Source organism: Apodemus sylvaticus, chromosome 15 (assembly GCF_947179515.1).
Source record: "Apodemus sylvaticus chromosome 15, mApoSyl1.1, whole genome shotgun sequence".
Lineage (NCBI taxonomy): Eukaryota > Metazoa > Chordata > Mammalia > Rodentia > Muridae > Apodemus > Apodemus sylvaticus.
The window spans coordinates 12,820,116-12,964,294 of record NC_067486.1 but is presented as its reverse complement, the minus strand read 5'-3'; the positions used below and the strand labels follow the sequence as shown (position 1 = coordinate 12,964,294).

The 144,179-nt window shown below is 39.4% G+C and overlaps 1 protein-coding gene across 1 annotated transcript; it reads right to left on the bottom strand.

Annotated features, from left to right (window-relative positions):
- Positions 1-30,942: 30,942 nt before the first annotated feature.
- Cyyr1 (cysteine and tyrosine rich 1) lies at positions 30,943-133,024 on the bottom strand. Its single transcript, XM_052158790.1, has 4 exons — positions 132,559-133,024; positions 127,528-127,630; positions 48,376-48,530; positions 30,943-35,529 (listed from the first exon to the last, which is right to left on the bottom strand). The coding sequence occupies exons 1-4, from the start codon at positions 132,629-132,631 to the stop codon at positions 35,363-35,365; spliced, it is 498 nt and encodes a 165-aa protein (XP_052014750.1). The 5' UTR covers positions 132,632-133,024; the 3' UTR covers positions 30,943-35,362.
- Positions 133,025-144,179: the final 11,155 nt, after the last annotated feature.

The window sequence follows — 144,179 nt, the reverse complement described above, 5'->3', positions numbered from 1 at the left end:
CCTGTAAGGAGAACCAAGGAAGCCTACAGCAGGTTAGCAATGTTATAGCAAAGAGGTCAGGAGGTAAGAGCAGAATTTCAGACCTAGCACAAGAATAGATTCTAGGTAGGCAATCAGCTGGTCAAGCTCCTTTGGGCTCTTTAAATGACAGGAATTTACAGTTCCTTTATGTAAGACTGATGTTGGCTGAGATTGAATTAGTAGCTGGAGGGAACAAAAATTCCCTACTGAAAGAAGCAATTGCTGTAGGAAAAGAGACACAGCAGCAAGTGGCAGCCTTCGTATGCTGATATAACAGAGTTACTAGTTGGCTGATTTTCCTGGACTTTCTGGGTGTAGGACTGGAACTATAAAACACATACAGTGCTGGGTAAAGTGTTATATGTTGGCCGGTATATAAAGATATGTCTCTTTTTATCTTAATGAAATGCTTGCTAAGTGTTACTCAAGATTAAACATGGAAAACAAAAGCACACATGCAACATATTATATGGAATTGGTAGAAATCAGAGTGACAAGTATTTGTTTACTTCTTATTTATATATGTGTGATTGTAGTTCTTAAAGCCTCTGGATCAAGAAAGATGATAGAATACCATTTTGTTTCTCGCTATGTGACTAAGAAAATTGAGTCATGGAGATAGGATTGTTCAAATTTGGGTAGGTAGTTAATGGCACAAATCTTTGGAGAGTAGATTTCCTCAGGGCCCTCATCAATTCTTTCTCTTACTCCTCTTGGCAAGGCACTTACCTTTTGGAACTGCTTACTTTTTCAGTTATCTCTCTTCAAATGGCTTTAGGGGACTCCAGCATGGCATCAGAAGAACTGTAAGTTGTAATACTTCTACAATGATTACTAATATGAATAAGAACATTCCTCTTAGACTACAGTTACTTAAAGAGACAAGAATGTCAGATCAGGCTTATAATGACCCCATTTCATGGGTGGGTTGAAATGAAGCAAGTGTGAATTCAAGGATCCCATCATCCTATCTTGACAACCTATATCTCTTCATGATGTCTACTGTAAATCTCTGCAGTGATGCCTTAACTCTAGACTCAGTCAATTTACTCTTTGAAACATGCCATTTTTCCTCCCTATCTAGACTATAAGTCAAGTTCAGGACGTATATCCCTACAGGAAGAAATGAAGTAAGATACTACACAGTGACCTGAGAACTGTTGTGAGAGCAGGCCATGCCTGGAGAGGCAGTGAGAATGACAAAAAACCCTTTAAGCTTCAAAATTTAAAGGGGCAGATCGATTTCTACTAAGGGGTCAGTTCGCCACTTTTCATTCCATGTATTGTCAGGTCTGTGATGCTGTACGTGCCCAGAGAAGGATCTCAAGGATTGTCTCCTACAGAGAGTTGCTAGGAGAAAAATGTTCTGAGTAAGTCCACAGGTAAGACGTGTTCATAGTTTTTGAAATGTTTTGAGTGAGTACTAGAGAAAAATCCCTATCTTGGATTTTCCTCTCCGAAAAATTGAGGCTAGTAGACTGTTCCTTGGTAGTTCAATTAGATCCTGGGAGGTTGGATCAAAAGTAGATAAGTAGCTGGTTAAAGGCTGCAAGAATTGTGTTTTGATACTTGAATCTATAAAATTTCTACATGACAGGATATAGATATTATTGCTATTTATCTTTTATTTTGTTTACATGATTTCACATCTTTCATTTGCTTGAACTTACTCATCTCGTTGTTCAACACAATGCTCAGATTATTTACAGAGTGAATGGTGTGTGTATGTATCATCCCAGGAAATATAGAGTTTGGGGAATGGTAAAGAAAGAAAATGATTGTAACTGAGACAAAAAAATACATATTACAGGCTAAAAAATATTTTCATACATTAGAAGCATGTCATGAATAGAGACACATTGATGTTTCAAAATTAAGTGATTTAACATCACAATTCTAAAGACTATCTTTTGCCACCATTGAGATGCTACTTCATACAACAGATCTCTAAGCATTTTCAAAATGTCTTATGATGATTAGTAAGATGAATCTCAATGGGACTTTTCTCTTTGTTAGGTAACATTACCTTTATCATGGTCATATATAAATGCCACATTCAGGAAATAACCAGAAGAGTGTTAGGCCTTTATAAATATAATGCTTATTAAATGCTAAGTAAGGACAATTCATCTCTTAATTCATGCTACTTAATAGGTGTTTGGCCTAAAATAGTCAAATTTCTTTCTCTCTTTCATTAAATCCCTGGCATGTACTTGTCAAAAGCAATTAAAAGTTAGGTTTATGAAAATTTCAAATTTAGATGGTTAAATAAATCATTTGTGGAACTAGAGGACCATTTTCTCAGACAGAGTAAGAGGTTTTCTTTATTAAAAAAATATTGTTTTTGATGAAGAATCATCCCCTAAGTGAGCAAAACAAATATTGACTGTGAAAGAAAAACTAATAAAATATTTTGTTATATTTAAAAATACTTTTATTATATTTAAAATATTTTATTGGAGAAAAAGCTGCTTAATCAATGTTCAGAAAGCAGACTGGATCTCCTGAACACACACTCCATATTAACAAAGGCAATGACAGAAGGCAATGCTATTGGTCTTTATTATAACATGAAACAGTACTACCCATGAACATTTGAGGACAAGTACTTGGAAAAATATCTGGCAGTATACTGTTTAATATAAGTGACTTTTGTGGAGGTTCTTTGCGGTGCTTGATTGGCTAGTTTTATAATTTTTCCTTAAATTGCTCCCAATCAAAGTTGATTTTGCAATCTCATTAGGAATAAACCCATATCTATGAAGTAAAACAGAACAAAAGAAGAAAACTATACCCCATGGTTGAAGCAGATGTGAAGACACAGTAAATATCTGTGGGAAAGTCCAGGTTAATACACTTTATTCTCTCATCAGGTCACAATGAGTGGAGGGCAAGCCAAAGCCACCTCCTAGTTTCAGTGTCCTTGTATTTTAAAATGAAAACGATTGTGGATGATATTGCCTTTGGAAAGATACTGCAAAATACCAAGAAAGTCCTCCAACAAAGCATCCAATATTATATCTATGTTGTGAGCCCAAAGAGATACCTTTAAGTGTTCCTTGTAAAGCTAGGTTATGTGAATAGAAAATAAAATTCACGGTGTGAACTAGCTTTTTGAGAGTGCGTTGATTAATCTTCTTACAAAATGGATTTTTTTTTTTTTAGACCTTTTGCTTAAAACCTGGGAGAAGTTTTCAATAGAATAAGCCACTGTGCTTATTATAGACTTGGAGAGGGTATGACCTTGCCACATTTTCCTTTGATTTACTCTGCCTCTTAAATGAACACAGTTCTTTAGTTAAACATGAGGCTGGAGACTGACAGAAGACTTTGCTGTTTCCTTCGCAGCAAAGATGTTCTCTGGTCCCACCCCACATCTGGATATAGCTTCAGCCACTTGGGCCCAGGAATGCTCAGGCTCAGGTGGCACACATCCCTAGGCAGCCACACTCTACCACATGTCAGATTTGTCCCTGAGGGTTGGGAACTATTGGACTCCACTTTTCTAGCTATTTCAATGAAAGCTTTGGGCTGCACACTAATCCTGTCAAGAAGAGGGCTACCCTCCACAGAAGGAAATCCTGTCATTCACTACTAGATACCTCAACCATTCTAGTAAGAACTCACCAAGATGCCTATGTTCTTGTTATATCCAGAATATCATAGCCAGTTTGTCTATAGATTTTAAGTAGATGAGCATTCTCTATCCAATTTCTTTTTTATATAAAAAATAAATATAAGGAAGAAAACGAGCCTGGTAATTGTATGTGGGTGGGAAGGAAGCAAACCCACCATGGTTTGGTCTTGACTGTTGGGTCTAAACTATGATGGAATCTTCTATACATTGACTCATAATGGAGGAATATCTCATAGAATTTACAGAGTTGATAACTTGAAACCAATGATGTACAGGATTATTGTTGTAAATTTGATTATGGAAATAAATGGGAAGGCCTAAAAATTAAGGTTAATATAATAAGTTTTGAGCTACATGTATTCATATGATGATGCAGGTCCAAAGTAGGAACATGCATACTTTCTCAGATGATGAGACCCTGTGGACTTTAGTAGTTGTGGTGAGATGAATAAATATTAACATTGTCCCCCATGATCTTTATCCCTGGAATAACCGTCATCATTAAATAGATCATCTATTCTAATTATGAACACTTGAAAAACCTTGGGCATCTTTGGTTGAGAGTAGAAGAGGATGTTAGCTGAAAGTGAGGCTGGAGAAAGATTTTTCTGTTATCTCTGTCTTTGATGATTGGGACAGAGATCCCATGATTAACAGAATCCCATGATTCATTTCCAAATCCTCGGAAGAACTGTTCAACCCAAGCAAAACTTCACTTTCAGCCTTGGGCTATTCTAAGCACAAAATCTAGTTCAGCATCCCGTGATTTACCAAATTTATATGGAGGTAAAGCTGCTAAACTTATGGTGATTAGCCATACAGCATACAGTTAGGTACAATGTGTGGACCCTATTCCTATTTGGGGCAACTTTGTATTGAACAGATCACTAAAGGGGAAGATGCTGGGAAGCCACTCTTTTCACCTTTATGTCTCCTGGGGGGTGAGAGTGGGGAATTAAAATAGCATCATCATCATTGTCATCATCATCATCATCATCATCATCATCAACAACAACAACAGCAACAACAGCTACAGCAACAGTAACAGTTCCTTGCCATTTAGTGCCTGGATGGAGTAGATAGTTCTGGAAAATAACTGACTGTCCATGTGGATGAATGAATAATTCAGGTAGTCTTGTTGATACATGTCTTCAAGCTTTTGTGCTCAGTCATCTACAGTTCTGGTAAATTTCCCATCTTCAAACTGTTGATATTCAATACAAGAAGGGGAGGAAGAGAAAGAGGAGGAGGAGGAGGGAAAAGAAAAAGAAGGTAACTCAACATAAAACATAATTCCAGGCAGTATAATTTATATCCAAGGTTGACTCAGGGTGAGTTAAAGCTAAACTTAATTCATTGTGAGTTCTATATTCATATTTTGTATGTCATTAAGATGCAAATTGGATCTTTCTCCTCCTGCCTCTGTCTCTCTCTCTTTTTTCGAGAAGTCTACCTGAATCAAAGAATTGTTCCTGTGACATGACCAGACAGATTTTTCTAGATACAACTGAATACTCTCCAGACCAAGGCTCTGTACCCAACAGAGGGAAAAAAGTAAAATACCTTTCTAAACTTAGCATTTTGATACATAGCTATTTTAGTTATTGGTTATCAGTGTGCAAATAGAAAGGGAAAAACAAGTAAAAGAAGAGGATTGCTTGTTTTGTCTCAGTTTCAGATATTTCAGTTTGTATTTGTTTGCCCCTCCTGTGCTTGGGCATATCACCATGGCAACATGGATAGGTAGTTGCAGAGATTGTTGTTGAAAACAGGAAGCAGAGAAAGCAAGGGAGCCAGCTGGAGACCTAGCCTAACAATCAAAGAAAGGCTCACCTCCTCTGACACATTTCCTCCAGGTAGGCCACACCTTATAAAGTTTCAACAACTGTCCAAAATTGCATCACTAGATATTCAAAACTCAAGGCTGCTGGAGATAATTCACATGGAAATATAACAGTGCAGGGCATCTTTCCACCATTTTTGGTGTATAATAAATGTTGAGAGTGCCAGAAACAGTACCAGGCTTCACTTTCATGGTATGACTTAGCCAAAGTGTACGCTCTAAAATGTCACAACAGTAACGTTCTACACCATGAGATCACAGGGGAAGGGCACTGTTAAGAAAGAAAGGCTGTGCGAGTTTCCACCTGCAGTGAATTACTGTGAAGTAACAGCTGCCAATAAAACATTATGTTAGGCAGGGGCTGAAGGGACGTCCATTCCATGGCACATAGGTAGGAGTAGCTGCAGTCCTCAGAGTTGGAGAGGGGACAGGAAAAGGCAGCTACTTCGATTTTGAGACACAGACAAATGTTAACGGATGCATATAATTTAGCAGAAGATATTCAGCTTAAACAGTTTTAGTCTGGGGGTTGGCATTTCCTGGCAGTTATAAATAACACAGAATTGACCGTTTTTTGTCAAATTTAAGCTCAGATGTCAGTAGCAGCAAATACATTCCTATTGTCATGCAGCCCTGTGGGCATTTGCAGTTGAAGGATATGGCAGAAGTTTTCAAAATGTTTCCAACACTGAAGCCTGCTGTTTTATGTTTTACTTTGTCACTTGCATTATTATGTAAAAGGTATAACTTTGAAGAGCTTTGTTAATTTACATTCTGCACATAGCTAGCTAATAGAGGGTATTATGTCTGTAGTACTAAATCTCCAGAGATAGCTGGAAAACTTCAGAAGCAAAATTATTGAAAAGATTCATTACAAATTGTTCCTAATATACAATGATTTGACTTAATGAGTTTCCACTTTGTAATGGTGTGAAAGGCATATCCATTAAGTAAAAAATGGTAGTTTGGGTTTTGAATTTTGATTTCCTGAAATTGTGAAAGGTAGTTACATATGTCCTTAGGATGTTGAGAAATGGCTGTCAGCCCTAACATCGACACAGGCTCCCATCTTTACAGAACCCCATCTCCACAGAACATCCATTATTCTGTGGTGTGTGGTGCAGCCTTGGGATGGTGTTTGGAATTCATGTACATTACAAACATTTCCAACTGAATGTGTTCTTTACACATTCACATACAGCCTTTCTTTCTTAATGGTGCCCTGTGATCTCATGGTGTAGAACTTGACTGTTGTGACATTTTAGAGAGTACACGTTGTCTAAGTCATACCTCGAAAGTGAAGGCTAGTACTGTTTCTGACACTCTCAACATTTATCATGTGATGCTTCTTTGGGGCACATATCTCATTATACAAAAGTCAAAGAGTGACTGTATCTTATTCCTGATATTTAGGCAGGTCCACTAACTTTTGCACCATATTGAACTATGTATAAATCATCCCAGTCCTCAGCTTTCATTCTCTCTCTTCCTTCCTTCCTTCCTTCCTTCCTTCCTTCCTTCCTTCCTTCCTTCCTTCCTTCCTTCCTTCCTTTTCTCTTTTTATCCAGGCTAGGATTATATGCCAAAGAATTATGCAATATACACTTGGGTGGGTCTTTTCACCTCACTTAACTGAATCTCGAAAACCCACTAAAGATGTGCACAGAGGCCTATCTGGTGATTCTAGAAATGGTCAACGTCATTGTTAACCTTTACATCTATGTACTCTTAAGTAAGTTTATACACCGGCTAATGCAGATACTACTTTTTTTTTCTATTAAACTTACAATTCTTGGGAGCTAGCGAGATGGTTTAGAGGTTAAGAGCACTTGTTGTTCTTCCACAGGACTTAAGTTCAACTACCAGCTCCTACATGGTAGCTCATAATCATCTGTAATGCTGATTTTAGAGGATTCAAAGCCCTCTTCTGGCCTCCACAGGCACCAGCCATGCATATGATGCACAGGTATGTATGCATGGAGACCAAACACCCATACATAAAATACAAATTTAAACATATTAATTCACAGTTCTTTAAAATATTGTTTTGCACAGATATCTGGACAGTATACAATAATCAGTCTTTTCTAAGAGCATAAGTAGTAGATTAAGAAAACGTTTATGGTAAACATAGGTGTTAGTAGCTGCCATGTTTTGTTATTTTGTATTCAAGTCTTTATTTGTCATTGATATATCAATGAATGCAGACAAGGACTATTATTAGAAGTCTTTTTTTGTCATAGATTTCCTATATAATACTGAAGGCAGTGTTTCCTAACTGGGGACTGGTGATGTCTAGAGTCAGATGACTCTGCTGGAAGCTAATAGTTCCCTCTTGAGTGTGTGCAACAATATTCTTCAGAAATCTTGTAACCTGCCCATGCTGTAATCTAGCCTGAGGAAACATACACAGGAATTAGGCCATTTCCAGAACTAACCACAACCCTAGTTACAAAACCCAAAGGTATGTAATGAGAATGATTGCCTCTCTCATTGGTAAAGCATGGATATAAATTTACCAAATTTATGTTGTTCTGAGGCTGTAAGACTTTTCTTGCACTCTCCCCTGGCTTTAGTCCAAGCTCATTTTCACCTCCCAAGTACACAGAATATTAAAAAAGAAACCCTTAAAGTCTCGATGAAGCATAGGTCCCCAGAATAAGCCTTGTCTTTTGCTAATTTTATTGACATATATTAATTGATTTTGTTCCAGCTATGGTTAATCTTGGTTGCCAAGTTCATTGGCTCTGAATGAACTAATGTCTCTGGGTGGGTCTGTGAGTTAATCCTGGAAGGATTGACAGGAGGGGGCTGGAAGATCCTTCCCCAGAGCAGGCAGCACATTCTCTGTGTGTCCCAGATACATAGATGCCTGAGAGATGAACCGTGCTGATGGCTATCGACTTCACACTTACTAAAGTATTAATCTCTTTCTTACTGCTGCTGCTACAATCCTTTGCTATCATCAGTCTTCCAACATGACCTGAAGACCAAAAGCATTCCAAGAATCTTCCAGTCCTTTAGCACCAGGTAGGGACGGCTGAAGAGTCCCCCATTCATGGACAACGCAACTACCTGGCCCTATGTACTTGTTGGACTCACAGCTCCTATTGTACAAGCCAATCTACCAAATCCCATTTGGTGATATCTGTCCTGTGATTCCAATGTACCTGTGATGGCTTGCTAGGCCCAGGGAGTGGAACTATTACAAGGTACAGCACCAGTAGAAGGTGTGGCTCTGTTTGAGTAGGTGTGGCCTTTTTGGAGTAGGTGTGGCACTGTGTGTGTGGGCTTTAAGACCATCATACTAGATACCTGGAAGCCAGTATTCTGCTAGCAGCTTTCAGATGAAGATGTAGAACTCTCATCTCCTCCTGCACCTGCCTGGATACCACATGTTCCCACCTTGATGATAAGGGACTGAACCTCTGAATCTATAAGCAAGCCCCAATTAAATGCTGCCCTTTAAGAGTTGCTTTGGTCATGGTCTCTGTTCACAGCAGTAAATCCTACAATAGAAGTTGGTACCAGTGACTGGGTTATTGCTGTGATAGACCTGGAAATGCTTTTGTTTGGAAGAAGAATGTGGATTTTGAGACTTTGGATTTGGAAATCAGTGGAATATTTTAAATGGGGCTTAATAGAATACCATAGTAGGAATATGGAAGACTTTGAAAAGCCCAGCAGAAACTTTGTTCTCTGATTAAGTCTGATGAAGAGCATTTGAACAAGTGTAGCAAGCTTAGAAAGGACAAATATAAAATATAGGGTTTGAGTTTTAAAGGGGCACTAGGAAGTGAAATGGAGTTGTATCCTGTGTTCTAGGAGATTGCAGATTAAGAAAATGGGATTTGGGTGGCAAGATCCTACCCAGCTAAATTTGGATCCAGGCATGGTGGTACACACCTTTAATTCCAGCAGATTAAACCAAACAGATCTCTTGTTCAAGGCCAGCCTGGGACAGAGCAAGTTCTAGGTGAAGCAAAGCATGATTCCAGGAATGGTGGTACATACCTTTAATCCTAGGAGACAGGCATGCAGATCTCTGAGTTCAAGGTCAATCAACAGAGCAAGACCCAGGACAGCCAAGCTTAGGCCATGAAGGAGTTGGAAAACCGAAAGCTAGTGATAATGTAATAGAACAAGGGGCCCATGTTCCAGCTTCCGCAAGAAGCAGAAATCAGCAGCTTTGGCCATGCGGCTCTGGCTTTAGAGTGAAAAATGGAAGGGACTAGTGGAACAAATGCTGGGTTAGCTGGAGATAAGAAATTAATTGTGATTAAGAAGACACCAGCATCCCTGAGGTGAAATCTGGGGAGTTTTTTTCTGAGAACACAAAAAAGCTGTGTCAGAGATAGCCAAGACTGTACCTCGTGCTGCAGCTATACTTGGTAATGTATACTAGTCACCCAGGTGGTACTTGTTTTGAAGGCATGAAGAGGATCATGAAGAGCAACTGAGGCTTGGCACTGTGAGAGGCCATGGAAGGTCATTGGTGAAGATGCAGCCTCAGTTGAAGTTGATAGCCCAGGAATGGAAGGGTCATGTAAAGGATTTGAGGCTTGGCACCATGAAGAGAGCCTATGAGAGGCTATTGGTGAAGCCTAGTTGCAGCGGAAAACACCAGTGTACTGGTGATGCTGGTACCATGGGATGATCACCAAGAACAGCAGTGGTAGTGGAATAAAAAGAGCTGAAGAACTTACACCAGCCCTTCAGAGGAGCCCAGGAGATCATATGTGGATCCTAGACATTGAAACAAGAATCTGTAACCTTGAAGTTGCCTTGGAGGCCCCAAGATGTTCAAGATGCCAGAACCCTGGGCTCTCTGCTGAGGAAAGCTGCTAACAGGAAATGGAACCAACCCAGGAAAAAGAAGTTTGCTGCAGTCAACAAAGATGAAAAAGGAATTGGAGATCTGAAGACTGCTTTGATATCAGACTCAGAGATGCAGAGTTTGGAGTTTGCCTAGCTGGTTTCCTGTCTTGTTTTGGGAATTACAGTTAAGTGATTAGACGAATCTCAGAAGAGACCTTGAACTTTGGACTTTTAACTTTGTTGAGAGGGCTATAGACTATGGGGATTTTGGAAGTTGGACTAAATGTACTTTTTAAAATTATACTGTGGCTAAGAATGGCCCCTATAGACTCATATGTTTGGACACATGAGGAGTGGAATGTGATGCTTTGTATATGCTTGGCCTAGGGAGTGGCACTATTAGAAAGTGTGGCCCTGTTCAAGTAGGTGTGGTCTTTTGGGGTAGGCATAGCACTGTGGGTATAGGCTTTAAGACCCTTCTCCTAGTTGCCTGGAAACCAGTATTTTGCTAGCAGCCTTCCAATGGAGATATAGAACTCCTAATTCCTCCTGTATCATACCTTCCTGGATGCTGCCATATTCCCACCTTGATGGTAATGGACTGAATCTTTGAACCTGTAAGCCAGCCCCAATTAATTGTTTTCTTTATAAGAGTTACCATGGTCATGGTGTCTGTTCATTGCAGTAAAATCCTAACTAAGAGAATACCCCAATGCAGTTTCTTACTTTTTTTTTTAACATCACTTCTACCTCATGCAACCCTGAAGGAACTCTACTCATTGCCCTCATCCATTCACAGCTGAGTGCTTTGAGCAGACTGCCTGCTGATGCTTAGTGTGGTTTGGCAGGTGCTTCCCTGTTCTGCAAGCCATCCCTCCTCTAAAATGACTGAGTTCTTTATCACCAAATACATGACAAAGCCTATCTGGTTAGAGGTTCATTTTTTAGAAGGCCTTGTTTTGAAAATCAATGGGAAAATATCTAGAGAGAAATCTCTACAGCAGCTAACAGTGTCAAAACAGCTCCAGCTAGGAGGACGACAAAAGCTTTGTCACAGTGGAATCCTCAGAGCAGACAGTGCCTGGAGTCAGTCCTCATGACCCCTCACTGGCTCATTGACAAACAGCTCATGCTCACCACAGATTCAGACACTGACAAACGTGCTCCCGAGCTGGGAGATGTCAGACTGTGTTCTTATTTGGAAGATTATTAAGCACTTGAATTCTCAAAATTGTTTTGTTTGAGTTGGGAAAAAATAAACCTCTACTCCTGTTTCTGATGTTTATTACACATTATTTTTCAAATATCTGAAACCCCTCCAAATAAAAATAATCATTTAAAATACGTAAAAAATTTTAAAAACATACTGGTAACAAATGTCATGATCTACTGGGGTTTTTTTTTTTTTTTTGATTATAGATGCCAATGAATGTTTTCTCTAGAATAAAAAGAAGTAATAGAGGCATTTCCTTCAATAGATATAATACATCTTTTTTGAAATGTATATTTTTCCCCATCATTTTTCTCCCTCCAACATCCTTCTAATATTCATGGCCTCTTTTTCTTCAATTACTATTGTTATATCTATAAGTATATAAATACAACACATTCAGTCTAGTTAGTGTAACGTGCATGTATATGACTTTAGAGCTGACCAATTGGTATTGGAAAACCAATTAGGAGGCTCTTCCTTGAAGAATACTATTTCTTCTGCTCCCAGCATTCCTTAGTTGCTTATGTTAGTATGGTTAGGGGTGGGGACCCTGTGATATTACCATCTTCCATGGTAGCATGGTGTTGCATTTAGTCACATCTTCTTTAGGTAGCATGTTATGGAGGTATCCTGAGTATCACTTCTCTCCTGCAGCTGAGGAACGCAATCACATTCCCTCGTCCTCTTGCCCTCACAGCCTTTCTGTCCTTTCTTCCATGATGTTCCCTGAGCTTAGGTATAGGAGTGATACCCATTGGAGCTAGACATTCTCTCACCAATTGTTTTCAGCATTTTGACCAGTTGTGGTTTTCTGTAATGTTCTTTGTGTATTGCAAACTAACATTTCTTTGGTGAGGGGTGAGAGTTTCACTTTGGGTGTAAGGAAACTATTTAAAATATGATAATGAGTTATGTTGGCTTTTTAAGGAGGTGGTAGATCCATAACTTCACTTGTTTTGCAAGGCTACGTAGGTTCCCAGAACATGATTTCCCTTTTGTTGAGTTGTGCTTAAGTCCATCTGGACAGTTGTTGGTTACTACCAAGATATAAGTGCCACTGTTACATCTCAGGGTTGCCTTATCGTTCTGGTCATTGATGTGCATCACAGACATCACAGCTAGGGCAGCCTACCTGTTACTCTCCTCCTTTGGGTGCTTATATGAAAACTGTGTATTCCTGAATTTTATGTGCGGATGATATGATTTGTGCTAAAAGCAAATCAATTCTCACTTTTTCTTTTTTGTTTTGTGCCATATGGACAGCAGGTAGTTTTACTCTAACTTAGTTGTGGCAGATGTAGACTATTTTAGAGTACAGTTTATTGTAGTCTATAACTATGCTGATTTCATATTATATTCAACATTCCAACTACAGTACTTATGAGCACCTGTCATAACTTTATCCTGTCGTTTCTTGTAGCTCATAGAACCCTAGAGATGAAGAAGCTCACTTTGCACTTCTGTGCTCTTCAGGCATAGCTGCCTTGTTGTCCTCCTAAGATATGCAGCCTGCATCTGTCTTCCACTCCTTGTCTAGACACATATTTATTGACAGGAAATTAGTTTTCTTAACATTAAGAATACTGACCAAACTGTACTCTTGAATTGATTTAGTTTGACTGCAGAGTTCTGCGATAGTGTTCCTTTAAGCAGTGATTACATCAGTGTTTTCCCAGGTGAAATTTCCTCAGTTGAACGCACAATAGGAAGTTGTCAAGTGTGGAGAGAATTAACTTCTGTTTATTGGGCAGTAGAACTGCATCCATCTATCTTATAAGACAGCTTAGAAGCTCTGTAAGGGAGCTAACTTCAGATTGAGTTTTTCCTTTGGATTTTCATGTCGAGAGGTGATGGGTTTGGGGAACTGAATTATTTTTATCACATTCACTAACAAAGAAAAACCTTTATCTCACTTTTCAGCATTCCTTCTGATAGGGTTATTTTTGAAATCCCTTTCTATATGTCTTTTTAGAAGCAAGAGCCCAAGCGAAGCACAGCTTGATCCTGAACTTGATGTGTGATGGTTTTCAGAAACTGGGCCAAGAGTTATTCCTTGAAATATGTGACTGTAGCCAGACTAAGGCCCTCTCTTATGGTAGAATAAGACCCTGCTTGGGACTGGATCTGGGTCAAATGATGGCAATGACACACTGACTTCATTATTCTACTTATTTATTTTTTTGTCATGAGCAACTCCTGTGAACATACAGTGATAAAAGCTAGAACAACGCCTGCGGTTATTTCTTCATAGGAGACCCTAGCAATGGGCTCTCCCCTTCCCACCTTTCCTTGATTCCCATATGAAGACAAAAGGTCAAAGGAGTTTTCATGTGGAGCTGGCCTCATGGGTGGGTGTCCTGTAATAATTAATAAGGAATAGTCAACAGACACACCTGGGCACTTAGATATTCTTACATTGTATGGATCCTCTCCACTGACCAAAGTAGTAAGATCAGACAGTGTACCTTATTATACAAATAATAAGATCAGACAACCTCCAGAAAAGAGAGTCTATTGTGCATGTGTATCTTCTGCACCCCACGCCCTTTTTATTTTTGGAGAACTTCATACATGGACACTCCATCCATATCACTCCTGGCCTCCAACTCTTACTGCTCCCCCCATCCTCATCTCTTCTTTAATTTTCATTGTACATATATGTGTGTATATACTATCTACTGATTTAATTTAATATTGCTCATCTGTGTATATGTCCAGGAATGACCACATATATAACCACATGTGTGATTAGACAACATATGAAGGAGCTAATCAATGGGTGAGGGGAACTGATTTTCCATCTTTCAGGAACTGTTGGCTACCTGTAACTTTCTGTCTACTGGTGGGATCATTTTAGGAAATGGATCATCTGATCATTGGGGCTGCCATGTTTAAAATGTGTCTGGAACTGCAAGAGGGTGAAAACTCAGCCAGGTTTCTATGTTGATGTCTTAGAATTCCTTCTTCCTCAGGAGTCCTTGGTGTTTGCCTCTGTGTCTTGGACTGATCAGGCAAGGCCCACCTACACAGTGATGTATGAAATGATTTACTTACATTCAACTAATTATAAATGTCCATCTTATCTACATATACTTCCAGAATAGCATAGCTCAGGTACGACAAATAGACCAACATGATAAAAAATATCAGATGGATATGGTCATCCAGGTCTATTATTCTATCCCTCCAGTTGCAGGAGAGTCTGAGAAACATAGCCAGAAAAAATAAAATCATAGATAACTGTTGGAAGTATAAGCAAAACTATAATCCATACTCTTTAGTTTATACCATATAGATAGATAAACTGAGGCTCTTGGAAATCCTATCACTTCTGGAAGGCCCTACAGCATCTCAGAGATGTAAGAGAGATTTGAATTCATCTGAAGATCACAGTGTGTTTATTCCCTCATAGTAGACTGATGCATATGTATGCAGCCACTCACTTAGCTCTTGCCTGCTTTCTATTAATTCCTCCAGAGCTCATGCCAGAGTAGAAGAAACTTGTCCCAGACAACCTTTTGTTGCTATAGGCATTTGAACGGAGAGGTTGTGCTATAGGGAGGGCATGAGCCAACTGAGTCAGAGAGCACGGTCACTATTGCAGATAACAAAATGTCCAAATCTTGTTTCTGTCTTCTGATGGTGGTTTGAATAGATTTGGCTCTAATAGATTGATGTGTTTGAATGCTTGGCCATAGGGAGTGGTGCTATTAGATGATGTGGTGTGGTCCGACTGGAAGAGGTGTGGCCTTGTTGGAGGAATTGTGTCACCCTGTAGGTAGGCATTGATGCCTCTGTATACTTAGGCTCTACCCAGTGTGGAAAGTAGTCACCTACTGGCTGCCTTTAGATCAAGAAGTAGAACACTTGGCTCTTCCAGCACTGTTTCTGCCTGAATGCTACCATGCTTTGCATCATTATGATAGTGGACTAAACCACTGAAATCATCAGCCAGCCCCTGCCCCCAGTTGATTATTTGCCTTTGTAAGATGTGTTGCCTGGGTTTAATGTCTCCTCCCAACAATGAAATGCAAACTAAGATAGGTTCTAATTTTAAAAGTCCTGTAACAAAGATGAAAACAATTCAAGGGGTAGCGGAGGTTGGGACCTATATGTGCTGAGCCTGAGAGGAAAAGTGATACCCATAACACTGTGTCACAGCAGTGCATACTGTGTATCAGGGAGGAGTGGACTAGAGCAATTGGAAGCACTTTAGGCTAGTGGGTCATATAACCCTGGTATAAAACCCAGGCTGCTTGCCCGAGTCCCTCAGCAACCATGAAAATGCACAGTTCTGACCCCATTACCCACAGCTGCTTTCTCAAGCCTTGATGAGCTCTCGGGGTATCTAAGGCATCTGCTCCCATTGCTGCTGTTGTGTAAGTTACAGACGCACTTCCGGTCACGTGTGGCTAGTGTTATGATCACTGGGTAGGGAAACAGTGCGTGGTCAACAGTACTTTCTGCTTTTGCTTTCTAAATGCTCAAGCATATACACAAAGGATACTAAATGTCTCACAAATCACTCCCTGAAATAAGGGAGCTAAAGTTATATCTTGTTTGTAAGAGGCAATTGGTGAAAAAATACCCGGCTCAGACATTCATAACAAACACAGACTTATTGGCTCTCACTTTTATCTGACATGAAAGGTATTATCGCCATCCGCCATCCACACAATGAACTAAGCCAGCTGCATGTCTCTACTTCAGAGCAAACTGACCATGATCAGTCAGAAGCAGAGGCAGAACTATAGAAAAAGGCCGGACGCCCCGAACAACAGGCTGCTGACGTTTCAGAGATTAAAACCTAATACAATTTCTCTTTCCTACTTTTTTCCCCTCCCTCTTTTCCTCCCTTCTCTTCGTGCTTCATTTCTTTCTGCCTCAGCGCATGTGGAATCCATGCCTTGGAAACACTGGACAAGGAGCTCTGGGTATCACAGAGCTACTGCCTCAGTTCCCCTTAAGCATTTTTAAAGTAGGAAAACACATAAAACATTTTTTTAAAACTAGTCTTATGTATTGGAGTTTTAATACTGGATGCACATATGTGCACTTGTGTACACACACACACACACACACACACACACAATGTAAACTCAGAAAAGATATAGTTCTTCCAGTATTCATTTAGTATTAAGGGATATTTAAGTGAAAAAAAAATCTATCCTCAGAAAACTATAACTCTTGTTGTTAAGAGCCCCTTGGTTTATTATAGAAACACCTCCCTAACTGTCACTCTCAACTACTTCCTCCAAATCTCCCTCTATCTCTAGCCTCTTCGAGGTCCTTCACACTGACCTCACATGTCTAAAATTTCCTTTTTCTGTGGCATGCAAACATGCATCTGGAATGTTGTGATAGATGGGTAGCCAGCAACTGATCAAATAATCACAGGCTTATATGCTTACATCAATTCAGCTCTGTCCTTTCTCTCCCTCCCTCTCCCTGTCCCACTCCTTCCTCCTAACCCTTTCTCCCTCCCTCCCTCCCTTCCTCCCTCCTTCTCTTCCTCCTCTTTCTCTCCTTCCTCCTTCCCCAGCATGCACTCTTCTCTTTCCATTATCAAACAACTCTGTGAGGACACTGGCAATTATAAATGGAAGTCCATTGGCATTTGCAGAACAATACACAAGTGCTAAAAAATATATTTTCCAATTTTGTCAGGTGAATTGAACACATTATTAGTAATAGATATATCTATTATCTACATATAATCTATCTATCTATCTATCTGTCTATCTATCTATCTATCTATCTATCTATCTATCTATCTATCTGTCTGTCTGTCTGTCTATCTATCATCTATCATCTATCATCTATCATCTATTTATCTACCTATCATCTATGTGGCAGTTTGAATATGTCTGGCCCATGGGGAGTGGCACTATTAGGAACTATTAGGAGGTGTGGCCTTGCTGGGGGACTTGTGTCACTGTGGGGATGAACTTTCAGGTCCGATGCTCAGGCTCTGCCCAGTGTGGAAGAGAGCCCCCTCCTGGAGTTCCGTGAAAGACAGTCCCTCTGGTTGACTTTGGATCAAGATGTATAACTCTCAGCTACTCCAGGATCATGTCTGCCTGCATGCTGCCATGCTTCATGCCATGATGATAATTAACTGAATCTCTGAAGCTGTAAGCCAGCCCCAATTAAATGGTTTTTTTATAAGAGTTGCCTTGGTTATGGTGTCTCTGTACAGCAATGGAAACCCCAAGTAAGGCAATCTGTCATCTATCTATCTATCTATCTATCTATCTATCTATCTATCTATCTATCTATCTACCTATCATCTACCTATTAGCTCTCCATTAATCTACTTATTTATCATCATCTATCTTCTACCTATCTCATTTGTTTCGATATTCTCCATTGATTTTTTTCCCATTTCACTTACAGTGAACTTTTAAGTCCTTGCCATTCTGATATTGTATTCCTCTTCATTTTGTTCCATTTATTCTTCACCAGTTTTTAAAGCTTCCTTGCTCTTCTTTAAATAAGCTCACTGTGTCCCTGCCTCGGGTCTGCGTGTGTGCTGCTCCCTCTTCCTGTGGGCTCTTGCACCCCATGCCTCCTCCTCCCCTTTAGTTCTCTGCTTAAAGCTATGGCAGTGAAAGTCTCCCCAGTTTCCTTTGAAACATAACCTGCTGTTCTTTACAACAAACCTGTTCTCTTTTCTTCATCCTTGCTTTTTGATCCTCAGAGATTTTACACAATGGATGCAATGCTTTTTATCTTTTGTCCTTCTTATTAGAGTTTTACTCTCTGAAGGGATCCACAGAGCCCAAAAGCCACAGGTGACATACACAAGATTCTCAGTCAGTACTTGTTGAATGAACCAAAGAATGTTGGTAAAGATTGGTTTACGTAGTACTCAAAGTTCTTCTTTGGTTGCTCAACTGATAGTTTAGTTCAATTTATTTATAAACTAGTGTGTATGTGTGTGTGTGTGTGTGTGTGTGTGTGTGTGTGTGTGTATGAATCATGAGTACCAATGCCTTAGTGGGCATATCAGAGTCAACTTTGAGAAGTCAGTTTTCCTCTACTACCATGTGCGATCTGGAGATTAAACTCAACTCACTAGGATCAGTGTTGACAGCAATGATTACTTACTGAGATATCTTGCTGGTCTGTTTTCAATCTATTTATAATCAGTAAATAAACAGTAAAATAGATAATCACTTGGTAAAAGTAGGCAGCCACCCACCCAAACAACCAGCAACACTCTATCGCTTTATATTCAACAGATAAAATGAACAACATGGAAAACATCATTATTCACTGATGTTAAACAATACATAGAGAAGAAATGTCAAGTTTAGAACATTGTGCTAAAGTAAATAAAACAGCATCTTGCCACTAGGGTCCTGCAAGCCTGCATATATCGATCTCTTCATCCATGATACATGTGTATTAGTACATTTTCTGATCTATAACAAAATATCTAAGGGGGGAATCAGATGTGGGAGAGCTGGAAATAGAAGACTGGAAGAGCAAATGGAAATCAGTGGGAGTGGGAATTGATTGCCTCTTTATTGAATCACAAGGTGGAAAAGAAGAGGAAGGGGAGCTAGTTTCATGCAGAGTAGTCTATGTATGGTCTATATATCACAGTAGCAACCCACTCAAAAGGTGATGCTTGCTTCTGTGAGACTAGCATTAGCGTCTTCTAAGTATAGAAGATGCTCAGAGAATATCTTCCTTTCTACTAGGTCCCAGTTCTTAGTGTGCTACTTCTTAGCATCAACTTTGCCACACTGAGAATGGATCTCCCAGGGATTGCAGCAAAACCACTAACACTTATCCAGACTCCAGTTTTTTACCACTCTTGCTTCGGAGACAATAGTTTGAAACTGCATTGTTTTATCTGTACATAGTAGCTGGCCTTCTTGTTCAGTTACATGCTGTAACACACCCTGTCTCCCGTTCATCTGTATATAATAAACAGAACTTTACAGAACTTCCTGTAACTGAACTTGAATGAACTGATTAGTGATTATTTTGTAGACTCCTTTATTTCTGTGAGTCAAGATACCATGACCAGTTTCTTTGTTGCTATAACTCTAGTCTCAAGGTCTAGTACAAAGCAGGATTAAAAATAAAATTAAAATGAAAAGACATGAACTAAGAAGAATGGCCATGATCTTGGAGAAGGTATCTGTAGATGTTCAAGGCTTACTTTTTGGAAACTTTATAGGAGGAGGCCATTATCTTATGTAGAATCCGCTAATTTTATTTTGAAATTTATTCCAAGAGATGTCATCTAACCAATTGATTTATTTTGCTAAATTTTATTTTTGTTCTTCCTAATGTAAGTAGAAATGTGGCTTTTCATATTTTAATTTTAATACTGTCTTACAGTTACAGAACTTAATTCATTTAAACCCATTCCCAAAAGCATACATCAAATCTGGTATCAGGAAACAGAGCTGGTGGGCTGGGATTTCCCATAACAAAGATCCAAAAATATCCGGTATCAGCTATGCATAATCCAGCACTTTAGTAATCCACACATTACAACTTCCTTCTCACCAACAATTAAATGTAGCTTTTCTTAGAGTAGAATGCAGGCTGCTATTAGGTTAAAAATATATCCTGGGTTGAACAATGGGTCTTTGCATATGTCCCTGGGAGGCAGTGGCATGGAGCCATGACTTGGGTAAGACATAGCTGTCATTGTGAAACTACAGCAAGAGAGGCCAATGACCACAAGAGGTGTTTTCACCATTAACCACTAATCCTTGAAGCTTGAAGAAGAGTGTGGGGCTTGGACCTTTCCTAGTACTCCTTTGCTCTCCAAATCACCCCAGCCAGAGAAGCCCATCACTGTTGATGACATCTATTATGGTTGTTACACATCGGTAACACTTGAAAGTAGTGATACCTTGGGAGTTACATGTCAGTCTTTTCGATTATCTTTCTTGTACCTTCAGAAAGCAAATCTTGGAGAAAACAACCTTTTCTTTGTGTTGGGCTGTGTTTCCTAGTGTAGTAAATATCACTAGTATTTCTCTATGTAGAGTATGTACTAAAGGTCTAACACAGAGTTCCTAATAACTGTGGTTGGTATTGATGGGTCAATCCCTCCCTGTGAGCTACACCTTACAAGCAAGGCAGCATTGAGAAGAGTAAGAAGGAGGAATGATCTGAGGTTTGTTTTTATGTTTGTATGTTTGTATGTGTTTCTGTATGAGTGTGAGCAGGCATGTGGGGATGTGCATGAAAAGATCTAAAGATAATCTCTGGTGTCAGTTCTTGCCTTTCACCTTGTGTACTGGCTGGTTTTGTGTGTCAACTTGACATAAACTGGAATTATCACACAGAAAGGAACCTCCCTTGAGGAAATGCCTCCATGAGATCCAGCTGTAAGGCATTTTCTCAGTTAGTGACCAAGGGTGGGAGAGCCTAGCCCATTGTGTGGTGCCATCCCTGGTCTGGTAGTCTAGGGTTCTATAAGAAAGCAAGCTGAGCAAGCCAGGGAGAAACAAGTCAGAAATTTACATCCCCCCGATGGCCTCTGCATCAGCTCCTGCTTCCTGACCTGCTTGTGTTCCAGTCCTGACTTCCTTTGGTAATGGACAGCAATGTGGAAGTGTAAGCAAACCCTTTCCTCCCCAACTTGCTTCTTGGCCATAATGCTTTGTGCAGGAATAGCAACCCTGACTAAGACACCTTGTTTGAAACAGGCTCTGTGGCTCATTGCTGCTCATGTCAGGCTCCCCATATCTCTGCAAAACATGGGAAACTAGAGGTGCATGCTACCATGCCTAGCTCAACCAGGGATTCAAACTCAGACCCTCACATATACACAGCACGTTTCACCTCCTGAACCATCTCTCCAGCCTGTGATGGAAACTCTTGATCGAGAAAGTTTGACCTTAACTTCAACTTTGCTTTTGTTAGAGCCTATACTGTAGTTCTATAAGAAACAGTAGAATTCAGCATGCCCTGTTTTAATTGAATACCTGTATTGGGTCCTGGGAGCTATGCATTCAGCAGACATGCCCTCACTCTCACGGAATTTAAAGTTCAATAGAGATAGAATACAGGATGAAAATAAGTAAGCAATGCATATTTAGTTCAATGTTTTCGGAAAGCATGCAGAAAGGTGCACAAATGGACTGTTGGAGACCTACTAAGATGGAATGTCAGAAAAGCCTTCCTAAGGATGAAAAAAGGTGTCAATGTCTAAACTACAGGGAGTGGAGAAAGCCCTTAGTGGTTGTGTGCTGCTGCCATGGATGTGACCATGTCAAGAATCCTAGCCTTAGACCCCTGGGAAAATGGTGAAGCCTTTTCTCCTGGGTGTGACTCAGAGGGATGGATGGCAAAGCCATCTGGTTCATGTGCACACATTGAGAGAATGTGCAAAAAATGTCAATGATAACTTTTTCCTTAGATGTCCTGAAGGCTTTTTGCCCACTATTCTGCACTGCTCCTTCTGATATTAGCTAAACCTGTCTCCTTCCACTGTCATATACCATAAACCCTGCCTCCCTGTTTATTGGTATGCAATAACTGGCTTTCTTGTTCATCCGTGTGTAATAACCCTGCCTCCTGTTCACCTCTATATAATAAATATGCTGAGTTTCTGGGAGTACTGTGTTTCTTCATCAGTCTACCCAAACCTATCCCAGGTGAGGTCAAGATTCTTACTGCTTTTAATATTCTTTCTTTGTTTAGTACATTTGGGGTTTTGATTATTATGTGATGGGATGTATTTTTGTTCTAGTCCAGTCTGTTTGGAGTTCTGTAGGCTTCTTGAATATTCATGGGCATCTCTCTCTTTAGGTTAGGGAAGTTTTCTTCCATAATTTTGTTGAAGATATTTGTTGGCCTTTTCAGTTGTAAATCTTCACTCTTATCTATACCTATAATCCTTAGGTTTGGTCTTCTCAGTGTGTCCTGGATTTCCTGGATGTTCTGGGATACAAGCTTTTTGCATTTTGCATTTTGCATTTTCTTTGACTGTTGAGTCAGTGGTTTCTATGGTATCTTCCGCATCTGAGATTCTTTCTTCTATCTCTTGTATTCTGTTGTTGATATTTGGGTCTATGACCCCTGGTTTCTTCCCAAGGTTTTCTATCTCCAAGGTTGTCTCCCCTTGTGATTTCTTAGTTGTTTCTACTTCTGTTTTTACATCCTGGATGGTTTTGCTCAGTTCCTTCACTTTTTTGTTTGTGTTTTCCTGTAATTCTTTAAGAGAGTTTTGTGTTTCCTCTTTCATGACTTCTGCCTGTTGACTCAAGTTCTCCTGCATTTCTCTAAGTGATTTTTGTGTTTCTTCTTTATTAGCTTCTATCTGTTGACCCCTAGTCTCCTGAATTTCTTTAAGTGATTTTTGTATTTCCATTGTAAGGCCTTCTAACTTATTCATGTTTCCCTGTATTTCTTTTTTTTAATATTTTTATTTTCTATATTCTTTGTTTACATTCCAAATGATTTCCCCTTTCCCAGATCCCCCCTCCCCATATGTCCCATAAACCTTCATCTCTCCACCCATTCTCCAATCACCTCCCTCCCTTTTCTCTGTCCTTATATTCCCCTACAATGCTAGATCAGTCCTTTCCAGGATCAGGACCCTCTCCATACATCTTCATGGGAGTCATTTGTTATGCGGTTTATGCCTTTGGTATTCAGAGCTTCTGGGCTAATTAATATCCACTAATCAGAGATTGCATTCCACGTGTATTCTTTTGTGATTGGGTTACCTCACTTAGGATGATATTTTCCAGATCAAACCATTATTTATGTCCTTTTTGTGTTCCTCTAACAGCATCATGACCAGTGATTTTAAATCCAAATCTTGCTTTTCTGGTGTGTTGGGGAATCCAGGACTTGCTGTTGTCGGAGACCTGGGTTCAGATGCTGCCATATTGCCTTGATTTCTGTTAGTAACATTCCTACATTTGACTTTTGCCATCTGGTTATCTCAGGTGTTAGTTGGTCCTGTTGTCACTGGCTGGTGCTTGAACTTCCTGTGAACCTGTAAGGCTATTTCTGTACCACTGGATGACTGGGTTTTCCCCTGGCACAGATTGGTGATGGGCTGCCCTACATTTGGGTGCCGTTCCCAAGCAATGTTTTACTCGGGTTGTCTCTGTGTACCTGGTGTTGACTGTCTGGTCCGCCCGGGAGTAAAGATGGAGGATGCTGCAGGGAACTCCTCCAAGTGCTGATCAGTCTGCAGGGCAAACGTCCCCTGACAGGGCTGGCACACAGATGGCCCGCAGAGCTACCCAGGCCCTGGTTACAGGCAGAAGCCTGGTGGGATGTGTCCCAAGCAATGTTAGACTTAGGATATCTCTGTGTACCTGGTGCTGCCTGCCTGTCCCATCCTTCTGGGAGCCAAGATGGCAGAGACCCCCTCCAAATGCAGATCACTCTGCAGGGCAAACATCTCCCAACATGGCTGGCACAGCCCACAGAGCTGACCAGGCCCTGGGCACAGGTAGAAGCCTGGCAAGCTGCGTCCCAAGCGATGATGTTAGACTCAGGATATCTCTGTGTACCTGGTGCTGCCCATCCGGTCTGTCCGGGAGCCAAGATGGTGGAGCCAGGTCAAGATTCAACACTAGACAGGGAACAGATGCACAGAAGTCCTTAGTTTTGAAAGAGAGTGGCAGTTACACCCAGAACCAAGAGTTATATAGAGAAGGTTACTTCATAGTGTAGTGAATAACAGAAAAGACACTTTGGTCACAGTCTCAACTTCAGCATTAGCTAAAAATAACATGGAAAATTAGCATTTTATAGTAGAAGCTGTGTGACTGACTGTCTCTGCCACAATAATTTATATGTTCATCTTCTGTTTGGAGCAGGCACTGTAAGTCAGGAGTGCAGAGGTTCCTCTTCCCAGCTGTTGTGCGACCATGAATGCTTCACACATCAGTTTTCTCATCAATGGAACACAGATTATGTTATGAACTAAATGAGATGGTATTTGTGAAAGTTTCATGTGGTTCTTGATACACACTAAATACTATGCATTTGTTCAGCACAAAGTAAATAAGAAATAGAGTAGAAAGAGGGGCCAAGTGATTCAGCTTCATGTCAGGATTTGCTCAGCCTTGGTCTTGGCTTCACTGAATGGAATGAGGTTACTGTCCCAAGAACAGGCTTGTTAGAAAAGTGGGTTGTGTCTGCTCTTGTTCCCTTGTTCTTTTGTTCTCATATTATACATTTTACCACAGATGAGCTAGGGCCTCCACCAGAACTAGGACAATGCACTTGGCATTCTCAGCCTCCACAATTGTGAATCAAATAAATTTTAGGTCATTATAAATGACCCAGTCTCAGGTATTCTGTGACAGCAGCAGAAGGCAGTCTAATATAGTTATTTTTAACCTATGCTGTTTGTTTAAAATACTGAAGTTAGCCATTACTTTCATTTTAAAGTTCTTGTCCAATTATTTGGTATATACATATCTATTTCTTTTGATATTCTACAATAAACTTGAACCTCTAAAACTGGGTAACACAATACTAACTACTAACTTCACAGGAATATTTGCATATAGTGGATCTGCCATACTGTGGATGTTTGAAAAAACAAATAACACTAAACTATGTAAACTAAGTCTCTTTTTTAAACATATAGATACATATACATACATACGTACATACATATATACACATACATGTATATATACCTATGATATGGTTTAATTTATAATATAGACACATTGACAGTTAACATCAACAATTAGAATAAGTTATTAGAATTTGAATGAGAGTCACATGAACTCAGCTGCTCAGAACATGTAACTGAACTTTTAATTTTTTTCACTTAACAGAAGCATTTTTAAGCTTGTCTTGAATGTATCTGAATTAGCAGCCACATTCCCCTTTTGTCTTGGGCCTTTATTATTTAAAATATGGGTTATTTCAAACCATCACTGATTTACTGAAGCAATCAATAATCTGATAATATTAACAGGTAGTAAATGACGAAAGGCTGGGCAGCCTGAAGGGTGGGTGGGTATGCAGGACTGAGGAAGGATGCATGGTCAGAGCAGGATGTAGCAAAACCGGTGGTGGGTTTTCATCATGCCTCTCAAAATAGTGCCCACTTACCAACTGTTTATTTCTGGAATTTTTAATTTGTTACATTTGAACCACAGTTGGTTGTAGATAACTAAAACTAGGAGAATCAGAATGAAAAATTCATTGTGGTATCTCCTATTTATGTTTCAGGACACTGGGAATGTGTGTGTGTGTGGGGGGGGGGTCTATTAATGGTAGCTGCTGAGCCCAGGTGCTGTCTCAGAGATAAGAGAGTATGGACACTTTTGTCTTGTCCATATTGTCATAAAAACTGGAACTCAGGGAAGAATTGCAACAGATGAACAAATGGAAGGGAATGAATCATTAAGACTGCTCAAACATGGGCAGGAATTCACGTGGAAGTCAGGTCTCTCCACCAGGCCCCAAACTCTGACCAGTCAGTTTCACAAGGAGCAAATGTGGATGTATTCTTTGAAGAACTCAAAGTTTATTCTAAAAGAAATAAACACCTCTTCTTTTTAAGTGTGAAGTCACATAGTACAGATTTTATTTACAAAGACCTAAGGATGTTGACAGTCCCTACCACGTAGAGTTGAGTGGGGTCAAATTTGATTGTGAGGTATGTTGAGACCCTGCTTGGCATATACACTGAGAGATATTGTCACAGCTGCTATGACAGGTGACGTGCAAGGACAATTCTATTGAGAATCATTGTACAAGGGTGTTTCTTCTCTTTACAATGTGAGTCAATACACTTGCTCTCCACAGACTCAGTAACAGCTCAAGCCTGCTTCTTACTGGTTTCCCATTTCCATTCTGTTTTAACTGTGTTTGTTTACCGAATATTCAGTTTTTCAATATACCTTGAAGACAAGAAAATGAATGAATAATGACATCTCCTTTCAGTACAATGGCTTTTGAGTGAGTTGCTTATGCACTGCATCTAAAGTTTGAGTGACATCAGAATCTATTCTATGGAAATGTGACTTATGAAGCAATTCTTTTTATGCAAAATAGGAGACGTTTGATGTCAACGAAAAGAACTAGACAAGAGATTTTGCCACGTAGTTTTATTCTTTCTAAAGTAGTCAGTCAAGATGAATACCTTCACTTACATGGACAGACATGTACATTGTATTTAACACCACAATTCACTTGTGTCTGAATAGATATGTGTTATCAGGTAAAACCACCAACTCCCCAGCTTTGGCTCATTTCTTTGATCTACATTTCATACTGTGGACACCGTGTAGAATATTAACTTGGTCTAAATCTCAATTTTGTGTGTGTGTGTGTGTGTGTGTGTGTGTGTGTGTATGCTCTTTTGTGTGAGTGCCTGAGAGTGAATAAGTTGTGAATGCTCATGAATTTACATGTACGGGAAGGCTAGAGGTCAATCTCAAATATCATTTCTCACCAACTGCCCACATTGTTTTTGGAGACAGGGTCTCTCCCTTTTATCTGGAACTCAGTTCATGCCAGCTGGCCAGTGAGCTCCAGAGATGTCCCTGCCTCTGCCAGCCAAAATTGTCATCACATGCCAGTGCCACCATTTCTAGCTTTTTTTTTTTATGTCTGTCCTGGAGGGTGAACTCAGGTCCACATGCTTGTACAGAAAGCAGTTTACTAACCAATCTGCCACCCCACCCCAATCTTAATATTTTAAAATGTCCAATGATTTTTCTGAATATTATTACCCAATTAGTTCATGATCTAAATATATCATAGCCCCAGGAGACAATGTCCAAGTACCTGCTTTCAAAGAGTTTATAGAGTGAAAAAGAGGCAGGCAGATAATCCTGTTTATGAAGAAAATAGAATGGCTACAAAGCAGAGCAGAGGAGGGACACGGTGAATTCTAACTGAGAAAACTACAATCTTCTCTTCAGAGTTTGGGTTCTCTGGTGCTGCCTGGAGAAATGAACGCATTTCCACAGAATAAGCAAGAGAAAGATCTTTCCCCAAGACCATCAGGAAAGCAAGCTAGTGTCCTGTGTTCACACCATGGTGAGGGGCTCAGAGAAGCAAGCTAGTGTCCTGTGTTCACACCATGGTGAGGGGCTCAGAGGGGGCTCTTCACAGGAGGTGAATTAGGAGCAGTTGACCCTTCTGATCCGCTTCCAAAGAGATCATGAGATAGAGTGGTTGGTGAGGAGATGCAGAAAGGGTTTATCACGTCTCATCTTGTTTCATGTCTGTGGATTTTAGTCAGAGATGATTAAAACGCCCATGTTTCAAGCCGCGGAGACAAGCCCAGATCTCTCATTTGCTTACCATAGACAGCCAAATCCATGTGAGAAAATAATGTCTGTCTACACTCAGAAGTTACTCATGATGGTTTGGAAGAGGAGAAGCCAAGCAGGAGGAAGGAGAGCTGTGAGGTACTTGATGGCTCTCCCTGTTCAGAGAAGGCTGAGATTCCAAGCACATTTGTGCAGTCTCAAGCCTTTCCTAGGACTTATTGTTTCCGTTTTATTGAAGGTATTCAGGATTAGGCTAAGGGGCAACTCAATCTATGAACATTCATTTGGAAACTTGTCTTGGGGTTGTCCTGGTGAAGATTACTTAAGCTTCTTGGAACAGACTGAAAACCAAAGGCTAGAGTTTGGGACCTTGCTGCGATTGGTCTGGAGACATCAGTGGTCTGTGGCAGACTCCCTTCTCTGCCAATCACCATGTGCAGAGCCTAGATGAGATTTTTGAGAAATACAAGCTGAGCATGTGTCTTTCAATATTGCTCAGGAATGTGGTGTTTGGCTAGCACGGCCTCTGGGTGTTGCCAGCTCCTCTCCACCACTGTCACTTCAAGAAAAGCAAGTTGATTATAGCCAGACACAGCCCTCGGATTCCTTTAGCTATTGAGTCACTATGTTCTTGTTAGAAGGAAACATTTATTTTTCTACATCTCCTAATGTCCAAATAACCATAGGAGAATGTGATGAAATACCCTGGCTGTGGCAAAGAATACCAAGATGGCCCCTGACACTCTCCACCTATTTCTTTTCTGTTTCCTTGTATGATTCCTCTTGCTTTATGTAGACTGAACCCAGTACTCTGATTCTAAGCAAGAGCTATGGTAGAAATGGTGGGCTTTCAATTAAGAGAGATGACGTTCCCAAACCCTGTGATTCCAGCGGCTGCTCTGGACTTTACTGGCCTGCTCACTGACCCCATGAATCTTCTGATTTGCTTGCTCCATGAAGAGGCCCACGTGGTAAGAAAGTGAAGGCAGCCTCTGGCCAATAGCCAATGTGCATAGGAGGTTCTTGATCCAAAGGAACTGATTTATGTCAGCAACTCTGTTTGGGAGAGAGCTTGAAGCAGGCTTCTTTATTTGTGCATTGATACAACTGCAGCTTGGGAGAGCTCCTATGCTCACTCGAAGACCTAGCTGAGCCAGACCTGGAGTCCTGATCTGATCTGTTGAAATGGGATAAGATCTTATTTCATGTCACTCAGTTCTAAGGTATTTTGTTACCCAGCCATGGTTAATTAGAACTTTTGATTATAGAAATAGCACGGCTTTGGGTAGGGCACAATATTGGTAAGTGAATCCAATACATTAAGATCTGTCTGAGTCATCAACTGGGTAAGGTCTGTGTGACAGTTGCCCTTCATGCATTGCTTGTAATAATTACAACAACCTAACACAGCTGAGATGGATCACAGTATGAAAGATGGTGGTGATCTATGTATTTTACACACACACACACACACACACACACACACACATCTTACAACATATAGTTAGAACATGGTTGAAGCTGAAACAGAAATCAAGGTGTCTTTACTCTAAAGCTGGGCTCATTTCTTAATATGAGGTTGGGGCAGAAGGGGTGGGGAGCAGGCCTGGGAAGGGTGGTAAGCAGGCTGCCTGAGGACTTTCCTTTCTCGAAGATCCTGACATGAAAGTTAACATAGTAGCACCATCATGAACACGCAGCCTTATCCTTGACAGACTGTCTATAATCAGTTAAATGTTTCATTCTTCAAGCAGGCTCTGACTGAGGATCTGGTAGGCCTTAGACACTTCTGTGATGATTAGCAGGGCACCTTGTGACATTAGAATCTGGTGTTAGGTTGTTTTCATGAAGCTAAGAAGAGAAACAACAAAATGTCATGAACAATGAACATATGCAATAACAAAATTCAAGAGAAAAAAGGAGAAATCATACCATCTCACATTCCACACTTTGATACTGATGTTGTCTCATGGATGTTAGACCTCCATCTTGTATGACTGAGATTCATCAAAATGGGCTTTGCTAGGCAAAGACAAGCTCGGAGTAGTGTAGATACACAGCAAGTGTTTCTGTTCGGTGGAGAACAGCAGAGTATAGAAAACAGAATAATGCAGTGCTGTGTTTTAAGAACTGGGGCCTGGTTCTGGATGCTCCTGTTGTGTCTAAAGCTGAGCTGGCACTTACAGAATGGATTTGATTCTGTGAAGAGACTAAGGTTGGCTGACCAACTCCAACATGAGACTATAGTCTGTCTCTGGTCATTATCTCATTAGTGTTTGCAATAGCTTTCCCATGTCCATTCTTGGAAGATGCTGAGAGGGCATCACTGCTCATGGGGTCCCTGCTCAGCACAGCCTGTTAGTATTGTAATACTTTCTTCCCACATTATTGAAGGGCATTACAATTAACTGACAGAGTTACCATCTCTCATTGGAGGTGACAGAATTCCCCCCCCCCCCCCCCCCGTTTGCTCACAGTCTTCACAGACTTTTCAAGCACACCACTCTGGAGATTGGCTGGCTCCAGCCACATCACTTGAAACGGGCTAGTGAGATGGAAGAAATTCTTTTTACTTAATTTAGTTTCAATTAATTTAACTCTAAATGCACAGGTATAGATGCTATTATTTTACTTTGTGGTTTTTGTTTTTTTTTTTAATTCGGGCTCATTTGGATAAGATAGTTTCCAAGTCTTGTGCTCCAAACTTAAACACACACACACACATCCATTCCATTTTCAGGAAACCCCAAGGCCCACCCTATCATTCACATTTCATAGGTTAGAAATTTAGCTCTCAGGGGTAAAGTATCCTTCCTCAAATCGCTTAGATGAGAGACAGGATTAAAATGTCAGTGTGGCAACAGACCTATTTCCTTATGACAAGAATATGGAAAGGCTTAATCAGGAGGAATAATAACTAGACAGTTAAAACACGGCCCTGGGTACTCTCATAGTGGGCCACACCTTCAATCACAGCACTCAGGAAGCAGAGGCAGGAGAATCTCTGTGAGTTTGAGACCAGCTTGGTCTATAAAAGGAAATTCCCAGACAGCCAAGGCTACACAGAAAAACCTTGTCTCAAAAAAAAAAAAAAGAAAGAAAGAAACAAAAACAAAACAAAAAACAAAAGCAAAAATCAAACCCCACCATTCTTGTTATAAATTCTTTCATTTTATTTCTCCTTGTAAACAAATTAGCCATAGCAAAGGTTAGTTCTTAAATAACCATAATCAAATTTTTTACATCAAATATTGTTTTCTTCTGATATACATTACTTCTGGAAATAATCAGTGAACTTTGGACATCTATGCTATATTCATTTCTGTTACTATGACACTAATAAAAACAGTAAAAATCCTTCATCTATTGTAAATATATAGGTCTGTGCTATGCTTTAGGGCGAGCTATAAACAACTCAAAAAAGAGATAGTGTGGACAGAAATGGTTTCTGTGCAGGCAATATTTATAGACTGTCAGAGGCAGGTGGTATCTGTACATTAATGTTGAGATGAGTGTTCGATTTTGGTGGACTTGCTTCTATTCTTCTTTAGAAATGGGTAGTGGATTTGCAAACAACATTCTCATATCACCGTGACTTTGGCATTGCAAACTATTGCTGTAGAATAGTGGGAAATAATCACATTTGTGGAAGAAAAATAAATCAAAGCCAATATACTGTTAATACTATGCTAATACTTCATGTCAGGCAGGAAGCCTCTTCCTAGGACAGACAGGACCCCTGAAGGCTTCACATCTTCCAAGCTAAGATTATTCTTGCCAAAGCCAAGCAAGTCACTCAAAACAAATCTAGCCTCAATACCTTCTGTAGACAGTGTTCAGTCAGACCCACACATTTCTACTATAGATACTTGATATAGTAAAAGAACTATTTATTCATATTAACTTCCTCACTACAAGCTCAGACTCCATAACTTATATTGTAAGATATTTATTTTGGTTATTTATCAAGTATCTTAATGTCATTTTGGAATGTCACTGAATTATAATCATGATCTTGGATTGAGTGTTTTAGGTTTTCTTTTAAAGTGGCATAAAGGTCTGACCATCTATCTGTTCCTAGTGTTTGGCAATCAGTTTTAAAGTACACAAAAAGACCCATGTAAAAATACTAATGTTAGGGCCACTTGGAGTAAAACATGACACATTGGAATTTTTATTGACTGCTTTTACATTTAAAGGTAAGCACTTCACAAAAACTAGTACTCAGGCAAAAGGCAACACCATGCCTTCTTGTTTTTCCCATTAATTATATAATTTTTCTAAAAGATTAGCATTTATAAAATGGGAGAAATGGATTTATGTTTGAACATTCATATCCCCCTTTAAAAAGTCTTTTGTATATGGATAAATTACACATTTTAATACTGATATAAAAACCCTGGGAATATTTGGTTTCTAACCTTTTATTCCACAGTTGGAGCAACCTTCATATACCTGTGACTAAAGCCATATGGGTTTGTAGGAGGCGTTAGTAGTGACTATGGATATCTTAGCTCCAAGAACCTGTTGTGTATCTTTGATCTTGTTTAAATAGTCAAAGTCAAAGGATAAGATTGATTTGCTGCTTTCATTGCTGCAACACAGCTGATCACACTCACCTAAACCATAAGCAGCAAGTTTGATCTGTTATCCATTTTAGACATTCTTTCTCGAATATTTCTTTACTACACTGACACATTTTGTTTGGAATCTTGATGGCAGGACTTCACAAAGCAAGCCAGTCAACATTAAAGCTACAGCTTGTTTTTGTTGTTGTTTACTTGCTTTGTTTTGTTTTACAAACATATTTTAGAGATGACATTCGTTCAATATACCCATACCAGTAACACTTTGACGTCATCTATGAAGTTGCTTGTGTTTCTTATAAAGCAAATATTGCAAGAGAATCACACGGACATGTTTTGGTTTTCCAGTGCACATTAAAGTTAAGTTTATACTGTACTATAATTTGTTAAGTGTCTTCAAAGCAATGTCTACATGCTCATTAAAATATTTCTTTGCTAAAAAATGGCCACTAACACCCAAGTTTTCATTTAGCTGGGCCAAATCTTTTTAGTGGTGGTGGTGGGGTGAAAGTTGCTGGTGATTAGGCTGATGGTTGCTCAATCTGGAAGACTGTTAATTCCTTCCAATAATGACAGTGAAGTCTGCTACATGGGTTGAGACTTCTCTTCATGAAAGGGTTCTCTGCAGCCTGTGATGCTGTTTGGCTGTTTTTGATGCTTTTGTTTTTGTTCCTTCAAAATTGTAATTTTCTCTAATACTGCTGCTAACTTAAGTCACTTATAACTACTCTAAACCCTCCACTGCCACCTCAGCTCTGCCCACAGCACCTTTCACCAGTAGCATGTTTCACCAGAAGAACCAAAACCTCTTTTCACTGCTCACCAGAAGAAGCAATTGCTCCCTTGGTAGTAATATCGTGAGACATAGTAACTGAGTTGCACCTTCAACTCCTTTGTGGGTTTACCATATCTGTAGGTACTTCCTCCTCCAATGCCTTAACAAAGGCAACATTATGTATGAGGGCCAAAATCTACTTCCTCCAAATGTGCATTAATATTGACCTCTTGACTTCTGGTGAGTCATGGATCTACAATAGTAAATTCTTTCCAGAACTTTGCCAACCCCCCAGAAGTTTCATTTCTGTGTTAGTTATGACCTTATAAAAGGCAGTTATTAAGTAATAAGGCTTAGAAGTTGCAGTTAACCACAGTCTAAGGGACAGAGTGGGACTGGAATCATTAGTCCATACGGAGACATCCTGTGCTTCGTTGTACATCTGCATCGGAGCCCTTGGATGATCAGTGCATTGTCAATGAGCAGGAAGATTTTGAAAAAAAAATTGTTTTTCCCTGAGCAGTCTCAATACTTGGTTTAAAACATTCATTAAACAACATCAAAAATAGACCTGGTTGTTCTATTTATAGACTATAGGCAGAGCAAAACTTTGCATATTCTTAAGAGGGCTAGGACTGCCGACTAGAAAATTAACATTGAACATTGGCTTCATGTGAAAGTCACCATTTGTGTTATAGACACTCACAAGAAAGCCAGGCTGCCTCTTGAGGTGTGGAGTTAGGGTGACTTGTTTTCTATGGCTGTGGAAGTTCTAGAAGGCAAGTCTTCCCACAGTAGGATCTTTCATTTACATCAGGCAGCCATACCTGAGATCTTAACTAGGTTTTTGGGAGAATATTAGCAACCTCCACTGCAGTGCCTGAGGTGTCACTTTCCCATTTGATGCTACAGGGGCAGCTCCTTTCCTTCACCTCAGACCTGATCTCTGCTCCCCTCCATCCTTCTCTTACAGCATGCAAGCTATGCTTACGTTTCTTGTTCGCTTCATCCAGGCTTTGCAGAATGAAGAGTTAGGTCCTAGCTCTGGATCAAGTGTTAGGACTTGAGGGAATGTGGTTGTTTTGATCTGCTGCACACACCACTGAAGAATTCTCCTTATAAATACTGGGGTCACTATTCTCTTTCTTTTCTATCATCTGTGTGTTTGGAGAGAGACATTTTTAGTGTCCTGGGAGAAAGTCTCATCTGTGTTTACGGATTAACTTATGAGCTGGTCTAAGAACATATTTTCGTCACCAGGATGAATCATTTTCAGCTTTGGGTTAAAGCAAGAACTATGAGTCTTTTAGCTTGAACACTTAGAAGTCATTGTGGGCTTGTAAATTGCCCTAATTTCAATGCTGTTCTCAGAATAGGGAGGGAGACAGAGGAGGGAAGGAGTGGAGCTTTTCAGTGGAGCAGATATGGCATACATAATATTTATCACTGTTCTATATGTGCAGAGTTCATGACATCCCCAAACAAAAGGCTACTATAACATCACCAACCATTACTGAACACAGATCACCATAACAGACAAAATAATAGCAATGATGAAAATGTTTGAAATATTGTTGAGAATGGCCAACATATGATAGATACAAGGATAGGAAAAGTATGCTCCTAGTGTTTGGAAAATGACACGGTTTGGTGCAAGGTTACCACAAATCTTTAGTTTATAAAAAAAAAATGCAACACCTGCAAAGTTCAAAGATGAAAGTGCAACAAGATGAGGTATGCCTGTGCCAGAAGCAAGGTTCCCTCTGGTTACTTCCATCCAGGGCCCCTAATGTTGCCAGGCACAGGGTGGGCTCTAAGGCACTTAATACATATTTGTGGATAAATGAAGTAATGATCTGTTCTAGTTCTCCTAACGCTCTATGAAATGCAGCTCTTTTCTGATGTAGATCAGACAGTCTTCTGTTCTTCTTTATTCCAGGTTCAATTCTGCTGTTGCCTTCAGCTCATCGTCCCAAAGCAGCATGATTGTCAGATGGCCTGACAAGTGCACTGCTTTCATCTGAGTGCACCTGGGTGGATCCATAGATCACTTCATCTATGACTTCAGAGAACCAAGCATAATTCTCCAAACAGCTCTGAGCATGGAAAGAGTTTGCTCTACATAGACATTGTGCCTGAGATATTATCTGACCCTAGCCAGTAGACGTACATTTTTCTTTGGCATGTTTCTAAATTGAGGCATTTTATTCTGGGTAAAATTGCTAATTGTCCCGTGTTCTGTTCTGGGAGGAGGAATATTTCCTTGCATTTCCAGGATACGGAGGGGGTGGAGAGCGCTGGGCTGAAGCTTGTGGGGCTGGAGAGTATGGTGGTGGCAGGTCTGTGCAATATTCCATCTCTTGGTCATAAGTATAGGGGGGCGGAGCCACTGCAAAAAACAAGAAATAAACCAGGCATTTAGTAAATACCTTAAGTGGCTGTGTTAAACTACTGTACTAAATAGTTTGAGGGCAGAAACACTTTCTACATGCAAAACTAGTAATATTTGTTTGGAATGTGGACAGGTATGACTGAATGGGTGAGTTCTATAGAAGGCAGTGCCCTGGGTGAGGGTATTTGGAGTTGGGGCTTGGAGAAAGTCCCTTAGAAGTATGATTCTGAAGTGACAGAGAATGAGAAATCAGAGTCTAATTCAAGTATGGCTAAAAGCACAGGAGCAGGGGTGTGTGTGGATTTCAGCAGAAAGGATGGGGAAAGGGAGAAACAGAAAAAGAGGATGAGGATCAGGGTTCCCTATCCCCATGCTGGCCTATGATGCAGCATTCTTAGACAATAAATCATTGTTATTCATTGCATATCTTCACTGAACACAATACTATTTATAAACGGGACATATTCAGACAAATACACATTGCCTCTTGTCCTTCCCATGGGGTCCACCCACCCTTTTCTCCCACCTGCCATTATTCTCCTTTGTTCTTTGCTTGATTTATACATTCATGTCACACATGATCTTAGGTATCTCTATAAAATCTAGGACTACTAATGGGAGCCATGATATCTTTCCGAGACTGGTTGGCTTCCCTAAGTACAATGTCCTTTGGTTGCCCCCATTTTCCTATAAACAAGGTGATCTCATTCTTCTTTGTAACTGAAGAAAATTCTATTGAATACGAACCACATCCTATCTACATCTCTGTTGTGGGAGATGACATGGGTCGCTAATTTAACTGTTACCTCGAACAGTGTTGTAGTAAACATCGGTGTGTAAATATCTTTGTGATATGCAGAAAAATAAGATTAGGGAATGTGATTTGGCAAACACACTCTCTCAGCTTCCAGGACAGAGGCTGCAGAAAGGAGAGGTGATTGAATTACAAGAGTAATTAGAACACACTCCTGATAACAAGGAGCAGATGTTCATAAAAGACCAAGTGGCTGAGTCTGTAGATCGCTGGAAAGTAGAAAAGGGTCAGAGGGTAAAAAAAACCTGAGCCCCCGAATGAGAGTTCTTGAACTTTCAGGATCAACAAGGCTGGGAATGGAGGTGAGGATTTTCATTTTCTAAATCTTATTTGAAAGTAAGTATTAATGTCACTTACTATGTCAGTACATTTAATAATCACATTTATTATACTTGATAGTGACTTCACCCACACACCTATTTTGTAATGATCCTAATCCTGTCTCAAGGGGAGCAGAGAAGCACGTGAGAGCTGAAATTCATCTATGTCTTCAGGATGATAAGCCAGAAATGAATTCATTCTCAGGGGATGCACCCTATTGGGAAGTGACAGGTCTTAACTGGTCACTATGAATGTAGCATATATCCCAAAACTCATGTCACAATAATGTGACTAAATCACCAAGCTTTCAGCATTGCAGTGACAGCAGGGAACAGCTAGCATTTCAGCAAACTGTTCTTCCCCCAAGGACCTACAGTGTTGTGATAAAGAGGCGCATGCACACACATTAGGCCTAGTCTATGAACACGGAAGTGATCCAATGGATCCTTCTGGTATACCTCTTATTAGCAAGCTGCTAAGGTTTGGAGTCATTTACTGACTTCACTATAGACAGAAGTGAGGAAAGGTATTAAGTAACCAGAGAAAGGAGGACTATGGATCCATCCAACTAAGTAGTATTGGTGAGAGCCCTGCTCTGTTGTAAAGACACACACTAGTGTCCTGGGGGCACAGATGTTGTTCATCAGAGAACTGGACTGCATGAAGACAGCAGCAGAGATACTCACAGCTTCTTTAACCTTCCTTCAGACCTGCCTGACTCTAAGCTCTGTCTTCTATGAGCGAACAGAGTAACACCTGCAGAGTGCATCCACCTTCTCTCTGGAATTTGTGTCCAATTCCTGGCTCCGTGAAATAGAAGAGGGCTGATACAAAGACTTGCAAAATGTTTCATGCATACCAAGAAAGGAGGCCCTACAGACTTCCCATAAGCTAGCAAGTCCCAGCAGGCTGCCCTGTCACGCAGGTTCTTGCAAAGAGGTGGGTCCATCTTGCTATTAAGCTGAAGTTTTTCTTGCCTCTTGCATGAGGAACACAGAGTAGCTTATACCACAGACCTTCCCCACTTCTTCCTGTCTTGAACCTACTGTGCGTGCGTGCGTGCGTGCGTGCGTGCGTGCGTGCGTGTGTGTGTGTGTGTGTGTGTGTGTGTGTGTGTGTGTGTGTGTGTGTGTGGTAAATTTATGCTTTTCTCTGTTGTGCTATGAACACCGCTGGAGCACAGATCAATGGGGATCTTTGTGGTTAATGTTTCTGTGTTTTGAACATCACAATCTCAGCTATGAAACAATGTTCTCTCATTCACAGATCCTTGGATGAAATGGCAGTGATGCTGGAGAGTGGTGCGTTGAGGCCTATTCGTCATGGAAGAAGAGCATCTACTGCAATACAGTCACTGGAGGTTATATCTGTAGTTGTGTTGTATAATGGACTGTGTTATCTTTCCTCATGATAATAAGGTTTCATAACAAAGTAGATATCCAAGGCATTAGTATTGGAATTTCTGATTAATCCTCATTAATTAAGGGGTTTGGTCCTTTTTAATATCATTTCTGGAAGACCCGTGGATGCCTGTATAGAGCTAGATCCTTTGAAACTCTTGCATTTCTGATATTCCAGTTTCCTGATGTAAGAAGTATAACTATGCTATTCATCTGTAATCTCAGGTACAAGTGTCTAGATTATGAAACCCTGGTGTTGGGTATGATGGCATACCATTATCTTTAATCTCACCCTTGGGAAAGCTGAGGCAGGAGGATCTCAATTTTGAAGACAGCTTGTATTTTAAACTGAGTTACAGCTAAGCCTGACATATTTAGTTAAACCATTTCTCAAAATGACTGGCCGAGTGAGTGAATAATGAATAAGCAAAATATACTGAGGGAAAATATGAAAATTAGGGAAGAAATGCAAAGTTTTCAACTCTTCCAAGCAATGTCTCAAAAGATGAGGACATTTGGATGCAGAAGAAAATCATCCAGAATTTTGTCACCTCAGTCTGAGCGGTCACACCTGTGCCTCTGGTCATATTTGCATTTATACCTTTGCAGTCACATAAAATGGCAACATCTTTGCCACTTCATATCATAGTGTTGCTTATGTTTCTGTGCATTTTCCCTGAATGTTTATTATTACTGGGTATATATTATTCCACTTTACATTTACCTACTCTGAGGCTAACATTTTTATTATTATAAACGACTGACAAACGTCTTCTCACAGGAGATTTTATTGCTCTGAATGATTTTGTTTGGAATAAAAATTCTAGAAATCTTCTGGCTTAAACAGTATTTAAGTGCCATTATGTTCTAATGCATAGAATGGTGAATCTATTGACAAAAGAATTGTAAAATCCTCTACAGACTCCAACATGGTACAGGCTGGTTGATATATTAGAAAATTCATAAGTGAGAAAATACAGCTATCCCATCCCATCATTTCTCTGATTAAAGCTGGGATTTAAAACCTCTGTATTATGTTTTGGTGCTTGAAGTTCAGACTGGGTAATTAATGTATTTATTCATATTTGTTTCAGCCCAGCAACTTATACATTGGGCTCTTAGAGTTAAGAATAATTAAAGTAACAGGACTATAAAGGACATCTTTCACTTTAGAAATATTTTGCCAACTGGACCTAGCAACACACACCTTTAAGGTCAGCACTCAGTAGCTAGAAACAGACAGATTTCTGTGAGTTTGAGGACACCCTGTTCTTCACAGGGAGTTCTGGACAATTCCAAGTTATGAAGCAAATCCCTGTCTCCAAAAATGAACAAACAAACAAAACATAATAATTTGTCAAGGTTTCTCATTTAGTACATAATTTTGGACATTCTGAAGTTTAAAAGGTGTGTTTAACAAAATGTTCTTTTTACCACTGTTACAGCTCTGATCTTTGTAAGGATTAAAATCAGTCTTACGTTCGCATATCTGATTCATAACCATTCCTAGTTTACCCTCTTTATTTTTATATAATTATTCATATTTTAGACAGCATATTCCTATGTAGTGTAGGCTGACCAAAATCTTATAGCACAGACTAGCTCTGCTACTCCTGGCTTGGTTCTCTGAATACTGGGATTACCAAGGTGTGTGCTACAGTTTTATATTTGATAGATGTAGTCAAGTTTACCTTTCTCCTAAGGTTTTAATCTTGGGTAAATCAACTATCTAAATGGGGCCTATTAAATAATCCTCACTGCTCACGTTATTACATTTCTGTTACAAAATCTACTTCCTAATCTACTTGCTTGGTTGTGGATCAGGCATGTCTGTTTATACCAGAAGTTTATCTTGATTATTATTGATTTTAAATAGATTTAGTATCTGAGGGGAGAGTCAATCACATTATGTGTGTGTGTGTGTGTGTGTATTCGTGTGTATGCACATGTGTGTCTGTATGTATTTGTGTATGTGTGTATATATGTGTGTGTGTGTTATTGTATATATGCAATTTATATACTTGTTAAAACTTCTGCTTGCACATAAATTTTAGTACTGTTGCTATAAACAAACTCTCCTCTACTTTGCCCTCTTGAGTCACACCCAGAGCAGAAAGTTTACACAAAGGCTCTGGAGTAGTTGGCAGGATTCCCTCTGCCCCACCCTCTGACACAGCACCGATTCTAGGACATATTAGAATCCTATGTTCCTCTTTCTCTCTGATAACATCAGGACAAGTCAGATCATATCCTGCATCCTTTTATTACCATGAGAAGGACAGTCTCCTAGGACATCTTTCATCTTAGACTTGCAATGCAGGAGGGCCTTGTATACCTAGTATACCTAGCATACCTAGCCCCCTGCCCCCCATCTTGCCATGTGCTTAGTTCAGTGGAAAACAAAGCCTGACTTAGAAAAGCCCTAGGTGTCTTTCTTCCATTTCTCCATCCATTCAGCTAAGGAATGGGTGCCTTCTTTTCTGTTTTGTGGTTTGAGCATGTATACACGTGTGAGTAGATCAACCAAAAGTGTCTCCTTCTCAGTCACTGAGACAGACACTATCACTAGCAGCTCACCATTGTTCGGGCTAGGGTAGCTGGCCAGCAAGTCCCAGGGAGCCTAGGATCCCAAATACATACTACCATGCCTGTTTTTTTTTTTTTTCCTGAGTGCTGGAGATCCAATTCAGGTCTTGCTTAAGCAGCAAGATCTTTATCAACTGTGGTCTCCTCCCAGCCCTGATCGTTAGTATTGCTTGCAGACCTGGGAGCCATGGGGAATGTATCTGCTGTGGGCTCAGAGGAGGTCTCGAGTTTGGGGAAGTGGCATGTAAGACTGCTATACTAGGGGATGGTCGTGGACAATAACTTCACACTTGTGTCTAATTAAAAATTTGATTTTCCGCATTGGTGAAATGGCTCAAGGAGAAAAAAATGATTGCCCCCTGAACCTGGCAATTATGTTTGCAATCCACAACCTACAAAATCTGGGAGAAGAGACTCATCTGCAAGGAGATGCTCTCTAGCCTCCACATATGCTCTGAGACACATGTACCCTCAATTATCACATCATGATGATGACGATGATAACTTAAAAAAATCTGATCCCCCTCCACCTCAAAGATGGCTTTTTCTGCCACACTATTGAACCAGAGCTAATTTTCTCCTCCATCCTACAATCGGCAGGGCCAGCATATACATATGATGTGTGATGTTAAAGCCATTCTCTATTTTCTTTTTACCACATCTTGTAGATAACTGTAACCCTTCCTGTTCCAAATATGTGCTCACTGAAGACTTTCTAGAGAGCCACAGTTATCTTTCTGCCCACACATCTGCTATCGCTTCTGGTCTACGTGAGCCTGCCTGACATCCCTGAGACATTTATGCTTTTCACTACCCTTTCTCCCTCATCATTAGCAATTATATTTTGAAATTTTTTTGTCTTTAAAATATGATTTCTGCTTTTTATTTTTCTAGATTACTTATTGCCCAAAGCTTGGTCTTTATGGTGATTATTTCCAACATATTGCATGCAAATTGAAGAGAACAATTTAAATTTATGACACCTCTCTTCTGTTTTCTTGCCCTTTGTCATCTCGGTATTTATGTACCACTTTTCAAATTACTCCTTTGCATCTGTTATCCACGCACTTACATCATTCTGTCTCTATGGTAACTATGGTGGGAGGGATGACTAAAGAGGGACACCCTGGGTCTCCTTAGGCTATCAGGTTATCAGGACATAGACTCCTAGGAATTGGAATTTCCACCAGGAATCTCTAGCTGGGAGCAGAAGGCTGAAACTTGATCTCATCCAGAAGAGGAACTTGTCTCTGAGGACTGTGGCTGACAAGTGATGTCACCTTGCAGAAGAGACATAGCAGGTCAGTGATAGGCAGGACCACACCTTGGCCAGGACTGTTAAATGATATTCTTCTTGTATTCTATTTAAATCTAAGTCTCATGTCAGATGCTTAAAGAGGGACTGGTGGGTAAGTAGAGGAGATCCTTATCTCCCTTTATTTGTTCCTTTTCCCAGTGTGGTTGTGATAAATAGACACTCTTGTTTTACTTTTCATTGTGTCGGTTTAATTGGCCCATTGAGGACTGGTGGCTGAGAGTAGTTTGCTAAGGCTGCCAGTGCACAGGCTGTGAATGTAACAACTCTAGCAGCATGACTACCCGGCAGCACCCAGGCTTTGATTTGAACTACCCTGTATCTGTACGTAGGAGCTTTATGTGGCTAGACAAGAAAGCATCCATGCACACTGATCTCCCTTTAAAGCAGAGACCTTTTCTTAGATGTGTTGGCCATTGGTGTTGCTCAGAAAGCATATATTATGTAGGCATTCCACACATCCCTCTTTCCGAGATTGCTTCCTTAACTTTCCTTCATCATAAGTATATCCGTATCCCTCTTCACTCTCAGGAGAAGACTGGGTTCTTATTTTACTGAGAAAATAGGAACAAAGAGAAGAAAAGATTTTTGAATTTGATCACCAAATCTACTGCCTCTAACAGGAAGAATGTACACCACTCTGCTTGTGTATAGGATCCAACTCTTCTTCAGACTTAGACTCTGATTTCTAAACCGCAAATACATCTGTGTACAGATGGTGGGTATTTGAGCGCATGTGCGCTACAGCACACACATGGAGGTCAGAGTGAGCTATCTTCTTCCAACTTTATGTGAGTTGAAGGGATCAAACTTAAGCTCTTTACACACTAAGCTATCTCACCAGCCAATAATCTAATATTGCTCCCTGTCCTCTTTATTTACCAGCTTCTTTTTTATTTTATCTAAATATATTTATTGCTGAAATGGAAAATATCATAAACTAAAGTTCTTTATGGGAAGAAAATCTGACTTCATCTCTATTTTCTTGATCCACCTTAAAGTAAACGTTAAGGAAAACTGTAGGTACTTCTCTACCTCATCACACATGAGGTGGTTTGAATGAGACACCCCCATATTAAACAACAACTCTGTGATACAGTTAGGTAGAAAGGTGTTGTAGATGTGAGAGAGAACAACCAGAGGCATTTGAAGAGTCTAGAGGACAGAGAGAAATAGACTGAACATGGTCAGTGGATAACATGGTCAGGGCTATCTGTGAGAGAAGAGAGAACATCAGAGGGATAGGGACTAGAAAAAAGCATAGTGAGACTAGGAGGAGCAAGGGCTAAGAGAGCAGCTGGATTAGAAGAAGGAGGAGTATCTGGGGGAGGGAGGAAAACTAATGAGATGGAGGTATTTTAGGGTGAGGAGTGAGAAGAGTTAAGATGGTAGCATGGATAAGTACCACAGAGATATGTTAATTGGGGAGCTATAGACCCTCTTTGCTGGAGGTACGGGAAATGACTCCTTTTGATAGGTGAGAACCCGACTGACAATTTTCCATGGAAATTTATCTAACTACCAGAAGTCCTTCTACAGTCCAGGTTAAGATGGGCCTAGACTCAAACTTGAACAAGTCAACGGGTCTGTCCTTTTTTGAGGGGTGCCCTTTGGAACTGATGATGTCCCATGGTATTTGATTACTTGATCTCTAGTTGGTAGCCTTGCTTGAGAGTCTCAGAAGGTATGGCCTTGCTGGAGGAAGTGCCATTGATAGAAGACTTTGAGGTTTCAAAGCCAGTGCCCTGTTCCTGCTTCATATTTGTTGCTCAAGATGTGAGTTCTCAGCTCTTCCTGCTGCCATGATTTCCTGACATAATGGACTCTTACACCTCTAGATCCATTAGTACCAAATAAACCCTTCCTTCTGTATGTGTCCTGGTCATAGTTCTTTTTTTAATCACTGAAATATAAAGAGTAACTATTACAACATCTGACACATGTTGTCTACAGCATCAATTTTTTATGTGTAATTGATATAACAAAAGAAGCTTCTCCATTTCATGTTTAGATTCTGACATAATTAAGTTGGCTTAACTTGTGCAGAAAATACATGCCTCCAACTTCAGGCATCAAACACATGCCTTTGCACTACAATGACATTTCAAATCTTTTAATTAATGCTGTTGCTGGAAAGATGTCTCAGTGCTCAAGAGTGTATACTACTCTTTCAGAGGATCTGGATTTGATTCCTAACACCATGTAAGGAAGTTTCCACACACTTGTAATTTCAGCTCCACAGGAATCCAGTGCCTCTGGCCTCTGCAGCACCTGCATTCATAGGTATTTAAGATTCCCTCCACATACATACATATCGTTAAGAATACAAATGAAAAAGTTAAAATCTCACAATAATTTTCATAGTTTCAATTTACAGAAAGATGAAATATAAAATGTTTTTTGAAATATTTTAAATGGTCGGTAGTGGTTCGAATGAGAATGCCTCCCATAGGCTCATAAATTTGAATGCTTGGTCATCAGGGAGTGGCACTATTTGAAAGAATTAGGAAGTATGGCCTTGTTGGGGTAAGTGTGGCATTGCTGGAGGAAGTGTGTCACTCAGGCTGCGTGTTAAGGCTGTAAAAGCCCAACCCACACCCAACAGGCTTACTCTTCCCGCTGCCTGTAGTTCCAGATGTACTTCATCTGCACTTCATCAGATACATCACCAGCACTGTGTCTGCCTGTGTGTTTCTATGCTCCTGCATCATGATGGTAATGAACTAAACCTTGGAAACTGTAAGCAAGCTTCAACTAAGGCTTGATGCTCCAGTGTAGGGGAATGCCAGGACAGGGAAGCAGGAGTGGGTGGGTTGGTGAGCAAGGGGAGAGGGGATGGGATAGGAGGTTTTTGCAGAGGAAACCAGGAAAAGGGATAACCTTTGAAATGTAAATAAAGAAAATATCTAATAAAAAAAAGAAAGAAAGAAAAAGTTGCCACAGTCATGGTGTGTCTTCACAGCAATAGAACAGTGATTAAGACACTATTTTAAAATTAATTTTAATTAAGCTTTGTCATCCTTTTCGAGCAGGTAAATAGGTACCTAGCATATCTATCTGCAAAATAGTTCTTGCCTTCTCTCCAGTTCCTGTATTTGCTTGGCTTTCCTTTGTTGACTTGGGTTGCACATTGGTCTGGGGAGGGAGGGGCATTAGTGGAGAGGGTAAAGAATAAAAAAGTCCATTCATCTACAGCTTTCTTAGTCTCCATACCTTTATACTGTCCACAAGAGTGGTATTAGTAAAATAGGAATATCTGAACTGGGCAGAATTTTAGGTTAGTATCCTGCATATGGACAAATGACAAAATCAGTTCTTGTGAGTTGTGTTAATTCACCAATTGTGTTTAGTGAGTCCCCATTATAGGTCCAGTCTTGATCCATGTTTAAGACAGAGATATAAAAGAAATAGATGAAGATTCCTATCTAATAGAGCTAATAATTTAGAAAGAGACTGACAGTCAACAGTAAACTACATGGGCTCTTATAAGACAAAAATTGGTAAAATGTAGAACAGAAAAAGAAAGACTCATATGCTGGGGTAAGAAGGGACAAAGTGACTTATAATCTAAGTCTAGAGGAAGTGACAAAGTCCAAATTTTAGGCAAAACCCTGAGATAAGAGCATATTCTGTTTGTTCACAGAATAGCAAAGGAACAGAGTGGTGGAGCCAGAGTGGTTGAGATAGAAGGAAAGGAAGAGAGGTGCATATGAGGGAAATGGTAATTCTCCAAGTGCTTCAGACTCTCATAATGATTAATTTGCCTTTTGCATTGGGTAAGATGACTTTGAGTCACCTTCAGTGAGGTAAATAAGGGGTCATTGGAAGGTTCTGAGTACAAAAGTATGATATAACCCAACATTTCCCTTTTAGAAAAAATATTTGTTCTTATTTTTTTTATAGACATTAGTGTTTTACCTGCATGCATGTTTATATGAGGGTGTTAGATCTGCTGGAAGAGGAGTTATAGACAGTTGTGAGCTGCCATTTGGCTACTGGGAATTGAAGTAGGGACCTCTGGAAGAACAGCCAGCATTCTTCCCTGTTGAACCATCTCTCCAGTCACTCAACTCCCATTAAAGGTTGATATGGCATCCATTTTTGAGGGTGGATACCAAGATTCTGGGGTACAAGTTAGGATACTGATGTCATAGTGGAGATAAAAGCTAGTAATGAGACCGTGTCTTATTTTATTTTCTACTGCTGTGAACAGACATCATGACCAAGTCAACTTATATAAGAAAGAATTTATTGAGGCCTGCAGTTTCTGTTGAGTTCATGACTATTGTGACTGGAGAGTTTACAACTTTATCTGCAAGTTGTAGGGAGGGAGGGAGGGAGGGAGAGAGAGAGGGGAGAGGGAGAGAGCAGGAGAGGGAGAGGGAGAGGGAGGGAGGGAGAGAGAGGGGGGAGAGAGGAGAGAGAGAGAGAGAGAGAGAGAGAGAGAGAGAGAGAGAGAGAGAGAGAGAGAGAGAGAGAGAGAGAGACTGGTAGTGAAGTGTCTGGGCTTTTGAACCTCAAAGTCATACTCAGTGATACACCTCCTCTAGCCAGGCCACATTTCCTAATCCTTTCCAAATAGTTCCACCTACTGGGGACCTAGAATTCAAGTATATGAATTAAATTCAAGTATATGTAATTAATTCAAACCATCACAGAATTACACCCAAGAAGTAACAGTGTCTATCATTATGAGAAGTAGTCAGATGAAAAATGTATTTTAAAGGTGTCACTGAGAACTTTTCTTTGTAGAAGTCATGTGGATTCTAGTACAAGAGAAGAATTAAGGGTGACTCCAGGGTGTTGGCCTGAGAGCTAGTAGACTAGAAAGGCTTCAGCCTTGGGGTGAAGAATGTGAATGCAGAGCAGAGAAAAGATGAGAATATTGGTAGTGAATGGAGAGAAAATGAGAATTGTAGTTTAAAGTGTGTTCATTTCTGCATACTGATTAGATTTTCTGGTGGGGATGCTTAATGAGTACTGAGATAAAATAAATCTTAAAATCATAAAAGCAGTTTGGGAACTGAGATATGTAACAGTATGTAATCAATTAATCTCTCTCTCTCTCTCTCTCCCCTATGGGGGGGGGGCTAAATGACACCACCTCAGAAGGGTAAATACTATGAAGAAGATACAAGAGAGAGTAGATGTGGGAGAAGAAAGAACAAATGGAGATATTATTCCTATACTCATCTGAAATGTGTTTCCTCAAGTTGGAGCAGATAAGATTCAACAAGGAAGGACTGGCAGTGGGTGTACTTAGAAGGTTCACTGTGTTGTTCTGTTTCTTATGAGACTGAGAGGATGAGTATGGGTAAAGACGTGAGCACAATAACCTACAAGTTATCCAATTTAGAAATTGCTCACCATATCTTTATTGTTGGGCACATACTTTTTGAATTTTTCATTAGTTTTGAAAATTTCATATAGGTATACAATGAAATATAATTATATCTAACTTCTTTTCTTCTAACTCCCACCACATCTTCCCAACATGTACCTTCACAATTCAATTTTTTTAAATCTTTTTTGATGGTTTACTTAACTCCTGCACGTACTACCCATATAGATATGGCTAGGGGGAAAACTGCAAGTGGCCACATCCTCAAAGAAGAATGATTCTCCTGTCTATCAAATTCCAATTGCTCCTTGGTAAGGGGAGGAGCCATGAGATAATCCAGTTCTCTATGTCACTGCCTTGATATTATACAGAGTTTGAACAAGTAATTGCAATTGGTGTGAGTTCATGAAACTGCTCACCTTTTGTATCCTGTATGGTACATATACAAAGTGATATAGAAAACACTATTGGATTCTCTAATACAAAGCAAAGGGCCTTGTTTATAGAATCTCATGCACTCAATATATTTATATGTTGAAGTTCTAGCAAATTTCCAACACGTATTTGTCAAATTATTAGTGTCACTTCTGCTTTTTGCTGAAGATTTTCATATTATGTGGGAGCTATACTTTTTGTTTAATGAGGACTCTAAGAAGTTTTTTTCTATACTTTTCCTAGAGACATACATACTTACTGCCTCAGAGGCAGGTTTATTAAGACAGATTGCACACTTTCTCCATAATTACTTGTCAGAACTCATTGGCAGGTAGACAGAATGGGTGTGAATTTTCTATTTATCTTCATTCTGGCTGACTGGCCATTGTAGCTACTAAGAGTAGCACCACATTCAAATGTAACATGAATTGTTTCTCTCTGTCTCTGTCTCTGTCTCTCACCAAGATTTCTTTTCAAAGCTACAACTCCAATCTATCATTATTTGATTATTATTTGAGAATACTCTAGAAAATTAGGGATTATTTCAACGAGAGTATTTTAATGTCTTTGAAGGACTAGAGTCTAAATACCAAACCTGTTTCTTCCTTCAGAAGGGAACCATGTCACTTACTGGGATAGGAGATGGCATTGATGTGTGCCGTTCTGATGACTCCCACACGGGTTCCCCGGTTGTTTTTCATGCACATACAGATGCATATGGCGATCCCCGCAATGACACCCATGATGAACACAATTCCAAACACGATGCCAGCAATCGCAGTGCCCCTGGGAAGGAAACAAGAGCACATCTGCCTCAAAGGTCCGAAAGGAGCCCAGTCTTGAACACTGCTCATGGCTCTAAGCCAAATGACCCTCAACAGTTTAAGGGTCTTGTTTATTTAGGGGAACCCCTGAATTAATCACGCAAATGGTCTCTTGTATTTCATTTTTTTTGTTTAATTTTTTTTATTCGATATATTCTTTATTTACATTTCAAATGATTTCCCCTTTTCTGGCTCCCCACTCCCTGAAAGTCCCATAAGCCCTCTTCCCTCCCCCTGTACCCCCCATCTACCCCTTCCCACTTCCCTGCTCTGGTATTCCTCTATACTGCTGCACTGAGTCTTTCCAGAACCAGGGGCCACTCCTCCGTTCTTCTTGGACATCATTTAATATGTGGATTATGTCTTGGGTATTCATAGTTTCTAGGCTAATATCCACTTATTGGTGAGTGCATACTATGATTGATCTTTCGAGACTGGGTTATCTCACGTAGTATGATGTTCTCCAGCTCCATCCATTTGTCTAAGAATTTCATGAATTCACTGTTTCTAGGTCTCTTGTATTTCAACAGGGAAGAAAAGTTGAAAGCCTATAGGGAACCTCTGTGTAGCACCTTTGACAATCCTTCCATTCATGTTTTTGTTTAAAATTTCTTAAATATGGAGCTGGGAAGATAGCTCAGCAGTTAAGAACGCATCATGCTCTTCGAGGGAACCTGAGTTTGGTTTGTGGCTCCCATGTAAGGTACCTCATAACAATCTGCATCTCCAGCTCTTGAGGCTCCATCACTTTTTACTGGCCTTTGCAGAGAACTGCACTCCATTCGTATTCCCTGACACAGACACGCATGTGTAAAAACACACACACACACACACACTTAAAAATATTTTAAAAACTTAAATTTAAAAATTTATAAACTCATGCTAGTATGCATCCCCAGTTATAAAACAGTAATCTAAAATCATTTTGAGGTGTACTTAAATAGCAAAAAATACATATATTGTACAAGGAGAGCATTTGTTGCATTGAAATATTTTAAAGGCAGCTTAACATTTATTCTTTATTAAAATGATGCATAGAATAAGACAAAGAAAACCAAATGCAACCCCATACACATAGAGGATAGACCAAAAAATAAATATACCCATTAAGTTCAGTAATAAGCCAGCAAAGCCTCTGTTCCCACTAGTGCTAATGGTTTTCTCCAGAAAGCTTTAGCTTATGCAACAAACTAAGTGGAAAAATTGCTGGAGGTTATTGGTATTTGTGCACAACATGATTTGTAGCATCAGTATTTGTCACTGTTGTTAGAAGTGGTTCATCTTCACCAAAATGAGGAACCTGACTGACTGAGCCATATTGCTTCTCTCAGTGCTTCCCTGGAAATACATCATAGTAGTGTACACACAAATAACACAAGAAGGATGCTCACCAAAATGACCGAGGTGCAGTGGGCATGCCACGCAACATGGCCGACTTCCTAACAGTAGAGTGAAGGAAAACAGCCACTAACAGATAATGCCGTTATTATCAGGAAAACTGCAATACCCAGGGGGAGAAACTATATTTTCATGAGCTAGCTTTTTCCAGTGCATGCGTATGTGCTATCTGGTAAACATGGAGCAACGAAGGCATTTTCCCTTTCTCTGATTCAGGTATGGCACCCATAGATACCATTTTCAACTTTCAGCTACAACGCTGATCATCACTGTAAGCTTATTTCCTAGTTATTGTTTTTAGTTAATTCTTTCAATCTTATCTATAGGTACCTTTTGCACTCATAATACTATCGGTAGTGAAAATTGTTGCAGTATTTATATTGCCATTGCACTATGCCCCATTGGGCCGGGCAGAGGACTGTGTTAAACATAGACTTCTCTCACAACCTGTTTTGAGGATGTCCCACTGGTTTCATTTCTCCGTGGACTATTGCAATTCTTTCCCCTGCCCATGGTTCCTTGAAAACTTCCCTGCAATTAGTATGAACGTTCTTTTGCAAGCACGGTTAAAATACTTATCGGTTTTGTTCCATCTCTGTGGAAATCTCTGAAACATTATCAGGCCTAACACAGGTCTTCTCAATCTAGAGCTATTTCCATTTAGACCTGGATTTCAGGTTCTCAGTCTCAGAGCTACATTCCCAAGTGGCTTTTTGTGGAGGAATTCAAAAGAAAGTGTATGGCTTTGGCTTTATTTTACACTCTCCCTGGATTCCCAGTTAGGGTATTATGCTAGGGTATCATGTTGTTCACACAGTGAACAACACAGACGATCCACAGTATAAGATAGAAAATGTTATTTTGGCTCAGGGTTTCAGGGGTCTCTGCCCATGGGCGCTTCTTCCTGTTGACTTTGAGCCTCTAGAACAGCAGTACATTGTGTGGAAGATGTTGTCCATTGGGCAAAGTGAAGAGAAAGACAGTGGGAGCCTGAGAGGCTAAGATCACCTAATCCCAGTGAGCCAGTTTCCCATGATTGTGCTCCAGTCTTTGGGTTTTTTAGACCGTTCCGGTAGCATGACCCCTAAGTACCATGCCTCTGAGAAGACAGCCTAGGAGAGACACTCAGCTACACCCTCTCAGCTGCACATGGGAAAAGCAGAAGTTTTCTTGGGGGCTTGCTCTATGTCCTCTAGAATCTGCCCCAGGAGAATAGCATACACTGATTACTTTCCTTTTTGTGATGCTTTTTTTTTGTTCTATCTTTCTAAAAATCCTTAGCATTTTCCAATGTTGCTAGACCCTCAAAGAACTGAGAGTCTCTTAGGATTCATCATTTCTAAAGACTCATTGTCTTCAGGTTTTAAAATTCTATGCTCCACTTTACAACACGGTTTTCCTTCCTGTTCTGAGATAAACTTCTGATCTTTAATTCCTTCTGTCATTTCTTCTCCCTTGCTGTATGTGTGTGTGTGTGTGTGTGTGTATGTTTAAATACTATCTATGGGAATTTCTTTTTTTTTTTTGAGTTTTTTATTGAATATATTCTTTATTTACATTTCAGATGCTATTCCCTTTTCTGGTTTCCACTCCCCTCCCAGAAAACACCTAACCCATTCTCCCTCCCCCTGCTTCTGTGAGGATGTTCCTCCACCCAACCCACACATACTTACCCTCCCTTGATTTCCCTATGCTGGGGCATCAATCCAGCCTTCATAGGACCAAGGATCTCTCCTCCCATCGATGCTTGACAAGGCATCCCTCTGCTACAAATGCAGCTGGAGCCATGTGTACCCCTTGGTTGATGGCTTAGGCCCTGGGAGCTGGGGGGGGGGGTTGGTTGATTGATATTATTGTATTTCCTATAAGATTGCAAACCCTTTCAGTTCTTTCAGTTCATTCTCTAATTCCTCCATTGGGGACCCCACACACAGCCCAATGGTTGGCTGCTAGCATCTGCCTCGGAATTTTTAAGGCTCTGGCAGGGTCTCTCAGGGGACAGCCATTTCAGGTACCTATTAGCAAGCATTTCTTGGAATCCACAATAGTGTTGGGGTTTGGTGACTGTTTATAGGATTAATTCCCAGGTGGGACAGTCTCTGGATGGCCTTTCCTTCAATCTCTGTTCTACACTTTATCTCCATAACTGCTCCGGTGTGTATTTTGTTCCCTTTCTCAGAAAAACTGAACCACCCACACTTTGGTCTTCCTTCTCCTTTAGCTTCATGTGGTCTGTGAATTGTATCTTGTTTATTCTGAGCTTTTGGGCTAATATTCATTTATATGAGTGTATATCATGTGTTCTTTTGTGATTGGGTTACCTCACTCGGGATGATATTTTCTAGTTCCATTCATTTGCCAAAGAATTTCATGAATTCATTGTTTTTAATAGCTGAGTAGTATTCCATTGTGTAAATATACCACATTTTCTGTTTCTATTCCTCCACTGAGGGACAACTGGGTTCTTTCTAGCTTCTAGCTATTATAAATAAGGCTGTTATGAACATAGTGGAGCATGTATCCTTGTTAAATGTTGGAGCATCTTCGGGGTATATGATCTTTTCCCAATCTGTTGGTTGTGGTTTTGTCCTATTGACAGTGTCCTTTACCCTACAGAAGCTTTGCATTTTAATGAGGTCCCTTTTGTTGATTCTTGATCTTAGAGCATAAGCCATTGTTTTGTTCAGGAAAATTTCCCCTGTGCCTATGTGTTCAAGGCTCTTCCCCACTTTCTCCTCTATAAGCTTCAGTGTATCTAGCTTTATGTGGCTGTCCTTGATTCACTTGGACTTGAGCTTTGTACAAGGAGATAAGAATGGGTTGATTTGAATTTTTCTGAATGCTGACCTCAAGTTGATCCAGCACCATTTGTTAAAAATGCTCTCTTTTCAGCAGGTGTTGGAGAGGGTGTGGAGAAAGAGGAACACTCCTCCACTGCTGGTGGGGTTGCAAATTGGTACAACCACTCTGGAAATCAGTCTGGTGGTTCCTCCGAAAACTGGGCACCTCACTTCCTGAAGATCCTGCTATACCACTCCTGGGCATATACCCAGAGGATTCCCCACCATGTAATAAGGATACATGCTCTACTATGTTCATAGCAGCCCTATCTATAATTGCCAGATGCTGGAAAGAACCCAGGTATCCCTCAACAGAAGAGTGGATGCAAAAAATGTGGTATATCTACACAATGGAGTACTATTCAGCCATTAGAAACAATGAATTCATGAAATTCTTAGGCAAATGGATCGAGCTAGAAAACATCATACTAAATGAGGTAACCCAGACTCAAAAGGTGAATCATGGTATGCACTCACTAATAAGTGGATATTAACCAAGAAAACTGGAATACCCAAAACATAATCCACACATCAAATGAGGTACAAGAAGAAAGCAGGAGTGGCCCCTTGTTCTGGAAAGACTCAGTGAAGCAGTATTCGGCAAAACCAGAATGGGGAAGTGGGAAGGGGTGGGTGGGAGGACAGGGGAAGAGAAAGGGGCTTATGGGACTTTCGGGGAGTGTGGGGCTAGAAAAGGGGAAATCATTTGAAATGTAAATAAAAAATTATATCGAATAAAAAATATTTCTAAAAAAATAAAGCTGTCTTTTTTCTACTGGATGTTTTTACATCTTTTATCAAAGATCAAGTGACCATAGGTGTATGGGTTCATTTCTGGGTCTTTAATTCTATTCCATTGATATTCCTGCCTGTCTCTGTACCAATTCCATACAGATTTTTTTTTTTTTAAACCACAATTGCTCTGTAGTAGAGCTTGAGGTCAGGGGTGGTGATTCCACCAGAAGTTCTTATTTCTTTTTTTTTATTTGATATATTCTTTATTTACGTTTCAAATGATTTTCCCTTTCCTGGTTCCCTGCTCCCAGAAAGTCCCATAAGCCTGCTTCTCTACCCCTGTTCCCAGATCCACCCCTTCCCACTTTCCTGTCCTGGTAATCCCCTTCACTGCTGCACTGAACCTTTCCAGAACCAGCGGCCACTCCTTCCTTCTTCTTGGACATCATTTGATATGTGGATTATGTCTTGGGTATGCCAAGTTTTTAAGCTAATATCTGCTTATCAGTGACTGCATACCATGAGTGATCTTTTGAGACTGGTTACCTCACTTTCTATGATGTTCTTCAGCTCCATCCATTTGTCTAAGAATGTCATGAATTCATTGTTTCTAGTGGCTGAATAGTACTCCATTGTGTACATATGCCACATTTTTTTGTATCCATTCCTCCGTTGAGGGACATCTGGGTTCTTTCCAGCATCTAGCTATTATAAATAGGACTGCTATGAACATAGAGGAGCACGGATCCTTATTATATGCTGGTGATTCCTCTGGGTATATGCCCAGGAGTAGTATAGCAGGGTCCTCTGGAAGTATAGTGCCCAGTTTTCTGAGGAACAGCCAGACTGATTTCCAGAGTGGTTGTACCAGCTTGCAACCCCACCAGCAGTGGAGGAGTATTCCTCTTTCTCCACATCCTCACCAACACCTGCTGTCTCCTGAGTTTTTGACCTTAACCATTCTGACTGGTATGAGGTGAAATCTCAGGGTTGTTTTGATTTGCATTTCCCTAATGACTAATGATGTTAAACATTTTTAAGGTGTTTCTCAGCCATCTGAAGTTCTTCAGGTGAAAATTCTTTGTTTAGCTCTGTACCCCATTTTTTAACAGGGTTATTTGGTTTTCCAGGGTCCAACTTCTTGAGTTCTTTGTATATATTGGATATTAGCCCTCTGTCAGATGTAGGGTTGGTGAAGATCTTTTCTCAATTTGTTGGTTGCCGGTTTGTCTTTTTGATGGTGTCCTTTGCCTTATAAAAACTTTGTAATTTTATGAGGTCCCATTTGTCAATTCTTGATCTTAGAGCATAAGCTATTGGTGTTCTGTTCAGGAACTTTTCCTCAAGGATCTTTCACAATTCTTTTCTATTAGTTTCAGTGTATTTGGCTTTATGTGAAGGTCCTTGATCCACTTGGAGTTGAGCTTAGTACAAGGAGATAAGAATGGATCAATTTGCATTCTTCTGCATGCTGACTTCCATTTGAATCAGCACCATTTGTTGAAAGGTTATTGTTTTTCCACTGGTTGTTTTCAGCTCCTTTGTAAAAAATCAAGTGGCCATAGCTGTGTGGGTTCATTTCTGGATCTTCAATCCTATTCCATTGATCTGCCTGCCTGTCACTGTACCTATATCATGCAGTTTTTAACACTATTGCTCTGTAGTACTGCTTGAGATCCGAGATACTGATTCCCTCGGAAGTTCTTTTACTGTTTTGAATAATTTTAGCTATCCTGGGTTTTTTATTATTCCAGATGAATTTGAGAATTGCACTTTCTGGCTCTATGAAGAACTGAGTTGGGATTTTGATGGGGATTGCATTGAATCTGTAGATTGCTTTTGGTAAGGTGGCCATTTTTACTATATTAATCCTGCCAATCCATGAGCATGGAAGATTTTTCCATTTTCTGAGGTCTTCTTTGATTTCCTTCTTCAGAGACCTGAAGTTCTTCTCATACAGATCTTTCACTTGTTTGTTTAGAGTCACACCAAGATATATTGTTTGTGGCTATTCTGAAGGGTGCCATTTCCCTAATTTCTTTCTCAACCTGCTTATCCTTTGCTTATAGGAAGGCTACTGATTTGCTTGAGTTGATTTTATAACCAGTCACATTGCTGAAGTTGTTTATCAGCTGTAGGAGTTCTCTAGTGGAGTTTTCTGGGTTGCTAAAATATACTACTATATCATCTGCAAATAGTGATAGTTTGACTTCTTCCTTTCCAATTTGTATCCCTTTGACCTCCTGATGTTGTCTAATTGCTCTAGATAGAACTTAAACTACTATATTAAAAAGATATGGAGAGAGGGGGCATACTTACCTAGTCCCTAATTTTAGTGCGATTGCTTCAAGTTACTCTCCATTTAGTTTGATGCTGGCTACCGGTTTGCTGTATATTGCTTTAACGATGTTTAGGTATGGACCTTGAATTCCTGTTCTTTCTAAGACTTTTAGCATGAAAGGATGCTGAAATTTGTCAAATGCCTTTTCAGCATTTAATGACAATGTGTTTTTTTTTCCTTTGAGTTTGTTTATGTAGTCGATTGCATTGATGGATTTCCGTATATTGACCCATCCCTGCATCCCTGTGATGAAGCCTACTTGATCATGGTGAATAATCGTTTTGACATGTTCTTGGATTCGATTTGCAAAAATTTTATTGAGTATTTTTGCGTTGATATTCAGAAATCATATTGGCCTGTAGTTCTTCTTCTTTGATGGATCTTTGTGTGGTTTTGGTATCAACGTAATTGTGGCTTTGTAGAACGAGTTGGGTAGTGTTCCTTCTGTTTCTATTTTGTGGAATAGTTTGAAGAGTATTGGTGTTAGGTCTTCTTTGAAGGTCTGATAGAATTCTGCTCTAAAACCATCTGGTCCTGTGCTCTTTTTGGTTGGAAGACTTTCTACGACCACTTCTATTTCTTTAGGGGTTATGGGACTCTTTCGATTATCTGTTTGGTACTGATTTAATTTTGGGATTTGGTATCTGTCTAGGAAATTGTCCATTTCCTCCAGATTTTCCAGTTGTGTTTGGTATAGGCTTTTGAGGTAGAATCTGATGATTTTTTTTGAATTTCCACAGTTTCTGTTGTTATATCCCCATTTTCATTTCTAATTTTGTTAATTTGGATACTGTCTCTGTGCCCTTTGGTTAGTCTGGCTAAGGGTTTATCTGTCTTGTTGATTTTCTCAAAGAACCAGTTCCTGGTTTTGTGATTCTTTGTGTGGTTCTCTTTGTTTCCACTTGATTGATTTTAGCTCTGAGTTTGATGATTTCCTGTCTTCTACTCCTCCTGGGTGAATTAGCTTCTTTTTGTTCCAGGGCTTTCAGGTGTTTTGCTAAGCTGCTAGTGTATGCTCTCTCCATTTTCTTTTTGGGGGCACTCAGGGCTATAAGTTTCCCTTTTAGCACTGCTTTCATTGTGTCCCATACATTTGGGTATGTTGTGCCTTCATTTTCATTAAATTCTAAAAAGTCTCTGATTTCATTCTTTATTTCTTCTTTGGCCAAGGTATCATTGAGTATAGTATTGTTCAGCCTCCATGTGTATGTGGGCTTTCTGTTGTTTTTGTTGCTATTGAAGACCACTCATACTCCATAGTGATATGATAGGAGTCATGGGATTAGTTCAATCTTCTTGTATTTGCTGAGGTTGGTCTTGTGACCAGTTATATGGTGGATTTGGAGAAGGTACTGTGAGGTGCTGAGAAAAAGGTATATTCTTTTGCTTTAGGATGAAATGCTCTCTCTATATATATCTGTTAAATCCAATTGGTCCAAATCTTCAATTAGTTTCACCATGTCCCTGTTTAGTTTCTGTTTTCCTGATCAGTGCATTGAGGATAGTGGAGTGTTGAAGTCACCCACAATTATTGTGTTAGGTGCAATGTGTGCTTTGAGCTTTAGTAAACTTTCTTTTATGAATGAGGATACCCTTGCATTTGGAGCATAGATGTTCAGAATTGAGAGTTCTTATTGGTGGGCTTTTCCTTTGACTAGCAAGAAGTGTCCTTCTGTGTCTCTTTTGTTGACTTTAGGTTGAAAGTCACTTTTATCTGATATTAGAATGGCTACTCTGGATTGTTTCCTGAGACCATTTGCTTGCAAAATTGTCTTCCAGCCTTTTACTCTAAGGTAGTTTTTGTCTTTGACACTGAGGTGTGTTTCCTGTATGCAGCAAAATCTAGGGTCCTATTTCCATATCCAGTCTGTTAGTCTATGTCTTTTTATTGGGGAATTGAGTCCATTGATGTTAAGAGATATTAAGGAATAGTGATTATTTCTTTCTGTCATTTTTGATGTTATTTTTATATTTGAGTGGTTATCTTCTTTTGGGTTTGATGAAAGAAGGTTACCATCTTGCTTTTTCCAGGATGTAGTTTCCCTCCTTGTATTGGAGTTTCCTCCTGTTATTCTTTATAGGGCTAGGTTTGTGGAAAGATATTGTATAAATTTGGTTTTGTCATGGAATATATTGGTTTCTCCATCTATGGTGATTGAGAGTTTTGCTGGGTATAGTAGTCTTGGCTTACATTTGTGTTCTCTTAGAGTCTGCATGAGATCCACCCAGGATCTTCTAGCTTTCATGGTCTCTGGTGAGAAGTCTGGTGTAATTCTGATAGGTCTTCCTTTACATGTTACTTGGCCTTTTTCTCTTACTGACTTTAATATTCTTTCTTTGTTTAGTACATTTGGGGTTTGATTATCATGTGACAGGAGGTATTTCTGTTCTGGTCCAGTCTGTTTGGAGTTCTGTAGGCTTCTTGTATATTCATGGGCATCTCTCTCTTTAGGCTAGGGAAGTTTTCTTCTTTAATTTCGTTGAAGATATTTGCTGGCTTTTTAATTGTAAATCTTAACTCTCATCTATAGCTATAATTCTTAGGTTTGGTCTTCTCATTGTGCCCTGGATTTCCTGGATTTTTTGGGTTACAAGCTTTTTGCATTTTGCACTTTCTTTGACTGTTGAGTTAATGGTTTCTATGGTATCTTCAGCATCTGAGATTCTTCTATCTCTTGTATTCTGTTGTTGATATTTGCACTCATGGCCCCTGATTTCTTCCCAAGGTTTTCTATCTCCAAAGTTATCACCCTTTGTTATTTCTTAGTTGTTTCTACTTCTGATTTTAGATCCTGGATGGTTTTGCTCAGTTCCTTCACTTTTTGTTTGTGTTTTTCTGTAATTCTTTAAGAGATTTTTGTGTTTCCTCTTTCATGACTTCTGCCTGTTGACTCAATTTCTTACACATTTCTTTAAGTGATTTTTGAGTTTCCTCTTTTTTGGCTTTTATCTGTGACCCATATTCTCCTGAATTTCTTTAAGTGATTTTTGTGTTTCCATTGTAAGTGCTTCTAACTTATTCATGTCCCCCTGTATTTCTTTAAGAGATTTATTTATGTCCTTTTTGTGTTCCTCTAGCAGCAGCATGACCAGTGATTTTAAATCCAAATCATGTTTTTCTGGTGTGTTGGGGTATTCAGGACTTGCTGTTGTTGGAGGATTGGGTTCAGATGCTGCCATATTGCCTTGATTTCTGTCAGTAATGTTCCTACATTTGCCTTTTGCCATCTGGTTATCTCTGGTGCTAGTTGGTCATGTTGTCACTGACTGGTGTTTGAACCTCATGTGAACCTGTAAGGCTATTTTCACACCTCTGGATGACAGTGTATTCCCTGGCACAGCTTGCTGATGTGCTGCCCTCCTCTTGGGTGCCTTTGGAGCCCTAGTGTGTCCTGCCCAAGTAATGCTATACTTAGGTTGTTGCTGGGAACCTGCTGCTTCCTGTCTGCTCCTTCCGGGAGCGAAGATGGCGGATGCTGTGGGGACCTTTTCCAAGTGCTGATCACTCTGCAGGGCAAATGACACCCTGATCAGGTTAGTGCACAGACAGCCCAGCGATCTGTCCAGGTCCTGAATGCAGGCAAAAGCCTGATAGGCTTAGACCCAAGAGATGTTAGCCAAGGTTTATGCCTACTTAGCTGGCTCTGTCCGTTAGATCTCTCTGGCGTCCAGTAGCCAAGATTTTGGAGAGCTCCTGCAAGTGCTGGGCAGTCTGCAGGGCAAACTACCCCCTTACTGGGTTGGCGCACATACGGCCTGGCCTGCTGAGCTGCCTAGGGCCTGAGTGCAGGCAAAAGCTTGACAGACTTAGACCCAAGCGATGTTAGCCTTAGATTATGTCTGCATACCTGATCTGTCAGATCTCTCTGGCATCCGGGAGCCAAGATCTATCTATGGCATTTCATTTACTCAATCTTCCCAATTTATATATATATTTTACTTCAAAGGTCAACTTTAGCTTGTAACTGCTCTACTGTGTAATTTACTAAGTTCCTTGATGTGTTAAAAGCAATAAAGGTGGAGCCATGCTGGTTAGACTTTTAGATTTTAAAACCATGAGATGACTCCAGAGACCCCATCTTTTGTTCTACCATGGCTGATGCCTTCAAGCTTCAAGACCATGGTTTATGACTACCTCCTAACTGCAGCTCAGGCACCTCACTTGAGTTGCAAAGGCTCCCTCTGCCTTAGCTTTGTCATTCTCGACATGACAGACAGCTTGGAGCTTATGAGCTTTTTCTGCCAGATTTCTTGTCATGAGTTTGTGCTCACCACTCATTTGCCAGATAAATAGATGTCTACTGCCAGCATGCTGTGAGCACCATTCCCATATATTCTGTGATCAGCTCATGATTTCCACCCAAAGCAGGTATCTCACAATCCAGAAAGGTTGGAATGTTGGAAGAGACAGCGTGTATTTAGCATGTTGTATGTCAGTCTCAGAGGCAGCTTTGTTGAATTCTGAGAACACTTTTGTTTCTAGACTGTAGGTAGGGATGTTAATAGGCACTTGTTACCCAGAGACCACTAAAAACCCTGGGGTCGCTTCAAGTCTATTTTTGTGCCAATCTACCCTTATCTGTGCTTCTGAAACCCTTAAATGCTCTGAAAAATGAAACTATAGACAAAGGCCCTGAACTTGTGTTGCCCAGAAAACAGTTTGTCTGTAAAACTCTTTCCCAGTTCACTTAAAAAACAGAACAGCACAAAGGAATCCAAAACACTCTTATTTCTTACAGGAATTTTTACTTTCTTCTTGGATTATGAAGGCTGGATGGGGACAACCCTGGAAGTATTCCCTATTAGCAATTAAAGGATGCCAACGTCTAGTCATTTAGCAAATACTTCTCTGCAAAGAGAGAGATTTGTCAGAGGAGGTAATTTGAAGGAAGAAAAGGAAAAGTTATCTGGAAATCTCCTTCGCACTATAATTTTCAGTTTTAAATACAATTAAACTAGAAGGTTTAATTTATGCTCCTGAAATAATCAATGGCTCAATTATTTAAACATAGAGTTTCCAAAGTCTGTATTCTGCAAGTTGTTAAGATATAAAATTGGAGCAAATTTATATTCATTAATCTTTCTTTTTAAAAGAGAAGAAGGTGGAAAATGAAGTGCATTTTGTCCCTCTGTTGACAGTTCTGGCAAAAACGCATCCTAAGGTCATGTGGGTTGTAGCAGTGTGCTAAATGAGGTTGGTGGAGTTTTCTACATTAAATTGTGATTTTGGTGTCCTTGATCCTTTGCTACCCATTAGCAATTGTAAATTAGTGCCTAAGACACATTAAGTATAAAAGTCAGAGCACCGTTCATTCAGCTATTAATTAAAAGAAAGAAGAAGCACATAGCAATTTTATGTATTCAAATAACTTGGTCAGGAAAGAGAGAAGCTGTAAGCCTGGGAAGTTTGGCATCACTGTCCCTTGAAAAAAAAATTTAGGAATTTTTTTGTTCTTGAAGGAATGTTTTGCAGGGGGCGGAGGGGAGCATATTTCTAGCTGCTTTAAATTTTTATTTGGGAACAATTATAAATTCAGGAAAAGTGTAAAACTGATGTAGTGGTCTGGTGCAACCTTCGACACTTTCTTGCAATGGTAGCCTGTTAGGTAACTGTAGAATAACAACTAAACAAGAAAACTGACATAGGGCTAAAGAATTCTTTTTTATTTTTTTAGATATATTCTTTATTTACATTTCAAATGATTTACCCTTTCCTGGTTCCCCCTTCCCCCAAAGTACCATAAGCTCTCTCCCCTCCCCCTGTCCCCCAATCAACCCCATCCTGCTTCCCTGTCCTGGTATTCCCCTACACTGCTGCACTGAGCCTTTCCAGGACCAGTGGCCTCTCCTTCCTTCTTCTTGAGCATCATTTGATATGTGAATTGTTTCTTGGGTATTCTGAGCTTCTGGACTAATATCCTCTTTTCAGTGAGTACATACCATGTGTGTTCTTTTGTGACTGGGTTACCTCATTTCAGATGATATTTTCCATTTCCACCCATTTGCCTAAGAATTTCAAGAATTCATTGTTTTTAATAGCTGAGTAGTATTCCATAGTGTAAATATACCACATTTTCTGGTATTTCTGTGTAAATACCATATTTATAATATCTTCTGGCTATTATAAATAGGGCTGGTATGAACATAGTGGAGCATGTGTCATGAATTCATTGTTTCAAATGACTGGATAGTACTCCATTGCGTACATATACCACATTTTTTGTATCCATTCCTCTGTTGAGGGACATCTGAGTTCTTTCCAGCTTCTGGCTATTATAAATAGGGCTGCTATGAACATAGTGGAACATGTATCTTTATTACATGCTGGTGATTCCTCTGGGTATATGCCCAGGAGTGGTATCTCAGGGTCCTCTGGTAGTATTATGTCCAGTTTTCGGAGGAACCACCAGACTGATTTCCAGAGTGGTTGTACCAGCTTGCAACCCCACCAGCAATGGAGGAGTGTTCCTCTTTCTCTGCATCCTCGCCAACACCTGCTGTCTCCTGAGTTTTTGACCTTAGCCATTCTGACTGGTGTGAGGTGAAATCTCAGGGTTGTTTTGATTTGCATTTCCCTGATGACTAAGGATGTTCAACATTTCTTTAGGTGCTTCTCAGCCATTCAATATTCCTCAGGTAAAAATTCTTTGTTTAACTCTGTACCCTAATTTTTAATAGAGTTATTTGTCTCTTTGGAGTGTAACTTCTTGAGTTCCTTGTATATATTGGATATTCGGGCTAAAGAAGTCAGCGTTCTATGTCAGTTTGCCATATGCACAGAGCCACATGAGTACCACAGCCCACAGCAGGCATAGCACATCCCTGCTGTGCTCATGTTCACTCTGCCTTTTCTTCTCTCCCAGTATTCCTGTACATACATGTTGCAAGATATTTCCTATCCATTCACATTGAGGCTGTGAGAGGACAGTGATTGGAGGGGAGAGAGGAGGAAGAGCTAAGAGAAGTGAGGGGGAAAGGGGGGCTCGGTGGATGACACGAGTGGAGCAGAGGAGAGGCGTGGATATCTGAATGGCTTCAGACATATTTCTGGTGTTTTAGAGAGGTTAGAAATATTGGGATAAGACTTTTTATCATTGTAAATTGGTATTATGAAATTGCAAGTTTCTTATACATAAATATATTTGGTTTATTCAAGTTTAAGAGTCATGCTTTACTGGATACTTGGAAGGAGTGGGTGCAGGGCAGAAGCGTGGGACTCCCACCGTTTACAGAGTCTATGGCAGAAAAGAAACACAGCTGGGATGCTGTGAGAGCTAGCTAGAAGAAATTGACTCAGGGGCAACAGTGAGAGCCTTCCTGAGTGAGACCCGCCAGGACTTGGTGCACAGGCCTGGTGGGGTGGTACTTTTTCTTAATTATTATCCACTACACACACACACACACACACACACTCTATATACACATATTTGATTTAAAAGTTCACAGGACAAGAAAGCAGAGGAAGAACTCTTAGGAAAGGGAAAAGGAGGCTGTGGGAATGGAGAGGAATGTAGGTGATGAGGGTGGATATGACCAAAGTACATTGATATGTGTATATGAAAACATCATAGTGAAATCCATTATTTTATATGCTAATTACATAAGTTAGGTAAAAGGATACATGTATACCTTCCTAAGCAAAAAGGTTCAGAGAGCTTCTAGGCTGGTATATATACAGTGAGGCATGGGAACAAGGGTGTGTCCAAAATAGGCATTGTTACAGGCCCCCAGACCTTAGCAAAACTGACACCAGGATAGAAACATTATACAGGCTTTGAAACTCTTTACATGACAGTAACACCTGACAAATCTACAACCAAGATCAAATCTATCAAAATTCTGTAGAAGTCCCTAAATATAGGAAGCTTGCTTTTTAGCTTCTGAAGTTCTGCTTCCTGCTAACTGTTTTCACTAACTGTGGTGTGTCAATCCAGGATGTGGACTTGGATGATTAACAGCTCACCTCAAGAAAGGCTGGGGCCTGCACCTGGGTCTTGAACACCCACTCCAGGCACTGGATGACTAATAAAGACTGGCTACTGGTTTGAACCTGCATCTGACTGGGCTTCTCTGGAGGATACTTCACAACAGGAACAAAGCCCTGAAAGGACCAGGTCTCCTCCCCAACACTTAACTTTACATTCTCCTTCTGATAATAAATAAACGAAAGAGCATTCACCAATAATGGCAAGTAAGGGTTTTCTGAGTCCTGAGAGTTGATCCTATGAATGCCCAAGCCCCATAGTGGGGGGGTAGGAACGCTCCAGCTTTGTAGCCAGGGCACAGAGCAGTGCTGGGATCCTGAGAACTGGAAATCTGCACCCGGCATCTGAGCTGAGGTAAGTCTGTGGGATGGAGTACTTCTCCTGAGGAACCTGAATGAAGCTAACTCCAATTCACGAATATTACTTAATGTCACAAAGGAATGACACTGTAGCCATCAGGGCACAGTGGGACACACCTGTCTCTGCATCTACACTAGAGACTGAGACAGAAGGATCACACTTCAAGGCCTGCCTGTGTTCCATAGAGTCAAGACAGCCTAGGTGACCTTATAACACTTGTTCTCCAAATAAAACTTAATAATAAGGCTGAGCTTAGGTAAGATAGGCAAAACAATTCCTTAGCATGTCTGAGGCCTTGAGTTCAATCCTTAGTAGCATCTGCATGTGTGTGTGTGTGTGTGTTCATATGTGTGTGCAAAAGAGGAGTAGAAACTCTTATATTTATTTTTCTGTTCTGTTAAAAAAATCAGTGCGTATTCATGTGGTTATCGAGAACCCACTCTTTATTTCTATCAGTAGATGCTGGCCATCTGCTGAATAAAATAAAAAAATAAAAAAGTCACTACCACCACCACCACCACCAAAAAACCCTGAAAACAAAATAATTGATTAAGAGTTTGTAACAAATAACATTTTATAATCAAGATTGCAAATATATTTTTGTGGCTCTAATGATAATGGGTAACTTGGTTCTAACAAGGTTTAGTGGTAATGCTTTCTACTCCCAAAATAGATTCCTCTGTGTAAAGTAGAACCTGATAATACATTGTTTTGATAATATTTATAATGTACTTTCTTTCCCAAGCACAGCTTCAGCAGGGCAATTTAGTACAGACATCTTGACACTATTTTCCTATTAAGTGATATTTATGTAAAATAGTAAATATGAAGAAATTGTGTAATAGTTCCCTTCCTCTCTGACATGACTCAATTTGCAAATACATATCATAATGCAATATTTATGATTACTCTGTGTAGTAATTTAATGCCATCGATCACTATGAGGCAGAAGAGTAAAGAGAAGCCATTAAAAAGTAAAGGCCCACAGGAAAATAGGAAGCATCAGCAGTGATATCTGTCAGGAGAAGCTTTTCACATAGAGATAAGAATTTCTAAGAACTGCATAGCTGTTGTGAGAGTCTTTAAATGTGTGTGTGTGTGTGTGTGTGTTCCTTCTTCCTAAGTCTCCATGGCAAACCATAGAACAATTCTGCCAGAGTTCACTGGAGGAACCAAATGAGCTTATGCAATTATTTATAGAGTAATCAGTGAGGGGTTATGGGAAGGAGCTTGGGAGACCACCAAGAATCCACACTGCAGGTCTGAATCCAGCATGGATGAGGAGGTAGACACAACCCTTCCCTCTTTCTTCCCAGCGTGCTCACTTGTGGCTCCTCCCAGAGACCATGAGCAATTAGGGTAGATTTCCTTCAGCTGGTTGGGCAGAGGGCCGGCCATCTATTTGGATAAGGGTTCATTAACCCTTCCACCTTTTCCTTCTATGAGGGAAAGCCAAGAGGCACTAAGCCTAGCTGTGGAGATCCTTTTGCAAGAGAACACAGCTGAAGTCATGAAGGCGACAGTATGGCTGGAGAAGAGCCCTGTGCAACAATAGTCAGAGATAAACTGTTTCAAAGAGAGTGCTTGGTGGCAGAAACAACTGAATTTTCAAAAGAATAAATTTAAAATGAGTTCATTTCCTATTATAAGGAATTACAAGTGAGTTAAATGATTCAATCTTTTCTTGGGGAAAGAAATATTAAATGGCCCAATTTATTTATGATAATCTATATATGAAATGACAGGGCAATGAAAAAAAAATCTTATTCCAACAGCAGAAGAAAGTAAGATAGAGACATAAAAGGAATGAAGTAGGACACAATTCCCCATTAGAATATTCTAATTTCCCAATAACCTTGGAGTTTTGAGCAATGTATTACAGTAATATCTTTCAAAGCCAATATTTTAGCAGAACATTTTAGTAATTTATAATAAGATAATTTAATAAAATACCAACTTACCTATCTTAAAGGGAATGAGTACATTTTTTCCTATGACGCTTTACTGAATCATCACAGTATTGTAAGATTAGGAAACAAGGCTGCAGTCAGACCTCAGCAGACGAGGACACTTACTGCTTTTGAAGAGGGCCCAGGTTCCGTTCCCAGCACCCAAAAGTGTCTGCAACTTTAACGTCAAGGATCCATAGCCCTCTCCTGGCCTCCGCAGACACCTTCATGAATGTGGCACACTTATACACATGCAAACACATACACATAGGAAAACAAGCTAGTGGAGAACAGTTTCCAGTTCTATTAGCACCAACTTGTATAATCTCCAATGATAACCATGGGGTCTCAGAACTACATTCTTACTATTTTCTCAGTGTCTAGCTATATATGTGTGAATATCATATTAAAGACTGTGATGCCAAATGGTTTAGTTATCGTTATTGTTCTGTGAATAAAATATCAGTGAAGGTTAAAAATACTAATCTGCCTGATTTCCTCAAATGTTATTATTCTGAGATTAAGAGAGAAAAGTCACTACAAATTCAGTAGGAGTGAAGTCCTAAGTGAAGTCATTAAAAGGATTTGCCAAGGAGGAGGAGGAAGAGATGGAGGAAGAAGAAGAGGAGACTCATTATTATTATTATTTTCTTGGCATATTTTTATTTCCACTGACTGCAGGGTTGAGAATTTAAAATCCACGTTCACATTCACAGTCATCGCCCTGCCAAAGCAGCAGCTGGCTTTCATTGCCTAAAGCTGAAAGGTCTAATAAGGTCCCCTAGGCTTGAGTTGATGCTGCAGGATGGAGACCTTCCTGAAAGAGCCGCAGGAGCAGGTGATGGCTCTTTACGGGATAATGAACCTGTGAGCCTCGCTCAGGATTTGCTTCTGGGGCTCTGCCAGCAGCTGGAATGACTACATACATTCAAACCCGGCCACTCTCCCAAAGAACCATGATGCTCCTTCTGGACTCTGTCTGTGCCTAGACAAACCTGTGATGGATTACTGTCTCCTGCGTACGGTATGCCAGGCTCTGATATTTATCCTCTGGGTGCCACTCTTCTGAGCTGGGGGCTGCCCAAACCTGGCAGCTGCTGCCTTGTCACACTTCTCTCCTGGCCTTGCTCACAGCCTCACCTGTGCCAGCCTGCTGTGGTGGACTGGAGCTGCTATTTTGACTTCTTCCTGTGATTTAGTACCATTCTCATTAGAGGTATTCATAAAGCCATCCACTCTCCCCAGACCACTGATTCATGTTCTCTTGGGATAGACAGGTATAAGTATATGCAAGTTGTTCCTGAGGTTATATCTTACCATTATCTACTTAAAAAAAAAAAAACAACATTTTTTTTTGTATCGTTTCTATAGGAAACAGTTCCAGAAAAGGAACGTGCTAAGCCAGCTAGGGATGGAGAACAATTTCTAGATCAATACTTTTCGCCAAGGCCAGGGTTATTCTGAGTGCCCCAGCTTGGGTTATTTACCTGTCTTCAAGCCTGCTGTTTGGAACCACAGAGTTAAAGGGGAAGTGATAGGAGAGTGCATCAGAAGCAGAAGCAAGATGGTTGCCAAGCACAGGCATTAGTTCACGCACACTGTAGATGGGTTTGGTTGCTAATACCAAAACGGTAGGCTGGAGAAGATTAGGAAAAGCTTCACTGACATCCTAGAGGATCTGACACTGGGAAGGAAGGGAAACAAGGAAAGAGCTCCAACTGTGGATCATAGTGTAGACTCGTGGTTGGTCGATTACACTCAGAACATTTAATAAAAGAATTGCCCAATGATGTTGGAAAAGAATACAGAAGGTGCAGCTTGACAATAGCACTGTGCCATAGAAGAGTTTGAGGGATGGGTGGGCTGTTCAAGAGCAGAAAATTCACCAATGGCTGTCTTTGATTTGAATCATCAAATCAAACTCCCAAAAGCCTAATGTAAACATCTGCTATCCTCAGTCAACCAAGCTTTTGAATAATCCCTGTATTTATATGTTACTAAGCTTGAAGGTAAAATGTATCTCATGGTGGAAAGTAGAATGTTAAGATGTTCCGGTGGGGTTATGAATTTTTAGGATGAATTTAGTCTATCAGATTTTTTTTTTTAATCTCTCAAAGAGAACTGCTCTGCAGAATGGGTGCTCTGATCTTTTATAGGAAAAACAAGAAGGGTTGGACCAAGGAGGTGATCACAGGGAGGCCAGGACACAAACGCATCCATTTTGCTTCTTAATAGACTGATTTTAATCAAGGGTATTTTCCAAAGGCCTTAGTGCATTTAGAAGAAGCATCTATTTTTAACTATATTCAGTAAAATTTTAAGATAACAAGCATATGCCAACAGGAACTTTGCTTTGGTCTTCCAATCTACAACCTCTTAAGTGACCCCTGAAACTGTGTGCTTACACTTATTTAAATCATAAATTAAAAATTCGACTTTGAGATATAATTAGATAACATTGTGCAGTCTGATCTTGCTACCCAGATCTTTGTTCAGTTCTAATCTAATTGACTTAGAGATGTTTGGGGTTCCTTCCACCTCCCCAGCACATGATTAATTAACAGAAATTCTACTTTAGCAATATTGTTGCTGTAGGTCAGCAAAGGAAACCAAAGTAGATGGATAAATCTTAACCTAATAAGCACTAAAAAAATAGATTGGAACAGAATTAAATTTCAGAGTTGTGATTAATTATAGAGCAATAGGAACAAAATTCAATGTACATTGACTATTTATAATTCAATCTGTACTTAATCACACAATTCTTTGGCAATATCTCCAATTCTGAGAGGGAAAAATATCTCTTTCCGATAATTTTTATCTCGTTTATTCTCAAAGTAAGAAACAATCTTGTGTATGGAGATGTGTTAGCCATACAGGAAGTAATAAATATTTCATATGAATAATTATAATTGAATCTTCAAATTATCTAGCCAATGTAGCCAATGCATTCATCTTTTATCTCTTTGTCTCCCTTCTCTGTCTCCACCTCTATCTCTGTCTTTCTGTCCATCTGTCTCTCTGTGTCTCTCATTGTCTCTCTCTCTCTCTTTCTCTCTCTCATACACACACATTATATCAATATGTAGCCCAGGCTGGCATCAAATTCAAAATCATTCTGCCTGTGTTTTCTAAATGCAGGAATTACAGGTAGGTGGTATATTACCAAGATGGCTCTTAAATTACGTTGTTTACTCTAAAAAGATATAGTTTATCTCAAAGATGTTGAAAAAAACCTCAAAGGTTATACGATTATAGCAGATATTATACATGTCTCCTTTTTTTCTCAAGAGAATTAAAGAGCCAGTATATTTAGCACTTTTTTTCTTTCTACAATGTGTGTGGGTGTATGTGTGTGTGTGTGTGTGTGTGTGTGTGTGTGCATGACTCAACACTATTTTTCTCATGTGTCAATTAAAAAAGATGGAAAGTTTTTTAAAAAAATTCTACTCTTTACTTAGCAGCAGAGTGTGTTTGTGTTCTTTGAACTTGCTGCAGAATTTGTAGAGTGGAATTTGTAAGAACATCACTTTATGATTTTGCATCTTAAATGTCAAGAAATCTTCACTCTATTCCTGAATTAAGACAGATGACAGTGAGGGGGAGTAGCTTGAGAAGTGACAGTTTCCCTTCTAGGAAAGTAGAGAATTAGTCAGTATAAGCAGTATTGACCAACCGTAATATGTAACAAAAAGAATTCATGTGGATGGACTACAGACAGAAGAACAAGGGACATAACAGTCGGATTTGCTTCTGCTGATTGGAGGTGGCTCTGGCAAAACTAATGAAGAGTAGGTGGAGAGGAGAACCCAACAAGGACAACTTCTGCAGCATGTAATAAGGAAGTGATATCTTCAACATTTACTTGAAGAGGGGGTCATGTTACTAATTATCCCCCAAAGAACATAAATGCATCACTTCCTGTCACATGCACAAGAATCAATCAACATCTCAATTACTTGTATCCCCAGCTTGGAGGAAGCGAAGGATTCTGGGATGGACAGTGACCTCTGGGGTAAAGTGAGGTTGAGTTACCTACTTGTGTCTTCAAAGAGGGAAACACACCTGAGTTGCTGTGCTGATGAGGCTACCAGTCTCACTGGCATTATAGATTTTCTGCTGCGTGAATTTCAAGATTTGGATCAAGCACATTGCATTTAACATTTAAGAATTTCCAGTTTTCTCCACTAAAAGGCTTTATGACTTGACCACTCTGACCTTCCGTTTATACCTGTACACACACACACACACACACACACACACACACACACACACACACACACCACTTATGTGGATAAAACCTGAAGTATTCTATGACCATTCTTCTTATAATCATATTTCCCTTAGTTCTCTTGTTAGCGGGCAGCAAGATGGCTCAGTGGGTAATGCGGCTTGCCACCATTGATGACATGGATTTAATCATTAGCATGTAAATGATGAAGGGGAATTCCCAGAAGTTATCTCCTGAAATCCACATGCATGTTGTTGCATGCCCCTCCTGCAAATAAACAAATAAATAAACATAATAGAAATTTTAATAGTCTTGTCTTCCATGTACAAAAAAGTTCAAGTTCTTCTTAAAGACTTCATGTTATGTGCTGTGGCTTAAATGGTACAATATTGATAAAGCAATGTTTGAAATTACGAACTGTTGAATTGACTGGCATAATCCAAAGCAGGTCATTGGCATTTTCTCTAGAATATTTTATTGCATCAATTTCCTGCAGAGAAGACTTTAGCAGAAAACGTTCCCTTTGCAAGTCAAATCTGGGTAATTGTGAGCATATTTAAATTTTTCCACAAATATCTTTCATTACCAGATAATATTTTCAAAGTTTTTATATTACTAGGACTTAGTGACCTCCCACAATGAAGATTATGAGCAACAGAATCTAGCATCTAGCATCTAACTTTCCATTAACATTCACTTGTGTTTAGTAGAAAATGACCTTTCTTGCTGATTGATAGTGACAGACTCAGAAACAAGATGGGTCTGAGTCAATCTGGTATTTTCTGATTTCATACTGCACCCTACCCCTTTTGGAAACACCAGTCTGTAGATTTTATTACTGTCACACATGCCTATCTATGAACAGAAGAGATTGTTCACTGCCTCTGCTTCTGGGACACTGTGTCACGATTAGGCTAGCTTTGTATAATTACCAGCCATACGAGTTTCCTATGTTAGGGTGGCTGGAAGTATTTGAGTGATAGAATGTGTGCCTAGCATGCATGAGCCCCTCTGTTTAGTCCTTATTAATAACCTGCTCAGAAAGCATTCTATATTAAATATTCATGGTTATGCTTGTATATTTTCATAGTCTACATATATACCATTGACTGAGAACATTGGAGAAAATAAGGATGAGTAGAAAATAATGACCATACCTACAATTGCTTTACTCCCATGTAATTTCTATTTTAAATATGTTTATCTAAGATCCTGGCTTCTTTTGTTGAGGGACCATTATAAGATTACTTCCCTTTCTACTTCTGTATATCTGAGTCCATCTGGTGCTATAGGCATCCTGAATCCCCAAAGGCATCTCTAGAAGTTTCTCTTGGTCTGGAGATGACCAAGGAAGGTCAGTAAGTCCCAGGGATCTTCTTCCTCCTTGCTGAGATTACAAGGGTGCATTACTATGCCAAAATTATTTGGATTCTGAAACTGGATGCAGGTACTCATGCTGACAAGACAAGAAATGGGTGCACAGAATCATCTCCCCAGACCCTTATCCCACGAATCCTGGCCTTTTGCTTTCTTTTGTGCTACTATCGTGTAGATGGTATCTGAAATATTCCTAAGACATGCTCCAAAATCCCATAGGGTGAGAAAAACACAGCCCGTGCTCTTGAAATATTAAATTCAAGTTAATAAGATGCTAAAAATACCAGAAATGCAACCCATGCCCTGTGACCTAACTAAGGCATGCCTTATACAGTAACACTATAGTAGCAGGGAAATCCATTATCATCCAGGCCCCTGTTATAGTATAAAAGGTATGCACATGGTGGTCTACACTGAAACATAAGCATTTCCTTTAGCAGACCCACATACCAATAGGATTTTGTGCTTTCTGTTGGAACAAACTGACTGAATGTTCTCAAACTAGGCCTACATGTTTAACTTGTCTGATATATTTTTAATTGTTTGAAATTTTAAACAGTTATATTTGATGTCATCCCTTTATAATTCCTCCTCATTCATGAGCCCTGGAAAAGTGATAGGGACCACATCTCTTCATAGAATTATTGGCTGTAAGTATTTTTCTGTAGCTAGAAGGGTGACCTAGGAGATAATCACTTTTGACCTCTCCCAGAGGAGATGGATTGTTACACAGCAGTTCTACCTGACATTTGAGATAATAATGCATTAAACATTTTAATTAAATCAGACCCTAAGGATGAGTTATTTTAGGTTAAAAAAAATTGGGGAAGTAGAAACCCATAGAAGCATGAAAGGATACAAGGCTATTTTAAAAGTACAGTGTTTAACATAGTAGATTCTCTCTGTGACTTTGACGGTAGAAAGGTAACTGCAGATGAACTCACAGAGACATCAGCACATGGTCAAGGAACTTTGACCCACAGAAAAGAGGGGTGGCAATAGAAGATGTTAGGTGCCAGGGATCAAGCTGTGTTTCCGAAGGACGCAAGCAGAAGGAAAACTAGATCATAAGGAGGTAGAATGGAGACAAGACAGCCATCTGCCAGGAGGCTGTTTTGTGACTAGAGTGAGGAAAGACACTGGTATAGTGGTTCAAGGGGAGGGGGTGGTGTCCCTACAAAAGATATGTTCAAGTCCCAATTCTCAGACCCTGTAAATGTTATAGTGTTTGGAAACAGCCTTTAGCAGATGCAGTTAGTTTAAGGATTTTGAGGCATTGTGCCCATTTTGCGCAATCTGGGTAGTCACTGAATCCTGCATCAACTCTCCTCATAGGGATACATATAAGGGGAGGGGGGTGTCACAGACATAGAAGGAGAACGTAACATGATCATGGTCAACTAAGTGTGCTATAACAACTATCACTATGGCACAAGGACTGACATTAGCCCCAGAAACTAAATGTCTAGGCTAGAGAAATGGCTGAAGGGTTTGGGGTTCTGTTTGACATCTCTTTTGATGCTTCCAGTCCCCAGAGCTTTAGAAAACACTTCTGATCCTTTAAAAAAGAAAGGCTTCGTTGTGGCAATTTATTGTGGCAGCTACATGTAGGTAGTATTACAGTAAGGCAAGGGAAATGGTGGGAGGAGGAACTGGTGCAGGTCAGTGGGGATTCTGAGCAAGCCTGTAGAGCAGGATACTATTGTGAGTAGCTGGAAAAATGTCTGAGTGGGCAGACAGGCAGCTGTGTTTATGATGAGGTTCTGGGTGTGAATCCTCTTGTCTGAAGATGAGCAAGTAGATCAGACTGGCTAGTGATGTTTTTTGAGTGGTAGAAAGCAAAATTAGAAAGGGAATAAATACATTGAGAACACAATATTTTCTTGAAAAAGTAGGAGTCCACTGCAGAGTAGTGAGAACTTCTACCAGAGAATGGGTAGAATTTACACCCTGTACAAATGGGGCAATGCCCCTGTCAGTTGAGGTACATATAGCTAAAACTGCATACAGGGTTAAACAGGAGCGGTTTATTTCTTACAGTTATGTAGGCTGGAAAATTCAGGGTTAAGACACCTGCTTGCAGATGACTGTTTTCTCTCTGTGACTTCACATGCCAGAGACAGGAGTCTCTGATATGTCTGTCTTTCCCTAAATTTTCTTATGTTGTCATGGGGTTCTACCCTTTTATTCTCATTTAAATGTGTCAAATTTAGTATCATCATAACGACACCTCACTTTGCAAGCTGCATTTCTATGGAGAGATAAGTATTCATTTTATAACGAGGAGTTTGTTGACCTGTGGATGAGGTATTGACTACACACCTCAGGTTCTGAGATAGTCACCTGAAAAGGAAAATAAGACTGCTCCCCGGGAGAGCCTGTCTATGTAGGAAGGATGGTGGCAGGATAGCAGGTGGCACAAGAAACAGGCATCATTTGTAGATGTCAGCAAGCTCGTTCATTCAGTAGAAGAGAGGCTCTGCAGCTATAAAAGGAGCAGAGAAGCCAAGGAAAGGCTTCTCTGTCAGGAGCTGAGCTGCAGCCCCGTGTGGTGGTCCTCTTCTCTTCTCTGTTCACCCTGATCCCGGCACACACAGTGTGGGTCCACAACAGTTATCTACATTTCTCTTCAAAAATGCATGTGGGACATCAACCGCTGGCATTGGGGAGAAGCTACACATGATATCTGAAATGTTTGCCAATATTGTAGATGAGATACTTAAATCCTTTTGAGTAATGGTACCTTGAGACTTATAAGACTTAAAGGTTACGTGTGAGCTAAAGACTCATACATTTGAGCCACTAGATGAGAAATGCTTCCTGCAAACAGGTTAACAGGGGTAGCAGTGGCTTGCTCGTCTCATAAGCTTCATGTTTGTTCTATGTGAATAGACCCTGAAAGCAAAGGACATTTACTGCTAATAAATGCTAGTGAGAGAAAGAAACCTTTGCTTAGGACAAAGTCAACAAGGAGGCAAATGGCTGTTTTCCCATTCCTTGCACTGCTCCAAGGATATGCAAATTACAGGGTTTGGTGCATGTGGTTCATCTCATCTCTTCTGATTGTGAGAGGATGTTTTACAGAGAACTTTGTAAAGTATCATATGCAGATTCCATTTTTATTTCCCATGTCAAAAGAGAAGTCCGCACCGGCTCCATGAAATGACCAAGTATGGGGAAAAAGGATTGAACGTCTCCTCTTCATTCACACACTCTGCTCCTCCCCTCATCTCACACTTAACCATCCCACCCTGATTTTCTTTACCTGTGTACAGTGGACACCGTGAGTCTCAATTTCCTCTTGTTATATCAATGGAAGGATCCCCACAGTTAGACTAAATAAAAATCTGACCACTTTTGCATTGTAAGAATTAATGATAGAATCATGTGCCTCTTTAAAGGAGCACATAATTAATGTAAGAATTCTAATGCTTAAGAACACAGGGTACATTCTGGAGGGTCCCCCACTCCTACTTCCCAAGGTTGTCTGTTTCCATTCTTTCGGCTGGCCCTCGGGGCTTCAGTCCTTCCCCCCCCCCCCACCCAGTATTTGATCAGGACTCAAAGGGAGAGACCTTAGATGAAGTTCCCTACAGCGGAGAGAGGGAACTTGTAGAGCCCACCTCCAGCAGAAAGACAGGGCATTGAGTGGAAGGATTGGGTTGCCATCCCACAGTCAAAAATTCTGACCCAGAATTGTTCCCATCTGAAAGAACTGCAGGGGCAAAAATGGAGAAGAGCCCGAGGAAAAGAAGGTCCAGCGACCAGGCCCAAAGTGGGATCCAGCTCAAGGGGAGGGCTCAAGGGCTGACACTATTACTAAGGCTATGGAGTGCGCATAAAAAGGGACCTAGAATGACTGCCCTCTGAAAGACCCAACAAGCAGCTGAAGAGTCGGATGCAGATATTTACACCTAACCAGTGAAGAGAAGCTGCTGACTCTTGTAGTTGAATTAGGGGAAAGCTGGAAGAAGCTGAGGAGGAGGGTAACCCTGTAGGAGGACCAGCAGTCTCAATTAACCTGGGCCCCCGAGATCTCTCAGACGCTGGACCACTAACCAGGCAGCACACACCAGTTGATATGAAACCCCCAACACATATACAGAAGAGGACTGCTGGGTCTGGGTTCAGTCAGAGAAGATGCACCTAACCCTCAAGAGACAGGAGGTCCCAGAGAGTTAGGAGGTCTGTCTGGTGGGGTGGGGTGAGGGGTGGGGACATCCTTGTGGAGACTGGAGGAGGAGTTATGGGATGTGTAACAGTCAGAGGGTAGACCAGGAGGGGAATAAAATCTGGAGTGTAAAAAAAAAAGATTAAAATAAAATTTTACAAAACAACAACATGGAGATGGGAAAGAGAGAGCAGGAGAGGAGGGGAAGGAGAGTGGAGGGAGAGGGTGGTGCATGGTATTAATGAGGGTCAAGGAATAAATATGTTTTAATGAATGTGGAAAGAAAACCACACTGCAGAGGACTCTGGCTTATCTGGCCCAATGTCTCAGTGCCTCAGGGTAGAGCAGTTTGTGTAACAATAACTAAAAAATAAAAGCAGTCACAAAGGGCAACAATCCCAGACATCAACAGTGCCTTGTTCTTTGCATACTGAACAAGTAGCGTAGGATTTTTAAACCACAGCATCATCGGTTTCTACCCCGAGACTGAAGTGAAATCAGGCAGCATGCCTGAGAAATTTAGAATTATCTGCCCAGGAAAGAAAAAGCAAAAAGCAGATATTCAGAATCAAGATAAAGATGTCACGACTCTAAGGTGGCTCTGGATCCAAACCACAGCAGAGGTAGTATTCTTTTAGAAGAATCAGTTTCTTGTATACATGCAGCAGGTCCATGCCATGCAGTTAGCCCTAAGTATGCAACAGGTGTCCATGCAATGCATTTATCCCTCAGTGTGTATTTTTACGTCATATTGTTTGTAGGCTGCAGCACACCAGTGAGCTGTAATGAGCGAGCAAGGGAAGTTCTGCGTCTCAAGTTCTTTCCTCTTTATTACCTCACAGAATGGGCGGGCACCAGCTGCCATTGGTGAATATTTTTAGGACGAGTTTTTCTTTTTATTACTGTTCACATATGATAATTAATTTTGTCAGAATATTTAGAGCATACCCTATAGATGTAGCCTGAGAATATATTTGCTGCAGTTAAAAACATCTATTTAATAATTAATTCGGAATGTTAATAAGCCTAGGAGAATTAGAGTGGACTGAACAGATAATGTTATTTTTTCCCTTGTTTTCAGAAGGCTCAGTTGTAGAGCTTCATTGGTTTCCATACTCATAAAACACCATTCACTATGACAACAGCTCTAATTTCCCTCTGGTAATTTAATACTATGAGTGCTACTTCAAGATTCTTAATATAAAAGGGCAATTTGAGGAGAATTTATTTTTGGAGAGTGTTTGGGATCTGTTCTTGAGTGTGGGACCCACTTTTAAATATTTGAGTCCTGCAGATTTTAACAACTTCTCTCAATATACAAAAGGAAATTAGTTAGTCAATGTATAATCAAAGTCAATCAATCTTCTGTTTGGAAAAAGATGTTAGATACTAGATAATTCTGATAACAGTTTAAAAACCATTAAACAAATAACTATATCTCATAATCTACCTTAAGGCACACACATGCATTTGTACACATATGTACCTACACACACATACATATACACACACACACACCTTTCTTCCTTTTCCAAATTTGCTCTCTCTCATCTTATTTCTGCTCACTTTTGTCCTCAGCATGATCTGCCTGGAAACTCTGTTGCCAGGAGACCACTGCCGAGGACCATCTAATGCTGGTTTCAACAAGGAGTGACAGAAATTCTCTGTTTGTTCCTGAGCACAAGCAGTATTTAAAAAGAAATAATAAGATATTTGCCTGGATATTAGTGATTCAGGTGATCATACATAATAACTAAAGTAGAAACTAGGGAGGAAAGAACTTTTAAAAATCTTCATTGCATCAGAGAGAGAGAGACAGAGAGACAGAGACAGAGACAGAGACAGAGAGAGACAGAGAGAGACAAAGAGACAGAGAGAGGAGAGACAGAGACAGAGAGAGAGAGAGGAGAGACAGAGAGAGAGAGAGAGAGAGAGAGAGAGAGAGAGAGAGAGAACAGGTACAAATAAAATCTCCATCCTACTTAAGGGAGAGCTATCTTGTTCCTTGCTTCTTATTTAGTTGGACTTTTCAAATGACTCTGCAGGTCTCTACTTTCTCGGGTTCTGCTCTGATGTTTGCCCGTTGTGATCCTCTTCAGCACAAAGGAATTTTAAAATAGACAATTCCACGAAATGGAACACTAAGTGCCGTGGGTGGAGAGTGGTAAAGGACACGAAACAGAATTGTAAGACTTGCATATCTACATAGCTTCCTAGAATCTTGTATTGGAGTAGATGCCAAGAATGTAGGCCACTCACATGTTGTCCAGGCAACTCAGTGTATGAGAAATTCAATGGAACCTATCCTGTAATCTAGAAACTTTATCTGAATTAAAAACACAACTAAGTAATGAAATTATAAAGAAAAGCCTCTCTTTTCTAAATGTTAATAGTTTATGTATTTAGTTAATAGTTTGCTGTATTTATTTTGATTCTATATAACTTAGACTTTCATATAGTGTTCCTGGTTGTCAAAGTACAGTGAAATATTCAAAACTAATATTTATTGAAAAAACTGTATTCCCATGTTAAAAAAATTAGTTATAACCCCATGCTGCAAATGAAGATGAGCTTCAGCATCAGACTTCAGAGATGCTGGGAAATGGTGCTTCCCAGAGAGCTAAAGATGAGGCTTTGATGACTTCAGTTCTGCACCGAGTCACAGTGCAGCCAGGAGCTGGCTGTGCACCCTCACCAACCCTCCACAGCAGTTTCTTTGTATATAAGAAAAAGGCACGGTCTTAACATTCTCACATACGAGCATATTAGGAGAATTAAATGAGGGTGTGTGTGCAAGCAGCGTGCCGGAAGCATCACAAGTGCTTGATATACATTAGCTATGATCATTAGCATTATCTTTTGGTTAATTAAGTTGCTAGGATCATGAGCTTCTGAGACAGTTTGTTCAGGCAGCCATAGGGCCCAGCTTCTCAGGAATGCCTGCTAAGAAGATGAAAGGAAGTTACTGTCTACATAACACCATCTAAGGAGGACTTTCCCTCCTGGAGAATGTAGGTTAATAAGAAAACATAAGTTGACAACAATGTTTCTAAAAGGTTTTTTTGTAGACATTGAGGAGAAACAACAGGAGACCACTTTAAGAAACTATTTACTTTTGGAGTTGGGTGAAATTAAGGTTCTTCTCCTTCTAAATTGTCCCTGTGCTCTTTATTAACACGGTCAAGCTATGATCGTCTTACAATTTTTAACATTAATTGCTGTTATTATCCTATTGCTCTTAACAGTGCTTAAATATTTAATCATGCCATTTGAAGAAGCTTATGGATTTTGGTATGTGCTATGGAACCGTTATCAGGACCCTCCCAAAGGGGTATCATTTCAGCTGATGACTCCAAGTTTACATTCTGTCCTTTATAAAAGTACATTTATGTATTTGAGTACTCTGAAGCTTCTATTTCCATCTTTGGATAACTTTTAGTACTTATCTATTAATTTTACTTTATTTATTCTGTCCCAGATCACACTGATTCTCTGTTGAAGTCATCCTTTTTCTAGTTTTCCTACATGATATTTTTTGACAAATAGGGACTTTCCCTAAACTATTAATCTCTAAGGTTTGGTGTCACCACAGTTTTTTGATTCATAAACTATGAATATTATTTTTAATCATATTATGCAGTCTAAGCCAACTTGTCCAAAGGTTTAGTAAGGATTCAGAGAAAACAGATTCTGAGAAGAGATCAATGCAAACTGTAGAGACGGCTGCATCTTCAAACTCAGCCTGCCTAATGAAGGTCTGGTTCCAGTTTGGGTGTAATCAAGCAATGTGCCTAGCATTTTGGTTAGGATGCTACAATCCCTATCAAGGCATTTGTAATCAAGCAATGTGCCTAGCATTTTGGTTAGGACGCTACAATCCCTATCAAGGCATTACCCTGGAGGTCTGACCCACATACTCATGTTGTGATTTTTTTCCATTCTGGAAGAAAAACAGCCTTAATCATAGTTTCATGGACTCCTGTTGGGTTCATATCCAATGTAAGTGGATGCCCACATGGTGAATGACCCTGGCTCCTCAATGACCATTTGTTTGGTAACTAAAGGCAGCTTTTTTTGTTAATAAAAGTAGATCAAATTTTACAGCTCATCACAGAGAAATATTCCTCATCACAGAATAATATGCCTGGAGCTTTGAATTATTTCTCTGTACTGCACTAAGGGATACAGAGTACTCTAAAATTGCAGTTTGGAAAAAGTCACAGCAGCTCTGAAAACGCTCAGCCCGCAAGGTTGCAGCAATCTCTACTTGAGTATGCTTGGGGGTTCTCTTTATCTTCATCTTTCAGATTCTCACTCAGTCTTAACATGGGAGGCATATGTCTCAATTCCTCACAGTCCCAGCTATGTGAAAACAGATGACTCTGCACCACTACAAAAGCCTGTTTCTGCAGTAGCCAAACTTATACTGACTGGAGAGAGGCTTCAAGTTGATGAGACAGAACTCAGAAATGTCCCATACCAGAACATATGTTACCCTGTAATAAGAAACACAGGACTAAATATAAATACCAAACAACTCTGCATTGCTGAAGTGAAAAATCTTTATGCCATTGCTGGATTCTTAGCAAGCTTCTGGAATAGCTCCTTTAAATGAGTCATTTCTTACACAAATTTCATAATTGAGGGGTTAATCTTTTCAAATATTTTTCTCTTTTATAGTCAAAGAATCAAACACAGAATAAAATGAGGTCAGGCATAGAGAGATCTCACGGCAAGCCAATGAGAATTTCAAAGATAAATTATGCATGGGCATGAAAATGCCAGACAAATACACAATGAAGAACATCAACACAAACCTACTTTATAAAAGACCAAGTTTGATATTAGAATTCTATACAGTTTCTAAGTTATCCAATAACCTATGGAAATAAATGCCCACATTTTTTACAGGAGCATGTAAGAACACAATACTTATCTGTCTCTTGAGCATCATTGTTTGTGTGGTGAGATGCACATATTACATTCTCTTAAAAACGTCAGTGGGGCAACACCCGTCATTGGGGCAGTAAGTAAATGTGAGCAGATGGTCACTGAGGGACCAGGGTCATTTACCAATCAGGCATCCTCTTACATTCACTATGAACCTTACATTCACTATGAACCCAATAGGAGTCCATACAACTTTTTCTGTATTTAAAGTTCAACAGTGATTGAGCACCTACAATTTGCCTTGCTTCAGTGGGTTGAGATTCAAGAGTTGTCTTGTGATCCTGATGCAGGCAAGTTCAAAGTCACCTCCAATGTGAAGCATCCTAAAGGTGAGGCCAAGGGAAACATCATGAGCCTTTGACACATACATAGAAGCTGAAAGTACCAGGACATTGTGAGCAAGACACAGTGTGGAAATCCTCCACCAGAGGGCAGGATTTCTGTAAGGTCAAAGATGTGTGAAATAGGTTATAAGACTTGGAAAATGTGTCCAAGAAGAATGGAGGAATGGCCCCTGGTTCTGGAAAGACTCAGTGCAGCAGTATAGGGGAATACCAGAACAGGGAAGTGGGAAGGAGTAGATGGGGGAACAGGGGGAGGGGAAAGGGCTTATGGGACTTTCTGGGAGTGGGGAGCCAGAAAAGGGGAAATCATTTGAAATGTAAATAAAGAATATACCGAATAAACAAACAAACAAACAAATAAATAAATAAGACTTGGGAAATGAACAGCATTATATAGCTGCAGCAGCTTGTGCAGTCTAGGGGTGGCAACAGAGGCAGATAAACCTGCATTAGGAATTTAATCAGGAGGGAATCTTTCACCCAACAAGGGGATTGCATAAGGAAGGCACAAGCCAATTCAATCTTGGCAGACGCTGTCTTCAACAGTATGCAATGAGATGAGGAAGCCAGGGAAGATCACAGGTGGTATGTCTACAATTCGCATGCCACCAAATAAGAACTAAGACTGAGGCTGCATTAGGTTGTAGGACAGGAGATTGGAGAGACATGGTGGAGAAAAGGAAAACTTTTAGTAATGTCTGAGACTCCTGGCTGGGGAAATCTAGGGAGTTTTCTGCACTGAGAGAAGCAATGCAATGGTCACAAGTTCCAGAGTCCTTAGAGCATTCCTCTAGAAATGTCACAGTGAACTGTGAGGTCAATACACCTCTGCCATGACCTGGGGCATGTTAGTGATGGCTTTGCATGCTATAAGATTCTATTTTCTGTTCTATTAGTTTCACTCTTGAGGATAAAGGCACAGGGGAAAAGTTCCTGAACAGAACAGATTTAGAGCTTACGCTCTAAAATCAAGAATCGACAAATAGAACCTCATAAAATTACAAAGTTTCTGTAAGGGAAAGTACACTGTCAAAAGGACAAAACGGCAACCAACAAATTGGGAAAGGATCTTCACCAACCCTAAATCTGACAGAGGGCTAATATCCAATATATATTTTAGACACGAGAGAACCAAATAACCCTATTAAAAATGGGGTACAGAGATTAAGAATTTTCACATTAGTCATTAGGAAAATGCAACAACCCTGAGATTTCACCTCACACCAGTCAGAATGGCTAAGATTAAAAACTCAGGAGACAGCAAGTGTTGGCGAGGATGTGGAGAAAGAGGAACACTCCTCCACTGCTGGTGGGATTGCAAGTTGGTGCAACCACTCTGGAAATCAGTCTGGCGTTTCCTCAGAAAACTGGACGTGACACTTCTGGAGGACCCTGTTATACCACTCCTGGACATAAACCCAGAGGATTCCCTGGCATGCAATAATGACACATGCTCCACTATGTTCATAGCAGACTTATTTATAATAGCCAGAAGCTGGAAAGAACCCAGATGTCCCTCAATGGAGGAATGGATACAGAAAATGTGGTATATTTACACAATGGAATACAACTCAGCAATTTGGAAGTACACAATGTTTTAGTGTCAATCATTGTTGTCCCTACTATGCTGCACAGTAATATAAGTTCCTTTCTTCCTCAGCATTGTACCCCTGAGGCAACCTCACTCTTTTTGTCTCCCTTCTCTGACACCCGTCCCTGGCCCTGATAATTATTAGCCTACTTTCCGCATCTTAGAGATGAACTTATAAGCCTCCACATGTGAGAACATGTAGCACTTGTCTGTTTTGTGCCTGATTGATTTTAGTTACCATGTCCTCTGTTTTTAACCAGGTTGCTGCAAATGACAGAAATGTATTCTTATTTCCTGGCTGAATAATATTCATGGTTGTGTATGCACCATATTTCCTTTACCCATTCTTCCATTCCTAAAAGCCTAGATTGATTGCATATGTTGTCAATTGTGAATTATACACTTAATTTCATTTGGATAGCAACTTTCTAGGACATTTCTGAATCATATCAAAATCATGGTTTTTTTTTTTCAGGCTTTGGAGGGGGCTTCTATACTGTCTTCTATAATTGCTACACTATTATATATTTTGAGCAATCCCATTTGAGAATCTCCCTTCCCCATAGTCTTACCAGCATTTGTTTCCTTTTTTGCTATGTCTTTGATAATGAGTATTTTAACATTGGATGAAACAATAACATATTAGATCCACAGTGGTCTGGTGTGTTCTTAAACTTTAGTGTGACATGATGTTAACAGCTGAAGGGGAGGATGCACCAGGGCTGGACATAAGACCTGACTAAGCCAACATTCACTCATATGGGAGAACAAACAAAGCAAAACAACAACAACAACAAAAAGAAGAGAAATGACATATGTCCCATTTGCACCATGGGCGTTACAAAGGACAAGTACTGAAGTCAAAAACAAAGGACTGGGAGGGCCTAAAGTGCTTGCTATCCAAGCACAAGGAACTGAATCATAATCACCAGAATCAATGTAAATAAAGCTGTGCATGGTAACACAAGCCTGTAAACCCAGCTGTGGGTAAAGCAGAAACGGGAGTATTCCTGAAGCTCATTGGCCATCCAGAGAAGGCCAGTGTATGAACTTCAGCTGTAAGGAAGGACTTTTCCTCGAACACTAAAGGTACAGAGTAATAGAGGAAAAACATGCATCATAGACCTTGGCCTTCCAAACACATGTATGTACATGTGGACCCTATGTGCATGCTTGTAAACAGAGTTTCCAAACGTAGGCTGGCACTCAAATGGTAGTACATGAACAATAGTGCTCAGTACACAGGAGACATCTGTTCCGATAATATAAAACAAGTGGGATTCTCATTAGGACACTAGGGAGTGTTACCATGTCCAGATCACTGACAATTCCTTCATCACTGACTTAAGTACCTGTTTATGAATTGACATTAGATTACTTTATGTTTATGGATATATTATTTATAACCATATTATATATAATATTTATATTTAATTTATATAAGAGGAAGATTAAATAATGTAAAGGCCCAAGTTTACAGACCACCAGAGGACGCATTACTTCTGATTCACAGTGCACTCAATACTGGAAATCTGTGTGGGAGCTTTGCGGTGGGGATTCGCATCCCGGACAGACTGGTACATCATAGAATCAACGGCCTCAATTCGTGTCTGTTTAGTGCAAGGTGTGATGATGACCAAATACCAGGTATCTGAGAAGTCTTACTAGGTTGTATTGAAAAAATATATTCAAATCTTTTTACTGGTGTTACTTTTTATAAATTTGGATGATTGATGATCTTGCCCAATTTCAAAGCATTGATGGATGATCTTGCCCAATTTCAAAGTAAATGAATTTAAGCCTTTTGTCAGTCTCCTCAAGGTAGCCGACGATGATAAAAGGTTAATATTAATGATAGCAGTAACAAAATCCAATCTTCTATGTTTCTATATTTGGAAAGGTATTATAAAGAGCACAAAATAAGTCTCTTGGATATATTCAATTAAAGATACAGTAATATGTATATAGATGTGATCTGTTCCAATTACTTAGAAAATGACCAAGTGGCCTCTATGAGCACTTCATCTGTTCGCTGTGGTAGGCTATCTCTTATGTAGAAGACAGTGCATTCTGTCTCTGTGCATCTGCATTCAGCAGCAAGTATTTCATATAGTGAGCCGGCAGCTTGCTCTGTGGAAACTCCCCCTGTCACTGGACTAAAAGATGTTCCTTGCTGCAAGTGGATGTATTGTATACACTAACCAGTAGGGATATCTTCAAAGTCACTCAAAGGCCACAGACAGGGAGTGTAAACTATTCAAGATCATAAAGCAGCAGGGTTGGGCTAATCAGCACACAGACTACAGATGAGGATCTTCTAACTAAATCTTATCATGAAATTTCCTATTGTCCTGTTGGTCTCTGAAGCTCAGTCGTGTTGCTCAAAGAGGATGGACTCAGCCAGGCCAGACATCAATAGACACCTTCAGCCAGGCGCTGGAAGTCAGACGGCATAAGATAAAGAGATTAGGCTTTTTACAGGTTCACTGCACCAGCACTTTAAAGCATGACAAGTACTGGCCTTTCAAGCAAAGTGACAGAGCCCAGTGCGGCATGTTTTGCAACAGTATTTAGTGCCGTGATACAATGGGTTGATTTCCAAAGTGGCTGCCTCTTTGTTTTAACTTACTGAAAGCGAAGACTACTATTTCACTCAAGGATATGAGCTACCCTCTCCATGCAAAGGATTGTTACCTTGAGAGGGGAAAAAATTGCTTTTCTTCTTTTATTCTCTTTAGAATGCTTCTATCATCTTCTACAATAAAAACACTCAGTCAGATGGTGCCAAGATGAGGGCACACTGTAAAGAGTGATTGGAAGAAAACGATTAGTCACTACTTAAAAATAGAAAGCCCAGACCTCTCCCCACTCCCAGCATACCACACCACACATCATATACACCACACACACATTATGATATATACCACACAAACTGTACATACACAGCACACATACCACATACACGCACCATCCCATACACACATGCCTCATATACATATACACTTCACACAGTCACACATCTCAAATATACACACCCTCCACACACACTGCATGCCATAAGCCCACACCTCACATACACACACACACACACACACACACACATACCGTACTACTCACACACATTCTGCTTTCTTATTTCTCACTTTTTCTGCTACTCTTCCAACTCCAGTTGTACTATTTATATCGAGCCTATATCACACATCAGCAAACTATGGCCCATGGGCCAGAATTTTTAACCAGCTGCTTGTTCTTGAATGTCTGGCTAGCCATCAAAATAATGTTTCTTCACATTATTAAGTAGTCATGGTAATTCAATTGACAATAATATTTTGTCAAATTAAATTTTAGTGTCTCTAAATAAACTTTGGTGATAAATTTTATCCCTTACTCATGCATTGATTATGACATCTTTGGAGCGAGAAGGTCAGGGCTGAATCCTTGCACCCTAGAGTACACAAACGCCACAGTTTAAATGGTCTGCTATTTGGCCACATAAAACACCGAGTTGTCGAGCTCCAGTGTGTGTAATTATCGCCCCTGAAGTGGGCAGTGTGTGGCTGTGTACTGCAGTCCTCCCATCAAACATCTGTTATTCTAAGTGATGTTTTTGCCACTCAAACATTCTTGGTTTTCCAGAATCTGGACCAGTTGAGAATCTCTTTATAAACATCTCCATTCACTACTTATTCTTCCCTAGGTACCATTTTATCATTCATGTCTATATTCATGCTACTCGGCTCTTTACCTACCGACATTTAACACTGACAATCAGGCTCAAAGAACACTTTCATTGTGCAGTTCAGAAACGTGCCGAGCTAATGCCAGTTTCTGCTTCAAGGAATTCGCATGGTACTTGCAACTTCCCTGACACCCTTTCTATATCCTACCTTGAAAGGCATTATGCATTCAACGCCTATCTACTAGTTGATCATATAATCCTTAATTTTTAAGACTGTACTTGGCCATCTTTGAGCTTTTAAGGGTGTTTCAGATGTGTGCAGTCCCAATACCATTTCCATTGGCTGTGAGTGTGTTTAGGCTTCGTGCCAACCGTTGGGGAGCTCACAATTCCACCCTTCAGTTGAAGGTTCCAAGGAATTCCAGTGTTTTTTTTTAAAGGCCCATTAGTAGTGTAACTTAAGGTGTGCTGAACAAACTGGCTGTCATAAGAAACAGATGAGTTTGGAAAGGCATAAGCTCTCTTCCATCTACAATTCTGTGGGATAAAGCAGCTCTAAGAGATGAGAGAAGCTGGCATGACTGAGTTTGTGCCTCTCCCTCCCTCTTTTCTCTTTCTTCTTTTCTGCCTTTCTTTTAAATGGTGCTGGATCTCACTGTGTGGCTTTGAAAGACCTGCTTGTTTTACCTGCCAGAGTGCAGAGGTCTTGAGAAGGTTGGAGGCCAGCAAGCACTTCTCCCTGCCAGTCCTATGTAAAGCCTCATCTGCAAGCAACCTCATTTTCAGACTTTCAACAAAACTCTACCCTGATTTGCATCCTAGGTTCATGGATGCTGCCAAGACGGTCTATTCAAATCCCCGCATAATTTCTTCTACTGCATAATTTACATTGCTGCAAACAGTCTGGGAGCTTGAAAGGCAGTCTGAACTGAAGGGCAAGTCATATTGAGGATGTTTTAAACTACATTAAAGGAGACTTTTCCTTCTCACTTGATAAATATTAATGTCTTGGTTAATAGGTGACAAATGAGTACTGGCTTATAGAAAATTGTCTTCATTTTTAGTGTCTACAGAATATTTACCACTATTGCAACATTTGATCATCCTTCTAAAAGTTACATCTTATACAACGATGACGGAGGGATATCAAACTCAAATAGTCGACCAAGTGATATGTTCTTTACTTTTGATACATTTTACAGAGATCTCCCAAAATAAAATCAATTTTTAGTTATCTGCCCAACTAGGTAATAGTATCTTTCTGTATTGTGCATGATAACGTTCAAAGTTGCTTATCTTACTCCCTAGAGTCTGTTCTACATTTGAGGCAATATTGCTTCTAAACGTTTTCTTTTCCTTAATATTAAAATTATGTACAAGCTAAAATTTAATGAAGGGTTCCTAGGAAATAATAGAAACAAGGTTTATCCAGGATTAAGAATTTACTAGGATAATCTATCCAATTATAACTTTGACCATAATCAAGCTTAAAAAAATAATGGCCCCTCAATAAAGTGAGTTACTGTGGAAGAAAAACAACCTTATGCTAGGAATGTCCAATTCTATTCCTTCAACAATCTGTTTTTCACTTTTTGTGTTATTATATACAAGCTTAATATGGTATTACTTCTAATCTTTCAAGTACCCTGTCAGATAAACTTAATTATTTTTCAGTGGTTTGCAAGTGAAAGAAAATTGCAGGAGAAAACTTGGTCATTCATCTAGATGTATTTAATTCATATAAAAATGTTATTTTGTTAAAGGAACAGAGTCATGGGAAATCAAACATGTGTTTACATGCTTTTAGAAGGGACAGGAGGGTCCTAAGGTTTGAGATAACCTAGACAGACCATTCTTTATTGAACCTGTAGGAACTCCAGCTGATTTACCCATAAGCACAGCTTGGGATTTCTTGGGAATTTCAGCATTAGCTTGTGACCTGAGGGTATGTTATTGTTGTTCTCATGGGTTAAGAGGTCTGGACTTCTCCATCAGTGGATCTCAGCTTACAGTGATGGACAAGATCTAGCCATCATAAGAAGGATTCTTTGTAAAAGAAGGATTGATTTCACAAATGGATGGGGTCACTCCTGACCCTTTGGGAAGGCAATATGCTTTTTCATAGTAAGATACACCTCGATCTATTTAGTTAATGTTCAATGAAGAGAGACCACTCTGCCTTGATGGTAGGATGATGCTACAGTGATTAAAAACAAGAACAACAAAAAGCAGGTGTAGGCATGAAAGTCATCTTCATTAGAGAAGTGTCAGGCACAGCAAATGACCATGTAGCATGAAGACTCTTCTAAGGAGAAAATATTGAGGATAGTTTGATTCTCAGTATATCCAAAGCTAACTGGAGGTTAAGCAGCACTTGAAAGGTAAAAAAGTTTTCTTTTAAACATACAATGAAATCAAAAGTGTTTTGAACACAAAGACCAAGAGATGTAGAAATAGGTAGGATGAGCTCCGCAGAACAGCTTTCCTGACCACATGGTCCTCCATCGGCCATCCAAGCACATTTTCGATGCTGTCATGCTCATTCTGTTTTCTGTTTGCAAACATTTGCATTCTCAGCATCTCTACTTGTCAATGTCACTTTTATTTCCTCAAAGAAATCCAATGAGAGCCATACCTAAGATGTGTGAATGCATGTCTCGAGCTGAACACAGAGCACTTCTTTCTCTGGTCCAACTATCCCTAGGCCTAGGCCTAGAAGCTTCTAGCCTTTGTACAACCTAATATTTGAATATGACTGATTCAGTCCAGCTTCTCTCCAATTCTGACTGAATTCCTCTACTTGGCCTCATACTAACTCTGGCAATATGTTCTAATCATCTGGCTCCACTCATTCTTCTGTCTTCACTTGTGTGTACATTATTCTTTCTACAATCTATCTCTGTAAGACTGTTTCAGTAAAACCACCATACACACAGACACTCATAGACATACACATATACACGCAGACACAGACAGACACACACACACACACACACACACCATCCCTCTCCCTCTCCTTCTCCCTCTCTACCCCCTCTGTTTTTAAATAGCCTCTCTTTCTTGTGCTATTATCATGTGAGTTGGGTATATCCTGTGTCCAAGTCATTCTGTCAAAGCTTTCTCTGTTTCATCACTTTGTCTGCCCCTCAATTAGACATCACTTGGAAACATGGCTGTTTCCTTATACAAACTAACCTTACCTTCATTGTTAGGGATTCCAAGTGTGTACCAAGGGGGTTTCTATGTTTCAGCTAGATCATACTATAATCCAGAGTGTGTCTGCATTCTGGCCGAATCATATAGACCTAGAAGGAATCAATGTGATTCCTCGCCACAGCAGCCATGTTGCTGGTTAAAATTCCTCTCGATCTACCTTTCCCCCTGTCTTCCTTTAGCTCATTTTCCTTACAGCAGGGAGAGCTGGCTGTGCCATTTGCTCTTCTTTTCCTGGTGTAGAAGAGTGTCTAACAGGGTGCTACTCAGGCAGTAGCCACTAACCATGTGTGGCTACAAAATATTTAGTGAAATCAGAAATTCATGCTCTTTGTTGAACTAGTAACATTTCCAGCTCTCAAGAGTCACATGTAGCTACCACACTGGAGCTGGCAGAAGTAGAATTTTCATCACTGTAGAGAGGCCTGGCATGTGGCAGACAACTAGCACATACGTATATGCCCCTAAAATTCACATATTGAAGCCCTAACTCTCAATGAGATGGTATTTTGAAGTGGGCCTGTGGAAAGAAACTAGAGACAGATGAAGCCATGAGACTAATGCTCAATGTATGAAATATGTGCCCTTATAAAAAGAGAAGCAAGATCAAGGTCTTTTATCTCTGCCAAGTGATGAGGCCATAATGATAAAAGATGAGTCTTTCCAAGCCAGAAATCTTGCCTTCATCATGAACTCAATAGTCAGCGCCTTAACCACAGTATACTTTTAGATCGTATACTGGCAAGAAATGCATGCTGATTGGTAACGTACTACAGTAGCCTGAGTGATGAAGACAAGACAACAAATTTCATACAATATGCATTGCTTTCTTTGTCTAGAGAGAATCACCCCTTTCTTAGCTACTCTGAGTGAGTTGACTAAGATCAAAACTTTTCCCACAGCTAGGAAGGTATGGAGAGCTCCACGGTGACCATCAGAAAGAAAGACAGGAGAAGAAGTCTGTTTAATTCCTTAATAATCAAAGCAAGCAAGTAAAAAAAGGACCACCTGGCCTCTGTCACAATGTCTCTAAGAGTAGAGATAATTAATGTCCAACTCTCTACATTGAAACTAGGATTATTCTCACATACGAAAAACAAAACAAAAGTGAATAGAGAATTTGAAACATTTAGAGTTGGATGAATAAGATTTAGTAAGATAGCTGGGCAAACTAGGATTATAGCTTAATTTATATTAAAAACATATTTTAAGGTTTAGAGTTGACATTTAAGACAAAAACATGTACCTGCTTACCCATTCCTTTTTAAGGTTACAGAATGCTTTGGTTTCTTATGCTTAAATATTTTATTCACTGAAGCATAACTACACAGTATTGACTCCCAGCTGGAATTACAAACTTGTTACTGTTTCATCAATCCCAGCAGTTCCAAACAACTCACTCTGAATGTTTGGGCCATTCCAGTCAAAGTTGATGGTGTGGAAAGGAAGAAATATGTTTGATTGTTACACTGTGAAACCCTAATCCTCTTTCCTCTGCATCAAGTTCTACTAGACAGTCTAAAATAAACTATCTTGCAGTGGAGAAATAACAGCTTAGGTGGACTTTAGCCAATTCAGTGGAGCTGTGATGCCTAGAAATTGCTGGTGCTCCACCACCACCACCACCACCATTATCATCATCTTCACTGGAAGACAGCAGTTCAACTCTCGCTCTCTCTCTCTCTCTCTCTCTCTCTCTCTCTCTCTCTCTCTCTCTCTCTGTGTGTGTGTGGTGTGTATGCTTACATGTGTGTACATGTGTGCTAAAGTGCATGTTAAGGCCAGAGTTTGTTATCAGGTAGATTCTTCAATCACTCTCTTATCTTTTTTTTTTTCTGATTTTTTTTTTAAACCAAGGCAGGATCTCTTATTGAATCCAGAACTTGCCAATTTCCTCTAGTCTACCTAGACAGCTTTCCCTGGGCAACCTGAATATTCCTCTGACTACTAGGATTCATGCTAGCTGGGAATCTGAACATATTACCCATGCTTGTGTGATAAGCACTTTATCAACAACACTATTCCTTAAACCCCCTTCTGTAACTTTTTTCTTTTGCGTCATCACACAAAGATCATTTAAAGAATTGCGTACCTACCACATGGAATGAACTGGCCTGAGGATGTCATCACTTTGCCTCAAGAATTTATTTGCTTTTTTCCTTTCTTCAATTTTCCTTTCAAGTTAAACCTTGTTATAAAGGTTTAACTGGACCACATTATTCCTCTAAAGACCCATATCCATCAGTAACAGTGTTCTCTTATCAAATTTTATCTATGAATATTTCAATGACTTAGCTAACTGTTTTTCTTCTTTAAACATATTTTCTGATAATCTACAATTTATCTGTATTTTCAAGTGAATAATCTTTTGCTAGTTTATTGAAATGTCTACCTGCCAGTGCTACAATGAATACCTTTAAACTTGACTGCATCCTGTATACAAAGTTTCTTTTCATATTTCTATTAGTAATGGCAACAAAAGCTGTTTTTCTAACGATAAGTAGTTGTATTTTAACTGCCCTGACACATTTATTATTTAATTTTACCTTGGTAGGTCTACATACTACTTTCAAACCATTATTCAAATTTCTGGGTTAAACTTTACAACTGCCCCAGCATTTTTGAGTAATCTTTTTGCTTGTACCCTATTTCTTTAAATGGTTAATATTTATCTAAGTACATATATTTTAGTGTCTGAGATATCCCCTAACATCTATCACGATCCATTGAGGAATTAGTTGTTTCTCTTTAAAATTCTGTCAACTTTTGCTTTATTTTAGACTAAGACAATGTTTCTAGTTGCATGGAGTGAGGATTGTTATCCTTTACAAGGATAACTTTACTGTTGGGTTTTAATTTTTTATCATAGTTAATAATCATATTATAAAATAGTGCCTTTGCCTTCAATTTTGCTTCATAATGGTTTTACTGTTGTTGCTTACTCTGAGATGTTTTTCCAACCTTAATTTTGATTACTATTTGCATGGTATGTCTCTTCTAACACTTTTATAGCATTTTTTTCCTTCATCATAAAAAATTCAATAGTTAAATAGAATCTATGTTAGGTGATTCTAAACTTCTAATGTGTGTTAATTGGTTTAACTGTTTAACAATTGGTTTAACAATTGGTTTGCTTTTTCTTGTAATTATGACAAAATGGTATTGTATGCATTTGTGTGTGTGTGTGTGTGTGTACAGAGATATTTGCTGTTATTGGGCAGTGCAGTTTCTTAATTAAAATGTGACTATTATTGTTTGTATATGGGCTATTTAACGAATTTACAACAGCCTATTAAGTGGAAGTTTCTCTGCTTCCTGAAAGATTCTTTTGTTAATTAAAGTGTGATTGGCTCTGTGACCTTGCTGGGCCACTATGATCAGTGCTCAGGTTTAAGTACTCACTGTGTATTTGGGTAGTCCCCCTTGATTAAAGAGTTCATTTCCCCCAATTTTCTTCTTCTTATAAACAATCCTTAGTTTACTATTACACGGTTTAAAAAAAAAAACTTGTACTTTAAATGTCTAACTTTTAAGATACAAGGTGCTTCTTCTTTAAGGTCTTAACAGCCATTTAAATTACCTAAATAAATACAATACAGCAATTATGCTTAAAGTGGAAAGAAAACTTCTTAATGCCAGCTAAAGGACTCCAAGAACACATGATTCCAACTTGGGACCTTGGTAAGGAATCCCGAAAATCCCAAGTTTCAGTCTGGAACCATTTATCCATTCAGTGTCTTTGGACACTTTCTAAGCTCTCCTTCAACCCTTTAATTCTTGATTTACATTTTTTCATCTTTAAAGTTGTAGAATAATCCCTTTCCTTGCTCCAGGGTCCTACATATCAAAGGAAATAAGGAAGCTAAAAGTATTTTAAAATTCAGGAACCCCACTCAGGACCTATCTCATGACCTACAAACACTATGACTTTGTTAATTTTATCTGCCTGAGAAAAGATACTCTTTTATTTTTTCTGCACGAGAGAAGCTGAGATTCATGTCAATCACTCAAAATAAAATTGAAAATAAAATGAGCTGACTGCGGTGTCATTTGGAAGAATACCTTACCCCCAAATATCTGCTTTAGTTCATATCTGCTCAGAAGTCAGGTAGTGGCTACCCTCCTGTAACTGTGATACTTAGGTAATCAAAATGGCAATAGAGACACAGGGAACTAGTGAAGCCAGATAAAAGACAGAAGTTCAGAAGAACTGAGAGGTCCCCTCACTTTTTTTTCCTCCACAGGCCAAAATACTATGAAAATAAAAATCTTTTCAATAAATGACAGCTTGGAATTTATAACTAGCCAGCATAACTTCTGAAGTTCTCCCGCTCCCCCTTTGGGCATGATATTGGGTACTTGATATGTTTTCATCATGTAAAGTCACCCTAGCCACATAGTCAACAGGTAAAGTCTATCACTGTAAATTTCACTCAGTCCCTGCCACATAAACATCGAAGTTCAGCAAGTTGACCAGAAGGACAAGCCTAACTGCCCTTATCATTCTTCCTGGATTTGGACATCCTGTATTAGATAGGCAATCACTAACAGTGGCCTGGGTTTACTCTCATCATCGAGGAAAGGCAGCCTGCATTGGCACAGGCAGCTTCCTCTCATTGTTACAGTTCTGCATCCGTTTGATTTTGCATGAATATGGCTAGATGACTCACACAATAAATCAGACAGCTCAGCTGCCCTGGAGCAGGCTAACTCAATAGAATCTGCAGCTAAGTTCAAGCCTGAAGCATCAGAGTCTTTTCCAGGTATCGGGGAGGACATTTTGTTCAAATGACACAATGAGCCATTGCCTCGTCCTTTTTCACTCATTAGGTCTCTAGAAAATTCCACAAAGTCAGAGATAATGAAGGTGGAGACGACGTTATTGCCTTTGTTGTTGAAAGCTTGGGCAAAGATATGAACTCTTAAAAGCAATATAGAAGCTTCAAGAAACAAATGCAAATTCTGTGACTAATGCGGTTCTGTAAAGGAAAGGATTCAGCAAAATTCCTTATGGCTGAAAAGCCCAGATACCCTCTTTGCTAAAAGGCATGACAGCTATCAGTCAATGAAAAAAGAATAGGGAGGATTACAAAAGCAAAAAAGATTTTGACAGAGTAGAAATAAATGCTTATTTTACACTGAACCACCATCATTTTATTAATCAATAACATTTTCTTTAGTCTCAAATGCTTCTTTTAGACATTTGTATTAAATAATATTCCAGAAATGTATTAATATAACATTGAAAAGGACTTAAATGGAGAAGTCAGTGCACATAAAATTTGGGATTTAGCTCAATCTTCTGGGGTGTTACTGTTTTTTAAACTCAGAGAAGGATCATTTCCAGATTAGAAATCAATGTGACTGTTACTAAGAAACTTGGCTACGGACTTGAGGTGGGAATCAGTGAAGGAAAGCCATAAGAGAAGGAGGAACATTCAAATAAATCTCTTTAAAGCCTTTTAGCAAAAGGTTTCCCAGAGTGGATGGGTAGGCTATGCCTATAAGAGCCTGTTGTTTACTGTCTATACTGCGTAAACATAGCCCATTACTGGCAGCAAACAAAGGGCCTTTGCTGTGGTGAAAATACTCAGTCCTTCTCAAGAGTTCTAAGTGCTTCTCCACAGCACTTGCATAGATCTTGTGGACATAGTACTTAAGTCTTGGAACAGTTTTGTAGGTGCAAGTTGCCATTGCTACCAAATGTATAGAGAAAGCAAGGTTCAAAGGGTTTAGTAGCCTGCCTAAGGTAACACGGTAAGTGGATAATGAAGCATTTTGATTTGTAGTATGTCTAGTCTGGGGTCTATTCTGTGTGTGTGTGTGTGTGTGTGTGTGTGTGTCACACTCACATACATATATACATACATACACATATATACATATATGCATATATGCATGTATATAACATACATGTGCATATATACATATACATATATATGCATATACATATATGCATATATACATATACACATATACATATGTATACATATATACATATATGCATATACACATATATTTTCATTTTACATACTTTAAGGAAGAGGCTCAGTATTTCAGATAATAATTGAGTTAATGGGAAACTAGATAAAGTAACTTTTTGGAATTAAGATCCTTTAGCATATACTGGAGACACTCATTAAATGCCAGACATTACATTCATAAAGTACTCACCTCTCGAAGAACAATGACTCACTCAGGGTTTTGTAGGTTTTAAGTGCTAGCGAATCTACTTGGGTTTCCCTCACATGAACTTAGTCTGGAGAAGCATAGTTTTGTAGGAGCAGCCTTTATCATGGTTTCAGGAAGATGTTCCCTGCTGTGAGGAACTGGAGGCTGGCTCAATCAGCATGGCACATCATGAAGTCATAGATGAGTGTGGTTTGTAACAGCCAAGGACAATGCCATCAATCTTAATTTCATTTAAATTAAAGTTACCAGCTGTGGGCAATGCTGCTTTTGACAAAGGTCCCCACGGTTCACTGCAACTGAGTTTTCTCTTATTAAGCACTTAGTTGTCTGCTACAATGATTAAGGGGGCGAGGGGGCATTCAGAGGTTGAGCAGGCCCTTAGATCTTATGTGGCAATTGACATCTGGTCTTCAAAGGCTCCCTTTTTGACAATTTCATTTTAATACTGTCTATCCCATCTAGTGACAATAGTGAACTGTGTCTACACTAATAAGTATCACCAGGAATACTGACATCAGAATAGAGCATTTCTTCTGGAGACTTACCATGCTCAGTGTAAGCTGTGTTGTGGTACACTATGAAGCTTAGATTTGACAAACTTTCCGCTAGTATTGTGAAAATCACTAAACTTGAGAAATGGCTTCTGGAATGCAAGCTGCTCACAATAAGTCTGAGCAACTACTTTGCCCAAAATAAAATTATCTTTTATGAGTGGGGTACTCTAGCCCACATATTCAAAAACTGTCCATATAAAAGTATTAGCGACTGTATTGGAGCTCTTTAGAGAAATAGAACCAACAGTAGGAGTGGTATATTTTAGTGAAACACTATCTAAATTATAAAAATGGACTCCTAGCCGTATGAAAGTCTAGATGCCTCACTGTCCTCCATTTGCAAGCTGGAGAAAAACAAGTCAGTGATAGATTTGACCAGTGTTAGAGAAATCCATATAGAGGAGGAGTTAGGGGGAAGATGGCTGCTGATTGGAGTAAAGTTCAGAGTTCAAAGTCCTGAGAATTGTGAGCACCAAATCCAAGGACAGAAGATCAGACCAAATCCAACAACCTTGCTCTCCCTCTGCTCTTTTGTTCTGGCTGAACCCACGATGGGTTACAAGATGGCGCCCTCCACACTTTATCTGCATTAACATTTAGATGCTAATCTCCTTCCTAAGAGTCATTACAGGACACCCCAGTGTCCCTTAAGTTGGCACAAAGTGTTGACCTTCACAATCTGCTTGCTGATATTGCCACTACTTTTGTTCCTGGTGGTGTTGTGTTGTGTTGTTGGTGGTGGTGGTTGTGTTCGTGGTGGTAGTGGTGGTGTGAATGTGTATAATAAGACTAAAGAAAACACTATTTTAAATCTCAGTAGGTCTGATGGTGCACACGTGGGACCTAGTTCCACTACAGAGAGGTGGAGGCAGGAGAATCAGGAGGATTAGCCTTAGCTACATAAGTTTAAGGCCAGCCTAGGGTACAAGGAGATACAGTCTCAAAAACAGAATGAACAATATAAACCAAGCTCAACAAGAGTAAAAAGAAACACTATTTTATATACTCACCAAAGAAGGCCACATATTATTTCGTGGTACAGATCTAGAAAGTTTTGTTTAGAATTTAGAGTTCAGATATGCATAAGGGAGATTCAAAGGTTATAAAATTCAGTTTCAAAGTCAAAGTGTACCATGGACAAAACCTTCCAAGTAATTATGACATATCACTGCCTACCATCTTTGGCCTTGTGTCAGCTTTTATTTCTAATCAATTTAAGTAATTGCTAAAAAGCAAGAACTTTCAAAATGCTTTGCGGACCATTTGCAAACATTTCTGACTTCTCTGTTACAGAAATTGGGGTTCTACTGTTTGCATTTTTCTACTTCAGTGTCCTTACCAGGCTCAAGAGCAGCAGGAGCCTGAGGCTTTCACAGGCACATATTCAGTAGATCCCTCTCCATCCAGGAGCAGCAGTTGACATATATATATATATATATGTATGTGTATGTGTATGTGTATGTGTATGTGTATGTGTATGTGTATGTGTATGTGTATGTATATGTATGTATATACACACATACATTGATGTTAAGCTGCCAAAGAAGCTTCAGAAAGAGGGTGGGCAACTCATTGTGGGAACACACCCCCAGGTACTGAGCCCTGCTTCCATAAAAGATGCCTTATTATATTTGTAACATTTGGGCATCTCACCCATATGACTGAAGACATGGTGCAGCCCAGGATCAAAGGAAGGAGATGTCAAATTATAACATTTTAAAATCAGGAACAGCAGCAACTGAAGAGTCCTTTTTTTTTTTAGAAGATGCAAGTCATGTCAGTCCACTTTGAACGCTGTTTCAAAGCTCAGAGGTTTTCCTGTTTGAAAGGCATGGTGGGAGTCGCTCTGGTGTCAATAGGAAGGGCCTGAAGCTTGCTTTTTAAAATTCAACATTCAGGTAGGAAGAAAATGGTAACTTTTTCTCTTTGATTTTTTCAATCTCTATTTTTATAACTCGAGCCACCCGAGACTCTGGAAGGAAGTGTGTCTGCTCCGTGACATTACCCAAGCATTGCTACCTGGCAGTCTTTGAGCTGCTCTCATCCGTTCCAGAATCTTTATCTCTGCATTTCCTAAGCCACATCATTTCTGTGTTGTTAAGACTGATTCTGAGCTGTCTTGACGCTCCATTTGTTTGCTCATTCAGTCATTGAGGACTTACTGTGCAGCATCCCAAGTAGTGATTTTTGAATCCCAAGTATGAACTTTGCAGCCAAGCCCAAGAGACAAGCGCATGAGTGATTAAAAACTTTGCAATGCTCAGCAGGTAAAGGCACTTGCTGTCAATCTTTGAAGACCCAAGTTCAAGTTCTGGGGTCCACATGGAAGAGAGAGGATTCCCTTTAGTGGTCCTCTGACTTCCTCATGTATTGTGGCGCATAAGTACACACATGCTTATAAATAAGTAAAGTTAAAACAATAAAAGGAATAATAATAAAGACTAGTCACATTTGTAAAGGAAAACATGGCATGGAAATATTTTGTAAATTATTTTTTAAAAAATTATGATTTTTGAGTATTTTATTTGTATGTATGTGTACCCCATGTGTGCATTGACCATGGAGGCTATGCATGTTGACTGAAGTTACAGATTGTCATGAGCCAGCATGTGGATGCTGGGAATCACATCTACATCCTCTAGAAGAACAGCCAATGCTCCTAACCACTGAGCTATCTCTCCAGCCCACATTGTAGAAAAATAAAGGAAGCTTTCTTAATGCACAGAGTTCAGAGGCATTTTACAGAAAGAAATACCCAGAAGAAAATAGTAACCAGTGAATCCAAGGTAACTAAAGAATAGAAAGGGATAGAAGAAAAATGTTCCAGACAATAGTTTATCAGAGACATAGGGTAACATTTAAAAGACTCATTTACACAGCAAATGGCCTGGTATATGCCCTGTTTGACTTAGAACTGCTGGACTCCAACTAGTAAATGTATAAGGTAAAGGCACATAGAGAAAGAGATTCTGAGTTCAGTCCCTCCTACTCTTTTGGTGAAGCAACTTCCTTTGGCTTATGTCTTGACCTATTTTCTGTTGCTATTTAAATTTATATTGAATTTATTTTGCACCGTGGTTTAGAGTCTGGGACGTCTACCCACATCTGTCCAGCATCTGCTGAGGTCTTTCTTGCTGCATCCTAACATTGCACAGGGGATCACATGACAAGACTCTGAACGTCTCTCATCCTTTCACTTTAAACTCACTAATGCCATTCACCCTCATCTCATCTCAGTGTCTCCAGGATATTAGCCTTGTATCCTACTATTTTCATATGCAATTGGGTGTTGGGTTTCTAACAGAAGAATTGAAGGGTGAGGCACATTCATAGCTCAGAACGCAAAAGAGAGCAGTGCACGGGAGTAGATGGTTGTTCTTATGTAACGCCAACAACCTTGAGCTCTCAGTGTGGGTGTAAGTGAGGCTTATCTATTCTTCAGGCTTTCTGTACAACCTAAGCTGGCAGGAAGGAGTGCTTTGTCCTACATTGGCACCCGGCAGTTCAGGCTGGAAGAGGCTCCTCCATGGTGGCAGAGAACAGGCTGTGCTAGATCAGATGTGAACCAGTCTTTCTCCAGAGCACTGTGCATTTGCTGGCTGCTGGGGTTTGAATGTGAAGTGATGCTCATAGACTTCTTTGTTCACTTGGTCCCCAGATGAGGAAGGGCCCCGAGAGGAGAAAGGCATAACCACTGGTTGCAGCCTACTGAGGATGGACCTTCAGGTTTCTTGGCCCAGACCTACTTCTAGTCCTCCCTGTGTCTCCTGTCAGTGGATGCCGTGGAACTATCCACCTCATGCCTTACACTCCTTAATGACTCATCATCCTGCATAATCTGCAAGCAAAATTAAATTCTCTCCTTTTTTGAACATTTTTCTTATTAGACTTTTGGTCACAGCAATGAAAAAAGTAAGTTATACACAGTCCAAAGGCAAACCAAGAGCAAGGCTCAAATTAGAGATGGATGGTGCAATCCCACCATAAAGCTGCTAAGTAAAACACTGGAGCCACACAGCAATAGATATAGAGCTAGTGCTTATCCAGCCTCCAGATCCAACCTGAAGCCTCACCCTTGATGGGATGCTGTTAGGAAGCAACCTGTGAGGAGGTTTGTGAAGGGTGAATGGATTTAGTGCCCCACAGGAAGCTGTGTAGTTGCTTCTATCATGTAGGCATAGTGAAAAAAGACAACATATGTGTAAAATCAGTTCCTCTTTAGACATTGTATATACCAATGCCTTGATCTTGGGTCGACCAGCTTCTAAGGCATTCTGCATCCATTTCTGTTATCTGTATGGTATCTAGTTGATGTACTTGTTATTGTAGCCTGAATGAACTGAATCAGTGAGGAGGAGTAGCAACCACCACAGAAATGAGCTTTTCCTTGGTCAGATATTGATGTTTCCATGAAGAACGAATTGCTGACACTGGTGGCCTGCCTTCATCTAAGCCATTTTGGGACCCTTCTTCTCTTCTGACCATCGGCTTATAACTATACATGGAGACAAAGGGTATTGTACAGAAGAGAGTTTGGAAGGTGTTTACTGGGGGTACATAATGTTTTACAGATGTAAAGTGAGCATAATGCATAAAATACCATTCCATTTCTTTGCTCTACTTTCTAGGTCAAGGATAATTTCTTTCCAGAAATTTGCTGAATTTTTAACTGAAGCTATCTGGTTTAATTATGAGAGCTACTTCCTGCTCTTTGTTCTTTTGTGTGTAGCATCCTGGTTTTCTTTTACGGATGCAATGTAGTTTTGTATTTCTCTTAGGACATTAATTATTGGGTTTCTGTTGGTTTACTTTTCTACCACTTTGTGTGTATTCCCTTTGTTCTTGTTTGATTCTTTATTGGTTCTGCTTCTACCTTTCATAAGCAAAGCTCTCCTCAAGCGTCTGTTCTTTCTTATATGTCAAATTACATTTTCAAATGAGCCTCAAGCGGTCTCCTTGTACATTCCTCTTATCCCAGCTACTCAGAAGGTTGAGACAGGGATTACAAGTTCAAGACACACTTGAGCAATTTTGTAAGGCTATGTCTCAATAAATAGGTGGATGAATAAACAAATAAAAGAAAAGGCAATGGTATGGCTTTATGATGGATTACTTGTCTAGAATATAAGAGGCTCAGTGTTCAGTCCTCAATATAGCGAGAGACAAAGGAAGACAGGTCATAAGAACTCTGTTCAGCAGCCTGAGTGTGGTTATCAGTTTGTCAACCTCCCTGTATGTTTACCACTGTGGGATCACTGTTTTGATGGGGGAAACTCTTATACTGTCCCTGTCTATTGTTCAACGATCCCTTGGTGCTAAGGCACTCTGGTGAAGCTCATGGACTCTGTGTCAAAGTTACATATTCAGATTGCTGTAATTTATAAATAATGGTATAATTTTGAGAAATATAAAGATGAGTCCTGCAAGGGAAAAAAAGCTGTGATTCTTATTTGTCACAGAGTCCCGAGGTGTGATGCTATTATGATGGCCTGCTGCTTACATTAGAAATGTTAGTTCTCAGAGGCTTGTGAAAGCAGGAGATGAGTTACTGTTCTCATTTAGGTTCACAGACTCACTGCTTAAAATGCATGTTTTAGGGTTTAACTTTGAGATGGATCGATTTTTTTTCTAGGACTCAGCCAACCAATGTCCAGCCTCTCTTGAACCATGCAGAGAATAAACCTCTGCTCACTGGGATGACTTTTCTAATGACCCTCACATCACAGTCCATCTCCAGTCCATTAGCTCTGTCTGAGTTCAGAGACTGATGAAACCTCTTTAAGAACAGGCTCCGGATTTCTTCCTGGTACAGCAAAGGTTTGGAGGGAACACAGGGAGTCCAATTTCTCTTTGATCTCTCAGCAACACATAGGTTTCTAGTTCCAGTTTTTGAGGGGTTTGTATACCTGCCTTCAAAGAACCAGTGGACTCTAACCTGCACAATTCTGGAGTTTTGTATGGAGATAATAAGCTTTCTAGCCCTGTGGCACACTGTTCTCAACATCTTGGTGTTCTGTGTTCTCTAGTGTGAAGCAAGGACCAGGAGTTAAGCTATTTTCCAGATTTCAAAATATTAATTTTTCTGTCTACTGTCTTCATTTTGTACTTGTGAGTTTTTTAAAAATTATTTTATCATCATAGCTTTATGAAGATTCAGGGGGAATTATAGGTAAACATTTGCATTCTGTCTGCACAAATTAACTGAAGTCTGGTGCTTTTATAAGTAGTCTTATTTTATTTAAAAAAAAAAAGGAATTTATCCTTCTTCTAAATACTTGCTTATCTCTTGCTCTGGTTTGGCAGAAATTACATGGGAAATAGGCTTGATGTATTATAAAAGAGCTATTTTGTGTCTTGGAAAACTGTTTCTTGAAAGAACTTATTAGACATATATCTTGGGTGCCTTTGTCATCTCTGTTCAGGACATTAATATGTGTTGTTCTTCAAAGGCAATGACCAAGTATGGCTAGTTCTTTTGTGAATAATAGTTATAATATCCTCCTTATGGGTAAATCCTGCCACAACTACAACTACAAACTCTTGACAAAATATGAAAGTAACTCTTAGATGTCATGTAGAAAACCAAATTCAGGTGCAGCATGGAACCAAAACATTTTCAGGAGAAAAATATTCAGAAAAATATACAAGCATTTTCTTTCCTTTTAAAACATTGCAATTTTTAAATTAATTGCTTGAGCATTTTTTCATGTGAATATAAAGCACCAACGTGCTGGGGTTTTGACTAGTTTGATCTTGTATTGGTCTTGTGCAGAGCACTGCTTGAGTTCATGAGTACATTGTCATAAATAGTTGAAACTGTTTTGTCCCAGTTTTCCCTGTCTTCTACATGCTATCAGTGTCTTCTTCCTTAATGGTCACTAAGCACTGGAGAGGGAGAATGACACAGAAACATTTCAAAGGGAAAAATAATTGGGTTATCTTGTAGACCATTCCTAAAAGAAGAGCTAATACAAGTCCTTTAAGAGAGGGGGAAACTGTACTGGATAATTCAGATTTCTTTTCTTTCATTCTTTCTTTCTTTTTCTTTTTATGCTTCTAGGACTTGAATGTTATACATGCTGAGAAAGTGCTTACCCACTGGCCTGCCTTCACAATTCATTTCTTTGAATACTTATGTCTGCTTAAATTTAAATGATAGCATGAATATCATTTTCATTATGTGAAAACCATTGTATAAATTACAGAGAGGGTGGAAAAGATTTATAAGAAAGCTGTTAGGACTTACAAGAAGTCATACAACATTAACTTTCAACATGTTGAAAAATTAATGGTACCATATTATAATCTATAGATCATTACTGAAACAATCAAGGAAAGAAACAATCTAGAAGGTCAATAGATGAAATGGAATCCCCAAAAATCAATTTCAATAATTTCAAAAGTGGTAGGAAGAAGGCAAACAGGAAACACAAAGCAAACAGAAAATACACAGTGAACCAGTAAATCGAACTATATCCATAATTACAATGATTGGAAATTATGTACTTCCATTAAAAGGTAAAGAATGCAAAAGCAACCTTGAGAAACAGAAATTATTTACTCTCTAAATGGCTGGTATTTGAATACAGACAGAGATGTACTCTGAATACAAAGACTCATTTGGAAGCTGGAAGATTACTCCCTATGACAAAAGTAGGCAAGTGGGGAAGGGGGAGAGGAAGAAGAAGGGATGGAAGAGGAGGAAGAAGAGGAAGGGGGAGGAAAAGGAACAAGGCAGGGGAGAGAGACAGAGGGGGTAGATATTTTTTGAGTAATTCAAGAGTGATGGAATTTTTTAGCATCAACCATTTAATTTAAAACACTTTTCAAGGGAAAATAAGGTGATCTTTTCAATCAATGCAAAAAGGCACTTGGTGAACTTCTCCATCTCTTACAAGAGGCCCAAGGGTTTGTGTACAGGAATTAGATGAGGAAGGTACTTCCCTTAGTCCAATAAAGATACCCAGTTAAATGGTTTAGGTCATACTTAACTGAGCCTTTGTCCCTAGGCTCTAGAACAAGACAAACTATGTTATCTAACAACTTCCATTCAACAAATTCAATATGCCTAAATAATTAAGGTAAGACAAGAAGTGAAAAGAAATACATTAGAAGTTGGAAGTAAAAATCCTGTTTTATATGATATATATACAATATACTATATATACATGCATACATATTGCATAGAGAATCTTAACGAACGTACAAAATCATTCATTAAAGTACAAAGTGAATTTAATAAGGTTGTTGGACGCACTAAAATTAAAAACCAAGCATGTCTTAGTCAGGGTTTCTATTCCTGCATAAAACATCATGACTGAGAAGCAAGTTGGGGAGGAAATGGTTATTCAGCTTACACTTCCACATTGCTATTCACCACGAAAGAAAGTCAGGACTAGAACTCAAGCATGTTAGAAAGCAGGAGCTGATGCCAAAGCCATGGGGGGATGTTTCTTACTTACTGGTTTGCTCAGCTTTCTTTCTTTCTATCTTTCTTTCTATCTTTCTTTCTTTCTTTCTTTCTTTCTTTCTTTCTTTCTTTCTTTCTTTCTTTCTTTCTTTCTTTCTTTCTTTCTTTCTTTCTTTCTTTCTTTCTTTTTTAGTATATGTGCTGCCAAAGTGAGCACGCGTGCTTTCTTATAGAACCCAAGACTACCAGCCCAGGGATGGCACCACCCACCAATGATCACTAATTGAGAAAATACCCCACAGCTGGATCTCATGGGGGCATTTCCTTAAGGGAGCCTGCTTTCTCTGTGATAACTCCATCTTGTGTGTCAACTTGACACACAAACCCAGCCAGTACAGTGTAGTTTTATAATATAGCAGCAAACAATTAGGGAGCACTGAAGACAGTATTCTGTATAAGCCCGCTAAGAAAAAAACTAACATACCGCATCTAGTAATGCATATAATGTTTATATTTTATTTTGTAGTTTAAAGTTTACATTTAAATTTTAAAATAAGAAACTTAAAAGAAAACAACTTAGCATAAAACAAAAGGGCAACGTTTGAGTTATTTACGTAATGAGTAGCAGAATAATGAACAGCATATTCAACTAATTTTAGTAAGATGTCAAAACAATGCTTCTTTGCTATGAAAGAAATTTAAAGTTTGCTTTAAAATGTAGAAGTTCTGTGGCCAAGAAAAGTTGTCAGTCAGTAGAGTGCCTGCCATGCACGGTGAGGACCTGATTTTGGTCTTCAAGATTCAAATAAAAAGGTGGGCATCATGGAATAGTCTGTAGTGCCTATGCTAAGGAGGTGGAGATAAGATCTTTGAGGAATACTAGCCAGCCAATATAGCCTAAACTGGCAAAATTCAGTTTTGAGACCCCCCATCTCAAAAAGTAAGTACCTATAGAATGATAATCAAGGGTGACTTCTGATCTCAACATATGCACACTATGCTCACAGAGACTTGTACCCAAATTTCTCTCTCTCTCTCTCTCTCTCTCTCTCTCTCTCTCTCTCTCTCTCATTTACTCATTCCAGACTTAAAAGAGTGTATCTCATCCTCTTTGTCTCCCTGGCTCTGAGCTGACTTTACACTCTAGCTGGACCAGGGATTGATCAGGGTTCACTCATCAATGACTGAGAGTTAGTCCAACAGTCACATGAACCTCAAGTTAGGAAGGTGGTGGAAGGATTGTATCTCTTGGGACATCGTGGTCTTCTATTAAACCTCAGTTTCTGTGTTCTGACCCCCAGGTGCTGACTGACTAGAAGATTCAATTAGGAAGATGTTTAAAAGCAATTTAAACTTGGAAATACTTCAACATTATCAATGGGCTTGTAGCTCATTTTCCAGACCACAGAGAAAGACCAATTCTGCTGCTTTATTTGTTGTATTGTTTTGTTTTGTCTTCTTTTGGTGAGGCAAAAATTTCACACTACAGCTAAAACTAGTCCATAAACCCTTTATATCCAGTCCAATCTGGCCTTATGAGAACCCTCCTGACTTGCCTTTTTGAGTGTGGATGACAAGCCCAAGTCACCATACCTGCGTCTATTTGGTATTTTTATTTACCATTGGGATTGCATGCAGATAATCAGTTTTCTTCACCCAACTCCTCAAATAAAAAGGTATGGGGCTCTCTGCTAAGGGTGATCAGTCAGAAAACTAAAGGCGTCCTGAGGAGGATTTATGTATTACATGTTAAAGCAGAAACTGTAGAGTAAGATTTGTGCCTGATCAAATTGTAGATTTTGGTATACTGACTCACAAATCAACCTCTGAAATCCCAAGGGTAACAGAAACATTTATAAATCCAAGTTTACGTGGGATTTACTGCCCAGGTGGCTATCAGGGGGAGGCTATGTTTATAAATCTCTTTTCAATTTACAAAGCTACATTTTTATAAACTCTTGTCACTCTTGATGAGGACACATTCCAACGCTTTCTGGTGTCACTGGGAGCACACAGACTGAAGACAGTATTAGAAGGAAAGTCATCTGCTTTAAATTATTTACTGATATATAATGTTTTTTACTGACCTATATTTTAAAAGGCAATTTCATAATAAAACATTCATGTTTGACATATATGGATTAAGATAAATGAATTGAACATAAAATGACATGTAAATATTTATATAACTTAATTATTCATATAACTAAGTGCCCAAATCATCTGAGAGCACATCCATGTTCAGAAACATGAAATGATATGCATTGACTATGTATTATGGTCCTTGTTTACATATTAATTAGGCAAACATTTTCTAACATTAAAATGATGCAATTTTTTACCAATATAAAATGCTAAAGCTGATATTGTAACCACTTTGGTAAAAAGGTATTCTTTTTTTATTAGATATATTCTTTATTTACATTTCAAATGTCCCCTTTTCTGGTTCCCCCCACCTCCACGAAAAACTCCTAACCCCTTCCCTCCCGCCCTGCTCACCAATCCACCCACTCCGGATTCCCTGTCCTGGCATTCCCCTATACTGGGGGCATCTAGCCTTCTCAGGACCAAGGGCCTCTCCTCCCTTTGATGTCCAACAAGGCTATTCTCTGCTGCATATGCATGTGGAGCCATGGGTCCCTCCATGTGTACCTTTGGTTGGCAGTTTACTCCCTGGGAGCTCTGGGAGTACTGGGTGGTTCATATTGTTCCTCCTAAGGCATCACAAACCCCTTCAGTTCCTTGGGTCCTTTCTCTAGTTCCTCCATTGGGGAACCCTATGCTCAGTTCAACAGTTGACAGATAGTGTCCCCCTCTGTATTCGTCATGTGATGGCAGAGCCTTCCTGGTGACAGCTCCTGTCAGCAAGCACTTGTTAGCATCCCCAATAGTGTCTTGGTTTAGTAAAAGTTTATAGGATGGATCACTAGGTGGGGCAGTCTCTGGATGGTCTTTCCCTCAGTCTCTGCTCCACACTTTGTCTCTGTATCTCCCTCTGTGAGTATTTTGTTCCCCTTTCTAAGAAGGACTAGAGTATCCATACTTTGTTCTTCCTTCTTCTTGAGCTTCATTTGGTCTGTGAATCATATCTTGGGTATTCCAAGCTTTTGGGGTAATATCCAATTATCAGTGAGTGCATATCATGTATGTTCTTTTGTGATTGGGTTACCTAACTCAGGATGATATTTTCTAGTTCCATCGTTTGCCTAAGAATTTCATGAATTTGTTGTTTTTAATAGCTGAGTAGTATTCCATTTGTGTAAATGTACCACATTTTCTGTATTCGTTCCTCTGTTGAGGGACATCTGGGTTCTTTTCAGCTTCTGGCTATTATAATTAAGGCTGCTATGAACATAGTGGAGCATGTGTCCTTATTACATGCTGAGAAGTGTTCAAAATCCTTAGTCATCTGGGAAATGCAAATCAAAACAACCCTGAAATTTCACCTCACACCAGACAGAATGACTGGATCAAATACTCAGGTGACAGCAGGTGCTGGTGAGGATATGGAGAAAGAGAAACACTCTTCTACTGCTGGTGGGATTGCAAGGTGGTAAAAAGGCATTCTAAGGAGACACTTGGGTCTCTCAACTGATTATCAGATTGTTGAAACAATAGACTCCAGGAAATGGAAATTTCTCCAGGAATCTCCTGCTGGGCGGAAGGCACCAGCCAGCAGGGTAACTTGTCAAGAGATTTCAAACAATTCTAAGAACTTTTTAGGCCACTACAGGATGAGACTGAAACATACAGGAGATGGGTTAGTGGCCAGTGGAACCACATGCTGACTGGTCCTGCTCAGATGCCTATCCTGGCCCTCCCTACATTTAGACTTTAATCCTACATCCCTAAACATGGACTTGAGGGTTTGCTGAATCTCTTTGTCTCTTTGTCTCTTCCCCAATATGGCCACATTGAATAAGTTTCTCTTTTACTTCTGGTTCCCACGATTAATTTACCACTCTTTATTAGCTAGTGAGGACCAGTGGCTGGAGGTGATATGTGGCATACATTTTGATCTTCTTGGATCAATACAAAACAGAGCATAATAAATTATAAAATGTATCTACCATCTATTATAGTCTGTGTTTAATTTTTAATTATGCAAATACATTTACCAATATTAAACTTCTTTGTTTTGTAGCTGTTTTGAAAAACCACCTTTTCCAGATTCAGTGCTTGCCGGTGTGATATTCCCATCCAGAATGATAGGATTTGCTTCCCACATCAGTATTCTTCAAAGCTTTCACCTAGCCCACTTCATAGTTTGATCCCATCCTCTGCTCTCAACCTTCAAAGTGGTGCCTTAAACTGGGGACTGATCATTCAAAGCATAAGCCTATGGGAGACATTTTAACTCCAACCCATAACACCCATACATGTGGCATGCCTGTAGCACATTGTGACAAAGACTACGTGGTAGTTAATCAGGTCTAAGTACCAGCTCCTATTCCTGATTTATCTAATCCGGTAGGAACCAATGGGGCAGATTCTAATGACATAACCATTTCATGAGCATCATTTTGGTAGACGCAGTGCTTTATAAATTTGGTTTTTTCAGACTTCTGAGAATTCACTGCTCTCCTTACTCTATGCACATATTTTAGCCAAACAGAAATGAACCTTTGTATTTCATTTTCAATACTTCTCAATAGAGTTGCCATAGTAATTTAAGATAATGCTTCCAGGCCAGTCTATTTAATGGTAAAGAAGTTACAGCTCATGAAACGGACTGTCTAATTATGTGTCATAATTTAATAATTAAGTAGATTAGTTATGTGTCATAATTTAATAATTAAGTAGATTAGTAGGATTCCAAAGTAAGATGATTTTTTGCTGTGGTTTATTTAGACTAGCACATTCCCAGGACCATTTGTTCTAGGAATTTCCCGTGAGGAGAGATGGTAGAAACAGATTTGCTGCATCTCCACTTCACCTACTTAATCTGAATATCCAGATTAAGTCCTGGGAAAATGTCGCTTTAGAAGTCACTCCCAAGAGAATTTCATAAATATTATTTATTGAGCATGTGTGCTGTAAGCTAACCTAAATGCTTGTAAAATCTCCAATTTAGGGTTTGTTGAATAGACACAATGAAGACTGGTGTTAATAAATGCAAAACACTTAAAAAGCTTGCATACCATTTAAGAAGTGGATGCATTTGATACATTTTTTTTCTTAAGCGTGAATACTGGTTTGAAAGTGTTATTTGTAACAAATGATGCTGTGCAGGAAAAGAAGTAACTTGCATAGGTTTCTAGGTTTTTAAATCAAACCACTGATTAATTGAGACACCTGGGAGTTGGGATGCCTAATGGCATAATCTGAAAAGCAGAAAAGATTTTACTGGCTTTGGATAAATCGTTTCAGGATAAGCTTCTTTCCCGTGAGAACTGTTTTCCCCTCCATACAGAAGTGCATAAATTTGGGGCCTCTTCAGTTCTGTGAGTGCTTTATCTTAAATATTTAGACTGCAAGAAAAAAAAAGCCAAGATTTTTTTTTTTTGATTTAATGGATTTTTAAAAATGTATGAACCTAGTTTGGAAAGCCTGCCAATGATTAGAAAGTCTTAATTTTAATATTGCTATCTTCATTCCCAAAGAGCAATGAGATATTTCACACAACTTTATTTTCTTTTAATAAACCTATTCAAGTCATTTTTACTCCTTTTCATCACGAAATTTAATTATCAACATCCTTAGTTTTCTGTTTTCCTGGTTCTGGTCTTTATTCTATCTTACCTATGGGATCTCTTTCCATTAAATGTATGAAGTCGATATTTTAACTATTGATGCAGTGGGTTTCCAGTTAACTGTGGATATATGGAGTGAACCATCTCCCCAAAGATCTCAGTTACTAACTGAGGTACTTGCTTGAATAGAACATGATAGGAAGTATTCACATTTTAAGCTGGAGTAGAATGGCAGAGATATAAGTTGTCCTAGTATTATAACTCACTGGAATAACAGTTAATTAAAATGAAAGCTGAGTTAGAGAGGGCGGGGTGTGGTAGTGCAGGCTTTTAGTCTCAGCACTGCGGAAGCAGAGGCAAGTGCATCTCTGAGTCTGGGATCAGCCCAGGTCTACCAGGAAAGTTCAAGAACAGCCAGGGCTACACAGAAAAACCCTGTCTCAAAAACCAGCAACAATAACAACACAAATGATATAGTAGAGAGACATAAATTATTACATGTAGGCCCACATGAACTTCACCATAGATAGGTCATTCTTTTTCCTCTGGAAGATGATTTTTTTTCCCCAAACGTAAGGTTTTTTCATAGCTGCTCAGAAAATCCAGCATCAAAACTGTGTGTTTCTCCTTTTGATTTGTTCTTTTACTAACAAAGGGAATCATGATTCTTTCATTAAGCATTTCTCCGCAATAGTGCACCCTGGGAGACTTAGCATCCTTGGTGGGCAGTGAGTGGCTCAGTGTTTGTTCTCTTTTGAAATTTTTAAGGTATTATGACTTGTGGGCTAACGAAATGGGTTCGTGCACTTCTTTTTATTTATCTGACAAATGTAATAGTTGAATCTGCTTGTCCCTTTATGCCAACAAAGGACAGTTTGTCAATACTTACTATGATAGCCACACATTTCAGCAACTCCCAAGAGAGTCATTTTGGTCAAATAGAAGGAACTGCTGTTAGATACTCCTTATAAGTAAATTTATACCACCATAGGGTATATGGGTCTTATCCTGTAATGAATCAATACTAATCAAGCATTTTAATACCCCATGAAAGTGATATTTTAGGCCAGTGCAAATGGTTGTTGTTAGATATTCTTTATATGGATGCCAAACTCTCTCTCTACATGAAAAGCTTAAAGGATCTTTTAAAATGCATCTATATCAGAAAGCAACTTAGAACCCTGGACATGTCCTTTTACAGGCTAGGTTTTCCCAGTCTTGCCACTATTGACATTTTAAACCAAATCATTCTTTGTTGTGAAATACTGGCCTGTGGACCAGAGGATGTTTAGCAGTATGCTTGACTTCAACACAAAGGGATTCAACCCAAAGATTTCAAAGTGGTATCAGTGACACTCCTTTTCTTAAATAATTTTAAAAGATACTGTAAAGTATCCACTGTATGGACAAAAGTCTCATAAGTTGAAAACCAGTACTGTAGATATTTCAGGAGTTTTGTCCTTCTCTATCAAGACAACCAAATCTTACTGCTATGATCCATCTTTGCATGTCTTACCCTGAGTCCATTGCTGAACCATTTTCTCCAAACTTGTATTTTCATTTGTCGTGTACAGGAAAGATTTTTATACACAACTTCAAATGTTGTACTGGCTGGTTTTGTGTGTCAACTTGATACAAGTTGGAGTTATCACAGAGAAAGGAACCTCCCTTACGGAAATGCCTCCATGAGATCCAGCTGTAAGGCCTTTCTCAGTTAGTGATCAAGGATGGAAGGGCTTAGCCCCATATGGGTGGTGCCATCCCTGGGCTGGTAGTCCTGGGTTCTTTAAGAAAGCAAGCTGAGCAAGCCAGGGGAAGCAAGTCAGTAAAGTAACATCTCTCCATGGCCTCTGCATCAGTTCCTGCTTCCTTTTTTTAAAAAATAAAACTGTTTTAATAATTATTTGGCATCATGAAAAAATACATATTTGAAATCAAAATTTTAATTATCACCAAGGAGACAGGTAATAACACACTCTACAAAGTGTATGCAGTGAAAGCCCGAGGACCTTAGTTTTATCCTCACTTTAAAATAAATGAAATTCTGCTTCCTAACTTTGAGTTCCAGTCCTGGTTTACTTTGGTGATGAACAGCAGTGTGAAAATGTAAGCTAAATAAACCTTTTCCTCCCCAACTTGCTGCTTGGTCATGATGTTTTGTGAGGGAATAGAAACCCTGACAAAGTCAGACGTGTATACGGGTAACTGATATGCTTGTATTACGGTATTCTATATGTTCATTACAACACTGAAAGAGAGACATTTTCTACTGAGAAAAATTAAAGTGGGCATAAATTCCGTGGTTTACCAGGAAGAGCTTAGTGGTTCATCTTCACAGATCTTGGTTGAACACAGTTGGGGAACCACCTTTGTTAGACACAATTCTATGATTTTTAATAAAAATATGTCATGGGTGATGGAACCCAATAAGTACACATCCACTCCATCACAGTCACAGAGTAAGGTGCTGCCATTGTTTAGACTTTACAAAAAAATTTAAGTTCATATTGTGATCTCCTCTCAAGTAAAAGGCAACTGAGAGTTAGAGAAGTGAATAGATTTGCCCATTTAACAGACACAGATCCAGGAGGGAAGTTGGCTTTGTTGGTCTGCATAGCCCTCTCTCTCTCTTTGGATCTTACAAGTGAAGATTTGTTTATTTAGTTCTGTAAATGTCCTCTAGCTGGATAGCATTTTGTCACACTCTAAATTTCCAAGGGACTGGGTGTCACACATAGTGAAAGAAAGAGATATCAAAAATGAATATAAGATGCAGTGTCCTTTTAGGAGTTTAGAATCAAGTAGAGATAGCTCAGCTGACGTGGACATACATGTGCAAATGGAAGGGAGAAGTACTTAAAGAATCAGAGAATAAATGGCTTGACAAACCCAGAGCAAGGGATCAAATGATTATTTATTGGCCGGATGGACAGAAAGTTATGAGGAATAAGAGAGAATTGATATGTGTATCTCTTAATTTAAATTCATCGGGCAGTTTGACCTTTCTCCATTTTATGGTTATTTATCAAAACAGCAGAAGTAAATTATTGTGATAGATAACTCAGATAGTTTAGTCTTTTCAAACACTGGTAATTTATGTCTCTCCCCCTTCCCCAGTGTTCCTAGAAGCTTGTCAATGCTATTGATATTTTCAGAGGATAAGCTTTTGGCTTCATTACTTCTCCTACCATTCTTTTGTCCTCCTGCTCATTGATTTTTGCTTTGAGTTTATTTTCTTTGTCTTTCCCTGGCTTCTAAAGGTGGAAGCAGATTATTGACCCAAAGAATTCTTTTCCTAATATAAGCTTTAATGCTGTGTATTACTTTTCATACACTCTAAGTACCGTTTCTTATTTCTTAATTTCAGTTTAAAGCCTCTCTATTTTATTTTTTTACAGTGGCCTTATGATTGCTTCTTGAGTCATGTGTTTCCATAAGTAGGATGATTTTCAAGTATTTCCTTCATCAAGTTTCCCCTTACCTTTCTGTTTCCTGATTTCTAGTATAATTATGTTGATGAAAGATTATGTACTTCAGTCTTTTCAATCGTAAGCTTGATTTTTGACCAAGGATGTGGTCTTTATTAACACATGTGTAACGAAAGCATTTGCAAATGATAGATCCAGGCTTCTGTCAGCTGGAGCATTCTGTGCGTTAGTTCATAATAAAGTAGGTCAAGTCTTCTACGTCTTTGCTGCTTCTCCTCTCTAGCAACTCTGGGTTCTGAGAAAAGGAGCCATACTAAGTGTGGACTTGTTTTTTCCTGCATCCCCTTTCTGCTTTTTGTTTCATGAACATTTGTTCTTTATTCCTAGCTTCACGTGCACTTAGGATGGCCATGTATTCTTGACTCATGGACCCCTGCATTATTATGTAACCTTCTACTTAATCTTTGGCAGTATCCTCTGCTCTGAACTTGTTGCTTAAGTTAATAAGCCATACCACTTTCTTTTAGTAACCAGTTCCATGGTGTATCAGTCCCAATCTTCTTAATTTTTAATTCATTTAAACCATGATACTTCTATGAGTGGCAGTTGTTGTTATAGCAATTTCCTCCAAGTTGGGACATTCTGTGATGTATGGAGTGTCTTTAAGACTCAGGACATTTTAAGATAAGGTTCCATAAAACTCAGGAAGTAAACACCTCAGAATTTTCAGTAACTTCCTGGAACTGACAAGTTTCACTAGGCTCCTTCCTTCACCCTCATGAACCACCACCCATGAAGAGAGCATAGGCTTTCTGTGACGCAGTTGTTTTGCTCCCCAAAGTAACCCCTTTCTCATGCTCGTGTAAGTAACCCTAATAAACTAATTGGTTCACCAAGTTGGTCTTAGGTGGTATCTTTATTTTGGTTTATTGCCAATTCACTATCTGGGGTGAGTAGACATTTATTCAGGAGTTCATAATTATAGGATCCTCCTCTTGAGTTTCTTCATCTTTTATCATTTCTATAGTATTTTCTACTTCTTTAAGATAACCCCTTTTGGATCTCTTGCCAAAAGATGTGCTTTATTTCCCCAACTTTTTGAACATATTCACAATGGGCTTATATATGGGAAGGGAGGAAGGAAAGAAGGGAGGGATATAGGGAGGGAGAGTGGGAGTGGGGGCATATGAATGAGAATGAGAATGGGGGAGAGAGTGAAACTTGCTCCATGAAGATTGGAGAAGCATCCTACTCTCCTAGTCCTCCACCACTGTGATTAGAAAGTCAGGTCTGCACTGCAATTGTCCTAGCTTTAGATCCTGCTGGGTCTTAATGTTGGTTGTGTCCCTTGCTGCTGCTTGTTCACTATTCAAGGGATCACCCAAGATGTTGGCTACAAAGGACTACAGAGAAGAAAAACAGCAGAGAATGCCCCCCCCCAATATCTAAGCACAAGGAGACTTTGTCCAGCCAAAGCTAGAGACTGCCTTCAGAGAACTAGAGAGTTCTTGATGGTACTGAGGTTCACCTAGTATCTGGGCTATGTTTGGTCCACTATGGATTAAATAGAGGAAGAAACCTGGCAAAGGCCTTAATTAGTTAGGCAGAACTTTGAATCTGGCTTGAATCTGCCAGGCAGCCATAGCTGGAGATAGCTGCTGTACACACCCAGTCCAGGTCTGAGAGCTGCTTTCACTGGTGGCATGGGGCAGAATGCACTTTCTCCATCTCACCCAGAATCCCAAGTCTTCCACTTAAAAAATAAGAAACAAAAACTATCATAAACATGGCACATACTTCATGCCATGTATAATAAGTTGACTATATGAAGCCAAAAAGATGAATGAAAAAAAATTGTTCTAGACATGATAGATCTCAGTCCTTGTAATAATCAGTGGCTTTGATTTGCCATACAATCTGGTTTTTGTTTGCTACTACTGGAAATGCTTTCTGTCTGGAGACTACTGTGATTGTACATTACATACAATATCCTCAAGGCAAACTGTTGTTTTTAACAGCTCTGTAAGTTTTTGTAAGCACTGACTTTTATTGAGAGAACTTCTAATTAGCATAATTTTTGAAAAGCCCAATCAGGATAATTCTAAACTGCTACATGCAAAGACACACTCATATCTATAGATCACTGTGATCCTACTGCTGAAATGCACAGCCATCAGAACAAGGCTACATACATTAATTATTCATGTGCCGGTAGAGAAGAGCCAGACATGTTCAAAATAGATGCCAGAAAGCTTGTGAATTCAATTCCGAAAAGGGAATTAGCTAGAATTTTATAATGAATCTATTTGTGAAGCAAATCATTACCTCTTGGCTTTTCCTTATTACGCGTGCTATTTCTTTTTTGTAAATAAGAGTTATCTAATCACAGTCAGACCTGTTCCTGTTTCTGAGACCCTCTTCTACCTCCATGGTCAGCCTAAGGTAACAAGGCACATGTGTAAACCTAAGGTGCATGACTTTGGAGGTTGTGGTATACTTTTTTTGGCAATCTCTGTGCAGAGGGATACAAGGATTATTGAGTTGTCTTCCAGTCAACAAACTATAATCTCATTTGATGGAGAGGGGGGACTGCTACCCTGAGGCTGGGGGTGCTCCCTGGGGCTGAGATGCTCTTGTGTCAGCAGGTGGCTGGAGCAGATGATACTCTTCTGTTGCCACTAAAGAAGGCAAGGGAAAGCCTCTCAGCAGGAGAGGCGTTGTTCATGGCCTGGAACATCCAAACTATCTTGGTGAAGACACTCTTCTCTGTATTTGTTTTCTTTACTTAGTTCAGATATTTTCCAAGTCTGATGTGTTTACTAATGACAAAAACAAATGCATAAATCTTTGCTGATTGACTCCATGTATAAAAATATTGCCCCGCCCCTTTAGGACCCAGAAGCAAATTATTTCTTTATTTCCCTTTTAGGGTCAATGAGGTTAAGAAAACTAAGAGAATTCCAAGGGCATTTTTTTCTGCATCTAAATATTCGTAATCTTTCTTCTATAACTTCTTTTTATTACAACTAATATGAAGTATAAAGAGCTCCCCCAAAAATGCCTTGTTATCTAGCAAAGGGTGGGGCCTCTCCAGTTAATGTAAGAATGAATGTTTTTTTTGATATTACAATTTTAAAGTAGAAGGTTTAGATGTAAAGGATGTGCTTAGATTAATTCTAATCATTAGGTGTAGATAAGACATGAAATCAGCCTAGGTACCCATCGACAAATAGATGGATGGATTGATGAATGAATGGGTAATGATTAAGCATCACTCACAGAACACTATTCCACTATTAAAAAAGAACAGAAAACTGTCATTTGTACAAGCATGGATAGAACTAGGAAGCATGTCTTAAGCAAAATGAACCAGAAAAAAGGCCAACATTTCTATGTAGAAGCTACAACAAGAAAATTGTCTTTTATATAAATTAACAGTTGAATAGGCTGCAAAGTAGGAGGTGGATAGGTGAGAGTAGGTTGGATTTGACTACTGCATGCCTTCTGTGTATGTCAATCACTGGACTCCATAAACTTGTGGAACTAATATAGTTTCATCTAAAATAAGTTCAGAAAAAGAAAAGTTGTGTAAACTCTGGAATTTTTCTGTGAGTAATATTGCAGAAGCTGCTTTTGCATTATTTTTGATGTCTGTGGAAGAAGAATGCTTCTTTTTTTTTTTTAAACATTTTAGAGTTGGCTTTCTGTAACCCCAGGTAGTTACTGCTTTTGCAAACTGTACCACAGAGAGATACTGACCGGCTGACCCCTGGCCAGTGTGAATGTGTACAGAAACACAGCAGAGGGAATTTGTGATGTTTTCTGTATTTTTGTGTGATGTGCGCAATGGTGTGCGGCTACAGGTAAGGTCTCCTTCCTTCTGCCCCTTTCCATTACAATGATACAGAAAGCACAAATCCTGTTTGTCTTGAATCACAAAGATTCTGTGAGTTAAATAGCCCAGACGTTCACCCGTGGCACTTCAGAAGGAATCCTATTAGACTTTCTGAGGTTATCCCCGCCTGCAGAAATTCATTAGTTATGAAGTGCATTCTTCCTAACATTCTGCCATTGGGAGACAGCTGTTCTAGGCTACAGCTGTCAACCAGAATTCTTCAGACACAACGGAGTAAAGAAAGAAAATCACTCAGTGTATGGAATTTTCCCCTCCTCAATAAAACATTTTATCTCCTCAAGTTATGGAAGTGAATAACGAGGTGGCGGAGCCCGTTGCCATAACGCTCCGCGGATGCTGGGTCACATTGCTTCATTGACAGAGCACACTCACCAGGCAACACAGAAGTGAATCATCTTAATCAAATCAGCATTTCAGCTCTCGTCCCCCTCATCCAATTCTAATTTATCATAAACAGTGTGATCAGGAAGTGATGAGAGACTCTCATACCCTTTACTGGGATGACACCTAATTTGTATTCCATGGAAAGATAGTCTCGGAAGCCAATAACCTATTCAAATTGTGATTTGAGTTTTCTAAATAAATATTTATCCAGATGATGCATATTAATAATTTAGCACCCAGAAACTCTCAAGGTGTTCGAGTTTCGGTGGCAGATTGACTCGCATTAAAATGGTATATTATTGATCCTATAGAACCAAGAGCTTTGATGATAGGTTGGAAGACTGGCATCTTACCCTTGCAAGCCTGGAGTATAGAAAGGCAAACAGAGACCTTAGAAACTGATGAATACTAATAGGATAGAAAAGGAGCAGTGCACTATTAGCAGAGAGGAAAGCTTTTAGTATAGACATTGGGGATAAGAAAGGGGAGCGGGGAACACCCCAAGGAGAGTGTTAAGGTCCTCCTTATTTCAATGAATGCCAGGGATCCTTTTCATTTACCCCATCTTGAGATCATCCAGGGAAGCTGAATACCTGTTCAAGAATGTTACAGTTCAACTGAGCTGACCTTAAGTGACACCTGTATACTACTTACATTAATCTAGAGTTAGCTAAAATTATCTTAGACAAGCACCCTCTTAAAAAAAGCAAGGGCGGACTACCTCACACATAAGGAGATGGGCATTTTGAGCATGTAGCAGGAGAATGTGAAAACACAATTGCATGTGGAATAGCCCCAAAGCCCATGTGCTAAACACTTGTTCGATGCTCTTGGATATGTGAGTTTTCAGAGCTAGGACTCAACAGAAGGAAGTTGTAGATGTGCTCTTGAGGTCCTAAGCCTCTCCTGTCTCCCTCCTTTGTTTCTAGGTACCATGAAGTAACAGGCGTTCTTATCTACACACCCCATTAATGACATATTGTGCCGCCTCATGCTCAAAGCAACATTGTGATGGGAAACCTCTTAAATTACAGATTACAATAAACCTTTTCTTTTACTAAATTGGATGCATCCAGGTTTTTGCTACAGTAATGAACATGACTAACACATAAGACCTAAGGAGAGCTGTGGTACAGTACCTTGTACAGCATCGGATGCTTCTGCTGTGATACTGGCCTGACTAGGAGTTGTGATCACTAGAAAATTTCGAAGCCCTATAGTCTTTTGTTTTATCCATAACACATAAGTTACTTTCTAATAAGTATATTTTATTTTTAAATTTATTATTATTAATTATTGGTGATGGTAATGGTACATGTGTGACTGGGTGTGATGTGTGTCATGTGTGATGTTTATGTGTGTGTGTGTGTGTGTGTATACACAGCCATGTGTGTGTCACGTAGCAGGACCTGTGTAGATCAAAGGACAATTCAAAGGCAGTAGTTCTGTCTTTCCACTGTGGGTTATTGGATGAAACTCAGGTTTTCAGCTTTGCTCAGCCATCACATTTACCCACTGAGACATCTCACAGGTAGTATTTTTCCTTCAGAGACAAGATCTCACTCTTTCCCTGGCTAGCCTTGAACTCACACTCACTCAGCCTCAAGCCGCTGAGTAACTGGGATAATACCCAAGACATAATCCACAAATTAAATGATGTTCAAAAAGAATGGAGGAGTGGGCCCTGGTTCTGGAAAGACTCAGTGCGCGAGTATAGGGGAATTCCAGAACAGGGAAGTGGGAAGGGGTAGATGGAGGAACAGGGAGAAGGAAGAGGGCTTATGGGACTTGTGGGGAGTGGGGACCCAGAAAAGGGGAAATCATTTGAAATGTAAATAAAAAATATATCAATAAAAAAGAAGTATGGTAAATGTTCATATCTATCATGTCTATAGGAAATGCCTGTTCTCCTTGCTTTTATTGCAGCCATTTTCAGTTTTCTAAGATCTTTATCACACAAAAACCTTGGGTACAGTCTTCCAAATTCAATAGAAAGTAACTCTAAGGATTTTGAATGAAATGGTATGGAACTGACAGTTCTGGGAAAAAAAATGACATTATTACAATATCCCATCTAGAGAGATGATGCTGACCTCTCTTTCCCCCTCATTATGATGTGGTCTGAATATGACATGTCTTCATAGGCACATGTGGCAGGCACACTAGGTACCCAGTGTGTGGTGCTCTTTTGGTTAGCTCTGAAAAGGTAAGGAAATGGGGATGGACAGGAGGAAGGTGGCCACTGAAATCAGGTCCCTAGGGTTATATTATCCTTGCCTACTTCCTGTCTCCTCTCTGCTTCCTTGCAGCAAGCAATGAAGAAGGTTCTTTGCCACACACTACATACCTTGTGCTTGTGAGAATTTGTCCTAGCATAGAGGGTCACACAATCAGGTGTTTTTGTCATGGTGACACTTAAAAGTAAATAATACTATTGAAGTTTTATGTGTTTCTGTTGCTCTGTAAATGTCAAGTATATGTGTCTTGAGTCTTTTGTTGGGGATGGAAGGAAAGATGGGGATGGAAGCCAGGAATTTCTGCATACAATGCAAGTTGAGTCATAACTCATCTATCTTATGGCCCTTAGGTGGCTTGGGTGTTTATTCGCATGCATATTAGGATTCCTAATATGTGTTGCTGGCATTTAACAGTCCACTAATTTTGTTACACAAATTGTATACACTGCCTACTTGGTGACACTTTGTTACTTTAAAAACTTCGTATTAATGATGAAAATATTTATAAAGGACAATCAATATTTTAGTTTCCACCTTTCCAATTATTTTATCTTCTTTGTACAGCCTTAAAGGACATGATGGTTGAGATTTTAAATACAATACTGAGTAGCTACAGACACGCTTTTCTACCACTGGCTTTAAAGGAAGGTGTCTACATACCACTAAGTATGGGAATCAAGGCAAAATGATTTGACTTTATGAAGATAATCTAGTATCCTAAAATTTTCCGTCTATCCATAATTTTTTAAATGTGGATAAGCAGTGTGGAATACATTTTATCAGTTCCTTTTACTTTTGAGATTTATTTATTTATAGCAGGGTCTCCTGTAGCTAGCTAGGGCTGTTCTGAACTCTTCATAGTTAAAGATGACTTTGAACTCCTGATCCCTCTGCCTCTACCTCCCAAAAAGCTGGCATTACAGGTGTGTGCTACCACACTTGGTTTAGGCACTCTGGAGATCCAAGCTAGCACCTTGTGGATGGTTAGGCAAGTTCTCCAGCAACTGTACATCACGCCCAGCTCTTGAGTTAGATTTTAGAATAATTCCTCTTCAAGAAGCCTTCGGGGCATGCTCAGGGTAGAGTGAAGTCTGGTCTTGGTTCTGCCAGGTTTTCATCTCTACCAACCATAGTGGGCTTAGCAATCTGATTAGAGCGCTCTGTTACCCACTAGCTCCTAAGAAACATACAGGCAGGACTATGCTTTATTTATAGCTTCATCCTGTGGCCATTGGTATAAAGCACAAAATAGCTGGAGTGCATTTCTACAAATAATTGGTTGATCCTATGTCCTATAAACTCACCTATTTCTTCCTCAAAACAAATATTTATATTAAGTACACTTCACTTATAAAGGCAATTAGAGTGGATAATATATTTGCCTGAAAAGTTCTATTTATCAACACACGTATTTGCTGTTAATAAAATAAACCCTCATATATAATTACACCCTTTGAGAGAGATACCTTCTTTCTACCTAGATAAAACAGAAATTATATTGTTATATTTTATTTGACAATGAATTATTAAAAGACAATGTTATATTTTCAATCGAATTCATCTTTATCCAAACCTTGTCTTTTCTGGTTGCTATTCAACCTGGCACTATTAATAAAACACAGGTGAGACATTCATGATCTTTGTGAGTATTTTCTTTCTTATCAGCTCAACAAAAACTAGAGTCACCTAGAAAATGCAGGTTTAACAGAGACATTGCCTCCAATAGACTGACCAATGTTTTGTAGATTAATGGCTGACAGGGAAAAGCCAAGTCCACAGGAAATGGTCCCAGTTCTAGACTGCTGTTCCTGGGTTGTATATGAAAGCAGGCCAAGCAAGCCTTGGGAAGCAAAGCTATTCTTTTATGGTCTCTATTTCAGCATCTGGCTCCAGGTCCTGGTCTTTGCTTCCCTCTATGGTGGCCTGTGTAAGCCAATCAATTTCTTCCTCCCAGAAGGTACTTCTGGTTGTGCAGTTTATCACAGTAACAGAGAGACAACTAGAATATTCACAAACTTGGATTTGCCTAGCGCTTACTTTTTCAGATTTTTTTTTACTTCTGAAACTAAAATAATTTTATTTTCATTTAAATGCTATTCTTAACTGGTGCAAAAGTCTCCTGAGTTTAATTAACATCCTCTGCTACTTAATTACCACAGGACCACAAATGCCATTTCAAAATGGAAAACTTTGATTCTTTAACTTCCTTGTGCCTTCATGCACAGCAGTAGTGATATCACAGTAGTGATATTTATTAGCTGTCTTTGCAAAACTGTGGGTAATACATCTTTCATGTTTTATTGAAAAGAAAAGAAACCAAATTCCACCAGGATCTGCATTGTTAGTTCTTCCTCTTGACTGCTTCCTATGAGCATGTTTTTCTGCTATTAGATGTGCTTGGATTAATTTTCATTTTAAAATGGCAGACTGAAAAAGCAAAATCATATATATATATATGAGTTAGACAATTAAGTCCTACATCTGATGGTCTGGGTCACAAATAAGATTGTGCAGTAATTTCTGCTGTGGCAGAGTGTCTTTATTTTCAGTAAGGTTTTTATTTTAGTTCGCTCCAGTGGATAACAATAAATAGCGACTCTGTAACATCCTGTATTCCTTCAGATTCTACCAACTCAGAATAGTATTTTGCAAACCACAGTTTTTTTTTGCTGGATTCACTTCTAGGGAATGTTAGTCAGGCTCTATCCACAACACAGATGCAAGAATCTCTTTACATATCCACCAGGGAGTCCCATCTTTTTAGTGGAAGAGTTGTTGATCAATGCATGTGACTCAATCTGGTGGGAAATTCCTTATTTCTCAAGTTAACTCAAAATCTCACTTTTTAAAAGCATATAGGCTTCTGAACTTCAAGTGTTTGCTCATATTATAAAAAGAAAAACAATCTCTTAAATATAGAATCACTATCATGTCCAGTAGTCTATCCAAAGTGTTCTGCACATTTTGCTAATCTTTTATCTACGGAATACTTGAAATCTCTATTAAGGGCATCTCCCTCTCTGTGTTCTTAGTGGTATCTAAGGTTGTATCTAGACTACATAAAGTCTACTTTTCCCATGGAAAATGTAATTGTTTCATTTTAATTCGGGGAGGCAGGGCCAGTAAGCATCTATTAATAACAATTCACCTTTTATCTGACACCCTGTGTTTGTATCTCCAAATCCAAGTTTAATTTCCCTTCCGGCTACTTTGAACAAGATGATTTTTGCCAAAAGATCATTTCCTCGCTTCTATCTTTGGCTGTGTGTCCAGGAGTCTCTCTGTCTCGATGGAATTTCCTTTCCTTCACTGTTCATTTGTGTAAACATGTACCCTTTCTTCAAAACTCTTATCTAATGCCACTTACAAAGCCTTCTTTAAACATCTCATTGTAAACATACATTCGCTCTCTCTCTCTCTCTCTCTCTCTCTCTCTCTCTCACACACACACACACACACACACACACACACACGTGTTAAGTTTTAAAAAGAGCAACACATCCCTCCTCAGCTATAATTGCTGTAGTGTCAGAGAGAGGCCTCAGACTCTTCACTTAACCAATTTATAGACATTACAGAATGGCCCAATTATTTTCTGAGCTCTCCCTCAGTTTTTTTTTTAACTAAATGTTGCCATTTTTATTTTTGAAAAAAAAAATTTAAAATTACTCAAGACTAAATTTTATTATTCCATTGCTTCTCTCTCTCTCTCTCTCTCTCTCTCTCTCTCTCTCTCTCTTTCTCCTTTTTTTTACTACTTTCCTTATAACATGAAACAGTTTAAGATGATTCAAATTATTTAACCGAATGTCTCCAGGGGCTTGAGAAAGAAAGTATAGATTTTGAATTCCAAACTGGCAATATTGGGAAACATGTGCATAAAAGAACTCATGTGACTTCTCCTAGAACTGATTCTGTCCCCCTTCCCCTCCTGTCCCACCCCCTCCCTTCACATACTACAAAATAATAGAAAAGAAGGCTTGGGTGGAGTTGAAAACTCCTTTCAAATGTTAAACAATCACTGGAAATCCTGAAAATGTATCCTCCTCCATCCAGTGGGAAAAACACTTTAAAGGATTTTCCCCCCTAAGTATTGTTCAGCAAGAGCTTTACTGAGAAGTTTCTATTTTTGACAGAAAGTTCAGTTTTAACTGCCTGAAAAATAATGCCATCTGTGTTTACTTTTCCCTTGCAAAACACAATTCCTTTTTTTTTTCCGTTTATGCATAACAAGTACATGGTTCTAGAAACCCCGAATAATGCGTTGATCGGAAAGGTGTATTTCTTTTTTAAATCCAAGCAACAGAAAGCAAATTTGCAAATTAAAAAATTTAAGATATTTTGGTTAATAATTGTGGCCACAATATTTATTTCCTACTGAGACGGGGTGGGAAGTTAATAAACTGGACGCAAACTGAAATTTAGTGAGTGTCACTAAATTTAGTGACACTGGAAGGCACAGGAGCAAAGAATCCCATGCTTGCGCAGTCTCACCCATGACTGGTTCAATTCACACTTATACTGGAGCGGTAGCACAAGACATTCAGAAATCATTACAAATAAGTTTATTAATCAGAAGCTTTTAATTACTTTATATTCTGTGTAGCTATCTACAGTCCTAAAAGTCATTTTAGATATTTGAGTTATCCCATCCCTGTAAAAAAAAAAAAAAAAAAAAAAAGTGCTGATTGGCAATAAATTGCTTTGTCACTGAATCCTCTACAAGGGAAAAAAAAATCAGAAATTTTACTTGGTTTATATTTCATTGAATATTTAATCTCCACTTAAAATCAATGAATTTTTTATTTTTAAAATTATAGTAGGAACAACAGTATGAACCGAACCATACCCCGAGAGCTCCCAGGGACTAAACCACCAACCAAAGAGTATACATGGAGGAACCCATGGCTCCAGCTGCTTTTGTAGCAGATAGTTTTGTGGGACATTAAAGGGAGGAGGGAGGCACTTGGTCTGAAGAAGACTTGATGCCCCAGTATACAGGAATACCAGGACAGTGGGAGTGGGTGAATTGGTAGGCAGGGGGAGAGGGGATGGGATAGAGGGTTTTTGGAGGGGAAACGAGGAAAGGGATAGTACTTGAAATATAAATAAAGAAAATATCTAATAAAAAATAAAAATAAAAAAAAAATCATCCTGGCATTTCTTTCATAGCTAGTAGTCTTTAAGAGTATCCCAAACCAGACTTTGGGAGAATGATGTATAGTCAAACAGAACTGTATTATCAGGTCTAGCGTGGATTCTCGAAAGTTTTTTGTTGTGATAGATTTCCCTTTTAGATTTCCCTTGGGAGAAACAGATGATTTTGTTGCCAGGTTTCTCAATGAACATGTTTCTGGAGCAGCAATGCCAGAACAAGCCTTACACTTCCTGTTTCCTCCTGAGCCTTCAGGAGGCAGAAGTTGATCTGAGCTACCTGGGACTGGAAGACTTTCCGCTCGTCCATAGGCCTATGGAGAAGGGAAGCTGAGGGGAACCTAGGCTGACCGCTTCTCATAGCTGAGCCACCGGGGACTCGGACTGCAGCTTGTGCTACCTGCTCTTGCTTCTCATTTCTCAACTCTGTGAACCGAGGAGCCGCAAGCCCACGCTTAGCATGGATTTAGCAGAACTACAAAAATAATTTTCGAGGCTTTCAACTGAAAGGCAGGCATCACTGTCCTTTGGTCAGTAGCAGAAATAAAGTACATTCTTAATCCAATACTGGGGATGTACTTAACACAGTCTGCATTTCTTGGTGTGGGATGTGATTATATATGACTCATGTCTACCGTTACTTAAGTTCTAAATTTATTTCTGAGTGGTCATATATGCATTATATAAACAGCTGAGATTTCATATTATAATTGTTTTCTTTATTTATAACCTCTTATTTTCTTTAGCTGGTAATGTATTAGACAATATAGGGCGTGGTTGACAAATAAGCTGACCATAATTTAACAACAAATGTCAGTTTAGACATCCTTCAATACAGGAGATAAAAGGATATCAGGAAAGAGTTTATCAATAACAAGACTACTTATCACAATACTAAAATACATATAAGAAACAGTGACAACATCCTTTTAAAACTCCCTTCTCATAAAGGCAATTTTTATTAATTTACACATCTATCAAGTAATAGTATATCTATTGTATTGATGAGTGCTTAAGTCTCGAGTAAAAATTTTAACTCAATAACCAATCTTTTGATTTGTGTGTGTGCATGTCCATTTGCATGTGCATGTGTGTGTATGCATACATAGATATGTGACAAAATTTCATGCAGTATTCCAGACTGAACTGGAAATAATTATGTTATTCAGGCTGCCTTTGTACTCCTGGCAATCCCTCTGCCTCAGTAGCCCAGTGCTGGAATTGCATTATAAGCATGAGCATCAAACTTCACTTTCTTGTCTGCATTCATAACTTATTGCTCTTGTAAGAGTGACCAGAAGCTGGAAAGAACCCAGGTATCCCTCGACAGAGGAATGGATACAAAAAACTGTGATATATATACACAATGGAGTACTATTCAGCCATTAGAAACAATGAATTCATGAAATTCTTAGACAAATGGATGGAGCTGGAGAACATCATACTAAGTGAGGTAACCCAGTCTCAAAAGATCAATCACGGTATGCACTCATTGATAAGTGGATATTAGCCTAGAAAACTGGAATACCCAAAACATAATCCACACATCAAATGAGGTACAAGAAGAATGGAGGAGTGGCCCCTGGTTATGGAAAAACTCAGTGTAGCAGTATAGAACAATACCAGAACGGGGAAGTGGGAAGGGGTGGATGGGGGAATAGGGGGAGGGAAGAGGGCTTATGGGACTTTTAGGGAGTGGAGAGTCAGGAAAGGGGAAATCATTTGAAATGTAAATAAAAAATATATCGAATAAAAAAAAAGAAAAAAAGAAAAAAGAGTGACTGGACCGAAGGAAGAACAACACTGTCAGGCACGAGCCCCACTCACGAGAGAATGTTTCCAATGTAGGCGTAGTAGGAGCAACAGTAGGGTGTACTTCCATCGCAGCAGTAAGACCGACACTCTTTGCCACACTGAGCAAGGCAGTCCTCTACAAAGTAAAAATGAGAGCAGATGAGGATGTGAAATCTCAGTTTAAGGACAAATTATCATGTTCGTGTAAATCAGCCAACCAGTTTTTAGCACATAGAAGATGTTCATTATCACACTCTAAATTCCGAAACCTAAGAGTCTAAATTGGCCTTCCTCCCCAGGTAGACTCTAAGCCATTCTTCCCAAGTCTCCTGCTCTGAACATTGTAACTGCAATTGCAAAGCTGGCTTTGGGTGAACAGGATTATGACGGAAGGAATGTATCAGCTCATCAGTTAATAAAGGTGCAGGTGGAGTTTTTGAAATAACGTCTATCCAGCAAAATTCCCTGACTTTGGAGTATTGATTCTCTATTAAGTTCAACTAATGAAAAATATTATTGGTCTGGGTAAGACCAACAGTGACCCCAGGAAACGAATAGGTATATTTGCCGTGGTAATTTAGTAACGCTTTTCCTTCTATTATTTTTACCTTCATCATTTAACTTCATAAATACACAATTACAGAACTGAGTCTGCATACTGTGGATCTACTGGGCTTGGAAGGCAATGAGCTGGTTTGAGAAAATGTCCATAAAAATAACTTGTAAATTGGCAGTTTACTTGATATCATATTGAAGAATCAATAAACTATAAAATAGCCCGATGTGAAGCAGTAAATTTCTGATTAAAAGGATATGTTGGACCTAATATGACCGTGTCACTTTTCTGTATGTACTTTCCAACAATGGAATTTACACAAACATATTTAATAAGAAACATGCTGACCTCAAACAACTCTTTGTTCTACCTAATGATTTATTTGACAGTATCCAGTTATTATTGGGCTCTAAGAAGCAATATAAATCACAGCATGTGTGTTTCAGGTACATATTTAAAAAGCATACTAGTCTCACAATTTACATTGTATACTCAAGAGCTTCAAAGTGAGCCACTTCCAGCTCAGCTCCTGAAAGGAATGCGTAGCGTATGCTATAAATTATACGAAGGTTTTATTCCTATCAAAGCAAAACTATTGAAGGCACAAGGTATTATATTTATGGACACATTTTATTGCTTTCTTCAGAAAAGGAAACCTTCAAGAGCTTTCAAACCAGGCCTTCCTAAGACGTGATCCAAATAGAGCAGACACTGTCTGACTTTGTTAATTAATGTGGTTTTCGTGGAACAAGTGAGAAAGGTCATATTTTCTTCCTCTTCACCTTGTTTCTGTATCACAGATAAACAAAATGAACTTTAAAAGTTTCTACTTGACTGGAGAGGGAAATTATTTTTGTTATTCTACTTAAATCCACAGGAGAAACCTAATCGATCATATAGCTCGAAGAAAGAAACTACATCAACAACAGTATTTTTCAAGAAAATACATCACTTTTTGTTTGTCTGGTTGGCGCAGCCCAGGCTGGACTGGCTACCTTCATGCTGAAGATGACCTTTAACCCCAGATCTCTTGACTTTACTCCCTACACATTGAGATTAGAGGCATATGCCATCTCGCCCAGCTAGGGCACCGTAATTGTTTAGGCTTCCTGTTCTACAATGTGAATTTCTCCAGTTTCTTTCTTTTTTTTTTTTTCATTCTTGTTGTTGTTCAATTGATTCAGGTATCTAGACAAGTCAGCTATCTGCAGAGCTTAGCAGGGATGTGCTGCTGTTTTGTTCTTAATAGCTACTGAGATAGTGAAGTGAGGACCCCATTACTCCTGGTGCTGGCCAGGAGCCCTGGTTTCCAATTAAGCTTCCCAGGAACTGAATGATTCAACTGCCCCATTGCACTCCTTGCTGTTACTACTGACATGAGGGACATGGTGTTATCAAAATACTGCCAGCCAGCTTTACAGGAAACCAAGCCCCAAAGTTTCTAGCCACGAAGCTGGATAATTCCTGCAGCAAAACTCAACTTGTCACACACAGTACATTGTTTTATGAGATTTTCTAGCACTGTTGTCTGCTTCCCAGAATTGAGGAATGTCCTTTAATCAGACCCCAATGCTAATGGTGCTATCATAGTAATTTTTTTCATATTATGAGAGTAATCTGGTGGAGATCACAGTGCACACTGCACTGGGCTGTTTCTCCTTTGTGAAATAATGGAACAGTCTAGTTGCCCTCAGAAAATAAAGAATTTAAAAAAAAACCCTAATACCTGAATTAATATTTTTGAAAATGAGTGCAAACTGTCTTCAAGTACTTTTTAATGAAAGGTGTGATCTGGAAGGTTCCTCAACATACTGCCCACCCCACCTTCAGGAGTATGGAATACAAGTGTACACTATAGCTCTATCTAGCTTGAATCCCTTGCTTTAGAAATGGCTTCTGCCAGCTACAGCTGAAGCTGAGAGGAAGGAAAAAGAGGGGCTGAGACCCAGAAGGTAAAACCTTGATCGAATCTTTCTTTGTCACCTGCAACAGAAGCTGTACAATAATGTGTATACTTCATTTGAAAATCTTTCCAAAAGTTACAAAAAAAAACCATATTAAGCATAGAAGAAATTATTATTTGCTTACCTTTGCTTTACCAAACAGACCATGAATCTATGAATGTATTTTATTTGTTTTGTGTAATATACCTAGGTCATGGTCAATGTATCCACTTAGGGGTTTTCTGTGTGAAATCACTTATTCGAATTCACTTATTAGAGTGTTCTGGCATTTAACCACAGCCCAGTTACACGTCTTAGTTTCAATCAAACTGAACTATCCATTGTTGGGATTACCCATTTTACCACACAGCCAATGTAAATACTATATCCAAATGTTTTCTTGGTCTAGGGCTTTCCTAGTCCCTAAAAGTCTCACTCTTGCTTGCTTTCCTCATTCAGATTGGGCAAGTTATAATCTGAATTTGCCTGAGGTCTTCTGTGGTCCAGTAGCCTTGCCTGCCTGGGAGGTTCTCTTGGTGAACATAATAAGCATTACCCAAAGAGGCTTACTCTCTTGAAATACCAATATGGCTCCCTTCTTTGATAACACAGTACAGGATTGTACCTGTCCTACGATGTACGCTTTCCCACATTAATCTGATCTATGAGTGCACCTTACCATCTACCGGAAACTCAGAGCATGACCTCTGCTCTAGCATCAAATAAATGTGGTAACCTTAAGACAGCCTCTGAAATAGGAGGTGCAGGAATTTTCACCGAAGAACTCATCTGCTCAACATTTCTCACACAAGCCTGCAAGCCCCCCATTCCCCCCAGTGCTGGGCTTGCTTCTCCCCTGTAGCTGATTGGATAGAAGCCTGGAAGACTTATAGAAACCACCTCACTGGCCGATGGCCATTGCTGAGGTTCCCTGCACACTGGAGGAGCTGTGCACGTGGGCCTGAGAATGGGGAAAGTACAAGAGCAGCCTTTCAGCCTTCCACAGGGAAGAGACACTGGACAGAGAAAATGGCCCCATGATGGTCCTGAGGCAAGGAAGCATCATCGTCTGCAGTGTCATTTGCTCTGTGCTATTTTCTCGGGTTTGTGTTACTTTGATAAGCTGAAGAGGTGGGGAATAATCATCGTTGTTTTCAAGAAACTCAAAGAGAGATGTTGATACAAAACGACCAGAGGACCATAGAAACACTCTACACAGTCCAAGCAGCAGAAATGCTACAATCACTAGAATTGGAATTATCATCCTCATCAAGTTAGAGGTGTACTTTCTACTTTTACTAACTTTTATATTAGAAAGTCAGCATTTCCCCTATACCATCTTTAATATAACTTTTAGATACCAATTTGCTTTTTAAACTATTTTTAAGACGGGGTCTGCTATGGGGTAGGGTGAGGTCTTAAACTAACCATACAGCTGACCGTGGCCTGGAACTTCTGATTTTCTTGGCCCTACCCCCCACCTCAGTGCTGGGCTTACAAATGTGGGCCTCCACAGCTGGTTAATGAAGGGCAGGGGATTGAACCCAAGTCTTTTTGGTTATGTTAGGCAAGTGCTCAACCCCAGGCCCTGGTTTGCATCTTAATAGATTAAAGTTTTCAACCAGCAAGGACTCCTTTCTGACAGAACAGGATGAGGAATTTGATTATTTTGATGCAGTGATGAAATTCAACTCTTTTGCTGTAATGAAGGAGGCTGCAAACATCTTCCTTACAGCTGGAGTGTCTTGGCAAGCATGGAGAACCGAGCAGCTCTGCGGATGCCTAGGTCAGCCTGTGATCCATTGTCTTAGAAAGTTAAAAACACAAGATACTTTAATCGCGCACTGCCTGTGAACGCGAGGATGCAAGGAGCACACGAGTAATTAAATTGATACTTGACTAAGCAGTGAAAGGCCATATAAGGCCCCCTATCAAGCTAAGAACAAGGAAAGCACGCTGCTTCATTAATTATCAGCAACTGCCACTACTACGAATAATTATAAGAAGGGAAATGAGGGGCCTTTCACAAACAGGTGCTTAATCACATTTAAAAAAGAAAATCATATTTGCGTAGTGAAATCCCATTTTGCCCAGACTGTATAGCTCAGAGTATAAGGTTGCTCAGCCGAATTTTTGGAGCTTTTGAAAAAAAAATATGGGGACATGTCTAAAGTAACTGACTTCTAAAAGAGGGAAAACTGGATTATTCCAGACGTGAGCAGCCTGCGATAAAATGCAAACGTCGCTAATGCGTTTATTTTGACTTCACCTTTAAGTTTCAAATATTTTAAAGAGCCTCTGGCGGCCCTCGACCCAAGTTCATTTAAATCCTAGATGTGTTTTTACATTAGCCAGATTAAAATCCCCTTAAACGCGAGCCTTTGAGATGCTTTACAAACAAAAAAGAAAGCAAAACAGCAAGTTAGTAATGTTAAAGGGGAGATGGGTGTTTGAGCATGCGGGGGGTCTGGTATTGCCTCTTAGGGGAATCAATACCCTTCTACATTCCCTCGTGGCCCCGCGTCCCTGGCTGGACTCTCTGTCCCTGTTCCCACTACCACTGACCTGCATAAACAAAGAGCAGGACCAACTTCGGGAGCAGGACCCCTGGACGCAGGGGCAGCCTCAACGCGTCCATTCAAGCCGGTGGCCCCAAGCTGCTCTGTAGGACAGAAGGGTAGACCTGGCCGAGACTGGAGTGAAGAGACAGCCAGGAACCCCAGCAGCGATGCGGAGGATGCAGGGCAGTCAGGACAACAGGGATGTGCTCCTGAGAGCAGGGTCCGGAGCTGTCCTAGCCATGACCCCAGTCCTGGGGAATCCGGCCTGCTGCGAGGCAGCTGGGCGCTGGTGGTCCTTGCCTTGCCGGGATGAGCTGCTGCAGGGGCTTTTAGGTCCCGCCCAAAGGTGCTGAGCTCTGGCAAGCAAAAGTCTGCCTCTCTGGAGTCCTTGGCCACCCAGGCTCACGTTTCATCTACAAGGGTGGCACCGAAGTGGGATGGGGGTAGGGAGGTGACAGACTCCTCCCCACTTCGCTGAGGTTTCCTCTATAGAATGGCAGGGTGCTTGGCTCCTGCAGGAAGGAACTTCTGAGTTGTTTGGCTTTTGCTACAGTTTAGCCACAACCCCCTCTAGTCTAGGGTCCCCTCTGGGTCACAACACTCCGCATCCCTTTTTGTTTTTCTTTCTCTTAGTATTTCTTTTCTTTTGAAGGAATGTATAGAGACTTTAGCTTCCTGTCTAAACAAATAAAGATGGGAGTTTTCAGATTTAAAAGGCACGAAGAATATGTAACCACACAAACTATTCGGAATCTCGACAGAAAGCTGGTAAAATGTCTATTTATCAAACACTTAAAGCATTTCAAGCAGAGTCAGGGAAAATAAAACAAGAGGTGTCTGGCCACAGCTATTACTCTGGAGTTACTGTCCTATGCAAGTAGATAAGAGGAAGAAAAAAAATTATAAAATTTTGAATTGAAAATGTTAGCAAGTAACTTGTTCATGTGTATGGAAAAATCAATCAAAGCAGAAACTCTTTTCTAAAAAAAATTAATTTTTTTTTGTAAATGCAAATTCTCAATTATATGCAGAAAGCAAAACAGAGAAAATAAAAGGAAAGATTTCTCTTCACTAAGAAAAGCCAGTAAAATAATGTGTTTTCCTCAGTCATTCTGCAAATTTGAGGATAGAATAGGTCTTAATAGAACTTAATAGAAAAGCTAATAGAAGCTTTTCAGGTAAATTGACTTCCAAAGTTCATACAGAAAATGAATATGTAAGGACAGGAAGTTAGCTAACAGAAATCCAGAGATATTTTCCAGCCAATTCATTACATTTTAAAAGATTAAATTGATTGGAAGACATTACCTGTAAGTATAAAACCAAGTAACTGAAAATACTGCTTTTAGGAAGCAACTCACACTTCAAAAGCTAAAGGTATCTGCACCTTTATTTGGTCTATCTTCTTTGAAGAATATTTCCCCGTGTACCAGGGCCATAGACCTCAGGCTGGGAATGCACAGCATCCCTGACTATACTGACTGCCTGAGGAAGAGCCTGCCATCCACTGCTCCAAGCCTGAGAGTTACACTCTCGCCTCCAGCCAATCGCAGTGAAGATTTAGTGACACTATTCAAATCTACCCTAATCTGGAAAAACATCTTCTTCGTTCATTTAATTTATTTATGGCGGGGATGCTATGGGCACACGTGGAGGCCCGAGGACAGCTTTCTTTTCTTCTGCCATGATGATCTCAGAGAGCAAGCCTGCCTGCTCTGCCTGTTCATCAAGTACTCCAGGTGCTGAGTCATCTAGTTTTCACCTGTGTTTCTGACTTTAGACCTTTAAGTTCTTCTTTAGAAGTAGGTCTCCTATCGAGAAATACCTGCCCTACTAATACTACAGAATTTCCTTTCCTCTGCTTACAGATACAACATCTGCAGTGCTGTGATTACTGTCCTACAGTTTAAAACATGGTATTGAGGTTAGGTGTGCATCCGGATTATCTGAAGGCTGTTAGACTAGAGATCAGTAGATCCCAGGCCCAGATAAGAAGCACCACAGGCAGACCAGATAATCTGCATTTCCAACACATTCCAACACATGGGGATCCAGCTGTGTTAGCACTACAGTGAGAGACACACCTCAGAACAATCTGGCCTAAGCACTATTCTAACTGCTTCTAGCTACTCCTGAATGTACAACCCTGTGTTTATCGTATTATTTTTGGTGTTATTTTTATGTTTGTGTGGGTATCTTCTTTTGGGTTTGTTGAAAGATTACTTTCTTGCTTTGTATAGGGTATAGTTTCCCTCCCCTTTTATCCTGTTTAGGGCTGGATTTGTGGAAAGATATTGTGTAAATTTGGTTTTGTCATGGAATATCTTGGTTTCTCCATCTATGGTAATTGAGAGTTTTACTGGGTATAGCAGTCTGGGCTGCCATTTGTGTTCTCTTAGAATCTGTAAAACATCTGCCCAGGATCTTCTACCTTTCATAGTCTCTAGTGAGAAATCTGGTGTAATTCTGATAGGTCTGACTTTTTATGTTACTTGGCCTTTGTCCCTTACTGCTTTTAATATTCTTTCTTTGTTTTGTGCATCTGGTGTTTTGAGCATTATGTGACAGGAGGAATTTCTTTTCTGGTCCAATCTATTTGGAGTTCTGTAGGTCTTGTTTGCTTATGGGTGTCTCTTTCTTTAGGTTAGGGAGGTTTTCTTCTATAATTTTGTTGAAGATATTGACTGGCCCTTTAAATTGGGAATCTTCATTATCTTCAGTATCTTCTATTCTTATTATCCTTAGGTTTGGTGTTCTTACTGTGACATGGATTTCCTGGATGTATTGGGTTAGGACCTTTTTGAATTTTGCATTTTCTTTGACTGTTGTGTCAATGTTTTCTGCAGTATCATCTGCATCTGAGATTCTGTCTTCTATCTCTTGTATTCTGTTGGTGATGCTTGCATCTCTGACTCCTGGTCTCTTTCCTAGGTTTTCTATCTCCAGTGTTGCCTCCCTTTGTGATGTCTTTACTGTTTCTATTTCTATTTTTAGATCCTGGATGATTTTGTTCAATTCCTTTACCTGTTTGGTTGTGTTTTCCTGTAATTCTTTAAGGGATTTTTGTGTTGCCTCTTTAACAGCTTCTACCTGTTTTTCCATGTTCTCTTATATTTCTTTAAGGGAGTTATTTATGTCCTTATTAAAGTACTCTATCATCATCATGAGATGTGATTTCAAGTCTGAGTCTTGCTTTTCTGGTGTGTTGCAATAACCAGGGCTCGCTGTGGTGGGAAAACTAGGTTCTGGTGATGCCAAGTACCCTTGGTTTCTGTTGCTTATGTTCTTGCCCTTGCCTCTTGCCATCTGGTTATCTCTGGTGTTAGCCAGTCTTGCTGTCTCTGACTGTGGCTTGTCCCTCCTGCAAGCCTGATTGTCAGTACTGCCGGGAGACCAGTTCTCTCCCAAAGGAATTTGGGTATTCAGAGTTCTGGCATATCATCATCTCTGGGGCGCAGATGGAAACTGAAAGGATCCTGTCCCTGGCAACTCCTTGGTTCCTGTGTCCTGATGGCTCCGGGCAGGTCTTTTGGGCCAGGAATTTGAACAGAAGTGATAGTCTGGTCTTACCTGTGCCTAAAGGTGTATTGGCACTCCTGGAAGACCAGCTCTCTCCCAGTGGACTTTGGGTATGCAGAGCTGTGGCACAGGATCAGCTCCAGCACAGACAGAAACCAGAAGGACTGAACTTTTTCTTTTATACTATTTTATTTTGAAATTTTTTCTACCAGCCTTGACAGTTGTAAACACTCAGAATGATTACAACCATTTCTTCTCATAGACTTATCTTTTAAACTTTCTCAAACATAACATCAGTAAGAAATTTTCAGGAATAATACTGAGATACCTTGTTTATGACCTCAATTCTTCTCTTTTTAACATTTCATCTGATTTATTTTTTTCATCATTCTTTCTCTATACCTGGACACATGCACAAGTTTTCTGAACTATTCAAAGAAAAGTCTGGTTTTTGAGTTGAAGGGTAAACACAACCTTAGTTTTTAAAGCATTGTCATGTTCCTCTTTAGGAAGGGCTGTCACATTTTGTTGCTACAATGAAGTGACCTTCTTTTAAAAATTATAAATAAAAAGTATCCTATTGTGTATAGCTTTTGGTTTCAGTTTTTAAGTTTTGAAAATTCAATAGGAGAAATTATATTTCATGCATTTCTCTAGATAAGGATGAAATTGAACATTTTCATAGGCCTGTTATTTCTGATATTTTGTGGGGTTTTATTCTTATCATTGTGTTCTGTAGGATTTTGGATTCCTCTTAATTAAAAAGTGTATTTATAAATAGTAGACCACTTGTAATATGTTTCCAGTTACAGTATTCCAATTTGTAGTTATGTTTATTTATCATGTATAAGCCATCATCAAGTGATTTTAACTTTTTTTCTTTGTACTAAGAATTGAAATTAAGGCCTTGCTCATACTGGACAAGTGTTCCACCACACAGCTATATCCTCAGCCTACCATTTAATTTTCAAAACTTTTAATTGCATTTATATTTATTGAGTGAGTGTGTATATGCATGCATGTATACATACACACACAAACACATACACACACAAGCACATGCATACAACCATGTTACAGAGCATACGTAGAGGTCAGAGGACAACTTTCAGGGGTTCTCTGTATCAAACTCAGGTTGTTAGACTTGGTTGAAAGTGTTTTTGCCAACTGAACCATCTTGCCAGCCCACAATTTATTTTTAAGAGGTAAAATTGATTAATTGCTTATGTAATTTTCTTAGGCTTTGATCCTTAGCAGAATAAAGAAAAGGTATTGTTTACTCTTTTTGTTTTACATCAGATTATCAAAGTCATCATTAACAAATCCTTTTAATACCCCAAATGATGAAATTTATTCTCAACAGTAGTATGTTTAAGGATTATTTAATTCATTATTTGTAAAGTACAGGAAATAAAATTAACATGTAACAAGCTATACTACTGCAACCTAGAAATCATAAGTATTTAACAAGATATTTTATGTCCTTTTAACTTGTGAACAGTTTTATATGACTATCTGAAATCAAATGACCAACATTAGTGTCCATTTGGAGATTGGATGGGCCAATTTTAGTATAAATGGAATGGCCACATCTTAGGGTTTCTATTGCTGAGATAAAACACCAAGAGTGTGATAAATGACCAAGAATGACTTAGGGAGCAAAATGATTATTTCTGCTTATAATTCCATATCACAGCCTGTTGTGAAAGGACTTCAGGTCAGGAACTCATGAAGACAGGAGGAACCTGGAGGCAGGAACTGAAGGAGAGACCTCACAGGAGTACTGCTTACTGACTTACGGGGTTTACTTTCCAGTAGCACCCAGGACCACTTGTGCAGAGCTGACACTACCCAGAGCAAACTGGACTCTCCCTGAACAGTCATCACTAAAATGTACCATAGGCTTTCTCATTGGCTCTTCTAATGGGGGCATCTTCTCAGTTGAGATTCCTGCTTCCAAAATGGTCCTAGCTCGTGCGTAGTTTGCCTAAAAATAGTGACTAGTGAATGGTGAATGGGGAATGGTGTCTTGTCTGTGCTTAGAGCCCAGAGGATGGCACCATAATGAAATACCTCTGAGTAGTAAGACAAAACAATACAGATTTTACTCTGCAAGTGACAATATTTCCAGGAATACATATTTCCAGGAATGAGAGAGAACCTCGTCAGTTAATTAGAACAGGTTTCGCAGTCTGCTTTGTAACATGGTACTTTCATTTGAAAATGGGAAGGAAAGCTGACATTCATCCTCCCATGGTATTCACTCTTCACTCTTGTTTCTGTCGTGTATAGAAAAGTAAACAGTGCATCTTTACAATATGATCCTGTTGCCTGTGCTTCTTGAACGCCAATTCCCCTTTCCCATTTAGAAATGATATTATTTTATTCATCCACTCTGCATATCTAAGTTTTCTACATGAATAGGTGTGTAAAATATGCCATGGGTAAAATCATGATCTCATCTTCTCTTTTAGCTAACATTGCATTGTGACTGTGGTGGTAAACAGGAATGCCTCCCAATGGCTCATATATTTGAATGCTCAGTCATCAAGGAATGGCACAGGAGGCATGGTGTTATTGGAAGCAGTGTGGCATTGCTAGAGGAAGTATGTCACCAGGGGGACGGCACTTTGGGGTTTTAAACTCTAGCCAGGCCTGGTGTCTCTTTCTTCCTGGTGTCTGCTGGTCCAGATGTTGAACTTACAACTACATCTCCAGTGACATGTGTGCTGCATGTCATCATGCTGCCCACTATCATGACACTGGTCTAAACATCTGTGTGTCAGCAAGCCCCGGAGTTGCTGCAGTCATGGTGTCATTTCACAGCAATAGAGCATTACTAAGACAGTGAGGTTTTCCCAACAGTGCTCGTATTCATTCTTTTAAATAGCTTCTTTGTACTTGGGAGGTTGTTTTCAGCATATTTTAAATGTGGCGATAGTCTTCCTACATGTCAGATTTTACTCTTGGTCAGTTCTAAACAGCTTTTGGGTGTTAGTTGCCCAGACTTTTTAAAAATAGCTATATATCCAAATTCTCTGCTAACTGAAACTCTTTTATGTAGTCTCTTTGGAGTTTGAATATAATTCTGATTCTCTATAAGACTTGACATCATGGATAACTTGACTTGCATCTGACTTTTTGTCTTCTTTGTTGACCAGACTTGACAACTTAAGCCTCCTTGAAGTTTCTCAGAAGAACTGGTCATTTCCTGGCTATATGTTGTTTCATATTTTAGGAGCTATCCTTTTGTCCACCTCCATCTTATAGATCCCTTTGAATTATGATTTTTTTTCTCAGAGCTCATTTCTTTGTAACCCTCCATTATTCTTGAGAAAACTTCTTACTGATTTAAAATAATTTGCAGGGTTGTGTGGTGGTGGCGCATGCCTTTAAAGAACCCTAGCACTTGGGAGACAGAGGCAGGTGGATTTCTGAGTTCGAGGCCAGCATGGTCTACAGAGTGAGTTCCAGGACAGCCAGGGCTACACAGAGAAACCCTGTCTTGAAAAAAAACTAAAATAACTTGCAGAAAATTCTGATACCTATTAATTTTTGAGAACTGATTTGCAAAATTGCTGCCCAGTAAAACTATGTGAACCATATATGTTATTAAATTTTTTCATAGCTACATTTTTAAAGTAAAATAAATGAAGTAAAATAAATTTAATGATATTTTTGCTTAACTTAATCTCAAATATCATTTTAACTTATAAGTACTATGAATAATCATTTTATGATTATATATTTTACAATCATATATTTATGATCATATATTTTACAATGTCTTTTAGTACAATGTCTTCAAAATCTTTTGTGCATTATATTTATAGCTAATCTCAAATTTAGTTTTCAATTTTCATCAGAGATATCCAATCAATATCTAGACTGCCTGTGCAATAGTAAAGATGGAGTTATATGCTAAATTTAATTTAAATATGTTTAACATTTTCTAGTAACTAAATAAATTAGTTTTAGGTTAAACCTTAAATTAATTAAAAAGACATAAAATAAACAATTTGATTCTTTAGTTACACCATCTTGTTTTAGGCATGCTTTAGATTTGTTCATGTTTGTTTCTTATCAGGACCTTTAAACATGGTTTGGCTCATTAGGATGTGCAGCAAGTTTAGGTTTTTAAAAAGAGGCATTATAATTCATGCTAGAAAAGTTAAATCAAGAAGTATCAAACAATTGCTTCACTGTCTAGGCCAAATCCATTTGAATCTTACCCTCTTGGGAAGAAAAGGTACATTTCCTCTCTTTGCTCCAAATTTTGCTACTGCCAAGATGTTTCCCTGATGTGTTCCAGGGTTTTCTCTAGAAGATCAATTAAAAATGGGATGTAGATGTTGAGAAGGATAGAGTGACCTTGAGCGCACAGCTAGGGATACTTTGGTTGGCAATCTCTGGAACTATGTCATTCAGGAAAATTGCTTACCACACTCTTTAAGGGAAGCTGACATGAGGGCAGGCACAAAAAGAGACACACATAGGGAACTACAAACAGATATTATGATGCAAACACTCATAGCTTTGTTGATCAGATTAAGAAAAAAACCATTGGATTTGAATATTTATTTTTCAGTCTGCTGAACAGTTTTTAGCATTGCTTTGTGGTGCTTCATATGAAATGCACAGCACAGTCCCAGACATCTGAATGCATGCTGTCCAGTAATAGCTTCATTTGGAGAGGCTGAGGTACTGTGACTTTATTGGAGGAAGTATGTCACTGGAGGCTGGCTTTGAGATCTTAAAAATTTGAGCCATTCTCCATGTTCACTCTCTGCCTCAACATTGTAGCTCAAGAGGTCAGTGCTTAGCACCTGTTACAGGCTCTATGTCTGCTGCTTCTCCATTGTGACAGACTCTTCTGCTTCTGCAACTCTAAATGAAATAAACTCTCTTTTATAAGTTGACTTGGGCATGATGTTCAGTCACAGCAAAAGAAAACTAAAACATCTACTTGGGAAAGAATTAGAGTGGCTGTTTGAGTGTACACAGAGGGATCCATGGTTCCAACAGAATATGTAGCAGAGGATTACCGTATCTGGCATTAGTGGGAAAGGAGGCCCTTGGTCCTGTGGAGGCTTGATGCCCCAGGGAAGGGGGGTGGTAGAGGGATGAGGTAAGAGTGGGTAGAGAAACACCCTCTTAGAGGCAAAGGGGAGGGAGGATGGGATGGGAGGCTTGTGGAAGGGAATCTGGGAATGGGGACAACATTTTAAATATAAATAAATAAAATACTGAATGAGAGAGACAGAGAGAGAGAGACAGAGAGAGAGAGAGAGATATTTTATGGCTTGTAATATGTTATAATTCAGGATAGAAAATACCCAAAACCCAAATGAGTCATAGCTGTGAAGCAAAATATGCAGGATTCTACATTAGGGGAGAGTATGTAAAAGCATGCAAAAATATTTAGTTGTCTAAATGAACAAGGGAGGGTCAATGGAATGGACAAAATGAAGTAGAGAGTTAATTAGCATGTATGATATGAAATGTATGCATAAGCACACATTTATGGATCCATACATACATTACAGATTTTATAGAAAATGTTCTTCTGAGTTTATACATTCAAAATCTTTAATTATGTCTTATAACGGTCTTTGGGATTTTGATTCAGATGCAGTTAGATTAGTGATATTCTTTTCTACTGAGATCCTAGTCCAATGTTACCTTCTTTTCTTCTCATTCTGTTGTCCTTCATCTCTAACACACTACATTAATTACCTATGTAGCATTAATCATCATCTATGTTTCCTTGTCTATTGATTACTGTTTTCTATCAATTTCTCCTGAGTGAAAGTAGGAACAATGATATCAGGAGTGTAAACCTTATATACATTTCTGGACTGAAATAATCCCCATGGTGAAAAATAACTTTGAAGAGTATGTGGTGAGTAGAAAATTATACATGCCATATGCAATGGAAACTTTAGAATTCTAAAAAATTTCAAAGATCTGTAGAGATGCGGGATGCTGAGCATCCCGTACTGTGAGCAAGTTAACCATCGGGTCTGTGGGATGAATGACGAATTATATCAGAGACCCCATGGGTAAGGCTTTTGTGTACTAAACAGGCCAACATCTGCTCTGCTCATTTGTAGATGTTGCCATATCTCAGAACTTGCACAACATTGACAGTGGGAAGACAATGAATTTAAATTCGTAATATGAAAATTAGAAACTGTTAAGACTGAAAGATCCTGTGCTGAGGTCTGTAGGCTTCTCTTGGGCTTTTTTAAAAGAACTGATTCCACAGACCAAAAAGATACTTCAACCCAAAGAGCTACAAAAGTTATTAGTTGCATGGTTTTCTAGCTTTCCGAATGTGAAGACAGTAAATATCTACCATCTTTTGAGGGGTGGTGGTGGTGAGGCACCCTTAGCAATTTGCATTGGTGCTGTTCAGGAGCAAAATTCTGTCTGAAATTATTAAGGGAGGATCATCTAGAGAAAATTGGGTTAAGAAATGAGCCAAACAAAAGGCACTGCAATTGGAGGGTCTGTGGAATTGGAGCACAGTCTAGCTGGCTTCTGATCCTAGCGGCTACTCGGAGCTTCAGTCCCAGATGGACTTACAGCTTCTGACCCAAACCTTCTAAATCTAGTATCTTGTTTACACCTACATCTTTTTCAATGACTCATGCTAGTGCTGACTCAGTATTAGAAGATCTGGGAGACCCAGAAAAATTGTGTGGTGTTGCTTTCAATACTTGTTAAGCAGTTCACAGATATATCTAATTATTGCTAATAAACTATACCAGAGTTTTAAACTTGGTCAGAGGACTTTGAAATTCATTGTCTTCCCACTGTCAATGTTGTGCAAGTTCTGAGATATGGCAACCTCTACAAATGAGCAAAGATGATGTTGGCCTGTTTAGTACACAAAGCCTTACCCATTGGGGTCTCTGATATAATTTGTCATTCATACCACAGACCCGATGGTTAACTTGCTCAAAGTACAGGATGCTGAGAAGGAAAACCTGCCTTCCATCTACAGAAATGAATGTCTCTGTTCCACAGCTTTTAGGCATGTATTTAGCATCTCATTTTTATATTCTCTCTTGATTGCAAAGAAGATACTATGTATTTAACATACCTTTGCTACCATTTCTTTCTCTGTGAACATATATTTTCTAGTTCTGTATCCTTTTTTTTAATATTTTTATTTTCTATATTCTTTGTTTACATTCCAAATGATTTCCCCTTTCCCGGATCCCCCCTCCCCATAAGTCCCATAAACCTTCTTCTCTCCATCCCTTCTCCAATCACCTCCCTCCTTTTTCTCTGTCCTTATATTCCCCTCCAATGCTAGATCAATCCTTTCCAGGATCAGGACCCTCTCCATACTTCTTCATGGGAGTCATTTGTTATGCGATTTGTGCCTTGGGTATTCAGGGCTTCTGGGCTAATTAATATCCACTTATCAGAGATTGCATTCCATGTGTATTCTTTTGTGATTGGGTTACCTCACTTAGGATGATATTTTCCAGATCAAACCATTTGCCTAAATATTTTGTGAATTCATTGTTTCTGATTGCTGAGTAATATTCCATCGTGTAAATATACCACATTTTCTGTATCCATTCCTCCTTTGAGGGGCACGTGGGTTCTTTCCAGCTTCTGGCTATTATAAATAAGGCTCCTATGAACATAATGGAGCATGTGTCTTTATTGCATGCCGGGGAATCCTTTGGGTATATGCCCAGGAGAGGTATAGCAGGGTCCTCCGGAAGTGTCATGTCCAGTTTTCTGAGGAACCTCCAGACTGATTTCCAAAGTGGTTGTACCATCTTACAGCCCCACCAGCAGTGGAGGAGTGTTCGTTCCTCTTTCTCCACATCTTCGCCAACACCTGCTGTCTCCTGAGTTTTTGACCTTAGCCATTCTGACTGGTGTAAGGTGAAATCTCAGGGTTGTTTTGATCTGCATTTCCCTAATGGCTAATGATGTTCAGCACTTCTTAAGGTGCTTCTTGGCCATCCAAATTTCTTCAGGTGAAAATTCTTTGTTTAGATATGTACCCCATTTTTTAATAGGGTTATTTGGTTCCCTGGGGTCTAACTGCTTGAGTTCTTTGTATATATTGGATATTAG

Excerpts from the sequence above, each read along its gene's own strand:
- Cyyr1 (XM_052158790.1), bottom strand. The coding sequence starts at position 132,631 with ATGGACGCGTTGAGGCTGCCCCTGCGTCCAGGGGTCCTGCTCCCGAAG. Across the intron at positions 127,631-132,558 it reads CCTGCTCTTTGTTTATGCAG|AGGACTGCCTTGCTCAGTGT; the intron begins GTCAGTGGTAGT and ends TTTACTTTGTAG. Across the intron at positions 48,531-127,527 it reads TACATTGGAAACATTCTCTC|GGGCACTGCGATTGCTGGCA; the intron begins GTGAGTGGGGCT and ends TTTCCTTCCCAG.